At 47.3% G+C, this 114779-nt stretch overlaps 4 protein-coding genes across 10 annotated transcripts; 1 reads left to right on the top strand and 3 right to left on the bottom strand.

Annotated features, from left to right (window-relative positions):
• On the bottom strand, positions 11368–27242 carry C16H1orf127 (chromosome 16 C1orf127 homolog; the record flags this gene model as incomplete). Its single annotated transcript, XM_018059945.1, is given in 9 exon segments — positions 11368–11460; positions 17246–17344; positions 17485–17581; positions 17892–17978; positions 19533–19642; positions 20144–20266; positions 24924–25043; positions 25045–25083; positions 27219–27242. Coding segments are annotated over 9 exon segments (792 nt in total), but the record flags the coding sequence as incomplete, so codon positions are not given.
• TARDBP (TAR DNA binding protein) lies at positions 69376–76013 on the top strand. 3 transcript variants are annotated; one of them, XR_310607.3, is made up of 7 exons: positions 69376–69489; positions 70468–70715; positions 72233–72396; positions 72621–72761; positions 73390–73560; positions 73938–75157; positions 75892–76013. XR_310607.3 is itself a non-coding variant. In XM_013970144.2 (7 exons), the coding sequence occupies exons 2-7, from the start codon at positions 70478–70480 to the stop codon at positions 75071–75073; spliced, it is 897 nt and encodes a 298-aa protein (XP_013825598.1). In that variant the 5' UTR covers positions 69376–69489; positions 70468–70477; the 3' UTR covers positions 75074–75873. The 3 variants fall into 3 exon arrangements, 2 of the variants coding, with proteins under 2 accessions (XP_013825598.1, XP_005690745.1); XM_013970144.2 differs by lacking the exon at positions 75892–76013 and having other exon boundaries at positions 73938–74064; positions 75018–75873; XM_005690688.3 differs by lacking the exon at positions 75892–76013 and having other exon boundaries at positions 73938–75873.
• On the bottom strand, positions 76877–92859 carry MASP2 (mannan binding lectin serine peptidase 2). 5 transcript variants are annotated; one of them, XM_013970142.2, is made up of 11 exons: positions 92755–92859; positions 92443–92671; positions 92146–92323; positions 91258–91389; positions 88995–89191; positions 88774–88921; positions 85245–85363; positions 83358–83436; positions 81120–81251; positions 80544–80618; positions 76877–79330 (listed from the first exon to the last, which is right to left on the bottom strand). In XM_013970142.2, the coding sequence occupies exons 1-11, from the start codon at positions 92757–92759 to the stop codon at positions 78549–78551; spliced, it is 2076 nt and encodes a 691-aa protein (XP_013825596.2). In that variant the 5' UTR covers positions 92760–92859; the 3' UTR covers positions 76877–78548. The 5 variants fall into 5 exon arrangements, 4 of the variants coding, with proteins under 4 accessions (XP_013825596.2, XP_013825597.1, XP_017915842.1 ...); XM_013970143.2 differs by lacking the exons at positions 76877–79330; positions 80544–80618 and having other exon boundaries at positions 81134–81251; positions 83354–83436; XR_001919285.1 differs by lacking the exons at positions 76877–79330; positions 80544–80618; positions 81120–81251; positions 88995–89191 and having other exon boundaries at positions 83399–83436.
• Positions 106427–110436, bottom strand: SRM (spermidine synthase). The gene is made up of 8 exons (XM_018060351.1): positions 110176–110436; positions 109519–109639; positions 109037–109129; positions 108215–108368; positions 107333–107416; positions 107045–107190; positions 106831–106953; positions 106427–106717 (listed from the first exon to the last, which is right to left on the bottom strand). Exons 1-8 carry the CDS (start codon positions 110340–110342, stop codon positions 106697–106699), a joined length of 909 nt encoding a protein of 302 aa, XP_017915840.1. The 5' UTR covers positions 110343–110436; the 3' UTR covers positions 106427–106696.

Here is a 114779-nt window from a genome sequence, read left to right as displayed (position 1 = left end):
GCCCCAGGCCAAGGGCGTTTCTCCCCTGGGTGGCTTGGAGTGTAAGCACAGGAAGCACCCTCCATCCTGGGGCATCTACCCTCAAATAGACAGACCCACCCAAGGGAAGGGTGACAGCTTCCCTGGAAAGGATGGGGCAGGTGTGATGTGTAAGATGCAGGGGCGCCTGCAGACTCGAATCTCTCTTCTGCTAATGCCTGAGCATCACCGTCAGTGGTCAGGCCTTAGGAAGAAACGCAACAAGAGCGTGGCGGTTGAGAGTTGGGTGGATCCCTTTACCTCCCTAAGCCTTTTAATCCAACAAATGTTTATTGAGGACCTACTGTGTGCTTTCAAACTGTGGTTCCAGAGAAGACTCCTGAGAGTCCCTTGGACAGCAAGGAGATCAAACCAGTCAATCCTAAAGGAAATCAACCCTGAATATTCATTGGAAGGACTGATGCTGAAGCTGAAGCTCCAATCCTTTGACCACCTGATGTGAAGAGCTGACTCATTGGAAAAGACCCTGATGCTGGGAAAGATTGAGAGCAGGAAGAGAAGAGGGTGACAGAGGATGAGATGGTTGGATGGCATCACCAACTTCATGGACATGAGTTTAAGCAAACTTCAGGAGATAGTGAAGGACAGGGAAGCCTGGCATGCTGCAGTCCATGGGGTCACAAAGAGTCGAACATGATTCAGTGACTGAATAAGAACAACTGTGTGCCAAGCACTGTTCTAGGTACCCTCCAACTACATATCACGGAGCAGATGGAAGGAAATGATATGTGTAAAGTGCTTAGCATGGTGACTGGCATGTGGAAATTGCTCAGTACGTGTCAGGCAGTATCACTATCATTACTGCCAAGTTCTGCAGGGTCTCAACCACGCCCAGGCACTGAGAGAAGATCAGCTGCTGAAAGAGTGCCCACCCCCAGGGTTATGGCCCCCTGCTTCAGCCTGAGCTCTGCCACCTCCTCTCTCCTGGGCCCCCTGGGGCAGGTCCTGGCCTAAAAGGGAAAGCAGGGACGTTGACCAAGACCACTGATGTCTCTGGTCCAAGGATGGCAGCTCAGATCACAGGTATCATGCTCGGGAACCTCCTGGATATAATAGACTCAAAGTCACATCTGGGACTTTGGTGGGCCCCTCCCCAGACCTGCAGACCCCTCCTCAGGCAACTGGAGACTGCAGGATCCTTTAGAGCAGCAGGGCTTTGGGCATCTACTGCACCAGGGGCGTGGCTTCTGTGATTCCAGACCCTGTATCATCCTGGCAGCATGGACAGGGTGTCCTCATCCCTAATCCCTGTCCAAACAGTTTCTGGAGTCTCCCAGCTGCTGCCTCACCTCAGAGGAAGAATCACCTCTGTCCCCTTCCTCTGGCACAGGGCACCATCGGCACCATCCTGCTCACTGCGTCCCCCCCCACACACTGCTGGTTCACACTGCTCAGTGCACAGAGCAGATTTCCTTTTCTTGGGCCTGTGAGCCCCTCGGGTCAGAGAGAAGACGTGGTGGAGCCAGGGCTGCAGATGAGAGCCAAGTGGCTAAGACCCATGTCCCGAGAGCTCCTGGACAACCACTGGGCTTGCAGGGGCACAGATGCAGGCAAATGGAAGGAGAGAAGGTAGAAACAGTGACAGGTTTTATATTCTTGGGCTCCAAAATCACTGTGGACAGTGACTGCAGCCATGAAATTAAAAAACGCTTGCTCCTTGGAAGAAAAGCTATGAGAAAACTAGACAATGTATTAAAAAGCACAGACATCACTTTACTGACAGAGGTCTGTAAAGTCAAAGCTATGGTTTTTCCAGTAGTCATGTACAGATGTGGGAGTTGTACCATAAAGAAGGCTGAGCACCGAAGAATTGATGCTTTTGAACTGTAGTGCCGGAGAAAACTCTTGAGAGTCCCTTGGATTGCTGGATCAAACCAGTCAATCCAAAAGGAAATCAACCCTGAATATTCATTGGAAAGACTGATGCTGAAGCTGAATCTCCTATATTTTGGCCACCTGATGGGAAGACCCAATTCATTGGAAAAGACCATGATGATGGGAAAGATTGAGGGCAGGAGGAGAAGAGGGTGACAGAAGATGAGATGGTTGGATGGCATCACCGACTCGATGGACATGATGAGTTTGAGCAAACTCCAGGAGATGGTGAAGGACAGGGAAGCCTGGCATGCTGTAGCCCATGCGGTCACTAAGAGTTGGACACAGCTGAGTGACTGAACAACAACAGATGCAGGTCATTCCCAGGTGCATCTCGATCCTCATGCATGGTCGTACCCATTTCACAGATTGGGGGATCAAGGCTCTTTCACAAATGCACACTTAGGAGGGAAGGCAGCCGCATTGGGTGCCAGGTCTGATTGACTCCAAAGTCCGTGTTCTTTTCACTCAACCTGCCAAGGAACCCAGCTCTCTCAGTGCACTCAGAGCAGCCTAGTCTGAAACTCCAGGGCCAAGAAGCCTGCCCTGTAGATAGATGTGCTGGAGCAGAAGAACCTTGGCCTTGCAGACAGACAAGCTGGCTGGGGAAACCACCAACCCTGGAGCCTTGGGCAGGTCGCCTCACCTTGAGACCTTCTTCTTCTCTTCCAGGGATTCCCGAAACATGCATGGTTGGCAGGATGATCTTAGGTGTTAAATAGCCTTTTTTAAAAACCGTAGTTTTGTTTATTTATCCATTTTTGGCTGTGCTGGGTCTTCATTGCTGTGCGGGATTTTCTCTAGTTGGCAGGGAGTGGGGGCTACTCTCTAGCTGCGGCGCATGGGGTTCTCCTCGCAGCGGCTTCTGTTGTTGCCAAGCACACTGTCTAGGGTGCGCGGGTTTCCGTACTTGTGGCACATGGGCTCAGTAGTTGCGGCTTCCAGGCTCTAGAGCGCAGGCTCAATAGTTGTAGCACATGAGGTTAGCTACTCCGTGGCATGTGGGATCTTCCTGGATCAGCGATCAAGCCCGTGTCTCCTGCATTGGCAGGCTGATTCTTATCCACTGAGCCACCAGGGAAGCTCCTACGTAGCCTTTTCTTTCTACTTCAGTTGTTGCAGATTTGTTCTATTCTGTAGTAGACCAGAGAGATGTAACTAGCACACCCAACTCACAGTTTCACAGATATTTTGGCTTAGCTGGTGTCTATGTGAGTGAGAAAGGTGCACTGACTTAAGGGATGATACTAAGCAACTAAAAACACAAGTGGAAGGAAGATGTGACTTATCAGCTGCCTGTGTCTGGGGAGCAGGAGCTGGTACAATGACCAGCATCAGCCAGAGGGGGCCACCAGGTGGCTAGGGGCTGGACGCCGGGTACCCTGGCCCCCTTGGCTGGGGCGAGCCCCATGGAGGCTTGGACAGGAGAGGGAAGCAGGCATGGAGGTGGGAAGAGGGGGAGACGCCAGCAGGGCTCCAGGCTCACCCCGGCCGGCTGGCCTGCTGCATCCACCCGGGCCTCTGAGCCTGGAGGCCACATTGCCGCCTCCCCTCCCTGGGCCACGCAGTCCACAGCTGGCTGATGTAAAACACACATGTTTTGACTGAAGCCGTTCTCCCCCCACCTCCTGAAAAACGCCAACATTAAAGGGAGCGTAGCTTTGTAAAACTGAAACTGTAAAACGCTTCTGAAACCCAGCCCGGGGGATTAAAGAAACCACATGAAAAGAGATTTGGGACGACCTGCACCCTGACTTCCTGTTCAGAAGTTCGCTCACCATGTGCCTCCCACCCGCTGGTGGCATGGAGCGAGGAGGAGGAGGGAAGAGGAAGGCCAGGTCTGCAGGGCCGCAGAGAGCCCCTACAAGTCCAGCGCTCCCTGAGGTCCAAGGCCTGCCAACCTCAGCCATGGCCCTCCCAGGCCTCCAACCTCTGGGGCTTCTGAGAAGACACCCTGCTGTCCTTGCCCTTGGACACCCTCTCTTGTCATAACAGAGGGATCAGGTGAGCAAATGAGACCCCAGCCAACCACCACAGGCCCCCCTCCCAGTTTCTGCCAGTCTCCCCTGCTATTCCCAATGTGGTCTTCATGGCCCTGGAGCCTCGTAGAGGCAGGAAGTGCTTGGACCCCAGCTCGGCTTCCTGTCCTAGCATAGCTAAGAGCCTCCCCAAGGCACAGGAACCGACTATGAGTTCGAATCCTAGCTCTGCCCTTCTTCGCTCATGGGATGACCACAAGCTACCATTGGAAGCTCCCACTATCCCCTACCCACGTCACTGAACAGCATGAGGGATGCTGTGTGCAAAGATGCTGCGACTGGGATGATGCCAAGGCGGTCCTCCCGCTCTTAGAGGACTGGGGTAGGTGTTCCCATGGGTCCCCTCTTGCTATGTGTGTGCTCTTGGGCTCAGCACTTTCCCTCTCTAGGCTCAGGACCGTCATCCTTGAAAAAAAAGAGGATAGGATGGGCTCGGCCAGAGGGGAAGCCTGGCCTATGGACAGACATCATATCCCGTCCTGCGTGGACACACACTCATCCCCCACCACACACATCATACACACACGGAGACACATCACAGGCCACTTGGTGGCCACCCCCAGCTTCATTACAGCCCTCCTTCCCTTATATAAACTCCCCATGCCCTCCAGTGTCCCCCGCAATCACTTACCTAATATTAGGATATTAAAAAATATGGCAAGATTTTAAGAGACTTATTAAAATGCAATTAGCAGCGTGTACGACTTAAGCAGGGAGATTATTTTTAAAAATGACTTGATTGTGCAGAATACCACGCACCTTCCTGAGGCCGTAAACCTGCCAATCACACACATTCTCAAATGAGGAGATTTCCCCGCTTTCTCTTTGTCCTTCAGGGTTTTCTCCTGCCCCCAGGGACCATGAAGGCTGTGGTACCCCAGCCATCTGCCCACACACAGACACTCTGAACCCTGCAAGAGGCCCCTCAGAAGGAAGCAAATGGGTTAATCAGGTTCATGCCAACCCTGGAGAAGCTTCCAGAAACTGGCCAGAGGGTAGGCATGGGGGTGGAGAAGCTCCCATCCCCCCACTCATGCCCACCCCTGTTAAGATTTGGGTCTGGGGGGGGCCGGGGGGGGGGTGCTGCAGCCGGAATAAGGATGACACACTGTCCTCAGAAGGGGCTAGGGATAGGAAGGGCCAAGGGAGGAGGAAGAGGTCCCAGGGAGAGGGCTGCTGCTGACCCCTCTGAGGGCTAAGCCTCAGAGACCCCCTGCCAACGCCCCCCACCTAGCGCCCACTCTCCCGCCTGGAACGGTGGGTTATGCTGCCCCCTGCTGGCTGCTCTTCACACTGCAGCCCCGCTCCCGGGACCGGCGGCTGAGCAAAGCAGCGGGGCTCGTCCAGGGTCAGTCCTTCTCCAGACACAGGTCCGTAAGACGGACCCCAGGATCCTCCAGGCTCTAGCCTAAAGACAAACACACCTCTGGAAGCATGCGGCCCGCTCTCTGGCCACCCTCACCCAGGCGGCCCCACCCCTGGCTGGAGTTTATCAAATGTGCTCGCTACTTCCTGGCATTAGGCTCCCGCTGGCACTTTTATTCCAACCATAAAAAGGCTATTTCATTGAGAAATAAAGTCCCATCTCCCTGACGTGTAACTCCTTTCAGAGCTCTTATTCAGCTGCCAGGCAAAATTTATGTTTCCTGGAGGCTTTCTCCTGGGATTGCAACTGGAAATTGGGGAGAAGGGGCCAGAAGGGGGAATTTCCTTTCTGGCTGATGGACATGTATTTATTCCTTTGACCTAAGGATCCCCAGAAACCCAAGGTTTCCAGGAGGGAGCCTAAGCCTTGGAATGAGAAGGCCAGGGTTCGAGCCCTGGTTCTGCCACCTATTGGCTGTGACCTTGAGTGAGGCCGAGTTTGTTATTCAGTTGCTAAGTCATGTCTGACTCTTTGCGACCCCCATGGACTACAGCATACCAGGCTTCCCTGTCCTTCACCATCTCTCAGAGTTTGCTCAAATTCATGTCCATTGATATCACCCATTGATATCATGTCCATAGATGTTATCACCCAGCCACCTCATCCCCATCATCCCCTCCTCCTGCCTTCAGTCTTTTCCCAGCATCTTTTCTAATGAGTCGGCTCTTTATATCAGGTGGCCAAAGTATTGGAGCTTTAGTATCAGTCCTTCCAATGAATATTCAGGGTTGATTTCTTTTAGGATTGACTGGTTTGATCTCCTTGCAGCCCAAGGGACTCTCAAGAGTCTTCTCCAGCACCACAGTTCAAAAGCGTCAATTCTTCAGCCCTCAGTCTTCTTTATCGTACAACTCTCACATCCGTACATGACTACTGGAAAAACCATGGCTTTGACTATACAGACCTTTGTTGGAAGAGTGATGAGGCCAAGTTTTGTCATCTATAAAATGGGAAGAACAAGTCCTCTCTTCCTTAGAGGGATAGTGCTAGATGCAGTGAGCAGATGGAGGCAGAAATTTATTAGATGCTGTTGAGTGCAAGTATTGATGGTATATGGAGGCAGAGGAATTCTCAGACTCTGAGGAGGGCAGGGGGCCCCTGGCACAGATTCTCCCAGGTGGTGGTCTTCAACTGCCTTGTGCATCAGAATCAGCTTGCTGAGTCCTGCCCTGTGAGTTTTTGAATGGTAGAGGCAAGAATTTGCATTTCTCACAAGTTAGCAGGTGAAGCTGATGCTGTTGGTCTGGGGGCTCCACTTTGAGAACCACCATTCTGAAGGTTTTAAGATCTAGGCTGTGAGACAGCTCAGCTTGGGCCTCAGGGAAGGCATGAGGAGCAGGTGGGAGGTCACCTGTGGAACCAGGTAGATCTGAGCTGTAGCCAGCTCCATGGGAATGAGGATCGGTCCACAGCACCCCATCTTGTTCCCCCACTGGCTTGGCCAGCCCCTACACCGAATCCAGACCTGTGAGCATGAATGTCAGTAGGTGGACTGACCTAGGCAGGATGGACTTTGCAAGGGGATGGGTTCTCTCAGAGCTGCATTAGAGATTCTTGATTGCCATGTTCAGGGGTTGACTGCCAAGTCACCCTAGAGCAGGGGTCCCCAACCTCCTGGATTTAATGTCTGATGATCTGGGGTGCAACTGATGTACTCATGATAGAAATAAAGTGCATAATTCATGTAATGTGCTTGAATCATCCAGAGACCATCCCTCCAATCTACCCACCTACCCTGGTCCATGGAAAAACTGTCTTCCACGGAATCAGTCCAGTGGTTGGAGACCGCTGCCCTGGAGCACCGGTTCCTGTTTCCAAACAGCCCCGTGCCAAGGTAGGAGCTCAGAGAAGTGAACTGACTTGCTCAAGGTCACACAGCTTGGGCAGGACACCCAGAAGAGAGCTCTTCTCACCACACTGCCTCTCTGGTTATGCAGTAATTTGAAAGATTACTAAATTGATGACTCCAATTCCAGTTTAAGTAATATTCAAATACCCAACAGAGACTTGCAGCTAAGGCTGAAAGAGCATGCTGTGATGGAAGAGGTCTGACTTGGGAAGCATCTAAAATCTGGACATTCGAGACCTTCCACGAGGGAAAAACAAGGAGCTGGGATGTTTTAGAGCATGAAAAATGGCTTTGTGCTCAAGGAGGGAAAACCCAAAAGGGAATCTGGATCACTGACTGTCCCTGTAACAGGAGAAAAGGACAATAAACGCATCACAGACACACAGAGTCATGAGGGGAATGCTGAGGATCCAAGCTGCTGAGGGCAGCTGAGATCCCAAATCTCAGGTTGTCTGAGATCCCACCCAGCAGGGCACTGACCGGGAGGGGCAGAGCCGCCGTCTGCCACGATCTCACCGATTACACTTGTGTGAGCTGTCAGCCATAAACAAATGACTGCATGACCACGAGGGCGGTCTCAACAGGAAAACCGGAGGTCGCCAGGGCAGAGAAGACACTGGGGCACGTGTACCCACAGCTGCGGGTCAGACCCAGGTGCCACCCAGGCCCTGCTAGACCTGGAGCCCCGGTTCCAGACCCAGGGTTGTCCTATATTGAGGGAGAACAGGAGCCCCCTGGAGAAGCAGGATCACTTTCTAATTAAGTGTGACTGTCCCGGTTTTGAGCCGATGCGGAGCAGAGCGAAGGGAAGGAAGAAAAGGAAAGTGGTTTGTTCCAGCTGTGCAGCGCGCTGAGCTGGGAAGAGTGCCCAGAGCAGTTAATGTCCAGACCCTTTCAGCCTTGCAAATCGCCGCCCGCCTGGGGGGTGAAGAGCCATTTATGCCAGGTAAAGGCGGGCGATTTCATTAACTCCGTTCCCTGTGTCTCGTCTCCAAGGGCGCGGGTTGTTAAATGTGAGCAGGACTTGGTAAAGGGTCAGCCTGGTTGGCAGGACTTGCTGAGGGCTGTGCGCCTCTGGTCTTCAAGGTCCTGAGGCTGAGTGGCTCTGCAGAGGTGGAGAGGGGAAGAGGTGGGTGTGGGGCAGGGGCACGGGGCGGAGGAGAGACAAGCTGAGTCAGAGACTGATTCCACACAGAAACGCTGCAGGCCTGGGGACTCCCCCTCCATGCTCCTAGTGTAAGAGGCTTGATCCCTGATCTGGGAGCTGAAATCCCATGTGCTCCGAGGGCAGCCAAGAAAATATATTTCAGAAAAGGAGAAAGAGAGACTGCAGGCTGGTGATTTGGGGTAGAAGATGTGACATCTCATGTCACCAGCGGTCACCTCCACCACGCCAGCCACCCCAAGTCCTCCGGGTGCAGGGCGAGAGTGGCCCGAGCCCTCAACGAGGAGCCCCGGGAGTCACCTCTCCTTCTCGTGGGGCCTCTCTCGCCCTGCCCTTGTCCCCTCCCTGCTGCTCTTGTCCATCTGATGTCCAGCTTTTTAAAACCAGAAGAAAGCAAGGCTCCTCCTTCGGCCTTCAGGTTCTGCTGGTCCCCTCCTCCCCCCAACTTTCTGCCGCTGGAAGGCGGTCTTTCTGTCCCTTCCACCCTCCTCAGGACCCTGGCACTTGCCTTGCCTCTGCCTGGATGTCCCCTACCCCAGCTCTTTCCAGACCAACTTCCTCAGAGGGTCCACCGCCACCATCCTACCCAAAGCAGCCTGGAATGTGCTCACATGCTGTCCATTTGGGGCTCTTCAGAGCATTTGGTGGGATCTAGAATCATCCGTGCGTGTGTTCACTGTTGCTCAGCCTGCCCCTCACATGCACGCACGTGGGCCTTTCTCTGTCCCATTCCCCCTTCCTCCGCAAGTGGACCAGTGCCTGCACAGACGATGCACTCCGTAACTAAGTGATGCGGCCCAGGAGAAGCTCTACAGGAAGGGAAGTGACCCGGGAACCAGCCAACAGTGAGCCCATGATAGCAGCGCTGGGCTCCAACCATTGCCCCACCAGCCTCTGCAGACCTTCTAGCCTCCTCAAGCCCTGGTTTCCTGTGAGTTGCTCCAGGCTTCCAAGAGGTCAGGGCTTCTTTCCTCACCAGTCCAGGCCACCCAGCCAGCTGTCCAGGGCAGCGGTCAGAAGCTTGGTCCTCCTCCTGCCGGCTTCCCCTCTAGGTGTCAGGCTTGCCCTGGCATGGGGGACCGCCATCCCTGGGCAGCGGCTACCCGCAGGGGAAACGCCTGGAGGGGCGGGGGTAGGGGCGGCGGTGCGGAGGGGACAGGCCTTGGAGTCACGGCTCCGATTCAAGAAGGGAAATCATCTGAGCTTTTAAAAAATTAAATGGAGTCAGTAATTTGATTTCAGAGAGAAGCTGAAAACCTCGTAATGGCAGGAGCAGCTCAATTCCGTGGTGAAAAGGAAAAGCCTTAAATGGGGCTATTAAGCTTTTGCCTGGGATGGATCTGCCCGGAGAAGTAGGAAGGAGGGAGGGCGGGTGGGGGGGAGAAGTCATCCTCGAGGTAGAGACCGTTTATCAGCCAAGACAACCCTGATTATTTATTTATTTATTTATTTCGCGTTCCGGGCGTTGCCGAAGGCCTCCTCTTCTTGGCTGCATTTCAAATCCCACTTCCAGTGAAGGGCCAGCCTGGGGGTGGGGGTGGGGCTGCTACCCTTCCGGGGAAGCGCTGAGTACCCGCTCTGGTTCAGGCCGCAGCTGGGCTTCTAAGCTAGAGAGCCTGGGAACACTGGTGTCCCTGGGGGTCAACAGGGGTCACCGGAGCTGTCCAAGCCAGCAGAGTGCCAGCTGCTGCCATGGGAACTAGAGGAAGGGAGTGGAGAGCCACGGAAGCAAAGCAGCAGCACTCCCCGTTCCTCTCCTGGGGTTCCTCCCATGAGGCTCTTTAATGGCCTGGGGCCGTGGCCCTCTGACTTCTCACATCACAGCACTTATCAACACCTACCTTCTCAGAAGACATCTGAACTATTGTTCAATTGCTAAGTCGTGTCCAACTCTTTGTGACCCCATGGGCTGCAGCACACCAGGCTTCCCTGTCCTTCACCATCTCCCAGAGTTTGCTCAAACTGAAGTCCATTGAGTCAGGGATGCCACCCAACTGTCTCTTCCTCTGTTGCCCCCTTCTCCTCCCATCTTCAATCTTTCCCAGCATTAGGTTCTTTTCCAATGAGTCAGTTCTTTGCATCAGGTGGCCAGAGTATTAGAGCTACAGCTTCAGCATCAGTCCTTACAATGAATTTTCAGGCTTGATTTCCTTTCAGATTGACTGGCTTGATCTCCTTGCACTAGAAGAGACTCACAAGTCTCCAGCACCACAGTTCAAATGCCTGGTCCTTTGGCATTCAGTCTTTTCACGGTCCAACTCTCACATCCTGAGCTATGGCTGCAGGCTTATTATGCTCTGCTGGAATAAGCAAACATCCTCTCTGCCTGGGCCTGGGAACCTGACTGTTCAGCTTTTCTAGATGGCAGCAGAAATGACCTCAAGAGTGGCTCACAGGCTCTGAGTTAGAAGCCTGTGTCCATCTTCTCAGTGGCCCCTAAACAGACCCATTGGGAAGAACCATTGTCACCCCCTATGTAACCGATCTGGAAACTGAGGCACAGAGAGGTTAGTGCCTTGCCCAAAGTCACCCAGCCAAAGAGTGAAAAGACTGGGACTCGAATCACAGCAGCCTGGCTGCAGAGCCTACAACCCTTCTTCTTTCCCATGCCTCACACATTTAACAGCAAAAAGACAAACACAAAGGCCCTGAGTGTGCACTCATGGGCTGTCCAGGCAGGTGGGTGTGCGTGCGTGTGTGCTCAGTCTCGTCTGACTGTTTGTGACTCTGTGGACTGTAGCCCGCCAGGCTCCTCTGTCCATGGGATTCTCTGGGCAAGAATACTGGAATGGGTAGCCATTCCCTTCTCCAGGGGATCTTCCCAGCCCCAGGATCCAACCCACGTCTCCTGCATTGGTAGGTCCTGAGCCAGCTGGGAAGCCCCAAGCAGGTGGGAGGCATGCCCAAATGATGCCCACCCCACCCCCATCCCTTGCACTAGTCATCCCTTGGGGCATTGCCAGGACTCACCCCACTAAGGGAGTTTCTCAAAGTCCCTCGTGAAGTTCTGAAGCTCAGGAGGCCTGTGCCCTCCAGGGCTTGATGCCAACATGGGCTCTGTTGGCTCCTGTTGGGGGATCCCCAGGCCAGCAGGGAAAGGGTCTCTAGGTTCAGCTAGGCTGGGTGAGGAAATGGTTGCTTGTAGTCTCTTTGTTTGCTGGACACGTGTGTGCCACCCCACTCAGCCTGCTCCACTAGCCAGCTGTGCACTGACCTGAGGCCTTGGACTCTATATGACTCTCCCATAGATGAGGCGGTGGGTTTCTCGGAGGCAGAGGACAGACAGCTCTCAGGAAGGACTGTCAGGTGGCTGCACTCTGCTGGCAGCTTCTCAGCGGTAAGAACTGGCAGGAGGGCTGCTGGGCCCTCCCTGTGCTCTGGCTTGGGCTAGGTCTGAGACCTTCAGATAGGCACCAAGGCCTGGCACTGCACCTTGGAAGTAACTGTTGGGGCAGTGATGGTCGCATGCGCCCCCAACAAGAGGGTGAATCCCCTCCAGATCCCAACTTGGTTCTGGGAATGACAGATCCAGGTGCCCTCTGACCCCTCCCCAGGTGGCCCCACAGCTTCCATTCTGGAGCTGGTTTGCTACCACTTTCTCAGGGGACAGTGGGAAGCCAACACCTCTCCAGCTGGGCTGGTCTTCAAGGGCCTTGTCAATGGCTAGACCTCCTGTTGGCCTGGCCAGGGCCCCAGACATGGTCCAGTTGGCTGCCACCTCCCCCTGTGACAGTCCTCCAGGAGGAGAGGACTTCCTGGTAGCTGAGGGGAGGGAGGATCTGTTCAGGCCTAGACTGTCAGGGTCACAGATAGCCTGAGACCCCCAGAGAGGCAGGTGGAAAGGAGACAGTTGAAGACAAAGTTCCCTGGGGGCAGGAAGAACTGGACAACTACTATGGGTAGACCAGGGGACCAGGTCACCCCACTTTCCCTGGGGGAGCTGATCCTTTGGGAAAGGAAAAAAAGAAGCCAGTAGGTGAGCATCTTCTTGCACAAGCTGGCTGTTTGCAGAAATGGTCCAAGCCCCTTTTGCAGCGAGAGAGCAGTGGAGAGAGAAAAATCTCCAGAAATAAGATGTGGTCTTGGCCACCCTGAGAATGGCAGCCTGAGGAAGGGCTGGTGGCACCTGCAACCTCGGGCTGGTTCTCTAGGCCCGGCTCCCAGGCTCCAGCCACAAGTCCTTGGAGATGTGCCTCAGTTTCCCCCTGTTTTTGTGCACAGCCACAGACCCTCCCTACTGCCTCCTTGTGCCCAGTCCCGAGGCTGTGGGGGGATGTGAGCCAGGCAGGACAGCTGGGCTGCACTCAGGTGGGAGCTCTCGGCGAGGGTTGGGGGCGGGTGGTGTTGGGGAGCTTTCTCAAGAGAATAGCTAGCATTTGAGGAGGAGGAGACAGGGCCAGAGGTCAGAGTGGGGCTCCCTTTGGAAGAATGGTGGTGAGAGAGGGGGTCCTTGTGCCTGGCTGGGTCCACTGATGCCTCGTGGGGCTGTGCCCTTTAGGGGAAACCGTGAGTGGAAGTCAGGGAGAGGGACTTCCATGTGCCAGTCCATGGGAAGGTGGGTGAGCAGAGCTCTGACAAAGCGCTTCCCAACAAGGATCTATTGCACAGCACATGGCACTCTGCTTGATGTTATATGGCAGGCTGGATGGGAGGGGCTTGGGGGAAGAAGAAAAGATACATGTACATGTATGGCTGAGTCCTTTGCTGTTCACCTAAAACTACCACAACATTGTTAATTGGCCGTGTGTGTGTGTGTTAGTCACTCAGTTGTGTCTGACTCTTTGCTACCCCATAGACTATAGCTCACCAGGTTTCCATGGGACTCCCGTGGGTTGCCATTCCCTTCTCCACAGGATCTTCTCAACCTGGGGATCGAACCTGGGTCTCCCACATTGCAGGTAGATTCTTTACCATCTGAGCCACCTGGGAAGCCCCGTTAATTGGCTATACCCCAATACAAAATAAAATGTTTAAAGTTAACAAAAAAGAAAGAAAGAAAGAAAGCCCTTCCTAGAGGCCTCCAAATGCAGCTGGTCCTCAGTTTGGAACTGGGAGAAAGTGGCAGATGGCATTCCTGCTGGAGGGGTTCCTGGAGATGGTGGGGAGTGGTCCCTAGCATGGCAGCTGAAGCAGACAATTCCTTCCTGAACCTCTCAGAAAGGAAGCAGAGATCAAGTCCTTCTCCTAAGAGAGCAGAATCCTCCCGACACCCTGCTGGAGGGGCCATTTGGGTCCTCCTTTTTTACAGACAGGGAAACAGGCTTTGGAGTTCAAGTTCAAGCACTGGAGTAGAAACTGTCCTCATCGGTTGAATTTCACAGACACTTGACCTGGAGTCCTTTCTGAGACCAAGTAGGCATCAAAATCTATTTCTGAAATTGAATCACAATTTCAGCTCTTCTGTAAATTTTTATTTATTAATTTTTTGTTGCTGGGTCTTCATTGCTGCACACAGGCTTTCTCTAGTTGCAGCGAGCAGGGGCTACTCTTCATGGTGCTCAGGCTTCTCGTGGAGGTGGCTTCTCTTGTTACAGAGCACAGGCTCTAGACACGCAGGCTTCAGCAGCTACAGCATGCAGGCTTGATAGTTACAGCTAGTGGGCTTTAAGAGCACGGGCTCAGTAGTCATGCCACACGGGCTTAGTTGCTCCCCGGCATGTGGAATCTTCCCAGACCAGGGATCGAACCTGTGTCGCCTCCATTGGCAGATGGAGTCTTATCCACCAAGCCATCAGGGAAGTCCCAGGTTTTCTGTAAATTGCACCTGGTCCCAACTCTCTGCCTCTCTGATGCCACCAGCTGGTTCCACCTCTGAGCCATTCCCTATTTTGAGACCAAATCCATCAGCCCTGCCCCAGGAACCATACAGAACAGACTCTGCCTCGACCCCATCGACATCCTGGGCAAGATCGTTCTTTGTTGTGAGTGGGGACCTCCTCTGCACCCCAGCAGCATCCCTGGCCTCTACCCTCCACGTGCTAGTAGCATCGCCTTGCCTTGTCATAATCAGAAACATCTCCAGACTGCTAACTGTCCCCCAGGAGGCAAAAATGCACCCCACCCAGTTGCAAATTCTGGCTCACAAGTCAAATATAGCCCTTAGACATGTTTGGTTTGGCCTGCAGAGGGTTTAAATATTTTCTAAATTAACTGACAAAATTTTATAAACAGCTTTTCCTGAAAAGTCACGTTTGGCCACGCCAGCCTGCCTCCCTACAAGGCAGGAATGGGTTCCAGTAAAGTGAAGCTACTTTTCTTTTTTTTTTTTTTTCCTTTCTTTTCTGGCCACACCACTCAACACGTGGGCTTTTAGTGCCGTGGCCAGGGATCAACTCCATGCCCTTGCATTGGTAGCGAAGAGTTTTAACCACTAGACTGCCAGCAAAGTCCAAGGCTACTCTGGCTAAAGTGGTCTGGTGGCTGCCAGTGCCCCAGAGTGCCCACCACTCCCTGCGGCTCCTACGCTGAGCCTCTCGGCCTTTGTCGTCCGACACTCGGGCCAGGTGTGGGTGAAGAGCAAGATGCGAAACAGGGCAGGGCCCCCGGTGGGTTTCTAACCCTCACTCCTTTACACTCCCCCACGTTTTTGCCCGGAACTCCTGCTTTAAAATGTAAAACAGGTGTAGCTAAACCGCCCGCTTGGTTTCTTTTCCAGGCTGGACACTCCATTGCCTCCACTGTCCTTGACACCTCTGATCTTAAATAATCAGGATTTCCCCCATAGGTTCTAATCACCTTTTGTGGGGGAGGAAGGAGATTTTTAAAAATCTATAATGAGGAATTCCCTGCAGTCCTGTGGTTAGGGCTCTGTGCTTCCACTGCAGAGGACTTGGGTTTGATCCCTCGTCGAGGAGCTAAGATCCCCCATGAGGTGTAGCCAAAAATTAAAAAAAATAAAGCGTGTGTGTGTGCTCAGTCACTCAGTCATAGCTGACTCTGTGGCCCCATGAACTGTAGCCCGCCAGGTCCCTCTGTGCATGGAATTTTCCAGGCAAGAAGTGCTGGAGTGGGTTGCCATTTCCTACTCCAGGGGATCTTCTCAACCCAGGGATCTAACCCAGGTCTCCCCTGTCTTCTGTATCGGTCAGTGGATTCTTTACCACTGTGCCACCTGGGAAGCCCAGGCAAATAAAGACTAACAGTTTAAAAAAGTATCTGCAACCTCCAAGTGCTTAGGCACTAATATTCTGGTAGATTATCCACATATCATCTCAAGGAAATGTTCTTTGTCTAAAACTTTTTTAAAATTCCTGCTGAAAATTCAATCCCATGGGCATTTATTAAGTGTTTACCAGGGCCAAGGCAGTCTGATAAGGCCCACAAAGAGCAACATGCTGAACCAGACAGGGCCCCTGATGGCAAGGAGTTCCCAGACCACAGGACAAGACAGGAGCGTGTACCAATAACTATGATAAGAATAGAAAGACCTAGAAACTGCAGGGGATATACAGGGAAGGCATGCTGGAAACCAGGGAGGGGAGAGGTTCATTCCGGCTGCTGGTATTAAATTAATAACAAGGAAGAGAACATTCTTTCCTCGTGTAAATCTTTCGAGAGAGGCCAAAAAGACTTCCCAAAATGTTCTTATTGCTGTTGCCAGCTATTTTTGTATTTTATGTACTAGGTCCCTACCAAGAACCTACCCTCTCTTCAAAGCCCTAGACAAAGGTCACGTGCTCCTTGGCGTCTCCCTCCCCAAACCCGCCTGCCCTCCGTTACAACTCTCTAGACATTTCTTCTTTCCCCTTCCAGACAGGCCAGTACTTGAAAGCAAGGACAGAATCTGGTGAACTCTGTTTCCTCCCACGGGGCCTCACGCGTGGCAAATGCTTAGTGAATATCTGTTGGATAAAATTCTGGCCCTCCCTTTCCAAAATCAATGTCATCGCTGCAGGAAACTGTTAAAACAAAAACAGCCGAAATGTGTAAAAACTTTCAGGAAACTTTTCCATTTTTAGCAGACTGTTAGAACTCATCCCCGCCCCGCCTCTTCCTTTGTTTCTAATTCTGAATTTGGGGCTAGATGGTAGGCAGTCCCCCTTTTAATCTTTAAATATAGTTCTGAATATAATTACATTTTTATGCAGCACCGAAACATCATATCCTGGTAACGGGGCATTCTTGCACTATTAACATCTGAGTTAAATCTCCTTCGCGTCTGTCTTCTATTGAGGACAGTTAGGAAGTCGAAGATGAAAGTGATCAACATCATTTGTGAATTATGTGTATTTCCTTATGCTGTATTTCAATGGGTTTTGCTCCTGGTGGTTTTGCGAATACCAGGTTGTCTGGTAACCGCGCTTTCACCAAAAACCCCTTTCAAGCGGAGAATCCCGGCATCTTGGAGTGGAAACAGCACGTGGAGAAGAGGGCCCGACTTGGGTTCAGAAATGAGTAGCATCAAGTACTATTCTTTGCCGAAGAGCCTACTCCCTCCTGTAGGTGACCCAAGAAGCTAGAGCCCACACAGATTGCTGGAGGATCGAAATGGAAGTGGCTCATTTTGCGCCAGAAACCCCACTGAGCTCCTAAGAACCATCACCTCCAGTCCTCAGAGCAGGTACCCCTATTCTCATTTTGCAGGTGAAAAGAAAACAAGGCTCAACAAGGTTAAGTGACATGCTGAAGTCCTGCAGCTAGAAAGTTCACGTGCCCCTTCCCTCTCCCTGGCGCTTTGACCACATCCACCACATCAGCCAGCAACCACATCACCACCGGTTCCCTTGGCCTTCCTGTTCCTGGGCCAGTTCCAGCCAGTGTGCCTGATGCCATTGATTCCCTGGTTGGGTGTGGGACATGTCAAGCCAGGGGAAAGGAAGCCTTATCATTGGAGAAAGAGCCACAGGCTGAACCAGCCCTCTCTGTGACTGGGGTGGGGGAGCAAATTTCCAGCTCAGGGCCATCCTATAGAAAGCCTGCTTTCCTGGGGCTCCTTGGGCCTCCTGGCAAAGCTGTGGGGCTATGAGGCGTTATTTGCACGTGTCACGGTGCATCCTGTGCCCTGTGGCTGTCCCTCCCCTGGAGCCGCCCTGACATGAGTGGCAGGCTTCCAAGGTGTAAGTGGCAAAGGTCCATTTTCTGCTGGCCTCACCGTGCTGCTCTCGCGCCTCTGACTCCTCACCACCTCAATGGCCTGAGCAGAAGGGGCCTTCAAAAGGGGCAGGACAGCCAGCACCACTACCAAGACCCTGGCCTGGACTTGGTACACCCCAGCCTCCAGGACGCAGGTCACCACAGTCTCTGTCTTCAAGACGTGGGACTGGAAGACTCGGGAATTTTAGTCTCAGGCTCTCCTCTTGTGGCTCAGACAGTAAAGAATCCACCTGCGTGCAGGAGACCTGGGCTTGATCCTTGGGTTGGGAAGATCCCCTGGAAAAGTAAACAGCAGGCTACCCATTCCAATATTCTGGCCAGAGAATTCCATGGACAGAGGAGCCGGGCTGGCAACAGTCCATGGGGTCACAAAGAGTCAGATCCAACTGAGCAACTTTCACTCACTCCTCTGAGTAGGAGCCTCTTTAGACCAGATCAAGCCTCTGCTTTGGGATGTGAACAAGACCCCCAACTCTGGCTGGAGGGATGATTCTGGAAGGACACGTGACACAGAAAGATACACACTCTGCAGTCACATGGACAAGAGGGTGGTGGCAGGACCACAGCCAGGGGCCACGCCCATGGCCGGCGCAGTACATTTTCAGGATCAGTGACATGAGATGGGGTTTCCCAGGTGGCACTAGTGGTAAAGAATCCACCTGCCAGTGCAGGAGAGGTAAGAGACTCGGGTTGGATCCCTGGGTCAGGAAGATCCCCTGGAGGAGGGCATGGCACCCCACTCCAGTACTCTTTCTTGGAGAATCCCATGGACAGAGGAGCCTGGCCAGCTACAGCGCATAGGGTTGAACAGAGCCAGACATGACTGAAGTGACTTAGCTCACTTGCTGGCTAGACACGAGATTACTTGGTGCTGAGTATCACTGCCTGGACTGGAACGTGGCTGCGCTGAGGAGGAAGAGAAGAAAAAGCCATCCCCAGCACCGGGGGACCCCACTGTGCTCGAAAGCCCACGAGGAAGCAGGTGCTGAGAGCAGCTCTGCTGTGGGGAACTCCAGAGATGTCTCAGCCAAGACTTCTTCAGCTCGGTGACCTAGCCTGGTGCCCCTTCCATTACCGAAGCTGCCCTTAAGAAATAAAGCTTGTATCAGTTGTTTACACTTTAGCAAGAATTTCGTCGTGTCAGCCCTCTCATGGGGCCGTTTTAAGCCAGCTCTGCAGTGGCTAAATGAAAGCATCTGTCTCTGAGTAAATGGATTTCAAGCACTGTGAATAAGAAAAGAGATGTTTGAGGGCTTGGTGAGGCCATCCCCAGTGCCCTAAAGTCCTCAGAGCCCCGTCGTAAAATCTGGCCCATGATAAAATTCTAATACCCCCATGTCACATCTTAGTCGCCTCAGATCCACCCGCTCAGGATGAAGCCTTGGATCCACCTGACTCCGCACACAGAGTTCCTTAAAATTTAATTCCCCAAAAGTAGGAAGTGGTTTTCCCGGCCCCTCTGTATCACACCCCAAGCTGGATGAAATAGTTATCACATCCAGGGTCTAGATCAGGGGTCCTGACCGCTGTCAGACCACAGAGCCCTGGAGAGCCTGGTGAAGACAGAGGACCCTCTCTCATCTATGTTCTCAGAGCCCCTGGAGGCCACCTCAGGATTTCCTAGGAGTTTGAAGACCCCTGGGTTTGTAAAAGCAGATGATTCCACTTTTCATCCAGTCTCCAAACTCCATCCCTACTTCACATTCACACTCATACCCACCAGGAAGAGCCAAGGTCTGTCTGTGCCAAGCAATTCGAGAATGCACGGCTGAGGTGGGGTGGGGCCGCTGGCACAAGGTGCCCAGAGGATGGAGGAACACAGAAGGAACCAGGGAACAACGCAGCCAGAAAGGCAGGACCTTGGGGCACCCTTGGGTCTCACCCAGTGGGCCAGCGGCTCTCAAAGACTAGGTGTAGGGACTTGCCTGGTAGTCCAGAGCTTCCAACCCAGGGGGTAAAGGTTTGATCCCTGTGGGGGAACTCAGATCCTGCCTGCAGTGCGTCTCGGCCAAAAAATAAAGCCTACGCATAGCGGCCCCTCCCTACAAGCAGCGGGAGCCCTGGGGGGCGTGCAGCACCTGCTGAGGCTGGAGTGACTCCCGCGACCTCGGAAACCGCTCCTCCAGAAGCAGACCCCCGCCGACCTTCCGACCAGCCTCTGGACTGAACCCCCAAGTGTCACAGAGCTCAGGTCCAGGGACTGTGGCTCCAGTACCACCAGGAAATATTATTTAGCTGAGATATTTTTAGCAGCAAGCCAGCTCAGAGCAAATGTCATGTGAGCCATCTTCTCTTACACGGCAACTTTGGGCTATTTAAAGAGATGGTAATTACGCTCCTGCCACCATGATCAGGACGACGAGCTGAACGCGTGATTGCAGGAGCCCCCCGTCTGCCTCCCAGAGCACTTGATGCTAATGGAGCCCAATTTTCAAAGCCGCCTGCCTAAATCTGTCCGGTCTCCAGGTGGACATTTGAATCAGTGTTTGAGCCCCAGCGAATTGTTCTCCAGGGCCTCTCCAAGGGGCCACGCCTCAAGGCTCCCCACCTGGCATGGTTGCTGTCCACCCCTGACCTCCTGCCTCTGGACAGGGTCTTGCCTTGGGCTCTGGTCAGGGGGCAGGAGGTGGTGGTGATGGTCACACTGGTCATCAGGCTGATAATCCCATCAGGCTGCCATTGCCCAGAGAGGCTGCCAGCTCCCCTCTATGAGACAGCAGACACAGGGTCTGGATAAACAGGACATACTCATAAACAGTCTGGCCAAGGAGACTGGGTCCCTGGGGGGTCAAGGAGAAGGTGAACTTGAGGGGACATACTCAGGAAGGTCGCAGAGTCAAGGGGAGGATGGGCAGGACCGCGAGGCCAGGCAGCAGGCCACTCAGTTCAGTTCAGTCGCTCAGTCATGTCCAACTCTTTGCGACCCCATGGACTGCAGCACACCAGGCTTCTCTGTCCATCACCAACTCCCGCAGCTTGCTCAAACTCCTGTCCATCGAGAACCCATGAACAGTATGAAAAGGCCCCTCAGAGAGGTCGCTTGACTCCTTATACTCCAGGGGACCCCTGGCAGGACCACTGGGTATAGAGCCGGTAGACAACCTGGCTAAAAGATCCAACGCACCGTGACCCCCGCTAGCAAGGCCGTCAGGTGACCTACACTCCACCCAGTGTGCCTGCTGCCTCAGTTCCCTTTGCAAGCTTCTAGTGGGACCTTAGCAATTGGGTACCTGGATGGCGGAAGGGGAACGGGGAGGGGCCCCCAGTCCCTATCCTAGGAGGATTAGCAGGAGGCATTCAGGAGAAGATTTGAGGAAGGGAAAGCTCACCGACTTCACATATTCAAAGGGATGTAAAATGAAGAAGGGACCACCTCCTTCCAAGGGGCCACGGAGAACAGAGGACCAGCCGATGGAAAGTTTGGGGAAAGAGCTGGGCAGTACGGGAACAGCTGGCTTTGCAAGGACATGAGCTTCCCATCACTGGAGACGGGGCAGAGGGAATCATAGCACTGGGTAGACCTCGGAGGCCTCCCAATCAAAGCCAGGACCCCTCCTCAGATTCTCTTGGATGGTCTCAGGCCTCTGCCTGCAGGTACCAGTGGATGCGTCCAGCTCCACTGCCACAGCCCAAGCCCAGCACACTCAGCCGCACCCACTAACACTCTCCAAAGGAGAAGAGGAGTCAACACCTCCTGCCTTGGGGCGTCCCCGAGCGCCAGACCTGGCAGAACCTTCGAGAAAGTTGCTCCTGCCCCGGCTATCTGTCCACAGGCGCTTCTCATGGGGTGAGGGGGAGACCTGCAGAACAGAAAGAAAGCAACCTCTCCTGGCAAGCAGTAAGCAAAGGTGAGAATAAACATTTCTGCCTGAGCACAGAAGTGCTGGCAATTACCCCAGCGGGAGGCTGGTGAGGGAGCCCTGCGGCTGGGTTGTTTGCTCATTAAGACAAGAAAATCATTTATGTTCTGAGACGCTAGTGTCAACAGACCCAGGAAAATGTCGTTGCTTCAGCTGCCGCCCTGAGCCCAGCCAAGGGGGCAGCAGGGGTCCCAGGCAGGGAGGAGGTCCCGGGCGCAGCTGGCGAGGCCAAGAGCTCATGCACATGGCAGAGATGGGTCTCTCTGTGTCCCCCTGAGTCCACACATTTCTCCCTCACCCTTTCTCTTTCCTTTTCAAATCCAATAAGCAAGGATGGAAGGAGTGCTTCCAAGGGCCGGCACACTCCCCCCTGGCATTGAAGTCAGGGTGGCCACACATCACAGTTTCCTGGGAACTGAGCAGGTCCCCCCAGTGTGGGACTCGGTGCCAAAGCAGGAAAAGTCCCAGGCCAACTGGGCTGGTGGGTCCCCGTCCTTCCTGTGAGCCTCAAGACCACGCCCTCTCGGAACCTTCATCACAGATGAAGGGAAGGGATGGTGCGGGCGAGGCACCCTCCCAGGAGTTTCTGCTGCAGCCCAAGCCCTCAACCCTGCAGTCCTCTCTATTCTTTCTACTTTCTCCAAACTCCACCTCGCATTTGCTTCAGACTTTGCCAGGGCAGTCTCCGCACAAGAAGGGAGTCACAGACCAGCCAACGGTCCGTCGGAGATCATCTAATCACCCCCCATCCAAGGTGGGGAGGCGTGAGGCCAGAGGCGACTGACTTGCCTTGATGACGTCCCCAACCAAGACCACCCCCTAACTCCGCTGTACGAAGGGACAGAGAGGGGCTCCCAGGAGCAGAAAGAAACAAAAGGGACCTGAGGAGACCCCAGCCAGCTCGGCCTTCTCACTTCCCCAGCTCTGCTGCCCCTTGGCCCCGAGGGCCCTTCCTTGCAGCAGGCTTACAGTGGCCCCCAGGGAGCCCCTCCAGGGAGCCCCAGAGTCTCCTTTGGAGGTGCCGCCTTCGCTCTAGGAGTGAAGAGGCAGGAATGGGGCAGAGGAACCTCCCTAGCAGTCCAGTGGTTTAGAATGCCGTGTTTCCAATGCAGGGGGCCCAGGTTCGATCCTTGGTCAGGGAACTAAGACACCATATGATGGGTGCCACAGCCAAAAAAAAGAGGAACGGGGCGTATTCCTGAGGCTGGGTGAGAGGATGGAGAGGGTTTGGCGTCTCCTCTGCCACCACAAGCACAGTCCTGCTCTTGTCCTCCGCTGCAGCCTGGAGGAAGGCAGGGGAGCTGCTGCAGGCTGGGCTTTGAGGAGGGAAAGAGTTCTGCTTAAAGAAGGAAGGGAAGACAGATCAAGAGCGAAGCAAAAACGTACAGTGCCCTTTAAGGCCCCACGCGGAGGCTATATTTAGGGCCGAGGACATTCCGCAGGACCTCGGGCAGTCTTCTCTGGGAGCAATCGCTAATCACTGCGTTGAGTTTACGGGTGCCCCTGGGCACACTTAACCCAGGGCAATGAATAGTTATTGCTCGGCCTCCCGCTTGGGGCCTGTGGGCACACTTAAGTGAGCGCGCGGATCGCTGAGAGCGGGCATGGCTCGGGTACACCCTTGGGCACCCTGCGCCTTCAGTGGGGAGAGGCAGAGTATTAAATATCTATGTGCCCCGTGCCCGCAGCTGCATTTAGCCAAGGGCAAGGCCGGTGAAACGGCTTTAATTAAAACTTAAAGCAAGTTCAAGGTGCAGACGCGGAAGCGGGCTGCAGAAGTCACCAGGAATGAATCAGTCAATTCGATGAGGTCCTTAGGTGGGGGAAGGGGGTGGTAGGGAGGGAGGCCAGGGCAGTGGAGACCTGTCTTCTGTTGAGTACTTGCTGCCCTCCTCTCTACATCTGTGTTCAGGGGTGAGCGGGGCCACGGCACACACCCACACCTCACTTGGAAAAGGATGCTGAAATTCGGGTATCCAGGCTTCAAAGGCAGGTGGCTGGAGACAAAGCAGTCCCCTGGGCCGGGAGCGAGTCCTGCTTTTCTCAGTCACTCGGCCCAATGTTGCATGACACCGGCAACGCCGTCCCCCTGGCGGCAGCTCCCAGAATTACAGGCCCACAGCAGGGGAGAGGCGCGGAATGTCAATGGAACGCCCTGGGGCGATGCTTAGGGATTCTGGAGGTCTGGCCCTGTGATTCTCAGGAGGACTGGCCCTAGACTTGGCCTGGCCACTTGTGCCACTAAGAAGGCAAGTACGCAGGGTTTCCCTGGTGGTCCAGTGCCTAAGGCTCCACACTCCCAAAGCAGGGGGCTGGGGTTTGATCCCTGGTCAGGAAACTAGATTCCACATGCCACAACTTAGAGCCCATGCAGCCAAATAAATATCTGGAGAAAAGGTGGGGGGGTGGGGGGAGCGGAAGACAAGTAGGCAGAGAAAGCCCTACCACTCTATCCCTGCTCCTTGTGATTGGGAAGCAAAAGAATCTCAGAGAGGCTGGCCCATCTGCCCAAGACAGCAGTGAACCAGGCTCAGAGCTGGAGGAGCTCAGATCCTCTGAGCTGTGGTCTGGGGACTCTCCTTGCCAGGCACACTTGTTTTAAAATTCAGACCTGAGGAAAACACAACTACAAGCAATTCTCTGCTGGTCCAGTGGTCAGGGCTTTGCACTTACACTACAGGGGCACAGATTGACTCCCTGGTCAGGGAACTGACCCTGCAAGCTGCGTAACGTAGCCAATAAGAGAAAACACAAATACAAACCCTTCCTGGGCAAGGCTCCATGTCTCATTCAAACCCATTCCCTTAGCAACAGCACAGCACCTGGCTTAGAGCAGACGTTTAATAAATACTTGCTGAGTGACTGGTGACTGTCATTAGCAGGTTTTTTGCACCAAACTCTTTTCATTTCTCTTTCTGTTTCCTAATCTTTAAAATGGAGACATTATACCTGATTGTATTGGAGGTACTTTTACGACTAAAAGTCTGTAATTCCTCGACACTACCCAGCTCAAGAAGGAACTGCAAACTAGCAACTTTTTTCAATGGAGGAAAAAGAGGACAAAGACATAATGAGTATGAGTGTGTTAGTTGCTCAGCCGTGTTCGACTCTGCAACCCCATGGACTGTAGCCCTCCAGTCTCCTCCATCCATGGGATTCTCCAGGCAAGAATACTGGGGTGGGTCGCCATTCCCTTCTCCAGGGGATCTTCCCAACCCAGGGATCAAACCTGGGTCTCCCGCATAGCAGGCAGACTCTTTACCATCTGAGCCACCAGGGAAGCTATAGCTTAACTCTGTCCTCCAACTATCTCCAGTGCCAACGAGGATGGGAAGTGGAGGCCATTAGCTCGGGATCTTTAATACCCCCACCCGTACTCCATCCCATTTCCTCCCAGCTTGCTCAGACAATAGCCCAACAGACCCAGGCATCTAGCCAGTGCCCATGAATGTCTAGAGGAGAACGTGCCACCTGTCACCTCCAGCTGCCACCTGTGGGCCCAGCCACATCTTGAGGCTCAGGAGCCATGGCCTCTGGAAAGAAACTCGGCCTGGGAACCCCACCCCCAGCCTCAGGCCTCTGAGCCCTTTAGCTGAATGAATGTGGGCCGGCAGTGGACACATTCTTGCCCCCGTCTGGACATGATCACTGGACACTTCATTATGTAGCAGTCACTCTGCTTCAAACTTTTCACCCCTCCTTTGGAATATTCTGATTTCCAACCCATAATTTGCTTTCTGGAAGTAGAGCAAAATTTATGTGTGCAAATGAAAGAGGAAAACATAGTTGCTGCTGCTGCTAAGTCGCCTCAGTCATGTCCGACTCTGCGACTCCATAGACAGCAGCCCACCAGGCTCCTCTGTCTGTGGGATTCTCCAGGCAAGAACACTGGAGTGGGTTGCCATTTCCTTCTCCAATGCATGAAAGGGAAAAGGGAAAGTGAAGTCACTCAGTCGTGTCCGACTCTTAGAGACCCCATGGACTGTAGCCTACCAGGCTCCTCCGTCCATGGGATTTCCCAGGCAAGAGTACTTAATAAGCTGCAATTATAGGTCAGTGACTGTTCATAGAAAATATGATTAACACCAACCCATTGGAAGCTGGGCAGTTCTCATGGAAGAGTCTAAGTAGTGAGCTGAGGCTGCTAGGGATGAAAATCTGGGTCCAGCTTCCAGAATCCAGTAGTTCAACCCCCACTAGGGAAGCCTTAAAGCCAAGGGACACCTGTGGATTTCAGGAAAGTCCAGCCTTGCCGGATTGAACATCCCTTGACTGGTGTCAAGCATCTCCTCATATCTTATCTCCCTTGACCCTCACCGATGTCCCATAGGGTTGGCTTTCTTTTTCCCATTTTACAGATGAATTGGTTGAGGCTCAGAGGAGGTAAATAACCAAGTCAAAGGCATGTGGCCACTCTGAGACTGCCTGGCTCATTCCAGCACTCAACCATGAGCAAGACGGATCTTCAAAGATGTCAAAGCAGTGGTTCCTGTGAGGGATGCTGGAGCTGACCTCAGTCAGTCACACGCACATACCCAGATCAGTGCTGTGTGGTGGGGCCTGAGAAGAGAGTGTATTGGTGGGGTGGGAGGTGGGGGACACTAAAGAGGAGAGTGATTACAGAAAGGAAGAGAAAGAGAAAGGAAAGGAGAGTTACTGAAACTTCTTTCCCACTATGGACCACCACCTCCTCGGGAGAAATTCTGGGCTGGATTAAGGGAGGGAGGACAAAAAATGAAGGAAAGAGGAAATGGAAGTGAGGAGAAAAACAGAAGAGGAAAACAAAAGGGTCCAAGGAGCAGTTCACACCCTCCTGGGGGCCAGGCAATGGAATGAAGCCACAGGTATGCTCAGAGAGCCGCACCCTCTGGCTCCCAGGCCATCAGAAGAAAGTGAAAGTGTTAGCCACTCAGTCGTGCCTGACTCTTTGCAACCCCATGGACTACAGTAGCCCCCCAGGCTCTTCTGTCCATGGAATTCTCCAGACAAGAATACTGGACTGGGTAGCCATTCGCTTCTCCAGGGGATCTTCCCCACCCAGGGATTGAACCCAGGTCTGCTTCACTGTAGGCAGATTCTTTACCATCTGAGCCACCAGGGAAGACCCCAGGCCATCAGTTGCTGCCTAAATCAGGGCGGCTTCTTGTCTTCCTGACTCTCAAAGAAGCATCTGCTGCCCCTCTAGCTGGCATGAGCCCACCCTCCAACCGCAGCTCTGAAACCTGCTTCTCTGAGCCTTCCCTGGGCATGGTCCAGGTCATATGGGGTCTGCAGCTTGTGCAATTTGGAAGAAGATGCTTTTTAAGAAAAAAATACAAACATATCTCACTTTTGCAAATTGGACTGAGTCATATGGTCTTGTGAGTAATAAACCATGCATGTGAGGGACCCTGAGATTATACTCCATGAGCTTCACAGTCAGTCAGCATTTTATTCACCCACTCCCCATTAAGCACTAACTGAGCACCTACTATGCGCCAGGCCCTAAGGCAAACACTGTGGAGCTGACACCCTTCCCCAAACACATTGCAGACCTACCAGGAGAAGCTGTGTGAGCAGATGTTATTCATCAGGGTGGCAGGTGTTGTGGTAGAAGCAGGCACAGTGCGCAGAAGAGGAGTGACCCACCATTGGGAAGACTGCCTGGAGAAGGCAGCATCTGAGCTTAGCAGTCTTCCTAGATTTGCGCCCATAAACTCTGAGAAGGCAAGGCCTGATCTTCCCTCTGTCCGTCTCCCTCAGCTGGGTTTCTACGGAGGAAGGGCAGCAGTGTCCCCTTTCTGAACATCTGAGCTCAGGCTTAGCACCTTTGGTCTCCTAGAATGGAAGCTTCCCAAGAGACATCACCAACTCTGGTATTGCCCAAACTCACCTCCTTCTGCATGAAGAAGGCTAAGTATCAGGCTTATAAAATGAAGATACCAGGGCTTCCCTGATGATCCAATGGCTAAGATTCAGAGCCCCCAGTGCAGGGGGCCTGGGTTCCATCCCTGGTCAGAGAACTAGATCCCACATGTTGCAAATAAGAGTTCACATGCCACAACTGAAGATCCCACATGCCGAAACTAAGACCCGGTTCAGTCAAATAAATAAGTAAAAATAAATGTATTTTTTAAAAAAAGAATTAAGTTACCATCAGGATCATGATGCAGGAAGTGGTCACATTTGGCAGGAAGAGAATCCAAGCGTTTGGGGGCCTCCAGGTCCCTGTAATGAGAAGAAAACAGAATCATGGGCTGAACCTGCTCAGGCTACTTCTCTGTGAGGCTGGAAATCTCGGACACCCAGGTAGCAACTAAAGGGCTGCTCTGCCTAGAAGCCCCTTGCGTGACATAGATTTTAAACATAGCAGTAATAGGAGAAAGCCTGGAAAGGTATACACCGACAGGATATTCCATGGGCTTGTTGTTGTTGTTGTTTAGTTGCCAAGTCATGTCCAACTGTCTTGCGAACCCATGGACTGTAGCCCACCAGTCTCTGTCCACGGGGTCTCCCAGGCAAGAATACTGGAGTGGGTTGCCATTTCCTCCTCCAGGGGATCTTCCCGACCTAAGGATCAAATATGCATCTCCTCCATTGACAGGTAGATTCTTTACCACTGAGCCACCAGGGAAGCCCTCCCATTGGTTCTACCTTCAAAATATACCTAGAATCCAGCCCCTTCTCCCCTCTCCCTGGGTTTCTGCAGCTTCCCCTTCCCTGTCTCTTGGCTTCCTCCCTCGCCCCTATTTGTCTTCATTCCATGCAACAGCTGTGGGAACTTGTTCAAAAGTAGATCAGGTCATGTCTCTGCTCTGCTCAACCCTCCCCATTTTTCACTCCAAAGAAAAGCCAAAGTCCTTGAAGGCCTCCCCCTCTCTGACCTCCTCTCCCACCTGCTCACCTCCCTCCCCCTGCTCCAGCCACCTTGGCCTCCTACTATTTCTCAAGCATGCCAGGAACACTCCTTCCTCAGGGCCTTTGCACTGCCTGTGCCTTCTGCATGAACTCCTCTTCAGTATCTGCACAGCACACACCCTCACCTCCTTCAAGTCTTTGCAAAAACGTCGCCTTTTCAGTGAGGCCCACCCTGACCTGCTTTACCCTACACCTCTGCTTCCTTATTTTGTAGCACTTGATGCCTTCTAATCTGATTTGTTATATTTAAGGTTCGCCTCCCCCCTCCCCACAAATGTCAGCTCCATGGGGCCAGGGAGTCTTTTTGCTTATTGCTGCATCTCTAGCGGGGCTTCCCCAGCGGCTCAGTGGTAAAGAATCTGCCTGTAATGCTGAAGACGCAGGAGACGTGTGTTCAGTCCCTGGAGTGGGAAGATCCCCTGGAGGAGGAAATGGCACCCCATGCCAATATTCTTGCCTGAGAAATCCCATGGACAGAGGAGCCTGGTGGGCTAAAGTCCGTGGGGTCACAAAGAGTTAGACACGATTGAGCACACACGCATCCCTGGTGCCTTGAGCTGTCCAGCATCTAAAGGGCTGTCAGTAAATATGTGTTGAATGAGTGAAACACACAAAGTACTATCTCTGGATAGGGAGATTATGGGTAGTTTTCAAATTTTCTCTAGTCTCCATAATTATCTCATACTGCTTCTGTCATGATTTTTTTTGTCATTTTTAAAAGCTCATGGTTTCTTTTTCAAATCCTTGACTCAACTGTGTGTTTGATAGAAGATGAATGTGCTATTTCAAAGAACAGCTCTGGAAGCCTTTCTGGGGGACCTGGTGGGGGTATTCTCTGGTGACATGCTTTCCTTTTAAATGCACACAGCTTCCACCTCTATCTTTAGCAAGTGATCAAGGCTGTGCCTCTAGCAGAGGGAAGTTCTGAAAGGTTGTTCACTGGGGAAATAAAGCGCCTGCCTGGATGTGCAAATTGACCTGCATCGTTTTAGGTTTGCGTTCACGTTTGCACTTTGTAAATATTTGCCAGGCATCCCGCTGCTCACACCTGCTTGCTGTCCCCTCAAGTTTATGGAAGGCAGCAGGCACTGTCATTTCTCCAGCCCCACCTGGCGCTGCTGCGAGAAAAGGAAACGCGCCCGCGAAAGCCACAGGTGTCTCTGACAGCGCCTAAAACTAATGGCCTGTGGCTGGCCGCTGTGACTAATTCTCTGATTATTGACTTTATGATTTTACGCTTAAAACTTCTTTATAATAACACACAGAAATGTTTAATGGGCTCTATCCAGAGCCATAAAAATTACTTATTGAACAAGCGTTTTAAAACTATTAATCTATTGTTTTCCATTAATAATAGCTCTCCAAAGAATGGGCGACAGCTTAATGTATCCACAGCATTTCTCCTCGAAAAGTGGCCTTTTAATACATAAATGCCACTCCCCAGGCATCACAGGTTGGCCAGCCATTGGGCAGTTGACCCTCCCAAGACAGATTCAGGCTTGGCCAGCCCCAGAGGGTACTTTAAGGATTTCCAGAATGAACACGGGCTCTGAGAGATGTTGCTAGTCTCTGAAAGAGACCAGAAAGCCCCTCTCCTCAATTTTTCTCTTTTCATGCAAAAGAGAAGAGGAATTTCTAAGATCTGTTCTGCAGTGCCCAAGATGGAGAGAACAGAGGAAAGCAGGCAGTTTACACTCTACGCGTGTTCCTGGATTTCCCGGGTGGCTCAGTGGTAAAGAATCCACCTGCCAAGCAGGGGACGCGGGTGGGATCCCTGGGTCAGGATGGTCCCCTGGAGCAGGAAATGGCAACCCACTCCAGTTTTCTTGCCTTGTCCCACGGACAGAAGAGCCTGACAGACTACAGTCCATGGGGTCATAAAGAGTCAGACACAAATTAGCAACTGAAAAATAACAACCATCCTTGTTCCTTCTGGAAGTTTCCAGGTAACCATCTGGTGGTACCCACCTCCCCGTTCTTCTGTTGGCAATCCCATAGCTGAAAGTTTTCTGTGATACCTTCCCCCCCTTTTTTTTTGCCATTTTTCCTGACATAATTCTCCCACAAAGCATGAGATGGCTTCCTGCTTCAACTGTGTAAAAATCACCCCTTGAAAATAAATCATCCATTTATTTTTCTTGGTAATTTTGATGGTGGAGCTTATCAGCACCAGATGGGCATTTCTTCAAAAGGCTTCAGGCTCTTCGCTCTTTCAACAAATATTTATTGAGTGTCTACTAAGTACCAGGCTGTGTTCCTGGTTCTAGAGCCACAGGAATAAACCAGAAACACATGGGCTTTGCCTTTGCAGAGCCCTTCTGTTGGAGGGGAGTGAAGATGACAGCAGGTGAACATTATAGAAGATCATTTTAAGATCGTTTAAGCAATATGTGCTGGAGGTAGGTGGGGACTGCTTTGGCTGGAGAGTCAGGAAGTCTTCTTGGGGGAAGCAGCCTTTGAACAGAGATTTGAGCGACAGGAAAGTCCCAGCCATGAGACACATTCCTGGCAGGGGAAAGGCAGTGCAAGGGCCCTGGGGTGTGGTATACCTATAGGCATCTCTCCCTAGGTGAGGTCTCTGCCCAGACAACAACTGTCCCTTACCTGGCAAGTGTGGGATCTCTCAGCCACGCCTCAACACCCCCAGAGTGACTCCTGGGATCCAAAAGGCATGTACTGAGTTGGCCAAAAAGATGGTTTGGGTTTTTCCAAATCAGCATGTGGAAACCAGAATAATCTTTTTGGCCAACCCAATAGCTTGAGACGTTCTCTACTTCATCTATTGAACAATAAGATGCTTCTCCTCCCAGCCCTACTTCAGTGGAATGGTTGGGAAGAGGCACAGAGGAGTTGTACTGTCATAACTGAGAAAGACCCTTTACTCCATGCAGAGATCATACCATAGAAAGTCAGAGGGGATCTGTCTTAAGACACAGTTCCTCAATCTTCAGGTGCCTACAAATCACCTGGGGGTCTTTTTCAAATACAGATTCTGATTCAGCAGGTCCAAGGTGGGTCCTGAGATTCAGCAATTCTAACAAGCTCCCAGGTGATGCCAGTGCTGCTGGTCCAGGGACCACACGTTGAGCAGCAAGATCCTTGAGGTCATTAAATCTCACCACCATGTTTCGTGGGGGGAGATGGAGAACAATGTGACTTAATGGTAACAGGAGACAGAACACCTGGGTTTGAATCCCACCTCTGTTCTCTGTGTGTGTGGGTGTGTGCACATATACCAGTTCCTTAGTTTCAGTTTCTTTCTGTGAACTGATTGTATGATGACAATGTCAATGATGATGGTCACAATGGTGGCAGAGATAGTGGTGATAATGGTGATGATGGTGGTGATAGTGATGATGGTGGTAGTGATAATGATGGTAGTAATAATGATGACCTAGACCTAGACAGCATATTAAAAAGCTGTCATTTTTAATTCAACCATCGGGTCGCAAAGAGCCAGACACAACTGAGCGACTGAACTTTACTCAACACAGTCAAAGACTATAGCGTAGTCAGTGAAGCAGAAATAGATGTTTCCTGAAATCCCCTCGCTTTTTCTATGATACAATGAATCATATAAGTCATTCTCAGTGCTGTGATGAACATCTGGGAGCACCTACAGTTCAGTTCAGTTCAGTCGATCAGTCGTGTGCAACTCTTTGCGACCCCATGAACTGCAGCATGCCAGGCTTCCCTGTCCATCACCAACTCCTGGAGCTTGCTCAAACTCATGTCTATCGAGTTGGTGATGCCATCCAACCATCTCATCCTCTGATGTCGCCTTCTCCCCCTGCCTTCAATCTTTCCCAGCATCAGGGTCTTTTCCAGTGAGTCGGCTCTTCCCATCAGGTGGCCAAAGCATTGGAGCTTCAGCTTCAGCATCAGTCCTTCCAATGAATATTCAGGGTTGATTTCCTTTAGGATTGACTGGTTTGATCTCCTTGCAGTCCAAGAGACTATCAAGAGTCTTTTCCAACACCACAGTTCAAAAGCATCAATTCTTTGGCGCTCAACTTTCTTTATTGTCCAACTCTCACATCCATACATGACCACTGGAAAAACCATAGCTTTGACTATACTGACCTTTGTCGGCAAAATAATGTCTCTGCTCTTGCACCTACAAGTCGTTTTTAAGTAGCCACAGTCCCAGCAGCAGGAAAGATTCTTTTGAAATATGAGGGCGATCGTGTCCCTTCCTTGCTCAGAATTCTCCAGGGCAAGAATCTCCATTCTTAAGATAAAATACCAGTCTCCAATCTTTTGTTCTGGCCCCTTGCCTCCTCATCTCACCTTGTGCCCACCACCTGTCCCTTAGTCACTGGCTCCAGCCCCACTGACTTTCTTTCAGTTCCTTAAACATACCTAATTCTTCCTCGATTTTAGGGTCTTTGCACCTCCTGTTCCCTCTGCTGGGGATGCCCTCTCCGCAGAGTTCTTCTTGGGGCTATTGACACATCATCTTGGCTCAAATACTACTTCTTAGCAATGTTTTACCCTGATATTGTTGCCTAGTCACTGTCATGTCTGACTCTTTGTGACCTCGTGGCCTGTAGCACACTAGGCTTCCCTGTCCTTCACCATCTCCCAGAGATTGCTCAAACTCATATCCATTGAGTTGGTGATGCCATCCAACCATCTCATCCTCTGTCATCCTGATACAGGAAACTTGGAATAAGCAAAAAAAGATTACTGCCTGTCTCCAGTGTTAACAGGGCACCCTTTCTGCTATCTGACTCCAGCCTTTCGTCGTTTCTGAGATATTTCACAGCATTGGAAGTTGTAGAGCACCCATGGCAATGAGAGTGATCCTTGTCTTTGGACGGGCAAAGAAATTGCATCCAGGGCAGTTCGATCGACTTCCATCACCCTCCGTGGAAGAAGCCAATTTCAGTCTATTTCTAAATTCATTCCAACATTTTTCATCTATAAATGTGTCTATTCTTTGATTTCTTCTTTGAACTGGTTGCAACCTCTGTCCGATTCCCTCATTAATAATTAGTTAAATAAAATTATTAACATTAAAAAAAAATCAGTACAAGAGTCATGATGTTACCTTCTTTTTTAAAATTATCTTTTAACACTGACCTTCCTCCACCCAAACTCTTCATATTGCATTTACTTTCTTCAGAGCTGGATCGTCTTCTGAGATTACTTTGTTCATTTATTTCTTCACTTGTTTTTTGGTGAGTCTTTCCCTGCCTTGGTCGGGGCACAGGGTGGGCACTCCAAATAAATATAATGGACTGAATGAAGGAAGTTAGATCATTAGCAGCTGTCTCCCACCCAAGGCCCTTCCCTGTTCCTTTGTCTTATCTGTGTTCACCTGTGGTGCTCATAGGGCTACTTCCCTTCGTGTCAAACAAGGACAGGTCCATCCCTGTGTCTGAAGTTTTGACAGGTAAATGAATGATGTTTTTATGGCTTGCATCAGGCTTTGGCAATTTCCCCACTGAGCAGACTAATAAGCAACCTGGTGAAACCGGGTCACTTGGAAAGTAAGAGGCCTGGAATTTTCTTTCCTTTTTTTAAAGTTTTTTTTTTTTGGATGGGGACCATTTTTAAAGTCTTCAATGAATTTGTTACCATATTACTTCTGCTTTATGTTTTGATTTTGTGGCCCTGAGGCATGTGGACTCTTAGCTCTCTCCTTGACAAGGGATCGAACCCACATCCCCTGCGTTGGAAGGCAAAAATCTCAACCACTAGACCACTAGCGAAGTCTCAGAAGCCTGGATTTCAGTTTCTCATTCTCCCAGGGAGGGATTGGGAGGCTAAGTGCTGACGGTCATATGACTGGCTAGTGCCAGAACTGAGGCTCGACCTGGATCCCCTGACTCAAGAGTTCAGCACTTGTTTTAGTAATGAAAACCGCCACATGGAGCATGAGCCAGGCCTGCCTTCAGGGATTTATGTCCATTAAGCCATCCTTATGACAGCATGACTTTTAGATGAGGAAACCAAGGTCTAGGGGAAGGAATGGCTTATCTGAGTTCCCACAGCAGTGAGCCAGAGGATTTTACCCCAGCGAGTGAGGCTCTGCCACCACACCAAATAGAGGACACTAGAAAATTAGCATGTCATGGGACTTTCCTGGTGGTCCAGCAGTTAAGACTCTACGCTGCCCCTGCAGTGGGCCTGGATTTGATGCCTGGTCAGGGAAATAAGATCCTGCTTGCTACATGGCTCGGCCAAAAAGAAAAGTAGCACATCTTTGTTGAACACTTTTTCTAAATGTGGTACATACATCGTCTCATTAGATCTTTCTGGTACCCAAGGAGGGAGGTGCTGGCTCAGGGGTCCCCAAGACTAACCTTGCTTTTGACACTAACTTCAAGTTGAGGGTTTGGTCATTCATTAGAAGGACTCGCAGAACTCAGAAAAGCTGTTACATCCATGGTTCTGATTCATCATAGTGGAAAGATACAGACGGAGATCAGGCAAAGGAAGAGGCGCACAGAGCAGAACCCAGAACAGATCCTGGTACAAGCGCCTAGTCATCCTCTCCTGGTGGAGTCACGTGGACAGAATGACCTCCTTATGTGTGACAATACACCAGGGTGCTGCCAACCAGGAGAGCTCACCCCGACCTCGGGGTCCAGAGATTTTACTGGGGATCAGTCACATAGGCATGGCTGACCACCTGTGTGGCTGACCTTAGTTTTCAGCCCCTCTAGAGGATGAACTGATATCATGAAGTTCAAGGTCCCCTACCATATATCACATAGTTAGCACAGAGTATCCTGTGTGGTCCAAGGCCCCCAGGTAGACACAGAAAGACACTTACTAGGTGAGATAACCCAAGGGCTTAGAATTTATCTCCCAGAAACTGGGGGCAAAGGGCCAAACCTTTCTATGGGCAAACTAGTCCTTTACTGAACATGTGTCCATTTAAAAGATTCATTGATTTATTTTTGGCTGTGCTAGTGGTTGTCATAAGAGGGCTTCTTATTGTAGTGGCTTCTCTTGTTCCAGGACACAGGCTCTAGGCACGTGGTCTTCAGTCATTGCAGCACATGGGCTCAGTAGCTGTGGTATGCGGGTTTAGTTGCCCCGAGACACATGAAATCTTCCCAGACCAGGGGTTGAACCCATGTGCCCTGTGTTGGCAGGCAGATTCTTAACCACTGCACTACCAGGGAAGTCTGAACATGTGACTTTTTGCTCAAGAGGAAATGGAGTCTCAGAGATGTTAAATAACTTGCCCAGGTCACACAGCTATATCCAGGTTCTGAAACCTGACAGTCCAACCCCAGGGCCCCATGTATCTTTATTCTTTCCAGCAGCTTTAATGTCTCTGTTGAGGGAGAAATTAACCCAGGAGATAAGATTTTTCCATCTCCCGATTTCTCCAGTTGTCAGATAAGTCATGTTTAGAGTCTATTTAATTTAAGGTCTCTATCAACTCTATGCATTAGGGAGCCCTGGGCAAGGCTCTGTTTGAGGAACTACATTATGTCCAACAAGATTATGCCATCTCATTTGGTATTGTTTCCCATGTGGTTACAGAAAACTGCATGTATTTGGAATGAAAAACATGTATTTAACATTTATTTACCAGGCACTGGGCAAGGGATTGGAGTGTATGGTAAATAAGTTAGACACAATTTATGTCTTTTCATGGAACTTATATTTTATGGGTCAGGGGAAAAAGGGAAATAGACAAATCACCAGATCATCACTTTGTCCATCATTCCCTGTCTTCTGGGCAGACTAGGCTGCAGCCAAAACCATTTACTGGAGAAATATTTACTAAGCAGATACTGTGTGCCAGGCACTGGCCTTGGGAATAGAGCGTGAACAAGACAGTCAGTCACTGTCCTTCTGAGCTTGTTTTCACTTGAATGAGAGATGAGCTTGTCTGCACCTGTTGTTGTTGTTCAGTTGCTAGGCCGTGTCCAACTCTTTGAGATCCTATTGACTGCAGCACACCAGGCTTCCCTGTCCTTCACTAACTCCTGGAATTTGCTCAGACTCATGTCCATTGAGTTGGTGAAGCCATCCAACCATCTCATCCTTTGTCGCCCCTTTCTCCTACTGCCCTCAATCTTTCCCAGCATCAGGGTCTTTTCCAATGAGTCAGCTCTTCCCATCAGGTGGCCAAAGGACTGGAGCTTCAGCTTCAGAATTAGTCTTTCCAATGAATATTCAGGGTTGAGTTCCTCTAGGATTGATTGGTTTGATCTCCTTGCTGTCCAAGGGACTCCCAAGAGTCTTCTCCAGCACCACTATTCGAAAGCATCAATTCTTTAGCACTCAGCCTTCCTTATGGTCCAACTCTCACATTGTATATGACTACTGGAAAAACCATAGCTTTGACTATACAGACCTTTGTCAGCAAAGTGATGTCTTTGTTTTTTAATATGCTGCCTATGTTTGTCATAGTTTTTCTTCCAAGGAGCAAGCATCTTTTAATTTTGTGGCTGCAGTCACCATCTGCAGTGATTTTGGAGCCCAAGTAAATGAAATCTGTCACTGTTTCCATTGTTTCCCCATCTATTTGCCATGAAGTGATGGGACTGGATGCCATGATCTTTGTTTTTTGAAAGTTGAGTTTTAAAGTCAACTTTTTCACTCTCCTCTTTCAGCTTTATCAAGAGGCTCTTTAGTTCTTCTTTGATTTCTGCCATTAGGGTGGTATCATCTGCATATCTGAGTTTGTTAATATTTCTCTCGGCAATCTTGATTCCAGCTTGTGATTCATCTGGCTTGGCATTTCATATGATGTACTCTGCATAGAAGCTAAATAAGCAGGGTGACAGTATACAGACTTGACATACTCCTTTCCCAATTTTGAACCAGTCCGTTGTTCCATGTCTGATTCTAACTGTTGCTTCTTGACCTGCATACAGGTTTCTCAGGAGGCTGGTAAGGTGGTCTGCTATCCCCATCTCTTTAAGAATTTTCCACAGTTTGTTGTGATCCACACAGTCAAATGGAAGAAAAGCCATGACCAACCTAGACAGCATATTAAAAGCAGAGACATTACTTTGCTGACAAAAGTCCATCTAGTCAAACCTATGGTTTTTCCGGTAGTCATGTATGGATGTGAGAGTTGGACCATAAATGACTTATATCCCTTATATATGGAATCTAAAAAAAATGATACAAATGAACTTATAAAACAGAAAGAGATGCACACACTTACTGTTGCTGGGGAGAAGGATAAGGGGAAAGGGTAGTTAGGGAGTTTGGGATGATCATATACACTTGCTATATTTAAAATGGATAATCAACAGGGACCTATTATATAGCACAAGGAACTCTGTTCAATGTTATGTGGCATCCTGGATGGGAGGGGAGTTTGGGGGAGAATGGATACATATATACGTATGGTTGAGTCCCTTTGCTGTTCACCTGAAACTATCATAGTTTTGTTAATTGGCTATTTAGTGAAAGTGAAAGTCACTCAGTCATGTCTGACTCTTTGTGACCCCATGGACTATTCAGTCCATAGAATTCTCCAGGCCAGAATACTGGAGTGGGTAGCCTTACCCTTCTCCAACAGATCTTCCCAACCCAGGGATCGAACCCAGATCTCCCACATTGCAGGCAGATTCTTTACCAGCTGAGCCACAAAGGAAGACCCTAATTGGCTATTCCCTACAAGTAATTTTTTTTCTTTTGAACTTTTTTTTTAAATTGGCTATACTCCAATACAAAATAAAAGTTCAAAAGAAAAAAAAATTACTTGTAGGGAATTCCCGGGTGGTCCAGTGGTTAGGACTCATGGGCTTCCATTGCAAGGGGCACAGTTTGGATAGCTGATCAGGGAACTAAGATCCCACAAGCTGCGTGGTGCAGCCAAAAAAATAGAAATGACTTGTAGGCAAAAACCTAAGCTTCCTGGGAGGAAGTTTTCCTTAGGGAAATTCAGAAAGTAATCCTGGAGCTAGAAGTCAGAAAGGACCGATTACAACAGGAAGAGACAGCAGGACGCAGTGGAGTGAGAAAGGTTGTGCCTTCCGGTGGGAATGAGATTGGCTCGATGTTTAAGAGCCTGATGTGCGCATGTAGAGTCAGTCAGTCATGTCCAGCTCTCTGCGACCCCAGGACTATGGCCCGCCAGCCTCCTCTGTCCATGGAATTCTCCAGGCAAGAATACTAGAGCAGGTTGCTATTTCCTGCTCCAAGTGATCTTCCTGACCCAGGGATCAAATCCAAGTCTCTTGTGTCTCCTGCATTGGCAAGCGGATTCTTTACCTCTGTGCCACCTGGGAAGCCCCTGGGAGCCTGGGAGGATCTGCTAAATCGAACATACCTCCACCCTCTGACCTCCAGCAATTCCACTCCAACAGAAGTGCAGACACATAGGCACCAAAAGACACAGAGAAGAATTCACTGCACTATTACTTCCTAAAACTAGAAGCTGCTCAGATGCCCGTCAATATTAGAACAGGTACAGCGGTTGTTGTTGTTCAGTTGCTCAGTCGTGTCCTACTCTGCGACCCCACGGACAGCAGCACGCCACGTTTCCCTGTCTTTCCCCATCTCCCGGAGCTTGCTCAAACTCATGTCCATTGACTCGGAGACACCATCCAACCATCTCATCCTCTGTCATCCCCTTTTCCTCCCGCCTTCAATCTTTCCCAGCATCAGGGTCTTTTCCAGTGAGTCGCTCTTCGCAACCAGTGGCCAAAGTATTGGAGCTTCAGCTTCAGCATCAGTCCTTCCAGTGAATTTTCAGGCTTTATTTCCTTCAGGATTGACTGATTTGATCTCCTTGCAGTCCAAGGGACTCTCAAGAGTCTTCTCTAACACCATGGTTCAGAAGCATCAATTCTTTAGCGTTCAGCTTTCTTTATGGTCCAACTCTCACATCTATACATGACTACTGGAAAAACCATAGCTTTGACTAGATGGACCTTTGTCAGCAAAGTAAAGTCTCTCCTTTTTAATATGCTGTCTAGTTGGTCATAGCTTTTCTTCCAAGGAGCAAGCCTCTTTTAATTTCATGGCTGCAGTCACCATCCACAGTGATTTTGGAGCCCAAGAAAATGAAGTCTTTCACTGTTGCCATTGTTTCCACATCTATATGCCATGAAGTAATGAGACCAGATGCCATGATCTTCATTTTTTGAATATTGAGTTTTAAGCCAGATTTTTAACTCTCCTCCCTCACCTTTATCAAGAGGGTCTTTAGTTCCTCTTCACTTCCTGCCGTAAGAGTGGTGTCACCTGCATATCTGAGGTTATTGATATTGATACAATGGTAAGTTCATCCAATGAACAACTACTGAGTAATGAAAAGGAATGAATTACTGATATGTACAACAGCATGGATGAATCTCAGAAACATTTTGCTGAGGGTAAGAAGCCACACATAGAAGAGTATATGCTCTTCAATCACAGTGATAGAAGTTCAAACATAGACAAAAGTAGCCCTTGGGTTTGGAAACCCAGAGAGTAGTTACCTACAGGGAGGAAGACAAGAGGAATGAATGAAGGAGAAGAAGCCCAGGAAGGGCCACCAAAGAGATGGTAATAGCGGTGGTCTGTTTCTTGTTCTGGATGGTATGTACGGGAGTGCTCACTATGGAACAATAATGAAGGAGTCATACGCTAGAGCTGAAGGGAAAACTGAAATCCTTTGAAATAGATTTCCAAGATTATTTGATTCTGTGCACCTTTCATCAAATGATTCTTGTCTGGGACTTCCAGTGGTCCAGTGGCTAAGACTCCATGCTCCCAATGCAGAGGGTCTGGATTGGATCCTTGGTCCGGGAACTAGATCACACATGCAGTAACTAAAAATCCCACACACTGCAACTAAGACCTGGTGCAGCCTAATAAATATTTTTTTTAATGATTCTTGTCTACAAAGATGGGCATATTGTATCCACTGGAGTTTTGGAGTTAAAATATTGAGCAATTTTGTATCTACTAAGCAAATTCATTCCAGCATTCCTGACTACCTATATGTGTGTCTGTTCTTTGGAGTCTGCTTTGAGCAGATTATAATGTGTTACTGGTTCTCTCCTTAAATGAGTTAAATAAGATCTCTAATACGTGCCCTTTTTACTGGCTGCAACCTACAATATGCAGAATCTTAGTTCCCTGACCAGGAATTAAACCTGTGCCTCTTGCAATGAAAGCCTTGTGTTCTTATCACTGGACAGCCAGGGAAGTCCCTATGTGTTCATTTAACATTTCTATGAAAGTCACGATTACACTATTTTAAAAAATTCTCCTTGAACAAGATCTAAAGGTTTTTTGGCCTATGTATTAGACTTCAATTTTAAAAGTTAAATATATGGGGTGGGAGGTGAAAGGAAGGTTCAAGAGGGAGGGAACATACATATACCTATGTCTGATTCAAGTTGATGTAGAGCAAACCAACACAGTATTGTAAAGCAATTATCCTCCAATTTAAAATAATAAATAAATAGTGTGTGTGTGTGTGTTAGTCACTCAGTTGTGTCTGACTCTTTGCAACCCCATGGACTGTAGCCAGCCAGACTCCTCTGTCCATGGAGTTCTCCAGGCAAGAATATTGAAGTGAGTAGTCATTCCCTTCTCCAGGGGATCTTCCTGACCCAGGGATCAAACTCGGTCTCCCACATTGCAGGCAGATTCTTTACTGTCTGAGCCTCCAGGCAAGCCCAAAGTTAAATATAAAAGGGCAGAGCAGGGCGTTGTGATTCCATCTAAGACTGCTGTCATCGAGCCTTGGGCCAGGGCCAGGCCAATTGCCAGAACCCACAGCCTCCCCAGAGTGAGTTGGCAAGAATGACAGGGCGATTCCCTGGCAGGGAATCTGAGCTGAGGCTGCAGCCTGAGAGCCAGAGGAGCAGGAGGCTGCCAGCTGCCTAACTTTATTCACCAAATTCACCAGCGATTGGGAATCCCCCTCGGAGGAGACAGGCTCCTCCCCACTCTCTGAATCTTCTGCATCCTCCAGCTCTCAGTAGGGGCAGGGAGCATTATTATTATTTGATTAATTCAGAAAACAAAGACCTGGCTGGGACAACTGGGCTTGAAGTAAGTTTCTCTGCGGGGGAGTAAATCTGAAAGGAGAACAGAGAAATAGACCAGGGAAGGAAAAGATTCATCTCTGACATTTAGTGCCATCCTCACGGGGGAATTCCTGCCTCTGCCTCTGCATGAAGGAAAACTACCCAAAGTTGACCTTGCAAGTCCGGACGTGGGTGGACAGCCACCCTCCCTTTTGAACCCACTCTAATTCTCCTCCTTGAGTTTCTGACCCACTGAAGACTAACAAACAATTCGGAGAAAGATGCAGGTTTGCATTTTGCCCCCTCATTTCTGCAACCCAGCTGAGGTGGCCCCTGAATCTGCCTGTCCCAGCTTCAGGGTGGAATGACACCCCATCCCAAAACTGAGCCCCCTCATTGGGCATCCGTGAGAAGTGGGTGGGTCCTGGGGACCTCAAGGAGGACAGAGCCCAGGCCTCCTCCTGGCCCACCCTCCTCCACCCACAAAACTGGAAACAGAAGCCCTGCAGTCATCTGCCAGCTCCCACCCCAGAGGAAGTGACAACAACCAGCTACTGTTGCCATTCAAGCCGGCCCTTGGAGGCCTCCCTTCCCACTCACAGGAGCTTTTCAAAGTGCTTCTGAAAAGTGGTCTCAGCTGGGGAAAGGAGGCAGCAGTCCTGCTGTTGAGACAAATGACATTTTCTCCACATCCTGACCATTCAGTAACTTGTGACCAGAGCCCCTGCCACTTGAAAACTCCTTGAGGGACTTCCCTGATGGTCCAGTGGCTAAGACTCCACATTCCCAATGCAGGGGCCCAGGTTTGATCCCTGGTCGAGGAACTAGATCCCACATGCCGCAACTAAGAGTTTGCATGCAGCAACAAAGATCAAAGACCCTGTGTGCTGCAACGAAGACCCGGCCCAGCCAAAGAAAAACTGAGTATGTAAAAATAAATATTTAAAAAGAGAAACACTTCTTGAGATCAAGCATCTCTCAGTCGATATGAACCCTAATTTGTTTTAAGGATCCCCTCTAAGAAAAACGAGGCATGTTCCAGTTTCTCCTTCACAAGACAGAATGACCCAGACTTGGTCACACCTGACACCTCACACCTCACACCTCCCACTTAGCTGCAAAGTTTCAGAATTCTGATGAAATATCTGGCTTCTGCTCCAAGCAGTGCTCAGCACTCCAGTGGCTTCCCTGAGTCCCACAGTAGCCAGATGAGACCTTTGGGGACGCCCTGGATAAGTAACACTCAACAGACGACCACTGGGGACCCCTATCATGTCTTCAGGCTCAGCAGTTCTCTCTAGCACTTGACAATTTCACCGAGAAGCAGTTCCAAGCACATGAATGAAAGGTCAGCCTCTCCCTGCCTCCCCCAGTGCAGGTCTCAAGGGTCACTTGGGAAGCACAGGTAGGAGTCAGCATCTCCCAACTCCTGTTTTAGCTCTGGGGGCCCCAGGTAAGAGTGGGGATCAGAAGGATGACAATAGATCATCATCCTTTTGTTACCTATGCCTTCTAATAGAAAGGCAAGGGCTCAACCTCTGCGTGCAGGAGCAGCCTGCAGAGGGAGGAAAGAAAAGTTTCCTAGACCTTCTTAGGGTCCCTGGGGTCTCAAAATTGAACTGATCAGACAGAGTGACAGGAGAAAAGCATACACATTTATTTCATAGAAGTTTTACAGGAAACAGGAGCCTTCATAAGACAATGAAGACCCTAAGAAATGGTTTAAGCTCCAGGAGCTGGTGATGGACAGCAGGGCCTGGCGCGCCTGGCCCATGGGGTTGCAAAGGGTCAGGCATGACTGAGCGACTGAACTGAACTGAACTGAAAAAATGGTTCAACCCAAGTGTTTCTATTTGAGGTTTGAGGAAGAATGAAAAGCCGTGGAAAGATAAGACCAAGGGTATGAGTGAGGGTAAGTCAGCTGGACACGACTCAGTGACTAAACCACCAAACGACCAGCATAGTTGATTTACAATATTGTGTTAGTTTCCAGTGTACAGTAAAGTGATTCAGTCATACATATACATATGTGCTTATGCTGAGTGCTCAGTCATGTCCGACTCTGTGTGACCACATGGACTGTAGCCCACCAGGCTCCTCTGTCCATGAACTTCTTCAGGCAAGAATGCTGGAGTAGACTGCCATTTCCTCCTCCAGGGGATCATCCCAACCCCAGGATCAAACCAGAGCCTCCTGCATCTCCTGCATTGCAGGGGGTCTCTCACTGCTGAACCATCGGTGAAGGCTCTCATGTACATATATCCATTCTTTTTCAGACTCTTTTCTCATACAGGTTATCACAGAGGATTGAATAGAGTTCCCTGTGCTATACAGTAGGTCTTTGTTGGTTATTTATCTTATATATAGTACTGTTCATATGTTCCCCCTAAGCTCCTGATTTATCCCTATTCCCAACGCTTTGCTAATATTTCCCCTTCGGTAATCATAAGTTTGTTTTCAGGATCTATAGAAATCCAGTTACTTCTCTTCATCATTTTTGGATTTTTTAAATGGAGCTGGAAGAAAATTACTCCAGTTGTATAAAAATTTTAAATTTGAGGATTCAGGGATAACAAGACTTTATTTTTCATTTGGGTCTCTCCCTTTACCCAGCATTTCATTATGATAATTTTCAAATACACAAAAGTCAGAAGTGTACAGTGAACACCTATGTACCTACCACCGAGATTCTACTTAGATTGTTGAGCTATTGCTCTATCTGTTTTGGACTATTTCTTTTTGACTCACCTCTCTGTTGATCAACTTTTCTTTAATCCCATGTTGCTCTGGATTTATCATGAGCCACATGAGAAAAGACGGGGTTGGACATTGGCCCCCATTGTGGTGTCCAGCGGCTGCTCATCACCAGGGTCTATCCATGCACAGATGGGAGGCACTCACAACACCCAACAGAAGCAAACAAGAGCAAAACACACAGGTGGTTAAACCTCTACAGGGACTCGAGAGGGTACCAAGGGACCTGGAGGCCCTGGCCCTCTTCAGAAGGTCTCACCCAGGAAGGCCAAGGCCAGTGTGTCCTCATCTCACTCAAAAGAACCTGTGAGAACCACCCCTGAGCTCTTGTTTAAATCTTTTTTTTTTTAATTGAAGTATAGTTTCTTATTTGTTTGTTTTTGCTGCATGGCATGTAGGATTTTAGCTCCCTGACCAGGGACTGAACCTTGCCCCTGCAGTGAGAGCTCGGAGTCCTAACCACTGAACCACCAGTGAAGTCCCTTTTGAAGTCTAATTGATTGACGGTGCTTCAGGCATACTGCAAAGTGATTCAGTTTCATATATACCTACAGATATAGATACACGCTTTCAGATTCTTTTCCATGATAGGTTATCACGAGCTATTGAATATAGTTCCTTGTGCCATACAGTAGGTTCTTGTTATTTATCTATTTTATATATAGTATACAGTAGGTCTGTCGTGTGTCTATTAACCCTAAATTCCCAATTTATCCCTCCCCCCTTTCCCCTTTGGTAACCATAAGTTTGTTTTCTTTTTCTTTTCTTTTTCACCAGTTTGTTTTCTATGTCTTTGTTTAAACCTGAAAAAGAGAAGAGGAAACAGGAATTGAAAAGCAGGTTTCTTCCCTATTTGACAACCCAAAGTCCATTTCTCCTACATATACATACCCCTACACTCCTACACACATCCCTATACAAACCCTTACACGTACACCCTGCATACACACACACACATATATATACACATGAGGGCTCCTGTGGTGGATGTTCTTAGAGAAAGTGGTTTCATTGGGATCTTTTCATTTGCGCTCAAATTTCATTTCTCCATTTGGGAAAAATCACATTTTCAAAATTGCTTTTACTCAATAGATTGTATGCCTCGGGAATTGACTGAATCACAGTCCCAGCATGGTTTCACCACAATTTTATTTATTAACACCCTCCCTCCCTTGCAAATAAGAAATTGTGAAATCCTTTTTAAACGAAGGGCTCTTCTACTTACTCAGCCGGTTTTTCAAAAGCAGAAACCACTGACCCACTCACTGGTTTCCTTTGATACTTAGAAGTCAAAGGTTAATAAAATATATTAACACCAATTGCCAAGCTTCCAAAGTATTCTAAATTCACCCATCTCATGAGATCTGGCACCATCATTACCACTTTATAGATGAGGAAACCAACTTTTAACCATCCAATTACAAGGCTTGTTAAAAAGGTACTGATTAGTCAGTTACAAAACACAGCACCCTGGGAACCAGGAAATGAATGGTCAATGAGCTGTGATAAGAAAACCCAACTTTCTTATTTACTCTATTAGAAGCAGTGATTTAATCCATTCTTGAGAGGAGTTCCCTCTCCTGGCGTGCGTGCCCATTCACTTCAGTAATGCCTGACTCTTTACAACACTATGGACTGTAGCCCATCAGGCTCTGCTGTCTGTGGGATTCTCCAGGCACGAATACTGGAGCGGGTTGCCATGCCCTCCTCCAGGGGATCTTCCCGACCCAGGGACTGAACCCGAGTCTCTTATGTCTCCTGCAGGTTCTTTACCACTAGTGCCATGTGGGAACAGAATGAAAACCTTTGATCATCCTTCCCTCCAAGAGGGCAACCAGCTTTTCTGCTGCTAAGAACCATCATTTATCAAGTGATTCCAGAATCAGGCTTGGTTCTAAGACATGGAGCATCCAATGTGGGAATTCTTACCCAGGGTCCACCCCAAGAGTACTTGTATAGAACTGGGGGTTTCTTCAGCTTGGATGGAAAAGAAAATCACATCTTTATTCCCACTAACTTCTAACTGGAATTTTGCATTTCTATTACAATGAAGACAACAAGCCTCATCATTATTGGGACTCTGTGCACAGTGAAAAACCCAGATATTTTTGTACAACATGGCAGTTGATACAGAGATAGCCAGAGATCTTTTACAGATATCATTACTCTTTTAAAATAATAGTGAATTAGTCTTCTGCCATTTAAATTCCAAGTGGTACAGTGGTAAAGAATCTGCCTGCCAATGCAGGAGATACGAGAGACAAGACTTTGATCCCTGGGTCGGGAAGATCCCCTGGAGTAGCAAATGGCAACTCACTTCAATATTCTTGCCTGGAAAATTCCATGGACAAAAGAGACTGGTGGGCTACAGTCCATGGGATTGCAATCAGTCAGACACAACTGAGTACTGAGCGTGTGCACGTGCACACACACACACACACATTTAAATCCTAATCAAGCTGTGCTTATCATATCACACATCATACATTATTAGTTTGTGTGTTTGCTCAGTCACTTGACAGTCATGTCCAACTTTTTGCAGCCCTATGGATTGTAGCCTACCAGGCTCTTCTGCCCATGGGATTCTCCAGGCAAGAATACTTGAGTGGGTTGCCATGCCCTCTTCCAGGGGATTTTACCAACCCAGGGATTGAATGTGGGTCTCCTGCATTGGAGGCAGATTCTTTACTGCTGAGCCACTGGGAAAGCCCCTATACATTAGCTTAGTATCTTGATAACTCAGATAGGAGTTTTGATATCACGTTTTGTAAACCACCTCTTTTATCATTTTTATTTGTGGTAAAACCCAGGTAGTAATATAAAATTGACCATCTTAACCATTTTTTGGTATACAATTCAATAGCATTAATTGTTGTTCAGTTGCTCAGTTGTGTCCGACTCTTTGCAACTCCATGGACTGCAGCACACCAGACTTCTCTGTCACTATCCTGGAGTTTGCTCAAACTCATGTCCATTGATTTCATTCACAATATTGTGCCAACATCACCACTATCCATCTCCAGAACGCTGTCTTACAAAACTCAAACTCTACACCCATTAAAGAATAACTCCCATTCTCCTCTCCCTCAGCTGCTAGCAATCACCATTCTACTTTCTTTCTAATTTGACTAGCCAGACCTCAAATAGGTGGGATTATACAATATTTGTCCTTTTGTGATTGGCTTACGTCACTTAGCTTAACATCCTCAAGGTTCATGCATGCTGTAGCAACTGTCACAATTCCCTTCTCTTTTAAGGCCAAATATTCCATTGCATGTATGTACCACATGTTATTACTCATTCATCCATCTATGGAAACTTGGATTGGATATAATTATTTCTTTGTTATATCATGTATTTTATTATGTGCATTTTAATCTTTTTTAAAGACCTTATTGAATTTATTACAATATGGCTTCTGTTTTATGTTTTTTGGGTTTTGGGCTGCAAGGCACGTGGGATCTTAGCTCCCAGACCAGGGATTGAATTCGCACCCCCTGCTTTGGAAGGTAAAGTTCTAACCATTGCACTGCCAGGGAAGTTCTTTATTATACGCATTTTAAAAAGTTATCTTGAGAGGAGGTCCATTGTCTTCATCAACCATCCAAGGGATTCATGTGTAATACACAGAGGAGGAAGAAGCCCAACGAGACAGACATGAGGAAGTGGGCTCAGAGAAGTTGACGTTTGCCCAAGGTCACCCAGGAGGAAGTTAAGTCCAGCTTGGTCAGACTTGACCGAGGTCAGGTATGACTTCCCTTGCACAGCAAATGGCTCTGGTTTCAGTGGAAGCTTGGTGTTTTTCCAGAGGTGTTTTTCCAGGAACACTGTGAAAGGAATGCAGATGCCTTCATCCTAGCACTGAAATTCAAGGTGTAAGTCACCATTTGTGGGAGGAAAGTCCAGCCCTCTCTTCACTCCCATTTCTCAGGCAGCGCTCCTGTGCCTAGGTCTTCACTCGCCTCTGTCCAACTCCTGAGTGAAGACCCCAGGACAGCTGAGATACAAGGGGGCCTCTGATGTCTCCTAAGGTACCTAAACCCCCAGATCTGGGACAGTGTGGCGTGTGCACCCCATTAAACCCTTAAGTCTGTGAGCAGATGACTAGGATACCCTCATTCTCACCCAACAGCTGGAAGAGGGCAGTGATTCCCAAGCCCCTCCCCAAGTCTTACTGACAAACAGTCACACGACTTTAACTCCCAATATAAACTTTCAGGCCCTGTAATTGCTCTAGTTTAGCAAAACTTCCCCCTGAGAAAACTAAATACTGAGATTATTCACACTGGTGTCATGGGAGACCCTCTCGAAAATGCTAAACTCTCTGACATCACCATATAATGATTCTTTTTCTTGTGAACACTGATGGGGATAATAATAACAGGGTGGAAAGGGGAGGAGGGATAAATTGGGAGATTAGGGTTCACATATACACACTAACATACTACTGTATATAAATAGATAAGTAATAAGGACCTACTCTATAGCAGAGGGATCTCTACTCTATACCCTGTATGACCTATATGGAAAAAGATTCTAAAAGAGAGTGGATACAAGTATACATACAACTGATCCACTGCTATACAGCAGAAACTAACACAACACTGTAGATCAACTATACTCTGATAAAAACTAATTTAAAAAATAAACAATAGTAGCTATTATTGATTGGCACTTTCTGTGTGCCAAGCATGTTAATTCTCCAACAATCATAGGTAGCAGGGGCAACTACTGTCCCTCATTTTACAGAAGAGGAAAGAGAAGCCCAGAGTGGTCAGTAATTTTTAAGAGTCACACAGCTGGTAAGTGACTGGAACTTTGACTCCAGGTGATCTGCATGAAGTGCATCATGCCAAGATCTGGGAATTCTCTTTCTAAGACACAAGCCTGCAGTTGCAACAAGGGAGGAAGGCATATAAATATCTGTGATTTCTTGGTTACACTTTTTTTTTCACCTTGTGTAGGAGATAAAGTACAGTAAGCCCCCTACATGAAAACCTTCAAGTTGCAAACATTAAAAGATGCAAATGTACCTGTCTGCCAGGCTCTGTATGCCAGCTGTTGTACGGGTGCTGTTCAGTCGCTCAGTCATGTCTGACTTTTTACGACCCCATGGACTGCAGCCTGCCAGGCTTCCCTGTCCTTCACTACCTCCCAGACCTTGCTCAAACTCATGTGCATTGAGTTGGTGATGTCATCCAACCATTTCATCCTCTGTCGTCCCCTTCTTCTCCTGTCTTCAGTCTTTCCCAGCATCAGGGTCTTTCCTAATGAATTGGCTCTTCGCATCAGGTTGCCAAAGTATTAGAGCTCCAGCTTCAGCATCAGTCCTTCCAATGAATATTCAGGGTTGATTTCCTTTAGAATGCACTGGTTGGATCTCCTTGCAGTCCAAGAGACTCTCAAGAGTCTTCTCCAACACCACAGTTCAAAAGCATCAATTCTTTGGTCCTCAACTTTCTTTATGGTCCAACTCTTACATCCATGCATGACTACTGGAAAAACCATAGCTTTGACTAGATGGACCTTTGTCAGCAAAGTAATGTCTCTGCTTTTTAATGTGCTGTATAGGTTTGTCATAGCTTTTCTTCCAAGGAGCAAGTGTCTTTTAATTTCATGGCTGCAGTCACCATATGCAGTGATTTTGGAGCCCCAAAAAATAAAGTCTGCCATTGTTTCCCCATTTATTTGCCATGAAGTGATGGGACCAGATGCCATGATCTTAGTTTTTTGAATGTTGATTTTTAAGCCAACATTTTCACTCTCCTCTTTCACCTTCATCAAGAGGCTCTTTAATTTCTCTTCACTTTCTGCCATAAAGGTGGTATCATCTGCATATCTGAGGTTATTGATTTCTCCTGGCAATCTTGATTCCAGCTTGTGCTTCATCCAGCCTGGCATTTCACATGATGTACTCTGCATACTGTACTGTAAGATTAAAAATGTTTTACTTTTTTGTGTTTGTTTTTTTATGCATGTATTATTTGTCTGAAAAGTATTATAAACCTATTATAGTATGGTACTATATTACCAATTATGTTAATAAGGCACCTAGGCTAACTTTGTTGGACTTATGAACAAATTGGACTTACGAATGTGCTCTCAGAACAGAACTCCTTCATAAGCAGGGGACTTACTGTAGTTTTATTTCAAGAAGCAAATTAACAGCTAAGAGCCCAGATTCTAGGAATATTCAAATTCACTAGATACCAGAGAAGTGCAAATTAAAACAACATTACGACAGAGGATTTACACTCATCAGAATAGCAAAAATTATGGAGGTGGAAATGAAAGAGGAGGAATGTTGGCAAAACTGTGCAGAGAGGCAGGAAGGCAAAGAGCTCAGAGCCCAGGTGCCACAACCAGTCTGGGGAAGGCACACCCACCTGGGCACTCCTAAGCTGGTTTCCTTATCTGCAAATGGAGGTGATTTTATCTATTTCATAGAATTGCTGCAAGGATTTCAACAGCTAATGACACCCAGTGCTGGGAAGGGCACCTATGCCAAGTAAGGTCTCTGAAAACAGCACAGGCAAGCCTGAGCTCCCAGAAGGCAAGGCCTTTTCTCTTGTCATTGGCTGTATCCTAGTGCCTAGAAGATCCCCTGGAAAAGGGCATAGCAACCCACTCCAGTATTCTTGCCCAGAGAATTCCATGGACAGAGGAGCCTGCTGGGCTATAGTCCAAGGGGTTGAAAAGAGTCGGACACAACTGAGAGACTAACACTAACTCAGTTATATTTGTTGAATGAATGCATTTGCAAATTGTATGGGGAGAAGGCGACATCTCAGCACCAGTTGATGGAACATCAAATAGTGAGAAATTGAAAATCTTGAAAACTGGGATAACACAGAAGGGAAATTAAGTGTCTGGCCACCCTGTGAGCCAGTTGTCTCACTTAGATGTATCTCAAGAGGTCCTCCTCTGGTTCACAAGGGGGGACAAACCAGGGGACGATCCAGGGAACAAGTGAGTCAGTGTGGGAAAGCCACATGGTAGAAGATGCTGCAGCGGTTGGAAGCGATCATCCAGGGACTTTCATGACGGCCTGTCGGGTAAGACCTTGCCTTCCACTGCAGGGGCGGTGGTGCCTGTGGGTCCCTGGTGGGGGAGCTAAGATCCCACACGCTTTGCAACCAAAAAGCCAAAACAAAACAGAAGCACTATTGTAACAAATTCAATACAGACTTAAAATAAAAAGTGATCATCCAGAGCAGGGCTTGGCAAACCTTCCTGTAAAAGGTCAGATAATAACTATTGTAGGCTTTTCAGGCCACAGGATCTGTCACAGCCTTAGATGATATTCAAGGCTGTTCCAACAGAACTATTCATGAACTCTCTAATTTGAATTTCATATAATATTTATGTGTCCCAAAATATTAATCTTCTTTTGAGTTTCCCCACCACCACCAAGTCGTTTAAAAATCTTAGCTTGCAGGCTGCTCAAAAACTGTTGGGAAATGTGAGACTGGACACTGCAAAACTCCTAGAGGAAAACATAGGCAAAACACTCTCTGACATAAATCGAAGCAATATCTTTTGATCCGTCTCCCAGAATAACGGAAATAAAAACTGAAATAAACAAATGGGATCTACTTAAATTCAAAAGCTTTTGCACAAAAAAGGAAACAATAAACAAAACAAAAAGACAACCCACAGATTGGGAGAAAATATTTGCAAACAATGTCACCAACAAGGGATTAGTCTCCAAAATTTACAAACAGTTCATGATGCTTAACAGCATCAAAACAAACAACCCAATCAACAAATGGGCAGAGAACCTAAACAGACATTTCTCCAAAGAAGACATAAATATGGCCATGAGGCACATGAAAAGATGCTCAACATCACTAATCATTAGAGAAATGCAAATCAAAACTACAATGAGATATCACCTCACAACAGCTGGCTATCATCCAAAAATCCACAAACAATAAATGCTGGAGAAGGTATGGGCCCTTCACTGTGGATCCAACACTTACACTGTTGGTGGGAAGGTAATTTGGTACAGCCCACTATGGAGAACGGCATGAAGGCACCTTAAAAAACTAAAAATAGAGCTACCACATGACCCTGCAATTCCACTCCTGGGCATATACCCAGAGAAAAATGTGATCCAAAAGCATACATATAGCCAAATGTTCACTGCAGGACTGTTTACAACCCACAAGATATGAAAGCAACCTACATGTCCACTGACAGAGGAATGGACGAAGAAGATGTAGTACATATGCATGATGGGATACTCCCCAGCCATTAAAAAGAATGAAATAATGCCACTTGCAGCAACACAGATGGACCTAGAGAGTGTCTTACTGAGTGAAGTAAGTCAGACAGATGCCAGGAGCCACCACGGGAGATCCCACCCATGACAGGGTCATGTGGAAGAGAACTGTTAAGCAAGGCTTCAGAACTCAAGGGGCTCCCTACGCTTTCTCGAGCATCTACCCCCAAACCAGAATCTGTCTGTTTTACTATTTCATGACTTTCACCAACTCCTCTGACATTAAGAGGGGGCTAACCCTGACCACCTTTCTCTGGAGAAAATCAACTTAGGGCTATAGCTAATAAGTCTCCTGGACATGAGAGGAATATTTCAAATCAAACCCCCTCTGTTAGCATTCTAGCTTGCTTGGCAGGTGTATCCAGACTTTTACAGCTATGCCTGTGATTATTTACAGACTCCCAACTGTGAGAGGCACAGAAAGCCTAAAACATAAAGCCTCTGAAAGAGTTAAAAGTTATTAGAGTAGTGTTGGTGTAGGATTTCATTACTGGGCCAATGCTTGTTGCTAAGTTCCCATATCTCTTATCCACTGTGCACCTGGGAATGCATTAGTTAACATAGTGAGAATGTAAGAAAAACAAGTGTAGCCTTGAATTTAACCACATCAGACTTTTGAGCTAATTGGTTCTTTCTTGTAACTCACTGCACCTTTGCTCTGTGAAAAATGTAACTCTGTTTGGCATTTTCTGAGGCTGACATAGATTAGAAATATAAAGAAAAGACACTTGGAGGGAAAATAAGTTTTCTGGTTGAGCAGCCTTTATCAAAAGAGGGTCATAAACTGTTCACAGGCCTCCAAGGCCAGAAGATACTATACACAACATCATTTGTGGGAAAGGTATGCAGAAAAATCCTGGCTTCAACAAGGGCAAAACTGCTGGAATGTTTGGGCTGACTCTGTATGACCTTGCATCTTTCATTTCCCTCTATGTACAAAAAAAGTATATAAGTACCTTTTGAAAATAAAGCTATTGGGCCTCGCTCGAAGAAGCTTGGTCACCCCATGTCAATCATTTTCTCTCTCTCTCTCTCCCTCTCCCTCTCTCTCTTTTTCAGGCTGATCCCTTGGAGCATAGAGGCTCAATGCGTTCACTTATCTGCCTGGGTTTCTAAGACTTGAACGGGAAGACGTTCTGCGTCTTTACTCCCTCGAGAGACCGGGAGGGCACCTGTGGCCTCCGTGAACAGGGCAAACTTCTTGTCTTGAAGTTTTATTGGTTCTCTATGTAAACCAAGGAATATCAGCCTCTTTCTCTCCTCTGTTTTCTTATCTACAACATTCTTTCCTTCTCTCTCTCTAAATCAATCGCCGATGCCGTTTCTCTTTCGGGTTTCCCTGGATCCTGCGGGGGCTGGACCCCAGCAGACAGAGAAGGAGAAATATTGTGTGAAAACCCTCATATGTGGAATCTAAAAAGAAGTGATACAAATGCACTTACTTACAGAGCAGAAAGAGATCCACACACTTAGAGGATGAACTTATGGTTGCCAGTGGGAAGGATGGGGTAAAGGGATAGTTAGGGAGCTGGGGATGCACGTGTACACACTGCTGTATTTAAAATGGATAACCAACAAGGACCCACTGTTTAACATAGGAAACTGCTCAATGCTGTGTGGCATCCTGGATGGGAGGGGAGTTTGGGTGGAATGGATACGTGTATATGTATGGCTGAGTCCCTTCGCTGTCCACCTGAAACTATCACAACATTGTTAATCAGCTACACCCCAATACAAAATAAAAAGTTTTAAAAATGTTAAAAAAAAAAAAAACCTGCTGGGGCCCATATTTTGCCCGTGAGCCACCATTTGCTGAGCCCTGTTCTAGATGTGTGTCAACAACATAGATTAATTCCAAAATCACAACCAACAAAGCTGGTAATCTTGGATAGGATGGGGGTTAAACAGAAATGACCATACATCTGAGATTTCCAGAGAAAGACTAGTTTACCCCAGGTTGTCCCAGTAAATAATAGCCCATATCTCACTCTCAAAAGTCAGAGATCAAATGATGAATTATATGTGCCCTCCCCAGTTAAACCGTCATTCTTGTTACATAAATTACAAACAGACATTCAGAACAACCATCAACAGGAGGACACTGGAACCTACCAGAAAAAGATACCCCATGTCCAGAGACAAAAGAGAAACCACAATGAGGTGGTTTGATAAGCACCTAGCCTCTTCCTAGCTAAAAAAAATAAAAATAAAAAATTAAGCAAGAACGATCATGCTTCAAATAAACAGACATTCATTCATATATTCCCCAACATCTAGAAAGAGGTTGGCAACTTTTTTCCTCATAAAGAACCAGATAATAGATATTTTAGGCCTTGTGCCATGTGACCTATTGATGAAGCCTGAAAACAGTCAGAGACAACACAGAAATTAAGGTGTGAGGCCAGGTACCACTAAAACTTCCTGATGGACGTTGAAATTTGAGGGTCATATAATTTTCATGTATCAAAAAATTTGATCCTTCTTTGGATTATTTTCAATCATTCGAATATGTGAAAACACTTTCAGCTCATGGGCCGTATACAATCTGGCAATGGGCTGGATCTGGCCCAAAGGCTGTAGTTTGTAGACCATCAGTCTGGAAGAACACCTGGCCCGATGGTAGGTGCTGCAGAAATGTCTGTTGTTAGCTGAGTGCACTTACCATCAACAACCATGCCTGTCTTACAGGGGCACATGTAGATTTAAGGACAGATAAACACCTGAGAGGGCTTCCCTGGTAGCCTAGATGGTAAAGAATCTAACTGTCATGTAGGAGACCTGGGTTCGATCCCTGGGTCAGGAAGATCCCCTGGAGAAGGAAATGGCAACCCACTCCAGTATTCTTGCCTGGAGAACCCCACGGACAGAGGAGCCTGGCAGCCTTCAGTCCAGGCGGTTGCAAAGAGTTGAACATGACTGAGTGACTCACACAGACGCCTGACTGAGGGTCGAAGAGACACTTAGGAGGAAATAGGGATTGGGAATAAGTGAGGAAAATAATGAAATAAAAACGTCACCCAGACTGAGAAAGACGACATTTAATCATGAACTGAGTTGCGTGACAAATGCAACTCCACTTCTGAGGCAAGAAAAAAGGAAAAGAAAGAAGAAAAGAAAATCAGGGCTCTGGAGCCAGAGAGCCTAGATCTGAAATTCTGAGGCTGCCCCTACTATCTGGGGACTTCAAGCAAGTTTAATTTCTCAAAGGTTCTTTGGAAAATGGAACTAAATATGGGACCTTCTTCCTAAGGCTGCTGTGAGGACTGAATGAATCCATACAGGAAAGGGCTTGGCACAGTGTCTGGTCAATGAACATTTATACTGTTAACGGCTGTTTTCTATAAAGAACAGAGAGAATCGTATGCCCCAGAGGTACAAACAAGGTGATTGAGCACAGGTGATTAGGGCTTCCCTGGTGGCTCAGACAGTAAAGAATCTGCCTGCAGTACAAGAGATGAGGGTTCGATCCCTGGGTCGGGAAGATCCCCTGGAGAAGGAAATGGCAACCCACTCCAGTATTCTTGCCTAGGAAATTCCATGGACAGAGGAGCCTGGCGGACTACAGTTCATAGGGTCGCAGAGTTGAGACCACTTAGTGACTAAATAACAGCAACAAAGAGGTGATTGAGAGAACAGGCTCTAGAGCCAAGAACCCCAGTTTTGCCACGTGCTGGCCGTATGACCTTGGCCAAGTCCTGTGTGTTTTCTGTACCTCAGTTTCCTCAGCTGGGCAATGCTGATAACAGTAGTGCTTGCCTCATCGGGTTGAGGTAAAAATTAAATTACTCAAAACATAGCTTAGCACACAAGTGCTCAGGTGCATTAGCATGTTACCACTCTGGACCCACAATTTCTGCCCCAGGGGAAATTAAGAAAGGAGTCAGAACAACAATCCCGCGTGACACACTCCAAAAGGTCTAAGGAGCTGGGCTGTGGGGTTTGAGCAAGGATTCAGTGGAGGGAACATCTAACATGAGAGACAAGACCAAAACAAACAAACGGAAAGTAAGTATTCTGATGAAACAGACATAATGTTGTATGCAAGAAAACATCAGAGAAACTATCATTAATAGCTTCCGAGAGTTAAATAAAAGAAATATTGCCTGCATGAAACAAGAATCATGGCTAGAATCAAGGAGAAAATAAGGGAATAGGAATGATCTTTTGAAAAATTAAAATAGAGTTGCTAAAAAAAAAATTCAATAGAAAGACTGAAGGTAAAGTTGATGGAGAAATTTTACAGAAAGTAGAACAAAAATAAAAATTTGAAAAACACACACAAAAAAAGGTTTTCTAGATGATGTGTTACTGCAGGAGGTTCAGTAGCTAACTAAAGAATTTTAGAAAGAGAGAACCAAGAAAACCATGGGGAAGAAGTTATCGGAGTAATTATATAACAAACTTTTCCAGAATTGAAGGAGAAGACTATCTGGAAAGAAGCGATCACCTTATGCCCAGAACAATGAATGAAAAACAAGATGTCCAGGAAGACAAAGTAAGACACCATCTTCAATTTCAGAATACAAGTGGCAAGAAGATTATGAAAGACGTTAGAGAGAATGCAGATTACTTGAATGACCAAGAATACAATGGCCTGCCCAAAACAACAGGAGAAGCTAGAGCGCAGTGGCAAGAAATATCTTCAAAGGGGTGAAAAAAAATAATTTTCAGCCTGTTATTCTGTATACAACCAGACTGTGAGTAAAGTTTAAAAGTGGAATAAAGCCATTGTAAGGAAGTCCCAGGATGACAGCTGATACAACTCCCAGAAAGCAACTGAGAAATAAGGTTTGAAGACTCCAAAAAATTCTAAAAATGAAGGGGATTAATTATCTGACAGATTTGACTGTAAGAAAACCTTAAGAACTTTCTACACCTTTTGGAAGGGATAGGGAGATGTAGATGTTCGAAGAGAACAAAACAAATGAAAAAACAAGGCAATTAATAACAAAAAAAATTAAAAGTTGCACAGGGAAAGCTACTTCTTGGCTCAGTATTGAATAAAATGTATATAGTCACAATAAAAAAAATTATATGTGTATTTAACCAAAATTTGTGATATAACTATATAATAAAAATGGAGGAAATGATAGTGGCGCGTATGAGTTTAAAAGCCTCACCAATCAGGACTTCCTGGTGGCCCAGCAGTTCGGAATCCCCATGCCAGTGCAGGGGGACACTCACTCTCTGGTTGGAGAACTAGGATCCCAGGAGCCATGGGGCAATTAGGTCTTGAGCATCACAACTGGAGAGGCGACACCCCTCAAGTAAGACCTGACACGGGCAAATAAATAAACAAAAAGGAAAAAAGAGAGAGAGACAGATTTTTAAAAATCCTCGCTGATCATAACAGGAAATCAACAGATGCTCTCTAAGATAGGTGAATCAAAATATTATATAACAGCTGTATTATTTAAAAAGGAAATCTGTAAGAAGCAACTGAAAGAATGGTTACTTCGAAAGGGTAGGTGGGGACTGAAGAGAACATGGGACTGCAGCCTTCATTACTGATGTTTTGGCACTAATTGGCTTTTAACAAACAGCACTTTAGGGCTTCCCTAGTGGCTCAGTGGTTAAGAATTCACCTGCAGGAGACATTGGCACCCCTGCAGGAGACATTGGCACCCCTGCATTGGCATGAGTTCCATCCCTGATCTGGAAGATCCCACAGGCCATGGAGCAACTAAGCTCATGCGCCCTGGAGCCTGCCCTCCACCTAACAGGAGAAGGCACCGCAACCAGAAGCCTGAGCACCGCAGTAGAGAAAATGCCTGCACAGCAGTGAAGACCCAGCACAGCCGAAAACAAATAAATAAATAACTTAAAAAAAAATTTTTTTTAATCTAAGACCTAGGCCAAACAGGGGAGGCAGATCTTAATTCTGGCAGGTTGTAAGATATTTAAATGAAAAGTAAAGTCAGTCATGATGAAAGAAAAACAGCTTGCCTTGGTACTATATTATCTTTCAAAAATGCTTCTGGCAACCAAAGCAGTAATGAGTACACCTAATGCCCAGCTTCTAGTTTCTGAATGTCTCTTCTGACTGAAAGGAGCCAGGGCTCTTTAGAGGAATGGCTGATTCCAGGCTTGGCACAGGGAAAGTATACGGTGAGCCCGGAACACTTTGTTATGCCAGAAAGCAAGAATGTACTCAAAGAGTAATGGGAACACATCAAAAGGACCAAAAGCCAGTTTAAAGGGCTTCCCCAGGCCATAATTAGGACAATTTGGTCATTAAAAACACTAATGACTATAATTATTGCAAAACATTGAATAAATAAAATCCAAGAGTTCATGGTAACTACAAAAAAAAAAAAAAAAATTAGTTACCACTGCAGATGACTATTGGTGGTTTAGTTGCTAAGTCGTGTCTGACTCTTGCGACCCCATGAACTGCAACCCGCCAGGCTCCTCTGTCCATGGGATTCTCCAGGCAAGAATACTGGTGTGGGTTGCCATTTCCTTCTCCAGGGGATCTTCCCAACCAGGAATCGAACCCAGGTCTCCTGCATTGCAGGTAATGACTATCTACAGGAGAGGACTATTAGGCCAAACTATTCTGAAAATTGATAACAAGTTAAGCATTTAGGGGGAATTGCAGTTCATCTCCAGTTAATGAAGAAAAGTTCTTCTTTACAAAAGAATGTAGAATAAATTACATATTTAAAATTTTGCCATTCTGCAACCCCTAGTGAAGTAACTGAATCAGGCAGAGATCGTCAGTGGACGTTAAAAACATTAAGTAAAAGGTTGTAGGGAAATGGGATATTTGCCTTGAGCCTAAGTATCATCCAGAGATCACTTGCAAATCGCAGAGGGAAAGTACACCTTTTCTGTGGAGGGATCCAGTGGTCACAATCTCAACTAAGGAGTCCAAATTTAGCATCGTTGAAAGTAAGACAATCAGACATTGTGTTCCTGACAGGTGTAAATAGGACATACTTGGCTGTACCCACAAAGCGATCTGGCCATTATCTAAGCTGAATTTGATCATGACTTTACACCACAGTGCAGGAAAAACAGAGGAGAGAGGAATGTGCTAAGGAATGTCATGAGGAACAAATCAGGTGACTCCAGAATGTATCATGAGTCCAGTTGATCCTTGAACAATGCAGGGGTTAGGGATACTGACCCTCCAAAAATTTGAAAATCGGAGTGTAATTTATAATGTTCCTCTGTATTTGTAGTTCCCCATCCTCCTATTCAACCAATCAGACAGGGTATTTGGAATCATCTCAGCGTATCTACCTAAATATCAGATTACTTATTAGGTTTATTTATTAGGGGCTTCCCTGGTGGCTCAGACAGTAAAGAATCTGTGGGAGACCAGGTTCAGTTCCAGGGTTAAGAAGATCCCCTGGAGAAGGGAATGGCTCCCCACTCCAGTATTCTTGCCCGGAGAAGAATTCCATGGGCGGAGGAGCCTAGTGGGCTACAGTCCGTGGGGGTTCATGGAGTCACAAAGAGTCAGACATGACTGAGCAACTAACACTTTCACTTTTATTAGTTCCAAAAGGGAGGAAATGGTATTTTTATGCTGATGGTATTTTACAGTGGAGAATATCAGGACAAAAAGTACACCACACTGCTTCTACGGTATTCACGCCAAAAATCATTATATTAATGAGAAAATTCCTGAATTTTATAATAGCGCAATATTGAGTTATACATATTATTATTATTATTATTTTATATATCTAGAGAGAGAGAGAGAGTGATAAAGCAAATGTGACAAAATTTTATCAGTTGCTGAATCTGGATAAAGGGTATACTTTCTACTATTCTTACAACTCTATCCAAAATTTTAAATTATTTCAGAGAAAAAATTTTTAGAAAAATCTAAGTTAGACCTGGACCAGTTGGGGAGGCAATTCCTAAAAATATAGGGATTAAGAAAACATTTAAATCTTGATCAAATAAGTTACCTTTATTTAAACACTTTTTATTATATAGGCATTTCTTTTAGTTTTCAGGAATACTTGTTGGCTTGATGGAACTGGCAGAGCTGGGACTCCAAGGTAAGGAGGCATGCATGGCCAAGTGACTGAGCTGCAAACTGGTCCAGCCCCAGACATTTTGGTTCTCAGCTAGTATCCTTTCTTTCCAGCTGAATCGCCTAATCCTTATGCTGGAAGCCAGCCCCCCAGAAATGCTATTGTGGAACCCCTCAAGCCCTCAGCATCTGCCCAGCACTGGCACCCACATGCTTTACACTCTGGGAATGTTTTCCAATTACTCTGTTGCCACTCCTGCCTGGATTAGACCACTTCACCCAGGCCATGACTGGGTCGTGTGTTTTTCCACTATGGTTTTAGCACAGCGCTAAAGGCAGAAGAGCATAAGGTATAAGAGCTCGGAAAATCTTTTCTGATCCATTATTTCCATAAAGCATTTAATAAATAAATACTCAGAAGATAGGATATGGGTAAGAACAGATACTTTGGGGCCATCTAACAACCTTTGGGCTTAACGTGTAAGGGATATGAACACACAAGCAAACAAACCAAGATAATTTATAAAGCACATCTCAAGTAAGTAGAACTTTTTCTTCCCTTTTTAAATTTTTTTTTTTTTTTTTTTAGTCTCGTTGCTTTAGGGCTTCTCTGGTGGCTCAATGGTAAAGAGCTGTTGACCTGCCAATGCAGGAGATGCAGGAGACTGGAGTTTGATCCCTGGGTCGGAGATGCCCTGGAGCAGGAAATGGCAACCCACCCCAGTATTCTTGCCTGGGAAATCTCATGGACAGAGAAGCCTGGTGGGCTGCAGTCCATGTGGTTGCAAAAAAAGTAAGACACGACTTAGCAACTAAACAAGGTAGTTGCTTTAACAATGTTGTGTTAGTTTCTACTGTTCAGCAAAATGAATCAGCTGTACATATACAATCCACGAAGTCACAGCAAGTCGGACACAACTGAGAAACTAACACTTTCACTTTTCTCCATACCTGTGCATGTATCCCTTCCCTTTTGGACTTCCTTACCATTCAGGTCACCACAGTGTATTAAGCAGACTTCCCTGTGCTACACAGTAGGTTCTCATTAGTTTTCTATTTTTAACATAAGTACCAATAGTGTAAATGTGTCGATCCCAATGCCCCAATCCCTCCCACCCACCAGAACTCTTTTTTAAATTGAAGTATAGTTGACTCACAATGTTGTGCTAGTTTCAGGTGTAAACAAGCAGAACTTTTGACCTGTTTTGAAAGTACTGTTTCAAGCTGAAACTCAGAGATGGCTAGGAGTGGGAGGACTGTCTCCCTCTGGCCTTATCAATTCTCTTCCTCAAGGAGTTATTTACCTTCTTCAAGATTGTGTTTGTTGATCTTCCCAACTGGTCTGAAAACTTCTGGGGAAAGGGACAGATGTTGTGGTTTTGCCCCTCTGTGAACTTTCTCCTGTTTCTGCATACTCAGCTCTGCCCACTTGCAGCAAGCATCCCAGGCCCGGAGGAGCCGCCTACACCCAGTGCCTCAGCCTCAATCTTGCCAGAGAGAGTGGGCCAGGGAGATGGATGGAACAGAGCCTCAGGATCTGACAAACCCTGACAGTGACTTATGGGCCGGGTGACACTCTCACACAACCCATACAGCCTCTGAGCTTCGGTTCCTTCTGCCGCAAAAATGAGGGAAGTGGGGATTCCCCAGCAGCCCAGTGGCTAGGACTCTCAGCTCCCACTGCAGGAGGAATGGGCTCCATTCCTGGTTGAGGAACTAAGATCCCATCAAAAAAACACAAAAGGGAGGCAGTGAAACTGACTTCTTGGGCTTCCCTGATGGTCTAGTGAATAAGAATCTGCCTGCCAGTGTAGGGGACATGAGTTCAATCCCTGGTTCAGGAAGATTCCACATGCCACGGGGCAAAAAGCCGTGCACCACAACTACTGAGCCTGAGATCTAGGGCCTGTGCTCCACAACAAGAGAGGCCACCACAGTGAAAAGCCCACACACAACACCGCCAGAGAGTAGCCCCTGCCAGCCACAACCAGGGGAAAGCCTGTGCACAGCCTGTGCAGAGTCAGAATACATTTCTTTAGAAAACTGACTACTCCCCCAAAATGACTGCATGGATTGTGACAATGAGGCCTCTGTGCTTCATCCAGTGTTTGGAAACCTTGTTGAACATCAGGGGCCTTCTGTCCAGTTTTGTCCCGTTTGCAGAGCTATCCCTGGGGGGCGGGGGGACGGCGGGTAAAGTCACTCATTCTTACTGTCTCTACTCCTTCCTTCCTATCTCTCCAAATTTTGTTGTTGTTCAGTCACTAAGCATGTCTGACTCTTTTCGATCCCATGAACTGCAGCACGCAAGGCTCCTCTGTCCTCCACTTTCCCCTGGAGTTTGCTCAGATTCATGTCCATTGAGTCGGTGATGCCATCCAACCATCTCATCCTCTGTCACCCCCTTCTCCTTCTGCCCTCAATCTTTCCCAGCATCAGAGTCTTTTCCAATGAGTCGGCTCTTCACATCAGGCAGCCCAAGTATTGGAGCTTCAGCATCAGTCCTTCCAATGAATATTCAGGGTTGATTTCCTTTAGGATTGACTAGTTTGATCTCCTTGCAGTCCAAGGGACTCTCAAGAGTCTTCTCCAGCACCCCAATTCAAAAGCATCAATTCTTTAGCACTCAGCACCTCTCCAAGTTGGTTCAGGTATAATCTGGTCAATATCAACAGTAGGTATCAGAGATGGATGTGCAGGACAATATTTCTTCCCTAGGAGGCCATAAAAAGCAGGAGGCTTCCACTCCAGAGCCAGGCTGCCTGGGTTCAAATCCCAACTCCACCATGTTCCCGCCCTGTGAACCTCTATGCTTCCGCTTCCTCACCTGTAAAACAGGAACAATAACAACTGCAGCTACTCTTTAGGGTTATTCCAAGGATTAGATTCGTCAACACGTAATTACAGAGCGCTCTGCTAGTATTGAATTTCACTGAATCCAATACGATGGTACACTAGGAAATTAAGTGTATTGCCAATTAAACTAAGACATAGCATCAGTGGAACTGGAACTGAAATTACATATTGCTATTAGAAAGTCTTAAATATGACATCCTTATATGTGGAATCTACAAAGAAATTATATAAATAAACTTACTAACAAAAAAGAAAAGCTATGACAAACCTAGACAGCATATTAAAAAGCAGAGGCATCACTTTGCTGACAAAGGTCCGTATAGTCAAAGCTATGATTTCTCCAGCAGTCAAGTATGGATGTAAGAGTTGGACCATGACAGAAGGCTGAATGCCAAAGAACTGATGCTTTCCAACTGTGGTGCTGGAGAAGACTCTTGAGAGGCAAGGAGATCAAACCAGTCCATCCCAAAGGAAATCGATACTGAATATGCATTGGAAAGACTGATGCTGAAGCTGAAGCTCCAATACCTTGGCCACCTGATGCGAAGAACTGACTCATTGGAAAAGACTCTGATGCTGTGAAAGATTGAAGGCAGGAGGAGAAGGAGATGACAGAAGATAAGATAGTTGGATGGCTCCACCGACTCAATGGACATGAGTTTAAGCACACTCTGGGAGATGGTGAAGGACAGGGAAGCCTGACATGCTGCAGTCCACGGGGTCCCAAAGAGTCAGACATGACTTAGCTACTGAACAACAACAACTTAAAAACAGAAAGAGACTCACAGAATTAGAAAATGAACTTATGGTTGCCAGGAGGAAGGGATAGTTAGGGACTCTGGGAAGGTCATGTATACACTGCTATATTTAAAATGGATAACCAACAAAGACCTATCATATAACTCATGGAACTGCTCAATGCTATGTGCCAGCCTGGATGGGAGGGGGGTTTGGGGAGAATGGATACATGTATATGCAAAAAATAAATAAAAGCTATGCTAAAAAAAATATTGATAGATGAAATACACTATTGTTATTAGTACACACAGCTGGAACATATTCAGTTCAGTTCAGTTGCTCAGTCATGTCCAACTCTGCGATCCCATGGACTGCAGCAGGCCAGGCTTCTCTGTCCATCACCAACTCCCAGAGCTTGCTCAAACTCATGTCCATTGAGTCAGTGATGCCATCCAACATTCTTATCCTCTGTCATCTCCTTCTCCTCCTGTCTTCAATCTTTCTCAGCATCAGGGTCTTTTCCAATGAGTCAGTTCTTCGCATGAGATGGCCAAAGTATTGGAGCTTCAGCTTCAGCATCAGTCCTTCCAATGAATATTCAGGACTGATTTTCTTTAGGATGGACTGGTTTGATCTTCTTGCAGTCCAAGGGACTCTTAAGAGTCTTCTCCAACACCACAGTTCAAAAGCATCAATGCTTTAGCAATCAGCTTTCTTCATGGTCCAACTCTCACACCTGTACATGACTACTGGAAAAACCATAGCTTTGACTAGATGGACCTTTGTCGGCAAAGTGATGTCTCTGCTTTTTAATATGCTGTCTAGGTTGGTCATAGCTTTTCTTCCAAGGAATAAGCATCTTTTAATTTCATGGCTGCAGTCACTGTCCACAGTGATTTTGGAGCCCAAGAAAATAAAGTCTGTCACTGTTTCCATTGTTTCCCCATCTATTTGCCATGAAGTGATGGGACCAGATGCCATGATCTTACTTTTTTGAATGTTGAGTTTTAAGCCAGCTTTTTTGCTCTCCTCTTTCACCTCCATCAAGAGGCTCTTTATTTCCTCTTTGCCTCCTGCCATAATGGTGGTGTCATCTTCATATCTGAGATTACAGATATCTCTCCTGACAATCTTAAATCCAGCTTGTGCTTCATCCAGCCTGGCACTTCACATGATGTATGGTGCATATGAGTTAAATAAGCAGGACAAGACAATATATAGCCTTGACATACTTCTTTCCCTAGTTGGAAACAGTCTGTCGTCCCTTCAAGATGGTGGAGTCGGACGTGCACTCCTCTTCTCCTGCAAGAACTCCAAAATTGCAACTAACTGCTGAACAACCATTGACAGGAGAATGTTGGATCCCACCAAAAAAAGATACCCCACATCCAAGGGTAAAAGAGAAGCCCCAACAAGATGGTAGAAGGAGCAAAACTGTGTTTAAGAATCAAACCCCATACCCACCAGAGGTGCTTGGAGGGCTCAAATAAAACCTGGTGCACACCAGGACCCAGGGACCCCACAGAGACTGAATCAGACCTGCCTCTGTGGTTTGAGTGTCTCCTGCGGAGGCACGGGTCAGCAGTGTCCTGCCGTGGGGACAGGGGCTCTGGCTGCAGCAGACCTGGGAGGCACAGAGTGTGGCATAAGTCCTCTTGGAGGAGGTCGCCATTAGCCCTACCATAGAGCCACCAAGCAGACGACTCACAAACTGGAGAACAATTATACCAAAAATGTTCTTGTACTGTTGTGAAAATTCTAGGGCCCCCGGCAGATTTCCCAACCTGGGGATCTGGGAAAGGGACTGAGAACCCCCAGGGAATTTGACTCTGAAGGCCAGTGGACTATGATTACAGAACTTCCACAGGACTGGGGAAACAGACTCTTGGAGGGCACAGACAAAACATTGTGCAAACCACGATCAGGAGAAAGAAGCAATGATCCCAAAAGAGACTGAACCAGACTTCCCTGTGAGTGTCCATGACTCTCTGGAAGAGGCATGGGTTGACAGTGGCCTGCCCTGGGGTCAGAGGCACTGAATATAACAGCACGCTGCAGCATGCTGACAAAAAGCCTTCTGAAGGAGGCTGCTACCATTGCTACCATTACCCTTGCCATAGTTTGGCCTCAGGACCAACTACAGGGATAGAACATAGCCCCACCCATCAACAGAAAACTGGATTAAAGATTTACTAAGCATGGCCCATCAGAGCAAGACCCAAATTTCCCCACAGCCAGTGCCTCCCATCAGGAAGTTTCCACAAGCCTCTTATCCTTATCCCTCAGAGGGCAGACAGAATAAAAACCACAATCACAGAAAACTAACCAAACTGATCAGAAGGATCACAGCCTTGTCTAACTCAAAGCAACTATGAGCCATGCCGTGTAGATCCACCCAAGAAGGACAGGTCATGATGGAGAATTCTGACAAAACGTGGTCTTCTGGAGAAGGAAATGGCAAGCCACTTCAGTATTCTTGCCTTGAGAACCCCATGAACAGTATGAAAAGGCAAAAAAGATGTAACACTGAAAGATGAACTCCCCAGCTGGGTAGGTGCCCAATATGCTACAGGAGAAGAGTGGAGTAATAACTCCAGAAAGAATGAAAAAGCTGAGCCAAAGCAAAAACAATGCCCAGTTTTGGATGTGACTGGTGAAGGAAGTGAAGTCAGATGCTGTAAATAACAATATTGCATAAGAACCTGGAATGTTAGGTCCATGAATCAAGGTAAATATCAAAGTGATCAAACAGGAGATGGCAAGAGTGAACATTGACATTTTAGGAATCAGTGAACTAAAATGGACAGGAAGAATTTAATTCAAATGACCATTATATCTACTACTGCGGGCAAGAATCCCTTAGAAGAAATGGAGTAGCCCTCACAGTCAACAAGAGTCCAAAATGCAGTACTTGGGTGCAGTCTCAAAAATGACAGAATGATCTCTGTTTGTTTCCAAGGCAAACCATTTAATGTCACAGTAATCCAAGTCTATGCCCCAACCAGTAATGCCGAAGAAGCTGAAATTGAATGGTTCTATGATGACCTACAGGATGTTCTACAACTAACACCCCCCAAAGATGTCCTTTTCATCATATGGGATTGGAATGCAAAAGTAGGAAGTCAAGAGCTACCTGGAGTAACAAGAAAGTTTGGCCTTGGAATACAAAATGAAGCAGGGCAAAGGCTAAGAGAGTTTTGTCAAGAGAATGCACTGGTCATAGCAAACATCCTCTTCCAAAAACACAAGAGACGACTCTACACATGGACATCACCAGATGGTCAGTACCAAAATCAGATTGGTTATATTCCTTGCAGCTGAAGATGGAGAAGCTCTATACAGTCAGCAAAAACAAGACGGGGAGTTGACTGTGGCTCAGCTCGTAAACTCCTTATTGCAAAATTCAGACTTGAAGAAAGTAAGGAAAACCACTAGACCATTCAGGTATGACCTAAATAAAATCCCTTACGACTACACAGTGGAAGTGACAAACAGATTCAAGGGATTAGATCTGATAGAGTGCCTGACGAACTATTGACAGAGGTTCGTAACACTGTACAGGAGGCAGTGATCTAAACCATCCCTAAGAAAAAGAAACGCAAAAAGGCAAAAGCCTGTGGAGGCTTTACAAATAGCTGAGAAAAGAAGAGAAGTGAAAGGCAAAGGAGGAAAGGAAAGAGATACCCATCTAAATGCAGAGTTCCAAAGAATAATAAAGAGAGATAAGAAAGTCTCAGTGATCAATGCAAAGGGATAGAGGGAAACAACAGAATGGGAAAGACTAGAGATCTCTTCAAGAAAATTAGAGATATCAAGGGAAGATTTCATGCAAAGATGGGCACAATAAAGGACAGAAACGATACAGACCTAACAGAAGCAGAAGATATTAAGAAGAGGTGGCAAGAATACATAGAAGAACTATACAAAAAAGATCTTCATGACCCAGATAACCACGATGGTGTGATCACTCACCTACAGCCAGACATCCTGGAGTGTGAGGTCAAGTGGGCCTTAGAAAGCATCACTAGGAACAAAACTAGTGGAGGTGATAGAATTCCAGTTGAGCTAATTCAAATCATAAAAGAAGATGCTGTGAAAGGGCTGCATTCAATGTGTCAGCAAATTTGGAAAACTCAGCAGTGGCCACAGGACTGGAAAAGATCAGTTTTCATTCCAATCCCCAAGAAAGGCAATGCCAAAGCATGTTCAAACTACTGCACAATTGCATTCATCTCACATGTTAGCAAAGTAATGCTCAAAATTCTCCAAGCTAGGCTACAACAGTACATGGACTATATTAGCATTAGAGTTATGGGTCAGATGTCAGGTTCACCATTTACTACCTGGGTAACCTTACTTTAGGGGTTCCCCAATAGTTCAGCGGTAAAGAATCCGCCCACAATGCAGGAGACGTAGGTTCAATCCCTGGGTCAGGAAGAGCTCCCTCGAGGAAGAAATGGCAACCCACTCCAGTATTCTCACATGAAAAATCCCATGGACAGAGGAGCCTGTGGGGGCTATAGTCCATAGGGTAGTAAAGAGTTGGACACGACTGAGCATCTGACCTTACTTATGCAAGATACTGAGTCTCTCTGTGTCTCAGTTTCGTTCTCACCTGTATACGCGGATAACTTCAATAGCACCTACCATACAAGACTGTTGGGGTAATTAAATACGTGATGACTTAGGTAGTACCTAGTACACAGTCGGAGAAGGCAATGGCAACCCACTCAAGTACTCTTGCCTGGAAAATCCCATAGGCGGAGGAGCCTGGTAGGCTGGAGGACATGGGGTCGCTAAGAGTCGGACACGACTGAGCGACTTCACTTTCACTTTTCACTTTCATGCATTGGAGAAGGAAATCTCAACCCACCACAGTGTTCTTGCCTGGAGAATCCCAGGGACGGGGGAGCCTGGTGTGCTGCCGTCCTTGGGGTCGCACAGAGTCGGACACGACTGACGCGACTTAGCAGCAGCAGCAGTACACAGTAGGCACTATGACTGCTATTCTTTAGAACAAAGTTATTCTCTCCAGGTGTGGAGGTTGACTGCAGGAGAAGAGAGGACGCACCTGGCTGGGCTTTTTAGGTTAAAAATCGCCTAGGCTCAACAGCCCTCTCCCAGTCTCGCGAGGGTCAGGATGGCCCAAGTGCCTTCGCCCCGCCCAGTCCAGCCCCACCCAGCGCTCCCCCTACCCAGCCCAGCCCGGTCCGGCCCCGCCCCGCCCCGCCCCGCCCGGTCCGGCCCAGCCCCTGCGCTAGTCTCGCGCATTTTAAAAGTGCGCGAGCTCCGGCGGAGACCCGGGGCCGGCGGTTGGTCGGGCGAAGCCATCTATTACGCTACGTGGGGGAGGTAAAAGCGTACCCGTCTACATTTTTCCATTTTTAGCCTTTCTGGCCTAGGTGCTGGCCTCCTTATAGCCTTCAAGTTCACTGCCTGTGCTCAGACTGCAGGGAGGGGATTTCTGCTTCTCTGGGGAGAGGGTCGTTGTCTCTGTGCAGCGGTCCCCCCCACCTGCGGACGGGAATCCGGTGGGAGAGGACGATGGCCGGACGGGGGAGGAGGCGGCCCTAGCGCCATTTTGTGGGAGCGAAGTGGTAGCTGGGCTGCTCTTGGATTCCTCCCTGCTTCAGTCTCCCTGTCGGGCTTCCTAGCAGCGGCCTAGCGGGTGAGTTGCAGATGCTTCTCACTAAGGACGCTCTGTGTGCCTTGGTTCCCGCGATGGGGCGGCCTCCGCCCCGGAAAGGGAGTCGTGGGACCAGGCCTGCTTGGTCCCGCCGGAGCGGACTCGCGTGGGAGCGACGTTAGGGCCTGGCGCGGGGTGGCAGCCGGCGTCTGAGCTGGGGTGCTGGGCCCACGCAGCCGTGCGGCCCGAGGCAGCGGTTTGGCCTGGCTTCCCGGCGCGGGTATTGCTTTGTGCCTTCGTACTTTTGCACTGGGACGGAGTTTGGGGCCTGATAGCCCAGCGGTCCCACCCCGGCCGCGCTTAGAAACTCCTCCCTCGGTTGTCACGCACTGGCTTCTGGGAGGCGGCGGCCCGCGTCGCGAAGGACCTGTCGCCGCTGTCCCTGCGGCTCAAGTTTGGAGAGCCTCTGGACACCCCACAGTCTGGAACAGGGAGGAACTTTTCCGTTGTTCTCTTCGGCTGGCTTACTGCTCCTATTCAGTCCTCAAGACAGCTTCTGCATCGCTTGCTTAGGGAAGTCACTTTGACACCACTGTACACACACACACATCTCAACCAGCTTAGGTTCTCCCCAAACACCCTCAGACTACTTTCTAGTAGTATTTATCACGATTGTAATAAAATAAGTACTTGGCGATCTTTCTCCTGCTTTCCCCCTTCTCCCCCTCCCCCCCCCGCCTTGCCACTAGCATGCCATCTGAGACTAGTTTCACAGTGGCAGGACTTACAGTAGGCATTCATCAAATACTTAATGAACTAGCGAGGCATTACATTTTAATAGCTATCCTTGCCTTTACTGCCTCGTTTTTCGGGGATAACCAACACCTGTAAGAATCCAAAGACCCGAGAATTTTTTTAGAAGTCACAAAACAGTGACGTAGTGGTATAAATTAGCTGGGATAAGGAAACAGTTACTTTGACCACACTTGTTAAGTCATTTGTATCTCTTTTCCCTTTAAGAGAAACAAAGATGTCTGAATATATTCGGGTAACCGAAGATGAGAATGACGAGCCCATTGAAATACCATCGGAAGACGATGGGACAGTGCTGCTGTCCACGGTTACAGCCCAGTTTCCAGGGGCATGTGGGCTGCGCTACCGGAATCCAGTGTCTCAGTGTATGAGAGGTGTCCGTCTGGTAGAAGGAATTCTGCACGCCCCCGATGCGGGCTGGGGGAATCTGGTATATGTTGTCAACTATCCCAAAGGTTTGTTGCCATTTGGTTTTGCAGTGATGCTAAAGTATAGGTTTGTATCATTGTCAAGCATAGATCATGGTCTCTTCCTGGTGAACCATCTTCTATTGCCCAAATATTTCTTTAAAAGTTGCTATCAGACAAGCTTGGAAGACCACTAAATAAGTGAGAATTGGAATACAGAACATGTTTTTAAAACTATGTGTTTAAATAATTATCCGCACTAATTTTACTGAACTAATGCCAAATTTAAGAAATTAAGAATGCTTTGCAGTTCTATCAGTCTGTTGAAAATAGTCTTCTGAAGTGCCTCCATGTTTTGGTTTGTTCTTAATGCTTGCAAGCTACATCATCCATTCCACTAATCTTACCCCCTTTTTTTCCCCCTTAAGTGAACATCAGTTGCAATAGCCCAAATCTTGAATTAGTTCAGTCCTAATTATAGTTTTAGGTCTGGGCTTATTCTCGCTGTGTCTTTTCACTGATGGTTTTAGTCTAAAAGGAAGCATGAAGATTTAGAAGTGTGCCAAGGAACTAAGTACATTTTATCAGTAGGTACTTTGTGCTACTTGATAGATCTCTCTTACTTTTATTATAACTTTATATTGCAACAAAGTTGTACTATTTTGTCAATATTTAAGATGTTGCCTCAAGAAATTTTCTCATGTATCAAGAAAAATTTTACTAAAATCAACTTGGTTTCTTTTAGTCTGCAGTTTCTTGATCCATTGATTGTAGATAAATATTTACCCAAATTTGAAATGTCATTTAGATAGTAATGTATTGATGTAGGTTCATAGTTGTAACAAGTGTACCACCCTTGTAGGGGATTTTGATAATGGGGTGGGGCTATGCCTGTGTAGAGGGAAGGGTATATGGGAAATCTGCCTTCCTCAATTTTGCTGTGAACGTAACGCTACTCCCAAAAATGATCTGTCTTTTGTCCATACGTCATTGAGTTTCTCTGCCCTTCCAAATACTGGTTTGGTTTTTTTTTTTTAATAACGTTAAGTTTGTGCTATTATAAAGTTAATGTGAGTTTGATGTTGAAAGTTTGGAATGAAACAGAAAAACTGAAATCTGCCTTAAAAATCTATAACTGGAGATTACAGTTGCTAATTTTTGGTAGTCAGATTATAGACATTAAAATAATCAAGGAAATATATTTAATAGGCACAAAGATAGCATCATGGTTTTTCAACCTGTTTTTTTTTCTTCCTTAATGTATTTTAAAGTGAAAATAAAGGAACTTTTGTTTTGATACATCTTTTGAGAGGGAAGAACATACAGCTGTAATCTTGAGCTGTTACAGAACCAGAGGTTAGAATCCCCAGATTGGCTCCAGAAAAGCAACCGAGCTGCTTATTTAAGCCTTATTCTGTCCACAAGCGCTAATGTCACCCTTTACCAGAAGTTTTCAGTGTCTTACTATTCCTAGAATGTTTTTGTTTCTCATTTCTGCATGAAGGGGGTGAAGTGTTTAAAGTGTTAAACGAATGTTCTGAAAGATTTCTGCTCATTTTGTTTAGATAACAAAAGAAAAATGGATGAAACTGATGCTTCATCAGCAGTGAAAGTGAAAAGAGCGGTCCAGAAAACATCTGATTTAATAGTGTTGGGTCTCCCATGGAAAACAACTGAACAGGATCTGAAAGATTACTTCAGTACCTTTGGAGAAGTTCTTATGGTTCAGGTAAGCTTTGATTTCACTTAACAGTTTTTCAGTGAATGACTGTCGAGAATTCCTTGTTTTGGTGATGCTTCATGTTCAGTAGGTGATATTTGTAATATTTATTATATGTATACATAATGGGTGCTGAAAAGAAATTTGGTTTATACTATTTCCCTTCATGTGTGTACTCTGGGTTGGTTATATGTGTGTGTAGATTTAGTGAATTTAAATGATTTTTTTCCTAGGTCAAGAAGGATATTAAAACTGGTCATTCAAAAGGGTTTGGCTTTGTTCGCTTCACGGAATATGAAACCCAGGTGAAAGTAATGTCACAACGACATATGATAGATGGACGATGGTGTGACTGTAAACTTCCAAATTCTAAGGTACTTTCTCTGTTTTCTCTGCTTTGGCCATTTGTGGTGACAAACTTACTTAAAAGACACTGTAAAATAAAACATTACAGTTGGAAAACGTGGCAGGGTGTGTTCTTGAAATCTTATGTTAAAAGTCTCAGGACCTTAATGCATGCTGAATATTTTATATATTTGTTTGAAATAGTTTATTGCTCCTCCAAAATAAAACATTCATTTTATTCTTTCTCTTGTTATTTTTAATGAATTAGCAATTTCTTACATAGTTACATGTGAACAAAGAATATGTTGATCTTGTTAGTGTTAACAAAGACAATTAGAATATGTTGATCTTGTTACAAAAGCCTTACTTATTCCAAGCAAGCAAGACTTGCTTATTTGGAACATTATCCTTTTTGCCAGGACATTTCTAATTCATCAACTTTCCTTAATCGAAATATACTTTCATCAGCTTTAACATTTAAAGCATTGAAGTCTTAAAAGAAGGAGATGTGCTAATACAAAAGAGAAAGAATGTACCTACTTTTTAAGCATTCACCTAAAGAAAAGGCAGATAGGTTGTGTGACATCCTCCACCAGAATGCTGTTTTCATCACTTGTAAAATATTTCTGATGGTTTTCTTCCTTTCGATTTGATCAGCAAAGCCCAGATGAGCCTTTGAGAAGCAGAAAGGTGTTTGTTGGGCGTTGTACAGAGGACATGACTGCTGATGAACTGCGGCAGTTCTTTTGCCAGTACGGAGAAGTGGTAGATGTCTTCATCCCCAAACCGTTCAGGGCTTTTGCCTTTGTTACGTTTGCAGATGATCAGGTATTTTTCTCTTAATAACTTTGCCCCAGTTAGTTAGGTAATTTCTGTTGAACGTTGCCCTTCCAGTTAATTGCCATCCTTTTTAGCTAAGCTCTCTGACCCTGTATTTGGGCCTGAATATTTGTGATAAACCCCGTAGGTATAGTTTTAATATGTGACATTTAAGTGGGAGTGTTACACATCCTTTGAGAATGAACGGAAAAATCCCTGCTACCATTACTAAAGTTAAAGGCTATTTTATGGGTTTAAGTGAAATCAGTGCTCCTTGCTGATTTTTTTTCTCCAGCGTAGATGATGGCTTGAAATCTAAGTTTTATTGCTACTTTGTATGAATCAATTGTTTAATCTCCTCTATTTACATCCCTTATTTTTTATAGGTTGCCCAGTCTCTTTGTGGAGAGGACTTGATCATTAAAGGAATCAGCGTACATATATCCAATGCTGAACCTAAGCACAATAGCAATAGACAGTTAGAAAGAAGTGGAAGATTTGGTGGTAATCCAGGTGGCTTTGGGAATCAGGGTGGATTTGGAAATAGTCGAGGGGGTGGAGCGGGTTTGGGAAACAATCAGGGTAGTAATATGGGTGGAGGGATGAACTTTGGTGCTTTTAGCATTAACCCAGCAATGATGGCTGCAGCTCAGGCTGCTCTGCAGAGCAGCTGGGGTATGATGGGCATGTTAGCCAGTCAGCAGAACCAGTCTGGCCCATCAGGTAATAACCAAAGCCAAGGCAACATGCAGAGGGAGCCAAATCAGGCTTTTGGTTCTGGAAATAACTCTTACAGTGGTTCTAATTCAGGTGCAGCGATTGGTTGGGGATCAGCATCAAATGCAGGATCAGGCAGTGGTTTTAATGGAGGCTTTGGCTCTAGCATGGATTCTAAGTCTTCTGGCTGGGGAATGTAGACATTGGGTTATGGTTAGTTGGTATACTGGTGGGAATTCAAATTTTTCTAAACTCATGGTAAGTATATTGTAAAATAACATATGTAAGAATTTTCAAAATTGGTTTGTTCAGTGTGGAGTATATTCAGCAGTATTTTTGACATTTTTCTTTAGAAAAAGAGGAAGAGCTAAAGGAATTTTATAAGTTTTGTTACATAAAGGGTTGAAATATTGAGTGTTTGAACGTGAACCGCTGTTTGCCTGATTGGTAAACCAACACACTACAATTGATATCAAAGGGTTTCTCCTGTAATATTTTATCCCTGGACTTGTCAAGTGAATTCTTTGCATGTTCAAAATGGAAACCATTGGTTAGAACTACATTCTTTTCTCCTTGTTTTAATTTGAACCCCACCGTATGGATTTTTTTCCTTAGGAAAATCTCCTCTTTGGAGATCATGGTGTCACAGTGCTTGGTTCTTTTGTTTTTTTTGTTTTTGTTTTTGTTTTAACACTTGTCTCCCTTCATATACAAAAGTACAATATGAAGCCTTCATTTAATCTCTGCAGTTCATCTCATTTCAAATGTTTATGGAAGAAGCACTTCATTGAAAGTAGTGCTGTAAATATTCTGCCATAGGAATACTTCTGTCTACATGCTTTCTCATTCAAGAACTCGCCATCACGCTGCGCAGGCTGCGTCTTTGACGGTGGGTGTCCCATTTTTATCCGCTACTCTTTATTTCATGGAGTCGTATCAACGCTATGAACGCAAGGCTGTGATATGGAACCAGAAGGCTGTTTGAACTTTTGAAACCTTGTGTGGGATTGATGGTGGTGCCGAGGCATGAGAGGCTAGTATGAGCGAGAAAAGGAGAGAGCGCGTGCAGAGACTTGGTGGTGCATAATGGATATTTTTTAACTTGGCGAGATGTGTCTCTCAATCCTGTGGCTTTGGTGAGAGAGTGTGCAGAGAGCAAGGATAGCAAATAACGTACGAATGTTTTTGCATTCAAAGGACATCCACATCTGTTGGAAGACTTTTAAGTGAGTTTTGTTCTTAGATGACCCACGTTAGCTGAATGTGTTAAGTGAAACGATACTTGTATTTCCCCTACCCCTTTGTCAACTGCTGTGAATGCTGTATGGTGTGTGTTCTCTTCTGTTACTGATCTGTAAGTGTGGTAATGTGAACTGAAGCTGATGGGTTGAGAACATGGACTGAGCTTGTGGTGTGCTTTGCAGGAGTACTTGGAAGCAGAGTTCACCAGTGAGCTCGGGGTGTCTCAAAGCAGGGTGGAAGTTCTCATGTCTGTTAGCTACCCATAAGAATGCTGTTTGCTGCAGTTCTGTGTCCTGTGCTTGGATGCTTTTTATAAGAGTTGTCACTGTTGGAAATTCTTAAATAAAACTGATTTAAATAATATGTGTCTTTGTTTTGCAGCCCTGAATGCAAAGAATTCATAGCAGTTAATTCCCCTTTTTTTGACCCTTTTGAGATGGAACTTTCATAAAGTTTCTTGGCAGTAGTTTATTTTGCTTCAAATAAACTTATTTGAAAAGTTGTCTCAAGTCAAATGGATTCATCACCTGTCATGCATTGACACCTGATACCCAGACTTAATTGCTATTTGTTCTTGCATTGTCCAAAGTGAAAAGTTTTTTTTGTTTTTTGTTTTTTCAAATCTAGTTTTTAATAAGTCTGGGTGACCGCACCTAAAATGGTAAGCAGTACCCTCCAGCTTTTTCTTAGTGCCTCTGTGCATTTGGGTGATGTTCTATTTACATGGCCTGTATAAATCTCCATTGGGAAATCATCCTTCTAAAAATATTCTTATTTGAAGGAGTGGGCAAAGCAATGTTAATTTAAAATGCTTTGTAGCAAAGCCTATCAATTGAAATGAAGGGAATATCAGCACCTTTCTAGTTGGGGATTTGAAAAGTGGAATTAATTGCAATAGGGATAAAGTAGAAGAAACCACAAATTATCTTGTGCCTGAAATCCATTAAGAAGCCTGATAGCTTTAAGAACTAGCAGGGTGGGTTGTCTGTCTGTGGAAGTGTTAAGTGGAAGGGGCTTTGTCTTCCAAAGGTGGGGAAATAGAATAATGTCGAATAAATCTACAAAACTCAAGACTCTCACGGTGCATTGTTAAGTATGTAAAAGCAATAATATATTGATTCTCTATTGTACTTAAAATGTAACTAACTTCTGTGAGAGTCAGCTCCTTTTCTAGTGGAAGAATGTAACAGTTTTTGTGTTGATAATTTACCTAATGCCCTTATCTAATTAGATTATGATAACTAGGTTTGTCATTTTGAAAGCTAATGTGTTTTAAACTTTTATAAATGAAGTCATCTTTTAGGCTTATGGTCGCCACATTGTTTTATTCAGTTTCCTCTGTAAAGGATCTTGCGTTGTTTTTTTTTTTTCTGCATCTAAATTGCATGATTTCCAAACCCTGTACCATCTGAATTTTGCATTTTAGCACTTGCACTATTACTCAGCAGCAGTAACATGGTAACACTTAAAATGGTATTCGGGGACCTCCAAAGACTAAACTGACAAGCCTTCAAGAAGCCCAGGGGTAAGTTAACTTTGTCAATGGCATGGTTTTAATCCCTTATTTACACTTGTGTAAATCTAGTTACCAGTCTTAGAAGGCTTTCAATGTTGAGTAGCCTTCTATTAACATGTTTATGGTACTACATAGCTATGGGTATTTAATTCTACCCTTAAAAAAAATTGAAGTTTAGAAGTAAACTATTTGGCAAAGATTTGTTTTTAAAGTCTATTTGGTCATCTAAATGCATTCATTCTAAAAACTTTTTTGAACCAGTTGAATAAAAATTTTCATTGCCACCACAGTTTAGTGTCTGGAGTCTTACTGGAAAAATACAGTTTCTTTTTTTATTTATGTGACAAAGATGCTGGAAAGTTACCTTTAAAAAGTGAGCCTCTAGAAGTTGCACTTTATATGTACAAGAGAAGTTAGTTGAAATCACAGTGAATTTCTACCTAATAATGGTGACTCTTTGGCTAGAATGAGAAGTTTTATTGAGTGTTAGATATTAAAACTTTTTAGGGAGGCCAACTAAATGAAATGTTTTAAGGTTGGGTCAGGGCTTAAATTTTGTCCTTAGGAAAGATGTTAAGTACATAGTAATTCAGATGTATGTGATAATTAGAATAGTTTTTTGTTGTTAATTACTAGGAGAGCAACTCTGAATTGTGTATTTAAGTTCTGTACTCAGCTGTTGTACAATCTGTAATCTATTTTTTTTAAGTGTGCCCAAGTATTTCATGTTCATGGTAAGAAAAAAAAAAAACATTATATTTATCAGTAATACCGCCACTTATTTTTAATGTATTTCATCTTATGGAAATGCCACTTTTGAATCAACTGTCTTCTGAATTTGAACATTATTTAGGTTATTTCCAAGCGCTAGGAGTAATCTCACAGCTAAATTAAAATCTTAGCATTGTAATTACCAGGTCAAAGACTATGCATGCTTTTAAGACTTGTGAGATATATTGCCAAATTGTCCTTTAGAAAATCTGTTGTCTTTGATAATGTGAAATAGTGCCGTTTGTGTTCTTTGTTTGGCAGTTTTTTATAATTAAAAAATTATAGTGTTGGTTTTAACATGGAAATCAGTCTATACATAGGCCAAAGTGTTGCTATTTCCAATTTATCTACGCAAGAAAAACATTCAAAGTAACTCCTGAACCAATACTGCTGTAATATATAACATTCTCAGATCAGTAAGAACAAATACAAAAATAGTTAAAGAACATGAACAGGAAACTTCATAGAAATGCAAATGGAGAGTAGAAAAAGACACTGGACTTTGTTAAGTAAGTAAATGTAGATTTAATCCACGAGTTTGTAATGGATTGGCCAAAAGAAGACAAGTAACGCTACAGTGGCTTATGTCCCCTTGAGTTAAGTAGTGAAAGAGTGGCTAGTGGACACGGGCCTGAAAGGCAGGCTCACCTGCAGTCGGGTTCGGTTAAGGTGGAATGGCAGCGCTCCTGTTCACATTTCTCAGGTCAGTTTGCCACTAAGATCTCTTACGGGTATTTTTTAAAACAAAGAATCACGTACTAGCTGAAGACACATTACTATTAATGATGCTCTTGATCCAGGGAATGTAGTTTATTACTTTGGTGTAGACCCCATACTGATCTGCTTCCCCACAATTAGTGGAACCCCATGACACTATTCCTCCCACAAACCACTTCTGGGTCTCATTATCTAGAAACACCAACGCCCCCCCACTGTCACCTCTACAGCTGTCCTTGCCCCCACTTTGCAAGCCAGCGCAAAGCATGTTATCAGTTACCCTTCCCTCTGGATAGGACTTCTTTTCGTAGGCAGCAGTACATTTTTGATGGTCAACAACTGGTATGTCAACAAACTTTAGATTTCTGGCAAGAAACCCCCTTTGGGTTAATCCCCATCCAGATGCAGTTCCAATGTCATTTGTCCTCATGAAAGATTCCGCTTCTTTTCTTGGCAAACAAATAGGCATGATGTTGCTGTTGATTACAACTTTGTTCTTCAGTTTAATCAGTGCTATGTCGTTATCGTAACCAGCATCATGAATGTAACTTTCGTGTATAAAGATGGCCTCGGCCCAGGCTTGTGTATAATTAGGTGATATTCTCTTCAGGGCACCCATTCTAATCTGTAGGGAGGCAGCGTCTTCTCTTTGGTCATATACAGCATGAGCAGCTGTTAGGACCCAGTTGTCATGCAGAAGTGCGCCTGCTGCCATAGTTTTACCTAGTAACAGCACTTGCCAAGGGAAGTAACCAAGCTTTGCATTTTGTCCTCCATATATACGACCTTCTGTAGTACGGGTGGATATTCCACACACTGGGGAAAGAAGCAGATGTAGAGAGCCTTTACAGAAACCTGATGGTGTTTTTCTCCAATTATTACCACTTTGGAGTTATCAATTACTCATGTTTAGTGTCAGCCAAAAATTGCATCACACGAATTGGTGTTTGTCCACCTGTACAGGCAAGTGAGTATAGTGTATATGTTTTACTGCTCAAAACATTGTTCAAAGATCCGATAAAACCATTTGGTATTTTTTAGCTCCTCAGAAAATGAAGTGAGTGAAAATTAATATGTAGAAACTAATTTGTTTCGCCAAAGTAACTTGGTCTCAGGACTGGGAATGTGTTCGGTAAGGCTAACAGGAGTTGTCTGAGCTGGTGTGTGCGGGAAGTGAAAGTAAATAACCTCTCCATTGCTTCTGTTTTCCTGCTTGTAAAATGGGATATCTACCGTGTAGTTCTGGGAAAAGCAGAAACTAGGGTCGATATCATAGGATTTGCAGACTACTTTCACCTTTGAACATTCAAATGTTTTAAAAATGAGAATGTTACAGTTGTAGCCAGGAACCTTCAGGTTCAGAAATTATTTCTGGTCTAGTTGTTCCTTCCAGACACTAGACTTTACTATATATTGCTAACTAAATATGCTTATTAATGTAGCAAATATGTTTCCTGTTGTGGTAGAATACTCTTTATGAAAGCTTATAAACATTGTGTCAACTGAGACTAACCGGTAATGGATATATTATTACTTTTCTGATTTTTTTTTTTCTTTTTTGTCAACTATATCTTCAGAGCCAATTCTGGTAAAAACTTTTTCTGAGTACTATTAAAAGGCAAATTGCATTAATGTTTAAAAACTAGATGTCATTGGAAACAATTGCTTAGGGAAATAATGAGGTTATTAGCTTTGGGTTTTAATAGCATTTCTGTAGAGAAGAAAAGTAACAGAACTCATGTTTATAAATGTATAAATGGTTCAAGATAATTTTAAGTATCATTTAATTTTTTATGCTTGCCTAGTTGTAAGGTCAAAAATAGTCAAATGACTGATGCAGTCAGCACCTAACAAACCACTCCACATGGAAAGGGGTAATGAGAACATACTATTTGGAAATAATAAGTTGGTCTAAGAGCCAAGTGCTGAAATCACATTTCTGCCTACACCGCTAAAGCGCTACTTACTGTCTTCTACCCAGTTCTACATTCCATCAATTACAAATCTCTTGTATAAATGTATCCATTACCAGGCTCACAGGCTGGGAGTGATTTTTCTCTTTTGGAGCTCGTCCAGAATCCATCAGCCTCACACACATATTTACCTGCAAATCATTGGAAAAACAAAAATGTTTAACTGCATGTAAAAGGTGGTTGTCATTTGCTTGAATACCCCCTTGAAAAATGTTGATTCTTGAGCATCAGTGGGAAATAGAGGTGTCTGAATAACCGTTTTACATGATTTCATAAATAGGAGGTCTCTGCATTACCATGTTTGCTTGCAAAGTGGAAACCTTTTAGATGTGTAACTTGAATATGTATCAAGATCTCAAGTGCTTAATGATAAGGTTTTGACTTGTTAAATTAAACCATTTGGAATATATTGTGTGTTTGTGGTAGTCATTTACTAGATAAGATCTGTTTTCAGATTCTTGCAAATTGACATTAAAGTCACTTCAGCTGCAATATTTTACTTAGCAGGTGGGAGACGTGCCTTTTAATCTTTTGCCTAGCCTTAGCCAAAAATGTTGGGTAAGTTTATTTTCAGATCATGAAGACTTAGGTTCCAAATATTACCCACCCCCAGCTTGGAATAGTTTGCTTACCATCGTCGGTTGTCATTGTGTAGAACTCATTGCAGTGGTATTTAACCACAGCCCTGTACGTGGTCACTGCAGGAGCTGTGATGTACTCCACCTGGCCACTGGGTAGATCGTCAGGAGGGCCACAGTCCACAACTAATAAATGATGGGAGAGGGAAGTCCGTTTGTACTGAATTCTAACATTAAAATGATGTGTGGAGATTGTGATGGTGGTTGGCTGTGTCGTGCTGTAACCTGAAGGCATGTTCAAGGTGGACATTATTTCATCTCTGAAAATGAGCATCACCTTAAGTGTAGTTTTAAAGCGTCACTCTTTCCTATCTCTCGCTAAACAGCTAGATGGAATTGAAGGCCCTGGGCAAGGAGGGTAGGATGCTTTCCCTAAAGGAAGGGGATTTGAAACCACTTGGACTTCCTTAGCATTCTCACATGTAAAAAAAAGTGGTCGGCCTTTGTTGAAATCTCGTGCAACAAAATAGCGACAGAAGAAAACAGCACGGCATGCAGGCGGCAGGTACAGTCTGGCTCCATGTAAACTGGTGCAATTTGAAGACTGAAGGGCTCGGCTTGTTATGATCCTTAGCTTTTTAGACGACCTAGAAGTCACGCTACCTTGAGTTTGGGTTGGAATTCATACCTGCTTGGACATTAATGTGAAATAACTAACCAGTTTCTCAGAAAGTGGTATCAGTCTAAAAATCATAGTTTTGTACACAATAAAAAATTGTTGATGTATTTCTGTGGATACTTAAGAAATCGTACTTGGTTTTCAGCCGCTTAATCGCAGTGTGTCTGGCTCTGTGCCAAGTGCTTAGTCCAGCTTGTCTATAATTTCTCCACAGGGATTACGCCCAGAACCACAGAAGGGGCAGGATCGGGGCTCACACCCGCACCTCTCACTCCCTTCAGTGCCAGCTCGTCCTTGCTGTTCTTAAACTAAAAATTGGTAGTATGTTGGTGGTAGATTCTGACAGGAATATAAATTTTAGAGATGAAAATATTTAAATTCCCCCAGGAATTTTGTAGAAACCCTTGAACAAGATATGTGAAGATACAGAGTTATTAACTACAGCATGTGTAATGGTAAAAAACTGGAAATAAAGATCACATGGACTGAAAATCAGCTCTCGTGGAATACTAGACAGTCATTAATAAGAATGAGCAGCTCTGTTAGTACTCAAATTGATGTGGAAAGATACCCCAGCGATTATGGAGGGGGAGGGTAAATTGCAGTCAGATTGGGAATCCTGCTTTGGTTCAAAAGTATGTAGTAGTGAAATACATTAGTATGAATAGCATAGGAGATAATGATGTGAAGGAATGGACCCTAGTGTCAAAGGTGTCAGTAGTTTGAGGATTTGGGCAAGAGAGGTTTTCACTTTTTGTTTTGTAAATTTGTTACTTCCACTAACATTGATGCTTTTGAAGTGGGGTTGTTGGAGAAGACTTCAGAGTCCCTTGGACTACAAGGAGATCAGTCCTGAATATTCATTGGAAGGACTGATGCTGAAGCTGAAACTCCAATACTTTGGCCACCTGATGGGAAGAACTAACTCACTGGAAAAGACCCTGATGCTGGGAAAGATTGAAGATGGGAGGAGAAGGGGACGACAGAGGATGAGATGATTGGATGGCATCAGCGACTTGATGGACGGACTTTAAGCAAGCTCCTGGAGTTGGTGATGGACAGGAAAGCCTGGTGTGCTACAGTTGCAAAGAGTCGGACATGGCTGAGTGACTGAACTGAACATGTAACATAATTCATTAGATACATGACTCAGGTCACAAGATGGTAATGGACAGTGTCATCCCAGTTTGATGTGGATATATGTGTGTATGTACAGGTATATATACATACATACACACTCCACAATTATCTGCATCAAGTGGTGGCCTGAACATGTTTGCATGTGTGATATATGTAATTGAAGAGATATACACCAAAATAGCAACAGTGGTTATACTCTGATACAGTGGGATTATGAGTATTACAATGTTTGTAATTTTTCTCTATTCCCCATCTTTTATGAGTATTTTATACTTAGAAAAGTGCTTTTGCATATACTAAAGCAAATACTTTTCCTATTAGCGTGGTCCCATTTTAACTGCTTAAGTGTGCACCTAGACACTGGGTAAGACAAGCAAACTTAGAATTCAAGCCCTGATAAATAAAATTTTCTAAAAAGACCAGAAGCAGTAGTAGCAGAAGCAGCTACAGGCGTTGTAGTCACACGTACGTACTGCTGCACGCTGGCATCGGTCGGTCCCAAGAGCCATCTTTCTGACAGACCGCAGTAAATGATTTCAGGGGTAAATTACCCTAAAGAGGAATTGAGAGAATATTAACCTTGTTTTCATCATGAAAGCACTCCATAGTAGTTCCTCTTCTAGTGTTTCGAGAGGTGCTCCCAAGGAGGGTGATGAACCCACATGACACAGCCCAGCTGCCTTGGTACACCTGTGTGCTTGGTGATGTCATCTATGCGTGTGTCTCTTAAAGATGTTGACCTCTTGCAGCAGTTTTTGTTTTTGCTTTCCATTTTAATCCAAGAACATGTCAGATTTCAAGTTCCTGCTGATGCTGCACCATTTCTTTAAGTGCCAAAGGGTGATGGTCAGAAGTCTGGGGAAGGTCAACCTGATCAGGCATGGAATGAATGTGTCTGGATTTTTCTAGCCTGCAGCTATTAGCTGGAGGAAAGTCATTTAAAATACTTCCTTAAGCTTCACAAGGGTGTTCTCAATCAGTTCCATTGCTAATATCATTTAGAGGGACATTTTTGACATTGAGGTATTTTTCTAAAACAGACTTTAAATGAAAGAAGGTGCCTTTGACAGAAGCTTTATGCTTCAAAGGAGAGCAGGATGATTTTTTTCTTTCATCAGAGACTGAACAGGAAATACTAAAAAAGAGACTTCCCTGGTAGTCCAGTGGTTATGGTTAGGACTTCAAGGTTTCACTGCCAGGGACTGGGTTCAATCCCTGGTCGGGGAACCACAAGCTATGAGGCATGGCAAAAAAAAAAACAAAAAAAAGATATATAGATATATTAATCTTTAAAGATGATGGTTGATAAAACTAGTTAAATAGATGTTCATTTAAAAAGAAAAACTAAAAAAAAAAAGAAAAACTAAACAGGTTTGTGGTTCAAGGAGCTATGGGAAGAGCCCGCCCAGAAGTTTGCAAATTGAGAAAAGTGTCTCACTTTTTCCCCTTCCACAGGACTGGATTGCATAGCCAGCTATCATTTCAGTGTTATTACTTTTCACCGTTGGGATTCAGTGACAATTTTGAAGAACATAAAGAGGACATGTTAATCTACCTGTGCCCCTAAAGCAACACACTAAGCATTTTTTGAAATTATCCTCCCTCTCCCTTGACAGTGGTCACTGTTTATAACTCTGCAGAATATACTGTTTCCAAGGGCCGTTTAATTTTTTGTGGGCCCAGGAGTTGTTTCATATAAAGGTCATTTGACCAGGAGGAGGAGTTTGATTTAATGCAAGGTGATAACATAGAGCACAATGGCAAACATTTAAGCTGCTTTACCAAGAGCTGCAGTAATGTATATGAACTGAGAAAGGCGTTCCTTTATATCACCAGCTTTCCCCAAGACAAAGCTTGTTTAAATAGCAGAGTTCTGGGACTTCCCTGGTGGTTCGATGGTTAAGAATCCTCCTGCTAACGGAGAAGATGTGGGTTCAGTCCCTGTCCCAGGAAGATTCCACATGCTGCAGAGCAATTAAACCCTCGAGAGCCTGTGCTCCACAGCAAGAGAAGCCACCACGATGGGAAGCCCACACGCAGTAGCTAGAGAGTAGCCCCCGGCTTGCTGCAACTAGAGAGAACCTGAGCAGCAGGGAGAACCAGCACTACTGTAAACAAAGCAGTTAACTAAATGTCTTTTTAAAATAGAATTCCTAAGGATAGAAATTTTTCTATAGCCATTTCTCTTAGCAAACGTATCATTTCTTTGAATTTTATTGTTTAATCACAGGGAAAAGAAACCACCATGCTGACAACAGCTGTTTTCCCATATTCCTTTCACATACCTGCTGATGTAAATATGGATTCGTTTAAAAACCGTCATGATTGTGGTTGCAGTTAGCAGTTTTATATTAACTTACTTGCAGAAGTTCATAACCGGTCTCGCAGAAGACCGAGAAGTGGTCTTTCAGGATGTATTTGGCTTGCACAGGGGAGATGCGGCCATTAGGTGGCGCCAATGGATCAGGGCAAGGCTGAGCTGAGCAAGGAAATGAGACGTTTGAGTTTGGCTGTGGTCTACAGCAGGCAAGTCTGAATTGAGCAATTAGAAGTTCTGGATTTATAAGTGAAACACTTAATGTGTAGAGGGAGCTTGCCACAAATGGGATAGAGTTCTTAAGATTTAAATTCAAAGGCAAGATTAAACTCTCCGTTGCTTATTGTACAAATTAGGATTTGTTGTCTGGCCTGGGCTTCAGCCAAAGTGATGGAAAGAAAGTCAGGCATGCAATAAGGGAGCATGGTCATGGCAAAGGGTGTGTCTGCTGCCCGCCAGGGGCCTCACACGCACTGCAGAGAACTGGGGAACGTAACGGGGGTGGGGGGGGAGGGGAAGAGCTGGACCACATGCATTTAAGTCACAAGAGAGTCTCAGTTTCCTCATCCATAAGCCTGATGAGACTTTGCTCACCTGTTGGGGCTTTGTGAGGACTGAGTGTGAAGCACAGACGAACGTGCTTTGCTAAGAAAGTGTTAGTCAGTCATGTCCAACTCTTTGCGACCCTATGGACTGTAGCCCGCCAGGCTTCTCCATCTGTAGGATTTCCCAGGTAAGGATACTGGAGTGGGTTGCCATCTCCTTCTCCAGGGGATCTTCCTGACCCAGGAAGTGAACTCAGGTCTCCTGCATTGCAGGCGGATTCTTAACTGGCTGAATCACCAGGGAATAAGCACTGGAAGGAGATCAGCCCTGGGATTTCTTTGGAAGGACTGATGCCAAAGCTGAAACTCCAATACTCTGGCCACCTTATGTGAAGAGTTGACTCATTGGAAAAGACTCTGATGCTGGGAGGGATTGGGGGCAGGAGGAGAAGGGGATGACAGAGGTGGAGATGGCTGGATGGCATCACCGACTTGATGGACTTGAGTTTGAGTGAATTCCAGGAGTTGATGATGGACAGGGAGGCCTGGCGTGCTGCAATTCATGGGGTCGCAGAGTCGGACGCGACTGAGTGACTGAACTGAACTGAACTGAACTGAAGAGGTGGTTGCAGCCAGGGAGCCCTCCCAGCAGACCTCGTGGCTCAGAGCTAGACTGGCACCTGGGAAGCCTCTCCTGTCCCTCATGAGCATGTGCCCACAGGGCTCAGGACTGGCTTCTACTTTGGCCTCCAAACCCTGGCTTGTTGTCACCCCATGGCTTCAGCCCATCCCCCATGGCTGACAATCCCCCAAGGCCACCCCTCAGCCCACGCAGGCCATTTGCCTGTCCCCTACTTCCTCCAGCAGCTGATCTCTATGTCTCTGGGTGACTCAGTCCCAGGCAGGCCCCAGAGTCTCCAGGGACATCCCAGGGCTTCCTGAGGCTGTCTTAATCCCAAGCCAGGGCCCTGCTCACACCCTCCTTCACACACACTGCCAGGCCTTGTGCCAGCCCCTTCCCACCAGCCTGGCAAACCTGACTTTTCCCTCCTACTCGCTCTGAAACCAGTACTCCTGGTTTAGAAATTTCATTACTTTGTCACACAGGAAGGCAAAAGGCTATTAAAAAATGAAATGTTTGGGACTTCCCTGGGCATCCAGTGGTTAAGACTTTACCTTCCAATGCTGGGGGTTATGGGTTTGATCCCTGGTCAGGGAGCTAAGATACCATATACTTCTGGGCGAAAAGAAAAAAAAAAACAGAAGCAATATTGTGGCGAATTCAATAAAGACTTTAAAAATGGCCCACATCCAAAAAAAAAAAACGGGGGGCTTCACAAAGTGCCGATCTCTGCCCTCCTGACCAGGCTCTCATTCTTTCCCACATGTCCAACAGAGGTGGCCCAAAGGTTAATCTTTGTTCATCCAATCTCCTCATTTTAAAAATTAATACCTCCTTCACACACACCCCATGCCTTCTACATTAACCCACCAACCCCCACCTTTCCATGGAGATGTTATCCTTCACTGGATAATTGAGACATTACATCTTAGGAAAGTTGCTTTAAGAGGCTCAGTGTCACATGGCCAGGAAGCAGGTGGCACTACAGCTGGGACATCAAGCTGGGCAGCCTGACCCTCAGCCTGCACTCTCAGCACGGCTTTGGCTGCTTTGGAGTTTCTCCAGTTCAGTTACTCGGTCCTTCCAAAAACATCCTGAGAGACCAGTTGGCTTAGAGTGTCAACTCGCAGGGGGACAGTCACATCCAGTGGTCAGTGCCCAGAAGATGGGGGACTTGGACTTACATCTAAGGAGGTAGTACCAAGAACCATCCAGTGTGTGAGGATCTGTCATGAGGAAGAGGTGGGGAAAGCCCAAGAGGCCTGGAGGGTGGAGGCGAATCAGGGAGGCAGATGCCCAGCTGCAGATGCCCCGTCCAAACCCTCTGTGACAGGAGCCCCCATCTCTGCCCACCCCATCACACCCACTGCAGCTTCACACCAAGAAAGACGGGCTTTTGCACATAACAGTGCCCTTGCCCTTGGGACAACACCCTTCCGTATTCCTCCCTTCGCCTCTCCCTTCTCCCCTGAAGCAGGTTATAAGACCCTTGTGTGACAAGGTGTCTTCCTTACACTCAGAGGGAAGCCTTATGACCAAAGACAAAGGGATGCCAAGAAGAATCCTAACAAACAGGGCTGGCTACATTTGAGTCATTGAAAGGACTGAGGCTGAAGCTGAAGCTCCAATACTCTGGCCACCTGATCCCAAGAACTGACATTGGAAAAGACCCTGATGCTGGGCTTACTCAGGGCAGGAGAAGAAGGGGACGACAGAGGATGAGATGGTTGGATGGCATCACCGACTCAATGGACATGAATTTGAGCAAGCTCCGGGAGTTCGTGATGGACAAGGAAGCCTGGCATGCTGTAGTCCATGGGGTCGCAAAGAATTGGACACTACTGAGTGACTGAACAAGTTTCCCCCAGTTCACCACCCTTACTTCATACTCCTCAACCTGTCACACTCCTCAGGAGCAGCACAGAAGTACACAGCTGTCTCTCTGGGTCTTCATTTCCTTAGGAAGTCACCTGTGCCATGTAAAGTGTGGAGTGTGTGTGGAGTGTTAGCCACTCAGTCGTGTCCAATTCTTTGTGACCCTGTGGACTATAGCCCACCAGGCTCCTCTGTCCATGGGATTCTCCAGGCAAGAATGTTGGAGTAGGATGCGCTTCCCTTCTCCAGGGGCTCTTCCTGACCTAGGAAGTGAATCCAAGTCTCCTGCATTGCAGGCAGATTCATACCATCTGAGCCGCTGGGAAGCCCTAGTGCCACATAACACTTAACATGAAATGAACAAGTATGTTTTTTCCCATTAACCTGTCAGTTTGCTTTTCAGACTCAGCCAGGGACACTGAGCGGGTTAAGGAAAACTTTTCCCTTCCCAGTTTCCAGGGCCCAGCCAGGAACAGTTCCATCCCTTGTGGTTCCTTGATGCTTCTGAAAGAGCCCCTACCTGCCCTCACCTGTGCTGTTGTATCGGACCTTCCAGCCCATGTGGTCCCCCGACTGATCGGTGGTAAAGGTGATGGTCACAGTATTGCTCTTGGTTTCAATCCTGCGGGGCAATGTCTTCCCACAGAACGGACCGTATTCTGCCTTGTCTGTTCGAATCTGAAAAAGGAGAGATACCTGTCACCCCAGGACCTACCGGGCCAGGGTGAGGTGGGGGCCAGAGGAAGCAGACCTTAAGAGAGTCGTAGGGGCACAGGGTCTCAGGGTGCATCTCCACATCAAAGGACTCCACAAAGTCCAAGATGATATGGAATCCCTCCTCCAAGTGGATGCTGTAGGTGCAGCTGGAGAGTTTGGGGTATGGCTGCGGGTATTCAGGGCTGCTGAGCTCTCCAGACCGGGCAGTGAAGACCTGGCTGGAACACAGGGCTGAGCAGAGCGGGGAGGACAGGCAGAGTGAGCCAGGCCCAGCAGCCTGGCTCGGCTACTGGTCGAGCTCAGACACCAGCCCCAGAGGCCCCTCCAGAGACGACACCCCACCCAGGGGCTGAAGGGACAGTTTAGGGAGGGGCTTCCTCTGGCTTCCAGGCTTTAGCTGACACAGGCGACACTTGAATGCACATTCTCCAGGGGCTGCACTCACACCCCCAGGAAAGGTGGGGGCCCTAGACCAAGGCTTCTGTTGCAGGGATCACTGGGCCAGAGTCCCAGTTCCAGGAATGAGGGGTGTGGGATCTGCCCAGGGGGAAGAAGGCACCAAGAGAAGAGAAGGGGACTTTCCTTATTCCCCAGGAATTGGGTGGGGAGTGGATGGGAGGAGGGATATCTCCTTGGGCTGAGGGTCACCCACCCACCCCTGACTCTAGCAACCCCCAAATTCATCTCCCCCAGGCCTGGCCAGTCCAGCCCAGCCTCCCTTGGGCCCTCCCCCCGCCCACCTTCCCTGGATCAAGACAGGGGGGCAGTTGAGGGAAGTTCAAGTCCACATTGATCACAGATGAGTCTGGTGCCCACTTTCCCCACTGAAACAGCTGGTTCTGCCTTTGAAGAGGGAAGTCAGCATCACTTATGGGAGGGTCCTTCCCCCCTCCCCCAGGTGGGGGGGGGCATTTCAGGAAGTAGGAGCCCAGCACTGCCTTTCTTCTTCTACGTGTCTGCTCCCCAGGGTGCAGAGGCAATCAGCCCCAGACGTGGGGGACCAGATTACCTGTCAGCGAGTTGATGGGCAATCAGTTTCCATCCATCAAAACCTCCCTGGCCTCTCTGCTCCAGGTCAGGCTCCCCCAGCCCAGCTCCCACAGGACCTGACTTGCCCTCTGAACAGGAAGTGGACCCAAGGATGCTCCGAGCCCAGTCCTTGGGTTCCTGGTAGGGGAGCAGCAAGAGCTTGGCTGCCCTGTGGGAACTCAGGCAAGCCTATGCCCCTCCCTGGACCACAAGGCCCCACCATCAAAACGAGGGTTGAGGCAGAGCAAGCCCTTCTGCCAAAGACACCTGTGGCCCCATGGAGGGGGCCGCCCCACCAACTGGGGCCCCTCAGACTGAGATGAGGGTGGAAGAGGAGAGAGGCCAGGGAGCACATCACGGCCCTTCCCCACTGTCCCCCCAGAGACAGGCAGCAGGTGGAGGTGGAGCCACATTTATTGTTAGGTCCGAGGGGGCGGTCAGTGGGGGCTGCAGGCAGCAGCAGACTTGCCCAACCCAGATGGGAGCTGGAGGGGAGGCTAGAGGCTCTGCTCTGGAAGAGAACAGAGACAGAGAGAGACATGGGGGAGGGATGGCTGAGCAGGGGGCGCAGGGTCAGCTTCGAGGGATGTGGCTGCTCACTTCCCAGGGCGCCAGCTGGTTTTCCATCCAGGCCCCTGGCAAAGGTGCAGAGGGGCATCCAGGCAGTGGAGGACAAAGGGGTTGGCTGGCTGGGCACCAAACAGCAGCTTTGAGCAGGCCCTGCCCCCACCCTGAGGTTCCATGAAGGGAAGCTTGTATGAAGCAGGCCTGGGGCCCCCCACTCCTCCATCCTGGAGCCCCCCCACCCCAGGGAGGGCGAGCACTGAATGGCCAGGTACAGAGTGAGGGCCTAACACAGGCTCACAAGTGAATGAGCTGAAGGGGATGAGAGTGAGCCAAGGACAGGGCAGAGGTGGGCGAGGAATTGGAGAACACGGGTGAATGGATGGATGGATGTGTGGATAGATGGATGGATAGTTGGATGGGTGGATAGACAGATAGATGGATGGGTGATAGATGGATAGATGGATGGATGGATGGGTGAGTGGACAGATGGGTAGAGGATGAATGGGTGGATGGTGAGAGGGGACAGAAGACCAAGAAGGGGCCACCACCTAGGAGAAGTGTCTAGAAGGCCAAGGCCAGTGGTCCCTCCAGTCACCTGGGCAGAGCAACTATGTCCTTGAGGAGCCAGTGGCATCTTGGGGCAGAGTGGGGGCTGGGCCAGGCATAGTGTCCCCCTTTTCCCCTTTCCAGCTGTGGCTCACCTGAGCAGGTGCGCTTGTTCCTGTGGAGAACATAGCCCACACGGCAGGAACAGTAGAAGCCGCCCAGGTGGTTGTGGCAGTGGTGGTCGCAGGTGGGGGCCTCTCCTGGGGGCACCTGGCACTCGTCAATGTCTGGGGGAGGGCCAGGCAGGCAGGCAGCAGGAAAGGAGAAGGGATATCACTGAGCCCAGGCGTGGGCTCAGAGGCCCCCAGCCTCACAGCTGCCCTGAGAGGAGCCTCCTCAGGAATGGAGGTGGCTCGTGCCCGGCCAAGTGCTAGAGCCAAACAAAGGTCACTGTGGCCTTCCTGCAACAGGTGGAGGGAGACCTCAATTTCATCCTTTTTAAACCAATGAAGGTGAAGCGTCCTGCTCCACGTAGCCAGGCCAGCACAGGGAGCAGCCTGCAAGGGAACCCGGTGGGTAGGCCTCTATACAGGTTTCACTGAACTCTTAGAGCAGCCTCAGGACAAACACAGAGAGGTTGAACCACTTTCCCAAGGCCACACAGCAAGTCCCTGCAAGAGCCAGAATCTGAAATCAAGCATCAAAGTCCACAGGCAGAGGCCCCACTCAGGCTGGTGGGGCTTCACCTGCCCATCTGCAAATGGGCTCACCTGGCCCTTGCATCACAGGGGCCCCTGAAGAAATCCCTGGCACAGAAGGGCGTTCAGTCTTAGCACCTGGGGCTTAGTCTAGAGCAGAGGTCATGGCCTGTTAGGGATATTTGCATTGTGATGATGTCAGACCAGGTGTGCACTCTTCTCCTGCCGGTCTGGCAAGAAGCCAGCCTCAGGGACCAGAGTGGGGGTGGGGAGGAGACCAAAGGGAGGACCAGTCTGGCCTGAGACCGAATCCCGCCCCCACAACCGGCCTCCTCCCCCACTCACCCTCTGCAGAGTAGAAGGCCTCGAAGCCCGTGAACGGCTTCTCGTTGGAGTAGTCGGAGCGGAAGGTGACATCCAGGCTGGAGCCCGGTGAGTAGAAGGTGTCGTTGCCAGGCGCCCGCTCCGTGTCCGTGCTCTCTGAGCCGCACAGCGTGGCCAGCTCCTTGGTCCCGGCGCTCAGCTGGGGGGGTCGGGGGTCACGGGGAGCAAAGGCGCAATGCCAGACCTGACTGCCCTCCCGCCCTCCGAGGTCAGACCCTGCTTCCCGGTGCCCCATCCCCCCGCCTGCCCTGCTGGCACCTTGACAAAGTCATACTCGCACAGGTAGGAGGGCTCCAGCTGGAAGTGGGTGAAGTAGAGGCGCAGGCGGTAGCCGGGGGGCGCCGTCAGGGCCCAGTGCCGCTCCTGGTTGTTGGCGTACTGGTCGGGGAAGCCGGGCGATGCCAGGCGCCCGAACACTGGCTTGGGCCACTGTGGCCCTGAGGACGCAGCCGCCGAGCCCCACAGCAGGCCCAGGAAGACCAGCAGCCTAAGGGCAGTGCAGGGCAGGGGCGGTGAGGCCTGCTCTCAGCCCTCACGCCTGCCAAAGAGGTCCTGGGGGCTTCCACCCACCTCATGGTGCACCCGGTGTCCTCCGGCTGACTAGGCGCCGTCTGGAGCCCCAGGGCGCCTCACCTTTGATCTGTTTGTCCAGCGCCTGGCCCTGCCCCCAGCCGCCCTGGCCTTCTGGGAACAGACCCCATGACTCCTGCCTGCCCAGATTTCTGGGCAGCGAGAGCAGGATGCCAGGAGCCAGGGGCTGGGTCTGGATGACGGCCGGGCCCGGGAACAAATGCTAGCTCTGTCTTCACCCTTGACCTCTGGGGTTCCCCAGCAGTGTGTGACTTCCGAGGTCACTCGGAGTCCTGGGGACAATGATCTCAAAGGTGGTGGCTTCTAGGTGGACACGGGGGAGGCACACAGGCATCTACCTTTCCTTCCTGGCAGAGAGAAGAGGGGAGCTTTAAAAACACAAGTCCACAACAATGGGGAACATGGGCGAGGACATGGAATCGACATTTGGGAAGCTGGAGAAACAGATGGACAGGTGGAAATGATGCTCCAGGAAGCAACTCTGAGCTGGCAGTGAAATCAGGAATTTGTGGCCCCAAGTCCTTCTGGACACAATTAAGCATCTTGCGAATCCCTGCTTCCCATCCACCAACCCCAGCAGAAAAGGGTGACTTATTCCTGGAGGATACACCTGTCAAAGCAGGAGATGTAAGAGACACAGGTTTAATCCCTGGGTTGGGAAGATACCCTGGAGGAGACCATGGTGACCCATTCCAGCGTTCTTGTCTGGAGTATCCAATGGACAAAGAGCTTAGCAGGCTACAGTCATATGGTCACACAGAGTCAGATACGACTGAAGCCACTTAGCACATATGCATGCATTCTTGGAGGAAGGATTTGGAGAGTCCCAGGTCCTGCCAAGGATGGCAGGGCCCGACAGCAAACAAGGGCTCCATGCAGACAGACCGCTGTCCTCTGACTCAGCTCCTAGAACCTGGCAGCCACCAGGCTTCTCTCTTTTCCCCGGGAAGAGTGAAGAGGCCAGGAGGAAAGATGTAGAGATGCTGACTTGAAGGTTCTATAAGCAAATGGCTCAGCATGTCATCCACCGTGAAGGTCGCCAATAGTCCCTGTCATGTGCTCAGAGCTTCCAATTAGCTTTTTAGTCCCCAGTCTTACATATGAGCAGAACGTTCAATGATTACTGAGGAAAACCGCACACATGAGAAAGACCAAAAAATATCAACCAACCAACCAACCACAGCAAAACAGAAAACATCAGTGAGAGGGAAATGTCCAAAAGTAAAAGGAAGCAATCATTATTTTCAGAGGAAGAGGGCCAGAACAAGAAGCAAGCACAGGATGCTTGTTGTTTAGCAAGAGCATTCAGGGAACAAAGCATGGTTTTGGGAAATAAAAATATGATAGAAATAAAAAACTCAATAAAATATTTGGAAGATAAGCTGAAGCAATCTTCCAGAAAATAGAGTTTAAAAAGAAATGAAAAAAAAAAAACAGTGAAGATAAGAAGTGTTATATGGGGATTTACCTGGTGGTCCAGTGGTTAAGACTCCAAGCTTCCAGTTTAGGGGATGAGGTTTTTCGATTCCTAGTTGGGGACCCAAGATTCCACAGGGCCCCAGTGTGGCAAAAATAAACTAAACAAACAAACATAATTCATTCCTAAGAAGTCCTATACGGTATGTCAAAGACTGAAAAACAGAAATTCCAGGAAAAGACAACAAAGAAAGCAGAGAAAAGGAAATAATAAACAAAGAAACACAAGGAAACTTCCCAGAACAGAATGCAAGTTTATTGATTGAAAATATCACCCAAGTGCCCAGAATAAGAGATGAAAATAGAACTTTATACATGTCATTTCAAAACAGTAGAGAGAAAAATCATGTTCTACAAATTGTGAGGTACAGAGAGGGAAGCAGAGGGAACGGTCACATACAAAAGGTCAGGATATAAATGATCCCAGAGCTCTCAAAGCAACACTGGAAACTAGAAGCCAGACTCCAGTGAGTGCCATATTGGCATATTCACATCCTCAGGTGTAGCATTCTTCCACACTGATCAAACCAGTCAATCCTACAGGATAGCAACCCTGAATAGTCATTGGTCTGAAGCTCCATACTTTGGCAACTGATGTGAAGAGCTGACTCAGTGGAAAAGACCAGATGCTGGGAAAGACTGAAGGCAAAAGGGGTCACAGAGGATGAAGAGGATGGTTAGATAGCATCACTGACTCATGTATGGACATGAATTGGAGCAAACTTCAGGAGATAGCGGAGGACAGAGGAGCCTGGCGTGCTGCAGTCCAAGGTATCACTAAGAGCTGGACACAACTTAGCAACTGAACAGCAACACAGGACACGGCTGAAAGCATGGTATGTGATGTGTGGCGAGGTGTTCGAGGCATCGCAGAGTCTACCTGGCTTTCTTCTGGATCACTTGTTCAGGGCGAAGTCAGTCACCACAAGTGAGAACAGTCTCTATGGAGAGGTCCGCTTCAAGAGGAAATGGGTCCTCCTGATAACCGCCTCTGTAATTTGCTAGTCCCGTGACTGAATTATCTTGGAAGCTGACCCTCCAGCAATAGCGACAGCTTTACTGCAGCCTCATGAGTGACCCTAAACTGAACCAACCAGCTAAGTCACTCCTGAATTCCTGCCTCACAAAAGACATGCTTATTGTTACTCTTTCAATCTACTGATTGTTTCCATGTGCTACATTTTGGGGTAATTTTAAATGCTGCAATGATAATAAGAATGGAAAACAGCAAATCTCAAAATGTTGAAGGAAGATCATTGCCAACATATTTCTATACTCACCTAAATTCTGAACCCATCAGTTAAGCATGAAGATGGATAAAGACTCTCATGTGTGTCAGATTTTTTAAAACTTTCATCTCTTGTCCCCCTTCTTAGAAAGCATCTCAAGGATGTGCTCCACCAAAATGAGGGAGTAAACCAACAAACAGAAAAATACGAGCTCTGAGACTCAAGAGTGGAATAACATCTGGGTAGTCAGGAGACAAAGAACAGACTTGTCAGAAAGATGAAAATGATAAAATACCTGTAGAGCCTAAAGATTCTTTAAAAAGCTTTTTTTCAGTAGTTATTTTTCCTAAATGAATGTGAAAATTAAGCAAATAGAAAAAGCCTCCAGGGAAAGCAAAAAGCTATGCCAGCGATAAGAGGGTATTGTTTTTTGGTTTTTGTTTTTTTTTTCCTGAGTCTCAGCTGCAAATATTATTTGCAGGGTGGAGCCAACTGACTCTCATTTAATTGATGAGTGTGGTGGGGGCAGGGAAGCAGAGAGCTGCATCTTCACCTTCCCAAATGGGAAGTCAACGGATTGTGACTAAAACTGAAAACAAGCATACTGTTTAGAGTCATGACGGTAAATACCAAAATAATCAGTGGAAGAGGTGAATGCGGCAGACTTGGGAGAGAAGAGTGGGCATACAGAGGGGCTATTTTTCTCCTAACAACTCAGGTGGGAACTATTGGAGTCCTTAAAGTGGGGGCAGGACTGATTTTAATACCTGAACTTCAGGATTCTAGATAGGATTCTTATTCTATTCTCCATATCAGAGATTAGACTTGTTCATGGCCCTCTTCTGGATTTTTGGGACTTGAGAAGACTCGACTCACGTCTCCACAAAACACCAGCTTCTGCAGATGAGTCTGTGTCCACATCACGTCCACCCAGCTGTGGGGTCAGTGCTTTTCCTCAAGGCCCATCTCTTTGAGGTGGGTGCAGACTTCACCTACATTTGAGGAAGTGGAGGGATTTACACTGCAGACACCTTCTACTTCCAGGTCAAGTTTTTTTTTTTTGTTTTTTGTTTTTTTTTTTTTTATGATTTGAATCTTCTCAGAGCAGGGATCAAACCTGTGTCCCCTGCCTTGGCAGGTGGATTCTAACCACTGGATCACCTGCCCAGTCCCAGGTCAGGCATTCTTGCTGCTATTTCTGCAATCTGGGCCCTTTCTTCTTCTTCCCCTGCTCTGAGAAGGAATTCTGATTTCCACCAGCTCAGTGAGAACCATCTGACATGTGTTCTTTGAGAAACCTTGTAACCATTGAGGGCCATGCTCCCATTTTGCAGACAGGATAATTGAGTCAGGAGCTGTGAGTATCTAAGTCACAGATTTCCCTGGTGGCTCAGATAGTAAAGAATCTGCCCGCATGCAGGAGACTGGGGTTTGATCCCTGTATTGGGATGATCCACTGGAGGATACTTGGCAGCCTACTCCAGCGTTCTTGTCTGGAGAATCCCATGGACAAAGAACTTAGCAGGCTACAGTCATACGGTCACACAGAGTCAGACATGACTGCAGTGACTTGGCACACATGCATGCATTCTTGGAGGAAGGATTTGGAGAGTCCCAGGTCCTACTGAGAATGGCCTGACAGCAAACAAGGGCTCTATGCAGACAGACCAGCCTTCCTTGGACTCAGCTCCTGGAATCTGGCAGCCACCAGGCTTCTCTCTTTTCCCCAGAAAGAGTGACGAGATCAGGAGGAAAGATCTAGAAATGCTGACTTGAAGGTTCTACAAGCAAATGGCTCAGCATTTCATCCACTGTGAAGGTCACCAATAGTCCCTGTCATGTGCTCAGAGCTTCCAATTAGCTTTTTAGTCCCTAGTCTTACATATGAGCAGAACGTTCAATGATTACTGAGGAAAACCGCATACATGACAAAGACCAAAAAATATCAACCAACCAACCAACAACCACAGCAAAACAGAAAACATCAGTGAGAGGGAAATGTCCAAAAGTAAAAGGAAGCAATCATTATTTTCAGAGGAAGAGGGCCAGAACAAGAAGCAAGCACAGGATGCTGTTTAAAAACACAATAGACAAAAAAGAGAAACTGAATAAAATGTTTGGGTGATAAGCTGAAGAAATCTTCCAGAAAATAGAGTTTAAAAAGAAATGAAAAAAAAAAAAAAAAACAGTAAAGACTTATATGGAGATTTACCTGGTGGTCCAGAGGTTAAGACTCTAAGCTTCCAATTCAGGGGATGTGGTTTTTCGATTCCTAGTTGGGGACCCAAGACTCTACAGGCCCCCAGTGTGGCAAAAATACAAAAAACTAAACAAACAAACATAATTTATTCGTCCTATACGGTATGTCAAAGATTGAAAAACAGAAATTCCAGGAAAAGACAACAAAGAAAGCAGAGGAAAGGAAATTATAAACAAAGAAACACAAGGAAACTTCCCAGAACAGAATGCGTTTATTGTTTGAAAATATCACCCAAGTGCCCAGAATAAGAGATGAAAATAGAACTTTATACATGTCATTTCAAAACAGTAGAGAGAAAAATCATGTTCTACAAATTGTGAGATACAGAGAGGGAAGCAGAGGGAAAGATCACATACAAAAGGTCAGGATATAAATGATCCCAGAGCTCTCAAAGCAACACTGGAAACTAGAAGCCAGACTCCAGTGAGTGCCATATTGGCATATTCACATCCTCATGTATAGAACTTTTCCACACTGATCAAACCAGTCAATCCTACAGGATATCAATCCTGAATAGTCATTGGAAGGACCCATGCTGAAGCTCCAATACTTTGGCCACCTGATGTGAAGAGCTGCCTCAATGGAAAAGACCAGATGCTGGGAGAGACTGAAGGCAAAAGGAAGAAGGGGTGACAGAGGATGGTGAGATAGCATCACTGGCTCATGTATGGACATGAGTTGGAGCAAACTTCAATAGCAGAGAGACCAGAGGATGGAGGAGCCTGATGTGCTGCAGTCCAAGGTATCACTAAGAGCTGGACACAACTTAGCAACTGAACAGCAACACAGGACACGGCTGAAAGCATGGTATGTGATGTGTGCTGATGCATTTGAGGCATCCCAAAGTCCACCTGGCTCTCTTCTGGATCGCTTGTTCAGAGGGAAGTCAGCCACCATGAGTAAGAACAGTCTCTATGGAGAGGTTCACTTGGGGAGGAAATGGGTCCTCCTGATAACCGCCTCTGTAATTTGCTAGTCCTGTGACTGCATTATCTAGGCAGCTGACCCTCCAGCAATAGCGACAGCTTTACTGCAGCCTCATGAGTGACCCTAAACTGAACCAACCAGCTAAGTCACTCCTGAATTCCTGCCCCACAAAAGATATGCTTATCGTTACTCTTTCAACCTACTGATTGTTTCCATGCACTACATTTCGGGCTAATTTTAAATACTGCAATAGACAATAAGAATGGAAAACAACAAATCTCAAAATGTTGAAGGAAGATCACTGCCAACATATTTCTATACTCATCTAAATTTTGTACCCATTAGTTAAGCATGAAGATGGAATAAAGGGTTTCATATATTTCATTTTTTAAAAAAAAACTTTTAATTCTTGTCCCTTTTCTTAGAAAGTATCTCAGGGATGTGCTCCACCATAACAAGGGAGTAAACCAAGAAACAGAAAGATATGGTGCCTGAGAGCCAAGAGTGGAATTCCATCTGGGTGTTCAGGAGACACAGAACAGACTTGTCAGAAAGATGGAATTGATAAAACACCTGTAGAGCCTAAAGATTCTTTAAAAGGTTGTTTTTTTCAGTAGTTATTTTTCCTAAATGAATGTGAAAATTATCAAATGGAAAAAGCCTCCAGGGAAAGCAAGAAGCTATGCCAGAGATAAGAAGGTATCAGTTTTGTTTTTTTTTTTTCCTGAGTCTCAGCTGCGAATGTTATTTGCATGGTTGTAATGGTGCAAACACTGAATGCGGAGCCAACTGAGACTGTCATTTAATTGTTGAGAGTGTGGTGGGGGCAGGGAAGCAGAGAGCTGCATCTTCACCTTCCCAAATGGGAAGTCGACAGATTGTGACTAAAACTGACAACAAGCATACCGTTTAGAGTCATGATGGTAAATACCAAAATAATCAACAGAAGAGATGAATGCAGCTGCCTCTGGAGAGAAGAGTAAGTATGCTGCTGCTCTGCTAAGTCGCTTCAGTCGTGTCCGACTTTGTGCGACCCCATAGACAGCAGCCCACCAGGCTCCCCTGTCCATGGGATTCTCCAGGCAAGAACACTGTGGTGGGTTGAGATTTCCTTCTCCAATGCATGAAAGTGAAAAGTGAAAGTGAAGTCGCTCAGTCATGTCCGACTCTTTGCAACCCCATGGACTGTAGCCTACCAGGTTCCTCTGTCCACAGGATTTTTCAGGTGAGAGTACTGGAGTGGGGTGCCATTGCCTTCTCCAGAGTGGGTATACAGAGGGGCTATTTTTCTCCTAGCAACTCAGGTGGGAACTATTGGAGTCCTTTAAGTGGGGGCAGGACTGATTTTAATACCTAAACTTCAGGATTCTAGATAGGATTCTTATTCTATTCTCCATATCAGAGATTAGACTTGTTCATGGCCCTCTTCCTGATTTGGGGAACTTGAGAAGACTTAACTCATGTCTCCACCAAACACCGACTTCTGCAGATGAGTCTGTGTCCACATCACATCCACTCAGCTGTGGGGTCAGTGCTTTTCCTCAAGGCCCATCTCTTTGAGGTGGGTGCAGACTTCACCTACATTTGAGGAAGTGGAGGGATTTACACTGCAGACACCTTCTACTTCCAGGTCAAGTTTTTTTTTTGTTTGTTTGTTTTTTATGATTTGAATCTTCCCAGAGCAGGGATCAAACCTGTGTCCCCTGCCTTGGCAGGTGGATTCTAACCACTGGATCACCTGCCCAGTCCCAGGTCAGGCATTCTTGCTGCTATTTCTGCAATCTGGGCCCTTTCTTCTTCCCCTGCTCTGAGAAGGAATTCTGATTTCCACCAGCTCAGTGAGAACCATCTGACATATGCTCCTTGATGAAGCCTTGTAACTATTGAGGACCATGTTCCCATTTTGCAGACGGGATAACTGAGTCAGGAGTTGTGAGTGTCTAAGTCACAGATTTCCCTGCTGGCTCAGACAGTAAAGAATCTGCCTGCATGCAGGAGACTGGGGTTTGATCCCTGTTTTGGGATGATACTTGGTGACCCACTCCAGCGTTCTTGTCTGGAGAATCCCATGGACAAAGAACTTAGCAGGCTACAGTCATAGGGTCACACGGAGTCGGACATGATTGCAGTGACCTGGCACGCATGCATGCATTCTTGGAGGAAGGATTTGGAGAGTCCCAGGTCCTGCCAAGGATGGCGGGGCCCAACAGCAAACAAGGCCTCTATGCAGACAGACCAGCCTTCCTCCAGGTCAGATCCGAGAATCTGACAGCCCCCAGGCTTCTCTCTTTTTCCTAAGAGTGAAGAGGTCAAGAAGAAAGATCTAGAGATGCTGATTTGAAGGTTCTACAAGCAAATGGCTCAGCATGTCATCCACCATGAAGGTCACCAATAGTCCCTGTCATGTGCTCAGAGCTTCCAATTAGCTTTTTAGTCCCTAGTCTTACATATGAGCAGAACTTTCGATGACTACTGAGGAATAGCTCATACATGAGAAAGACCAAAAAATACAATCAACCAATCAACAACACTAAAACAGAAAGCATCAGTAAGTGGGAAATGTCCAAACTAAAAAGAAGCAATCATTATTTTCAAAGGAAGAGGGCCAGAACAAGAGGCAAGCACAGGATACTGTTTAAAAGAGCATTCAGAGAACAAAACGTGGTTTGCAGAAACAAAAACATGATAGAAAAAAAAACTCACTAAAATGTTTGGAAGATAAGCTGAAGAAATCTTCCAGAAAATGGAGTTTAAAAAAAAAACACACAGTTAAGAGTCTCATATGGGGACTTACCTGGTGGTCCAATGGTTAAGACTCTGAGCTTCCAATGTAGGGGATGTGGTTTTTCAATTCCTAGTTGGGGAACCAAGACTCCACATGCCCCACTCTGTGGCCAAAAAATAAAAAAAACTAAACAAAAATCATTGTTAAGAAGCACTATACGGTATGTCAAAGACTGAAAAACAGAAATTCCAGAAAAAGACAACAAGGAGAGTAGAAGAAAGGAAATTATAAACAAAGTAACATAAGGAAACTTCCCAGAAGAGAATGCAAGTTTATTGATTGAAAATATCACCCAAGTGCCCAGAATAAGAGATGAAAATAGAACTTTGCACATGTTATTTCAACACAGTAGAGAGAAAAATCATGTTCTACAAATTGTGAGGTACAGAGAGGGAAGCAGAGGGAACGGTCACATACAAAAGGTCAGGATATAAATGATCCCAGAGCTCTCAAAGCAACACTGGAAACTAGAAGCCAGACTCCAGTGAGTGCCATATTGGCATATTCACATCCTCAGGTGTAGCATTCTTCCACACTGATCAAACCAGTCAATCCTACAGGATAGCAACCCTGAATAGTCATTGGTCTGAAGCTCCATACTTTGGCAACTGATGTGAAGAGCTGACTCAGTGGAAAAGACCAGATGCTGGGAAAGACTGAAGGCAAAAGGGGTCACAGAGGATGAAGAGGATGGTTAGATAGCATCACTGACTCATGTATGGACATGAATTGGAGCAAACTTCAGGAGATAGCGGAGGACAGAGGAGCCTGGCGTGCTGCAGTCCAAGGTATCACTAAGAGCTGGACACAACTTAGCAACTGAACAGCAACACAGGACACGGCTGAAAGCATGGTATGTGATGTGTGGCGAGGTGTTCGAGGCATCGCAGAGTCTACCTGGCTTTCTTCTGGATCACTTGTTCAGGGCGAAGTCAGTCACCACAAGTGAGAACAGTCTCTATGGAGAGGTCCGCTTCAAGAGGAAATGGGTCCTCCTGATAACCGCCTCTGTAATTTGCTAGTCCCGTGACTGAATTATCTTGGAAGCTGACCCTCCAGCAATAGCGACAGCTTTACTGCAGCCTCATGAGTGACCCTAAACTGAACCAACCAGCTAAGTCACTCCTGAATTCCTGCCTCACAAAAGACATGCTTATTGTTTCTCTTTCAACCTACTGACTGTTTCCATGTGCTACATTTTGGGGTAATTTTAAATGCTGCAATGATAATAAGAATGGAAAACAGCAAATCTCAAAATGTTGAAGGAATCATTCCCAACATATTTCTGTACTCACCTAAATTCTGTACCTATCGGTTAAGCATGAAGATGGAATACACAGTTTCATGTGTGTCAGATTTTTTAAAACTTTCATCTCTTGTCCCCCTTCTCAGAAAGCATCTCAAGGATGTGCTCCACCAAACTGAGGGGGTAAACCAAGAAACAGAAAGATACGGGCTCAGAGAATCAAGAGTGGAATACCATCTGGGTAGTCAGGAGACACAGAACAGACTTTTCAGAAAGACGGAAAGATAAAACACCTGTAGAGCCCAAAGATCCTTTAAAAACCTTTTTTTCAGTAGTTATTTTTCCTAAATGGGTGTGAAAATTAAGCAAATGGAAAAAGCCTCCAGGGAAAGCAAGAAGCTATGCCAGAGATAAGGTGTCTTTTTTTTTCCCCCCTCTGAGTCTCAGCTGCAAATATTATTTGCATGGTTGTAATAGGAAAGACACTTACTCCTTGGAAGAAAAGTTATGACCAACCTAGATAGCATATTCAGAAGCAGAGATATTACTTTGCCGACTAAGGTCCGTTTAGTCAAGGCTATGGTTTTTCCAGTAGTCATGTATGGATGTGAGAGTTGGACTGTGAAGAAGGCTGAGCACTGAAGAATTCATGCTTTTGAACTGCGGTGTTGGAGAAGACTCTTGAGAGTCCCTTGGACTGCAAGGAGATCCAACCAGTCCATTCTGAAGATCAGCCCTGAGATTTCTTTGGGAGGAATGATGCTAAAGCTGAAACGCCAGTACTTTGGCCACCTCATGAGAAGAGTTGACTCACTGGAAAAGACTCTGATGCTGGGAGGGATTGGGGGCAGGAGGAGAAGGGGACAACAGAGGATGAGATGGCTGGATGGCCTGACTGACTCGATGGACGTGAGTCTGAGTGAACTCTGGAGTTGGTGATGGACAGGGAGGCCTGGCGTGCTGTGATTTATGGAGTCGCAAAGAGTCAGACACGACTGAGCGACTGAACTGAACTGAACTGAATGGTGCAAGCACTGAGTGCTGAGCCAGCTGAGACTGTCACTTAATTGTTGAGTGTGGTGGGGGCAGGGAAGCAGAGAGCTGCATCTTCACCTTCCCAAATGGGAAGTCTACAGATTGTGACTAAAACTGACAACCAGCATACTGTTTAGAGTCATGACGGTAAATACCAAAATAATCAGTGGAAGAGGTGAATGCGGCAGCCTCTGAGGAGAAGAGTGGTCACACAGAGGGGCTATTTTTCTCCTAACAACTCAGGTGGGAACTATTGGAGTCCTTAAAGTGGGGGCAGGGCTGACTTTAATACCTGAACTTCAGGATTCTAGATAGGATTCTTATTCTATTCTCCATATCAGAGATTAGACTTGTTCATGGCCCTCTTCTGGATTTTTGGGACTTGAGAAGACTCGACTCACGTCTCCACGAAACACCAGCTTCTGCAGATGAGTCTGTGTCCACATCACATCCACCCAGCTGTGGGGTCAGTGCTTTTCCTGAAGACCCATCCTTTTGAGATGTATACAGACTTCACCCACATTGGAGAAGTGGAGGTATTTACACAGCAGATACCCTCTACTTCCAGGTCAGGCTTTTTTTTTTTTTTTTAATTGTGTTTTGAGTCTTCCCAGAGCAGGGATCAAATCCAAGTCCCCTGTCTGGCAGGTGGATTCTTAAGCACTGGATGACCAGGGCAGTCCCAGGTCATGCATTCTTGCTATTTTGCAGCCTGGGCCGTTTCTTCTTCCCCTGCCCTGAGAAAGAATTCTGATTTCCACAAGCTCAGTGAGAACCATCTGACATGTGCTCCTTGATGAAACCTTGTAACCATTTAGGACAATTGCTCCCATTTTACAGACAGGATAACTGAGTCAGGAGTTATTTCTAAGTCACAAGCTTCCCTGATGGCTCAGACAGTAAAGAATCTGCCTGCAGTGTGGCAGCCTAGGGTTTGATCCCTGCGTTGGGAAGATACCCTGGAGTAGAGCATGGGAACCCACTCCAGTATTTTCTCCTAGAGAATTCCATGCACAGATGAGCCTGGCAGGCTACAGTCCATGGGGTTGCAGAGTTGGACATGACTGAGCAACTAACACTTTTAAGTCAGTCAGTGTGACCCAGCTCTAGTATCCCCAGAGATGGAACCCATTTTCACTGCCTTCCTTCATTCCTCTGATCATACTCAAGAGGGGCCCTCCTGGAGCTTGGTCACTGACGGGCCTAAGACGGGGAGGTGGGGCACGAAGAGTGGAGGTCCAGGCAGACACCCTGCTGGGAGCACCAGGGTCCTTAAGCTGAGCTGCCTCTGCATATGGAGTGGAGCAGCTCCTAGGAGGCCTACAGCCTGGTGTGGCCTTGGCAGGTCACCTGATGTTATGTGGAGTTAATAGCATCTACCTTCCTTCCTTAAGGTTAAAAGAATTAAAGCAGGTGACAGGACAGTGCTCCTCAACTGGCCATCACTAGTCTTCCTTTGCCTGGTACTCACCTTGTAGCCCAGATAAGTCCTGACTTCACCGGGCCTCCCAGGGAGGAAGACTCGGAGTGGAATGGGGAACTCAGCTTGGGGTCAGACTTGCTGACCAGGGATGAATATCAAAAAGTGCTCACAGTCCAAGAGCTTCAGGACCATGGAGAAGCCCAGAGAGGGTGGTGACTGGCCTGAGGCCACCAAAGGAGTAGGTGGCAGTCGGACCCCTGTTCCCACTCCCATTATGACTGCAGTCTTAGCCCCTGCTGGGAGGGGACTCCAAACTGGGTGCCCAGGGTAGGGGTGGGGTTGGGGGAACCCTCGAACTACCACCATCCTGGAGTGACTCTCTTGTCCTGCTCCCTGGCCCCTCAGTCTCTCAGTTAACATGTTTCCTGGCCACACCGCTGCCGAGGGCAGATGTGGGGTGGGATTGGTGAGGCCAGCTCTTGCAAGGAGTGAGGACTTTCCTTCCCAATCCTGAGTCAGGAGTGGGCTAAAGGTCCCCTTCCCCAATCTGTACCCTGTTGTGGTGACTCTGGTCCCACCACCAGAGCCCCAGTCCTGGCAGCCAGGAGGGCTGAGGCATCTGCAGCTTCAGCACCTTGGAGAGGGGACAGTCCTACGCCCACAGGGTCCTCGTGGGCAGCTGCCCGCACCTGCTTTCTCAGCCTCTCAACACTTGGGGGAAGTTTCTAGGAACTTACCAGAGGGCACACTCATGAGGAGGGGAAGCAGGATTTGAACCCAGGTCTAAAATCTGAGCCAAGTAAAGGTACCAAATGTGCACACCTAAGGAACTGGATCCCAACCAAGCTCCAGACAGCTGCCTCTGGGGTCATCGCCACCACCTTCCCCACGATGGGACCTGGCCCAGATTCTTCTGAGAGCCCTGCTGTGCAGCCCCAAGGGAAGGCAAATCCCTTGATTTTGACAACTCCCCAGCCCAGACCCCACGGGTCTAACACCACCAACCTTGTGTGGGGCTTGAAGATGGAATGATTAAGGGCCATTTCTCAGGACAGACTTGGGCCAGTGCGATGACTGTTTCATCTCTGGGTCCTACAAAGCTCAAGGGGCTGGCCCAAGGTCACACAGGGAGAAGCCTGCCTGCTCCCACAGCAGATACTTGGAGGCCAGACAGGGGGTCCAACTCAGGGTCTGGCACACAGGAGAACCCACCAATGGCTGAGGTAGCCCCTGCCTGAGCCCATCTGAAGTCCAGGGACACACAATCCAGAATTTTGTTATAAATACATGTGTTTGGTGCGTGAGGGGCAACAGAGGTGGGGGAGATGCTGTACACAGCTGGTATAGGTTTGGTGGCTGAACGCCACCCAGAGGAAGACAGACAGTCCACCCGGCAGGACCAGCCGGACAGCGTTCTGGGGCCTGTAACAGTCAGTTGGTGGGCAAGCCAGCAGGAGTCTTGTCCAGGGCTGGCGGGACCCAGGTGCCCCAGAGGCTCCCTGTCCGAGGTCGTGGGCGGCGTCAGCAGCAGTACCCGGGCTCAGCTCACATCATTCAGGGCCTGGAAGGACACAAGGCCTCATCAGGAGGGGGCTGGGCTTGGGGGGGTGAGCAAGATGGCCCTTCAGGGAGCCCTGGGTACCCCCTGCCCCTCGGGGTTGGGGTGGGGCTCACCTTCCGGGCAAACTCAGGCAGGACGAAGGCTGCCCGGTGCACATCAGAGTTGTAGTATTTCAGCTGCATCTCTTCCACCTGCTTCTGCATCAGCAGCTGCAAGGGCTCCCGGAAGTTGGTGCTCTGGGGACAGGGGTGTGTCTCACAGACATGCTCTCCTGGCCCACCTGCCAGGCTCCCGCGCCCACCCGGGGGCCAGCCCGCTTCGGCTCACTGGGTTCTTGCTGCACAGCATGAAGCCGATCTGGCCGCTGGGGTAGGTGGGGATGGTGCAGTAGGCGTAGTCCACCACCGGGAAGAGAGCCTTGCAGAACTGCCGCATCTCCTTGATGAGGTCCAGGTGCAGCCACTGGCACTCACCTACGGCGCGTGGGGGGAGGGGCGCAAGCGGCCAGACGGTGTCAGCGCTGGCCGGGGGCGGCACCTGGTCCAGCCCCAGCCGCACCCCTCCTGGCAGGAGCCCGGCTCACCCAGCAGCACCCAGTCCACCCTAGCCCCTCACCCTGGCAGCAGAGAATGCCGTCCTCCTTGAGGGCGGTCTTCATGAGCTGGTAGTAGGACTCCTTGAAGAGGCTCTCAGCAGGACCTGCAGAGGCGGCGGGTGGGTGGGGCGGGGAGCCGCAGGGAGGGGGCAGGGGACAAGCACCAAGGGACACCGCCTGAGCCTGCCTCTGGGGGCATGAGGGCCACTCTCACCCCAAGATACACAACCACACAGCCACCAGGGGGCAGAGCTGGGAGTTGAAAGCCAGGCCTGTGGAACTCAGAAATCAACCATGAAGAGGGTGCTTTGGAGGGGTGCAGGGATCCAGTGCCCCAGTGTGGAGGCGCTCTACGTTTTAACCCCATTCCTGCGGGATTCCTGTCAGCACTGCATCAGGGCAGTCTCCAGCCTGGGCCTTGGTTTAAGACTATATCACATGGAATTTCCCTGGTAGTCCAGTGGCTAAGACTGCATTCCTAATGCAGGGGGCTCGAGTTTGATCCCCAGTGGGGGAACTAGATCCCACGTGCTGCAACTAAGACCCAGTGCAGCCAAATAAAAACTAAGTGTTAAAAAAGAAAAGAAAAAAGATGAGATCCCTGCACACATCCTGATGCTGGCCTGTCAGGGGCAGAGAGGAGACTGAGAAGGAAACTGGGGCCTCAGTGGACCAAGGCCCCACTCTCCTCCAGGCTCTCAACCAACTCTGGGCAGTAGCCTAGTGCCCCTACTCTGCTGAGCCATGTTTGAGGGGGTAGGTGACACCTCAGAAGGGAAAAGAGCCGCACTAGTTCTGGAGGGCCCCTCCGCCCTCTATTCTGCAACTCAGACTTGGGACACAGATGGAGATGCTGGCCTCCCCTCTGGTGGCTGCCAGAGGCCCCAGGCCAACCAGCTTACCCATGGGATCTGAGGAGTCAGTGATGATGACGTCAAAGGCGTCCTGGTTCTGTTTCATGAACTCAAAACCATCACCCACGTGTAGGGTCAGCTTTGAGCTGGAGTAGCCAACAGCCATGCTGGGCAGGAACTTCTTGGAGACTTGAATGACATCCTGGGGAGGGGACAGGAGGTAACAGGTTGGGCCACAGGGGGAGCCAGAGTTGAGTGGGACCCCTTCGCAGAGCCTGATTCACCTTAGACAAGCCATTCTTTCTGAACTTCAGTTTGCACATCTGTACAGCAGGGAGCAGCTTGGTACCTCCTCTTCTCAGAGGACTGACTACCACCAGCAGCTTGGCCCACACCTCCACGACCCCTGCTTCCCCTCCCCAAACCCAAGTGCCCCAGGAGAGTGGCTTCCTTACTATTTCAGAGGGCTGGAATTCCACCTGGCCTGTATGTCTCACTACGCACACCTTTTATCAGATAACCCTTTGACTCCTAAGTTGAATGTCAACTCCAAGGAGGCAGGACTAGACCTGCTGATGCACCAGTGAATCTGGCACCTAAATGCTCATGAAAGTCCCCAGCTGCTGTAAAGGACAGAAGTGCCCTGGGACTTCTGCGAAGCATCAGCTCTCAGAGTTACTAAGAAATAGCATCAGCGGCACACCTACTGTGTGCCAAGTGCTTTCCTGTGTGCTTTTCCTACTGAAGCCTCCAACGTGCTTTTGAGACCAAGAAACAGGCCTGGAAAGGTTAAGCAACTTGCCCGGTGGTAAACAGCCAGTTCAGGGCAAACTGGGGCTTGAACCCAGACCCACCCAGCTGTGCGCTCACCTCGTCAATCTCGCACTGGACCACGGATTCCACAGAGGAATGCTTGACCACCTCCCGCAGGACGCCTCCGTCCCCGCCCCCAATGATCAGCACCTGCCAAGGGGAGGAAGAATCAGCCAGGAGCGGGGCAGGAGCCCCACCAAATAGGCTCCAGCAGGAGTTAGTGGCTGGCCTCTCTGCCCTCTAAACGGCACTGAGCAGACAGAGCTCCCTGGAACAATTTCTCAGCTCCCCGGTGTCACAGACTTAATCACTTCATCTTCCACTTTGTCCCCTTTTCCCCTTGTCCACCCTCAGCCCGGGTGTTAGCCCCTACCCCTTGTGAAATGGGCAGCTCCTCCCCTCTAGGCCCCTGGTCCTCGCTATCACTTCTCTGACAACCTTTTGGGGAGGGCTGAGCACTGGGCACTCCTGGGGCCCCCAGCACTGTTCTGTGGGGGCTATCCCTGGGCCCAGGGCTGGATCTAGCTGGGATGGGGTACCTTGCGTGGGTTGGGGTGACTGCAGAGGGGCAGGTTGGCGATCATCTCCTGGTAGGAGAACTCGTCCCTCTCCGTGCACTGGATAACGCCGTCCAACACCAGCACATTCCCGTAGCTCTTACTGAGGGCAGGAGTGACAGTCAGCGATCTGGGCTCCACGGGAAGGGGGCGACGTGCCCCCCACTCGCCCAGGGTGAGAAGAATCTCTCCCAACCTGCCGAGGGGGCTCCAGGGGTGAGTCCGGGGGGTGACACGTGGCGAGGATCGGCGGGCGGGCCCGCTGGGTGGAGGCTGGACGCGGGGTCCCGGCTCTGACGTGTCCGGGACTGACACGTGGAGCTCGGCGCAGCGGGTCGGCGCAGATTCCGGCTCCCTCCCCGCCGAGGTGGACCGCCCGAAAAGCCGGTCCCCAGCCCAGCGAGAAGGATGCGGGTTGGGGAGGGGACGGAGGGAAGAGACGGGCCTAGCTCACGAGAACTTCTGACAGTTTTGCAGGGGAAGGAGCGGGCAGAGACGGCCGGGGGCGTCCGGAGGTAACGCGCGCAAGACAGGGGTCCGGCAGGAAGAGGGTCAGGCTGGGCCGAGCCCAGGGCTGGAGTGCCGGCGGGCTGCGCGGGGCCGGGCGGCTGGGGCGCGGGGCCGGGAGGGCGCGGGTACCTGCGGAAGACGAGGATATCCTGGTACCGCGAGCGTTGATGGTGTAGCAGCTGCTCCACCTGCAGAGACAGGGCCTGGCCGGGCCACAGGCTGCACGTCTCGCGGAACCAGCCCTCGCGGATGGCAGCGGGGCCGGAGGCGGCGGGGCCGTCGGGGCTAGGCTCCATGGCGGGCGGGCGGGCTGGCGGTGCGGGGCGCGGGCCCGGGACTGCAGGCCGCGCGGAGCCGCAGCACAACGGGACCAACTCCGCCCGCCGCCCGCGCGGCAACCTAACCCGGCCGGCGGGGCGGGGCCTGTTGCCAGGGGCGGGCCCCAAGCCCTCCAGTGGCGGCGCCCGTGCGCGGCAGCCCGGCGGCCCCGCCCCCTCCGGCGTCCGAGCGCACTCATTGGTCTCCGACCTGCAGCACGGCGTCCAGTGGCTGCGGCGGGCCGTCCGTCTGCGGCAGCAGGCTAGTGAGGCAGCTTCCCTGGGCCACGTGGGGCCGGGCTCGGGGAGGCACAGACTGGCCCGAGAGGGAGTGAGGGGTACCCGACTCCGCAAGGGAAACCTGAGCTGACATCTCGGGCCCGGCGCGGCGTGTCGGAGCGCCGAGGCGTCAGGGCTCTCGGCTTGAACCCTTGGGCTGGAAACACTGGACCGGGTGGCTACACTGTCGAAAGAAGAGTTACGTTGTTTCGCTGGAGCTAGAGTAGAATGAATGTATCATCTTTACCGCGTCTGCAAATTTGGGTCCGTGTTGGACTTCAGCACAGCAGTGTGCTTGGTCGGGGGCACAACGAGGGTTTTATTTACTTGAGAAGAGCCATCACAGCCCCAGGACTTAAGCTCGATTTAGGCATTTCCCCTTAGATTCTCTGATCCTTGGGCGTATGGCTGCTGAATGAGAAAGAGTTCTTTTCTAACCGAGTTTCTAAATTTACCAGCAGTGTCCCGGAAGAGACCAACACATGCATATTCAGCACCAAAAAAGACTGGCACACAGGGTTTTTGTTTTTGGTTTTGTTTTTTTTTTACAAACTGGGCCTCGCTCCTTGAAAGGTGGGCGGGAATGTGCTTTCTGATTTTGTGAAAATGTCAAGGAACTTTTCTGAATCACATTAAGCATGCTAATTACCAAATATTAAATGCTAATTGCTCTACATGCTTAGTTCTTCGCATGCCAGGGCAGGGAGGTGAAACTGGTATAAGCCACGGGTGACATTATGACAAGGGTGTTTTTTTTGAGGGACTTTTTGTAATGCTGAAAGCTCAGCTTCTCTGTATACTGGTGCAGAATCAAATCTCAGAGACAGTTTTGGGTGATACCTCACCCAAATACTATACCTTTTCTACCGGAAAGGGTAGCTTTCTTGCTTTACCAGGTAAAGGGGGATACAGAGGGCTCATGCTCTCAAAACCATGTGTCTCCAACTTGGGGAAGACAGTGACAAGTTTTCTAGTCATTGCTTAAAGAGGGCATGATCAGCTCGTGGACATTCATCTAATGCGTTGGTATGCAGTAAGCAGAAGTGCATATCGTCAGCCTTCAAGTCAAACTGGTATGGGGTCTATGTGCTTGTGGGCAGCATCAGTTCAGTTCAGTCGCTCAGTCGTGTCCAACTCTTTGCGACCCCATGGACTGCCAGGCTTCCCTGTCCATCACCAACTCCCAGAGCTTGCTCAAACTCATGTCCATCAAGTCAGTGATGCCATCCAACCGTCTCATCCTCTGTCATCCCCTTCTCTTCCTGCCTTCAATCTTTCCCAGCATCAGGGTCTTTTCTAAGGAGTCAGCTCTTCGCATCAGGTGGCCAAAGTATTGGAGCTTCAGCTTCAGCATCAAGTCCTTCCAATGAGTATTCAGGATCATTTCCTTTAGGATTGACTGGTTGGGTCTCCTTGCAGTCCAAGGGACTCTCAAGAGTCTTCTCCAACACCACAGTTCAAAAGCATCAATTCTTCAGCAATCAAATTTCTTTATGGTCCAACTCTCACATCTGTGACTACTGGAAAAACCATAGCCTTGGCTAGATGGACCTTTGTTGGCAAAGTAATGTCCCTGCTTTTTAATATGCTGTCTAGGTTGGTCATAGCTTTTCTTCCAAGGAGCAAGTATCTTTTCATTTCATGGCTGCAGTCACCATCCACAGTGATTTTGGAGACCAAGAAAATAAAGTCTGTCACTGTTTCCATTGTTTCTCTATTTGCCATGAAGTGATGGGATTGGATGCCACGATCTTAGTTTTCTGAATGTTGAGTTTTTTCTCCAGCTTTTTCACTCTCCTCTTTCTCTTTGATCAAGAGGCTCTTCTTTGCTTTCTGCCATAAGGGTGGTGTCATCTGCATATCTGAGGTTATTGATATTTCTCCTGGCAATCTTGATTCCAGCTTGTGTGTCATTCAGCCCGGCATTTCGCATGAGGTACTCTGCATAGAAGTTAGATAAGCAGGGTGAAAATATACAACCTTGATGTACTCCTTTCCCAATTTGGAACCAGTCTGATGCTCCATGTCCAGTTCCAACTGTTGCTTCTTGACCTGCATAAAGATTTCTCAGGAAGCACGGAAGGTGGTCTGGTATTCCCATCTCTTAAAGAATATTCCACAGTTTGTGGAGATCCACACAGTCAAAGGCTTTGGCATAGTCAATAAAGCAGAAGCAGATGTCTTTCTGGAAGCAGATATTTTCTCTTGCTTTTTTTTTATGATCCAATGGATGTTGGCAACTTGATCTCTGGTTCCTCTGCCTTTTCTAAATCCAGCTTGAACATCTGGAAGTTCTCAGTTCATGTACTGCTGAAGCCTGGCTTGGAGAATTTTCAGCATTATTTTGCTAGTGTGTGAGATGAGTGCCAATTGTGTGGTAGTTTGAACATTCTTTGGCATTGCCTTTCTTTGGGATTGGAATGAAAACTGACCTTTTCCAGTCCTGTGGCCACTGCTGAGGTTTCCAAATTTGCTGGCATATTGAGTGCAGCATCATCTTTTATGACTTGAAAAGCTTAACTAGAATTTCATCACCTCCACTAGCTTTGTTCCTAGTGATGCTTCCTAAGGCCCACTTGACTTCACATTCCAGGATGTCTGGCTCTAGGTGAGTGATCACACTATCATGGTTATCTGGGTCACTTTTTTGTACAATTCTTCCATGTATTCTTGCCACCTCTTAATATCTTCTGCTGCTGTTAGGTCCATATTGTTTCTGTCCTTAATTGTGCCCATCTTTGCATGAAATGTTCCCTTGGTATCTCTCATTTTCTTAAAGAGATCTCTAGTCTTTCCCATTCTGTTGTTTTCCTCTATTTCTTTGCACTGATCATTGAGGAAGCCTTTCTTATTTCTCCTTGCTATTCTTTCACACAATGCATTTAGATGGGTATATCTTTCCTTTTCTCCTTTGCCTTTCACTTCTCTTCTTTTCTCAGCTATTTGTAAGGCCTCCTCAGACAACCATTTTGCCTTTTTGCCTTTCTTTTTCTTGGGGATGATTTTGATCACTGCCTTCTGTACAATGCCACAAACCTCTGTCCATATTTCTTCAGGCACCCTGTCTATCAGATCTAATGTCTTGAATCTATTTGTCATTTCCACTGTATAATCCTAAGGGGTTTGATTTAGGGCATACCTGAATGGTCTAGTGGTTTTCCCATTATCTTCAATTTAAATCTGAATTTGGCAATAAGGAGTTCATGATCTGTGCCACAGTGAGCTTCTGGTCTTGTTTTTGCTGACTGTGTAGAGCTTCTCCATCTTTGGCTGCAAAGAAAATAATCAATCTGATTTCAATGTTGACCATCTGGTGATGTCCATGTGTAGAGTCTTCTCTTGTGTTGTTGAAAGATGGTGTTTGCTACGACCAGTGCATTCTCTTGGCAAAGCTCTATTAGCCTTTGCCCTGCTTCATTTTGTGCTCCATGGCCAAACTTGCCTTTACTCCAGGTATCTCTTGACTTCATACTTTTACATTCAAGTAAAAGGACATCTATAGTGATGTCCTTCTATAGTGAAAAGGACATCTTTTTTTGGCGTTAGTTCTAGAAGGTCTTTTAGGTCTTCATAGACCTGTTCAATCCTGTTTCCCTATCCCTGTGGGCAGCATACCGTTGTTAATCACTAACTTCTCCTTCCTGGAGGGGGTTTCCATATCTGCAAAATAGCTCAAAGATAATGCTGTCTACTGGAGATATGCTACTGGAGATCAGTGGAAAAACAACTCCAGAAAGGATGAAGGGATGGAGCCAAAGCAGAAAGAACACCCAGTTGTGGATGTGACTGGTGATAGAAGCCATGTCCAATGCTGTAAAGAGCAATATTGCATAGGAACCTGGAATGTCAGGTCCATGAACCAAGGCAAATTGGAAGTGGTCAAACAGGAGATGGCAAGAGTGAACGGTGACATTCTAGGAATCAGCAAACTAAAATGGACTGGAATGGGTGAATTTAACTCAGGTGACCATTATGTCTACTACTGTGGGCAGGAGTCCCTTAGAAGAACTGGAGTAGCCATCATAGTCAACAAAAAAGTCTGAAATGCAGTACTTGGATGCAATCTCAAAAATGACAGAATGATCTCTGTTCGTTTCCAAGGCAAACCATTCAGTATCACAGTAACCCAACTCTATG

Source organism: Capra hircus, chromosome 16, assembly GCF_001704415.2.
Source record: "Capra hircus breed San Clemente chromosome 16, ASM170441v1, whole genome shotgun sequence".
Taxonomy (NCBI): Eukaryota; Metazoa; Chordata; class Mammalia; order Artiodactyla; family Bovidae; genus Capra; species Capra hircus.
Note: the sequence above shows the minus strand (reverse complement) of the source record. Positions and strands in the feature narration are given on the sequence as shown.

Bases quoted from the DNA above. Each gene is read 5' to 3' on its own strand.
- TARDBP (XM_005690688.3), top strand. From the start codon at position 70,478: ATGTCTGAATATATTCGGGTAACCGAAGATGAGAATGACGAGCCCATT. The intron at 72,397-72,620 runs GTAAGCTTTGAT...TTTTTTTCCTAG, and splicing joins GAGAAGTTCTTATGGTTCAG to GTCAAGAAGGATATTAAAAC. The intron at 72,762-73,389 runs GTACTTTCTCTG...CGATTTGATCAG, and splicing joins GTAAACTTCCAAATTCTAAG to CAAAGCCCAGATGAGCCTTT.
- MASP2 (XM_013970142.2), bottom strand. The intron at 88,922-88,994 runs GTCTGCTTCCTC...CTCCTTTTTCAG, and splicing joins GCCCCTACGACTCTCTTAAG to ATTCGAACAGACAAGGCAGA. The intron at 79,331-80,543 runs GTAATGGATACA...TTCTTTCCCCAG, and splicing joins ACTCCCAGCCTGTGAGCCTG to TGTGTGGAATATCCACCCGT.
- SRM (XM_018060351.1), bottom strand. From the start codon at position 110,342: ATGGAGCCTAGCCCCGACGGCCCCGCCGCCTCCGGCCCCGCTGCCATC. The intron at 109,130-109,518 runs GTACCCCATCCC...TCCCCTTGGCAG, and splicing joins GTCACCCCAACCCACGCAAG to GTGCTGATCATTGGGGGCGG. The intron at 106,718-106,830 runs GTGAGCCCCACC...GTGTCCTTCCAG, and splicing joins TGCCTGAGTTTGCCCGGAAG to GCCCTGAATGATGTGAGCTG.